The sequence below is a fragment of the Vipera berus genome, assembly GCF_964194415.1.
Source record: "Vipera berus genome assembly, chromosome: 14".
In the NCBI taxonomy this organism is placed as follows: domain Eukaryota; kingdom Metazoa; phylum Chordata; class Lepidosauria; order Squamata; family Viperidae; genus Vipera; species Vipera berus.
In genome coordinates this window covers 2,948,440-3,090,259 of record NC_138217.1, presented here as the reverse complement: position 1 = coordinate 3,090,259, position 141,820 = coordinate 2,948,440, and the positions used below count along the sequence as shown (strand labels likewise).

Sequence of the window (141,820 nt, the reverse complement as noted above, 5' to 3'; positions counted from 1 at the left end):
GATCCTGGGACACTGTGACCGTCATAAATATGAATCAGTTGCCAAGCATCTGAAGGTAAATCACAAGACCCTGGAGATGCTGCAACATTCCAGCTAATCGGTGCTTCTTCTGGGCTCAGCAGAAGCGCCAAGATCAGCGCCGGGCTCCTGACAGCCCTGCAGCTCCAGCCATCTTTCACTCAGGCTTATGCGGTGCTGCCATCGGTTCAGCTCATTCCCCTCTCCTGCTACTTTTCTAGGATGGTTGCGTACCACCTGCCAGGTGCCAATGTACCACAGGTGGTACCCATACCACTGGTTGAAAATCCCTGACATAGAGCCTAAAATGCACACAGTTTATACCTGGGGTAGGTAACCTTGGCTCTTTTATGACTCGTGGACTTCAACTCCCAGAATTCCTGAGTCAGCTATGCTGGCTCAGGAATTCTGGGAGTTGAAGTCCATGAGTCATAAAAGAGCCAAGGTTGCCTGCCCCTGGTTTATACTGTTCCATGACAGTGTCAAAACGTGGAAACCATTTGTTGAGTGTCTTGAGAAAGGACCTGAGATTCTTGGAAGCTGGTGAAGAGGACAGCTTCTTCACAGGGTGTGAAGGCATGTGTGAGGTGGATGCTTGCCTCCACCCGGCTCCTTCTGGGAACCAGAATAGCAGTGAAGAATTTAGGAGAGTGGGAATGGGGGTGAGAATGCTCTCAATGCAACCAAGCTAAGCAACTTCTGCCTGGTTTCCAATGGTCTCCTTCCTAAGTGCATGGATCCAGCTGATTTAAGCCCTTGGCCACTCCAGAATGGTATATTCCCAAGCCGCAGTTGTTTTAGAAGAAGAAGACTTAGCAATAGCCACTCATCCTTTTATTACCTCACAGCTGGACTACTGCAACACCAGTGGAACAGCTTGCCTTCAAACGTTGTGGGTCCTACATTACTGAGATTTTTAAGAAGAGACTGGACAGCAACTTTCTGAAATGATATAGGGTCTCCTGCTTTAGCAGGGGGTTGGACTAGAAGACCTCCAAGGTCCCTTCCAGTCTATTCTATTCTATTCCATATATTCTATTCTATTCTATTCTATTCTATTCTATTCCATTCCATTCCATTCCATTCCATTCCATTCTATTCTATTTTTCTATTCTATTCTATTCCATATATTCTATTCTATTCTATTCTATTCTATTCTATTCTATTCTATTCCATTCCATTCCATTCCATTCCATTCCATTCCATTCTATTCTATTCTATTTTTCTATTCTATTCTATTCTATTCTATTCTATTCTATTCTATTCTATTCTATTCTATTCTATTCTATTCTATTCTATTCCATATTTTCTATTCTATTCTATTCTATTCTATTCTATTCTATATTTTCTTTTCTTTTCTATTCTATTCTATTCTATTCTATTCTATTCTATTCTATTCTATTCTATTCTTTTCTATTCTCTGGGGCTCTTTAAGACTATTTGGAAACTTAAGAAGATGCAAAGCACAGCTTTTTTTTGTTACGGTTTGTTTCTAGGTGGAGTTTAAGGTGCTGGTTGTTACTTGTAAATCTCTATGTGGCAGCTGACAAGATCTCCTCCCTAGGTGATCTACCGTTCCTGTTCACGAAGAGATGCTCTCAGCTCCCCCTGCCAAGCAAGATGGATTCTTTTTCCCTTTGAAATTCATGTGCTCTGGCTCTCCAATTATTTAAAATACTTAAAGTAAACTTAAAATAAGTAAAATGTTTATACTCTACTGTTTCTTATGTGATTCTGTTATTTACAGGCATTTTTATATTATGATGATTATTTCCACTTAATATGTTAAAACTGATGTTAGCCATCAAGAACATTTGTAAGTGGGTAAATGCAAGTGTTAGCAAATAAATAGATTGATAAAAAAAAATAATTAAGTAAATAAACTGAATTTACAGAACAATCCAAGACATATAGAAACCTCTAACACATGTTAAAACTAAATAAGCTTAACAGAATTAAGGTTGACTCAGCCTTCCATCCTTCCGAGGTAGGTAAAATGAGGACCCAGATTGTTGGGGGCAATAAGCTGACTTTGTAATAATGTTGCTTGGGGGGGCGAAAGCCCTCATAAGCAGGCATATACATAGAATGAAGGCTATTGCTAAGCACATTGATTTGTGCTTCTTAGATTGTAAGCCACCCTGAGTCTTCGGAGAAGGGCGGGATATAAATGGGATTAAAAAAAAAAGAATCCAGAATAGTTCAGTGAAGGGCAAACTGAGAAAGAGAAAAGAGAAAACTGAAAAACTAAAAGAGAAAAGTGAAGAAGGACTGGATGGTCCTCTCCGAATACCTAACAGGGGTCACCCAATGTCTCCCCTCGCCCTCTAGACCAGCGTTTCCCAACCTTAGGAACTTGAAGATGCGTGGACTTCAACTCCCAGAATTCCCCAGCCAGCATAGCTGGCTGGGGAATTCTGGGAGTTGAAGTCCACGCATCTTCAAGTTCCTAAGGTTGGGAAACGCTGCTCTAGACAGTAGGAAGAGGCATCATGGAACGGATGTAAGCTACAGGAAGAGAGTTTTCAGCTGAATGCTAGAAAAACATCTTATTTTGGAAATCTAGATTAATTGGTCAGCAGGACCCACATTGGAAAGAGCGAGGACTTCAGGTGGAGCTGAAAAAGCTTCTTGGATGAGAAGTGAACCCTCTTCAAGGAAAAACAAGAAAGTCCAGTTGCCTTTCGAAAAGACACCTCCATGACCTGGAGGACAGAGAATCTCCATAGACAAGTGGAGGGTTGGAGCGCTATCTCTCAGGCGTGGCTTTAATAGCTGAGTGGACTCACATCTTATGATTCAGTCGACGTGCAAGGGATTTGCAGAGAAATTGGCCACCTGCTTCGGGCAAAGGTTTTCCTGCACTGACACTCAGCCCTAACTGATGCCCGGTGCCAACTTTAAAAGGGCTTTATTCTCCGCCAGCTTTGGCCTCTCTTTCCCATGAGACTCGATCTCCGACTGCTCCTCCAGGAAGACACACACACACAGAGAGACACACAGGCCTTTGATCCCCACCGTTTTCCAGGAAAGGTTCTTAATCTTCTATTAAAGAATTATGCTTGCATGAAATGAAGTTTCCAGGGGATTAGCCAATTGCTTTAGCAATCCCGCCACGTTGAAATTCTCCACGGACTCTGTTGGCAGAAAGGCCGCTGGCATGCCTGGTCTAGTTTAATCACAATTCTGCACAAAAGAGGCCACGTTTGGGCCGTGGAGCCAGAAAGCTTTGCAGAAACAGCTCACCTGGTTTGGGTTTGGAGAAACATCCTCCCATGGTGAATCAAGCAGCAGAAGCCGTCCGGCAATGGACGGACTGAGGGAAGAAACGGCACCTTCAGCCCAGCCTCTGGGGGGTGAGGACCTCCAAGCCAGCCAACAAGCGACGGGAGCCGGGGAAAGTCACCATGGTGGCCGCTGCTGAATGGCTTTCCACAAAACCAGGCCTCTCATTGGTACTTGGCTCATGCTATGGCTTCTTTGGTGACCTGGGTGGGATAAAAAATGCAATGAGTTCTAGACGTCAAGTAAGGTCATTTGAAATCTTGGCTCTTTCTCAGGCAACCAGGATTTCGTGCCCACAGGACTGTCACACAGTGGCACAGCTTCCATAGCTCTACAAAAATTGGTCCCCTAATGCCAGTCTCCCTGACCTGCCAGCCTCGCCAAATGCCTTCTCAGCCACTGGCCAGGCTCCAGGGGTGGAGAGCGATGGCAGTGCCTCTGCCCTGCTGTCAAGGGCAACCGCTGGGCAACTGTGACCGGCCCCAAGATGGGGACCCTCCTCCTTAGGATTTAGCAGACCACCAAGGCTGGAGGCTAGACTTGGAAGCCAAGCAAGCACCCTAAACATGGCACTCCCACCAAGATGCCACCACCTGGAGAAGAGAGGTTGACTCTGATTTTGAGACCCACCTAGAAAAAACCAGGCCGGAGAAGGTTATTTAAAAACTTATTGCTTTCCAGGAGTGGATGGGGGTAGTGGGGAAACACCAAAGGTAAAATGATGGCCATAGCTTGCACAATGCATGTGAAGTCCTGGATGCCCTCTTGATATTTATTAAACCCCAAATATCCATTTTGTTTCCTTGGCTTAGAACAGCAGGGAACTCACAAAGATCTGTCTGAAAGGAATGAATGACTTTCTCAATTAGTTTTAAATGATGGCCTTATTCATAGTTTCCTGTGAAAACTTCATGTGAAAATAGCTGTCTTGCAAAAGGGAACAGCGAGACTCACCAAGTGTGAGGTAAGATCACGCTTGGAATTTGGCCACCATGATACAAAAAAGATGCTGAGACACCAGGAAGTGTGCAGAGAAGAGCCACAAAGATGATTAGGAGACTGGAGGTGAAACCGTCTGATGAGGAATTGTAGGAACTTGGTGTGTCTAGTGTAACAAGGAGAAGGACTAAGGGCGACATGATAGCAGTCTTCCAATATCTGAGGGGCTGCTACAGAGAAGACGGGATTGACTTATTTTCCAAGGCACCGGAAGACAGGCTAAGAAGTAATGGGCAGAGATCCAACTTAGAAATAAGGAGAAATTTCCTGTTAATTAGAACAATTAATCAGTGGAAAGGCTTGCCTTCAGACATTGTGGGCGTTCCATCACTGGAAGTTTTCAAGAAGAGACCAGACAGCCATTTTTCTGGAACAGAATCTTCTGCTTGAGCAGAGGGTTCGACTAGATGACCTCCAAGGCCTTTTCTGTTATTCTGAACACCCATCTCTTCTCAGGGTTAGGGTTAGGGTTGTAACACACACACACACACACACACACACACACACACATTAATTCAGAGCTTGGTTCTGGGAGAGCTTTTCTCCCTACAGACAAACTTCTAGGGGAAATGGGATCCAGAAAGAAACCCTAGCCAGGGCAAGGGCTAAGCTCTGATTCCCATTTCCCACACAGAGAAACTTTGCCCTCCTTTGTGGTTGTCACACATCAAAGAAAAAAGCCATCTGGCTGCTAGTAGCATAAGCATCATTTGACCACGTTCTCTCCCCCTCCAGAGTTGAATGTTATAAGGGTATCCACGGGGTCCATAAAGTCAAGATGGTGGCCACCAGGGACTAAGGAAAGCCTTTCCCATGTTAAGGGTGTTGTGATGCACATACAAATGGTCACAACTTCATCTCAGGCCCTTATTTTCTGTAAGGACCCAAAGACCTTCCAGTCGACATGGAGCCCCAGCGGGGGATCAGCATGGTGGAGGGGTTGATCGAGTAACAACAGGGCAAAATATCTTCCCCGCTACCTTCATACAATCCAGTGGTTTACAAACCATATTCGTTTGTTTATTAAATTTATATGCCGCCCATTTCACCATCAAGCAACTCATGTTTTGCTGCACGATGGCTGATCCTGGGCTGAGTCCCTGTTTGTGTCTCTTGCTGCTGTGGCAACCAGAATCTAGAAGAGGCAGAGATAGGTTCTAGGTATCTAGAGAGCCTGAAGATCAAAGTGGCAGCCCTGGGGCACCGCTGGGCCTGCCTCTTCCCCCCAATTGCCCTTCAGAAGCTTTTGGGCCAGTTGGTGAGTGTGTGTCCCTGGCTAAGCTGCAGGGTCATTCCACCCTCAGGAATCTTCCGATGTACCTCATTTCCTTCCTTATCTTTACAAGAAGCAAATGGAAAAGGCAATAAACCTTCAGCAGGAAAGGAAGGGCGGGGGGGGCGCGTGAAGTTTCCCATGTCACTGACCCAGCCTTCAAGGGCAAAAGGTAACACTGTTTAGACTTGTCAGGTTAGATTCACCCATTTCTAAGCAAGTTGGAAGTTTCTTGAGAAGATGGGCCTTGAGCAACATTTTTAAAGCAACTGGGCTTGGTCGTCTCTGCTTTTTCTCCAAGGCATCCATCTTGCCACTAATGTTTCTCAACCTTGTCAAAAGTTGAAGATATGTGGACTTCAACTGCCAGAAATCCACAGCCAGCCAAGAATTCTGGGAGCTGAAGTCCACACATGAATGAATGAATGAACCTTTATTGTCAAAGTACAACCATGTATACATTGAGATTGGCTGAGCCTCCCTTCGTGCCCCCACCCCCCAACTCACAGTGACAACAAACCCTCCATCTTATTAGACCATGTGAGCTAATTGCACAACGCACCGGCCTCGCAAGTCAATCATGCATAAAGTTTATAAAATTATTTCCCGTTCAAAAGCCTAACAGCCCATGGATAAAAGCTGTTCTTCAGCCTGTTGGTGCAGCTGGCTATACTCCTGTATCTCCTACCCGATGGTAGGAGAATAAAGAGATACCTTCCAGGGTGTGAGTCATCCCTGAGAATTTTCCTCACTCTTCCAAGGCAGTAAGCCCTGGTGAGGTCATCCAGAGGTGTCAGGGGACAGCCCACAATGTCTTGTGCTGTGCTCACCACTCTCTGTAATGCCTTCCTATCCGTGGCTGTCAGACCAGCATACCAAACCACAATACAGCACCAGAGGACGCTCTCTATAGTAGACCGGTAAAAGCTGACAGGGCTTGAGAAACACAGCAATAAAGCAAGATAGCCCAGTGAACATCCTTCGTGTTGGTGCCCAGTTCTCTCTCTTGGCAGCCTTTGCACCCTTTTGCTCAATCCCAAGGGGAGATGCCAAGAGGGATCCTCCTCTCAGGAAAAAGCTTATCCTTGAAGAACAGTTGGCGCCTGGCTCCTTTCCCTGGAGATCCTCAGGAAAATCCAATGTCATCCTCCAAACATTTAGCACGAATTCTGGAAGGCCACCTGCGCGCCAGGTTCACGAGAATGAGTGTGGCTCAGTTCCATGAACCTCGCTGGACTTCAAATCTAACCACTATGCCTCTCTTCCAGTTTCTGAGAGGGATTGCCTGGATTAAGGCAGCCTCCGGGCTAGGGCAAGGTACCTCAAAGGCTCCCAAATCAAACGGCCAAACCCAGTAAAGACCAAATCCAGGCTGGCAGAGACCAAAGGTCAGTTAGTCGATCGGGCCAGACGCTGTTTCTTTACCCAGAACTTGTTCCACTAAACTCAATAGGCCAGGATCCTGCAATACAGCAAGCCGCTAACCTGTGCGTTATCTGGAAGTAAGTTGGTGTCTCTGCTGGTGGTCAGCTCAGAAAGAGTCTCCTCTCAGGCTGGGGAGGGCCGGCAGGGGAGTCCCAGCCAACAGTAGGAGGGGGCCACTGAGAACCCGAAAACTACATCCAAGCCCTTGGAAATTGGCCCTCCATGACACTGAGGACCCAAATGAAGGCGGGATAGTTGTGTCCTGGCCATCAGGTGAGGGAAAGTTCAGCCAAATCAGCTGGAGATACATTTGGGGAGGGGGGGCTGGGGAGACTGAACTAAAGGAAGGGTAGGTGACAAGCTCAGCCCCCTCAGAAGTTCTCCCAGGAGGTTCTCCTGCACAGCTACTCCTTCAGGTGAGGACAGCTTCGCCCTAGGGAAGGAAGGGCCACGGACTTCAGCTCTCCTTCCTCCGCAGACTCAAGACCGGCTTCCAGAAGGGGCACGGAGCAACCTTTGCCCTCCAGCCCAGTCCTGCCTCCCGCTGCTGCTGCTGCTGCTGCTTCAGCAAATTGGTCTCCAGATTAGATCTGCTGAACGGGAAGCCTGGCAGGTAAACTCCTGCATGTGCTCTTTCCGAGGGGAAGACTGACAGCCGTCCCAATTTAATCATTAAGCAAGAGGTGCAATGAAGACTTCAAAGGTGCATCCATAAACTGCTGATTAATTCCTCAAGGGCTGAGAAAATTTCTCAGCTGAAGAGTGGGGTGAGGGAAGGCAATGGATGGAAACTCATCAAGGAGAGAAGCAACCTGGAACTAAGGAGGGAAGGAGGGAGGGAGGGAGGAAGGAAGGGAGGAAGGGAGGGAGGGAGGGAGGAAGGAAGGGAGAGAGGGAAGGAGGGAGGGAGGGAGGAAGGGAGGAAGGGAGGGAGGGAGGAAGGAAGGAAGGAAGGGAGAGAGGGAGGGAGGGAGGGAGGAAGGAAGGAAGGAAGGAAGGAAGGAAGGAAGGAAGGAAGGAAGGAAGGAAGGAAGGAAGGAAGGAAGGAAGGAAGGAAGGGAGGGAGGGAGGGAGGGAGGGAGGGAACCATGGTGGAGACTTATAAAAAGCAAAGATGGAGGTGAGAATGTTTTTCTCTCCATATACCAAGATTCAGATTTCTACCAAAGGGTCTAACTACAATCAATACAAAGTAAACCATCCTTTCCACAGCTGTTACCTTCCAGATATAATGTTGGGTACAAAATCCCATTATCCCCAGTGACCACGGGGGAACGGGAGGGGGAGGGCAAATGCCTGTGCCTGCAGCAAGCAGTCAGTGGCCCTGTGGATGTTCATAAACTTCTATGGCAGCGACTGCTCAGCTGGTTTCAGGCAGGGGGAACCCAGAGATCATTTAGTTGCCCTGAGAATATTCCCTCCCCAGAACTGCAGCAAAACCAACTCCCCAGCCAGAGCCCATCTCTGGCCTCCTCCATCCAGATGTTTCCCTCTGCATAGCTGCCTCTCTCCTCTTCTTAGCAGTGACCCCTCCTCAAATTGCCTTCTTGTTGGGAAGTGCCTCCTGTCCAGGCGCTCCAGGGACCCCTCTGCTCCCACCAATCAGAAGGCAGAGCCTTTACAGTGGTGGCTCCAATGGATGGAGAACTATTCCTGGGTCCCTCGCAAGGCAGCCAAAAGGCCTTCAGAAGGCTTCTTGGGGTCCGGTGCTCCCTGTCCTTCGCCTCACTTTAATCTCATGGATCCTCACACTCATTGCCACATGGACTCTCAGGGTCTTTGGCCACCCAGCCTGAGCCTGTCATTCCCAGAAGCCCCCAGCCTCCGGAGAAGAGCTGCTGTGCCAAAAGCAATTCAATAATTCAATGCTCCCCACTCTTCCGTGGCCTTCAAAGGGCCGACTCGCCAGGGGAGGCAAGCGGGACACATAGGGAGTCTTCCTCCTGCAGGCTTCCTCCTTCCCAGATGGCGCCTGGGAGCGGGGCCTTTTCCACAGTCAGCCACCCAACAGAAGGGGGGGGGGTCTGAACCAGCCTTTGCCCACCAGTCAAGAGCAAAGCTCCCCTCTGAAGGAAGGAAACGGCATCTCAGCATCACCCACCGCTGCCCCTTTGCGCGTGCATGTGACATTGCACGCTCATGAAAAAGAAGGGGAAGGCTTCACGCTCCTTCCATCGGCCTGACTCCCTTGCTACCCTGTGGCTTCTAGGCATGTCCGGATCAGATTCTTGCTTAGGGACACAAAAGGGTTTGCCCTGTCTTCTTCCAGCATTTCTTTTTGCACTTCCCTGAGTGATCCCGGTGGTCTCCCATCCCATCTGTAGCAGACCCAACCCTGCTTGTTTTCCAAGCCCAGACAAGGCCAGGATTGTCACACGGTGGGCTACTTTTAAGAGGGCAGATCAGGAGCCCCCAGAGGAAGGCGCATTGGCCTAGTTGGTAGGGTTTCCTGCCTGAGCAGGGGGTTGGACTAGAAGACCTCCAAGGTCCCTTCCAACTATATTATTATTATTATTGTTATTGTTATCGTTGTTGTTGTTTGTTGTTGTTGTTGTTGTTGTTGTTATTGTTATTATTATTATTATTATTATTATTATTATTATTATTATTATTATTATTATTATTATTATTTGCCTGCTGCTCTCTGGGAAATCAAGAGCAAGCAGCCGAGCTTCCCTGAGCCAGCACACAGTCAGCCCTGGCAGGGCACAAAGCTGCCACATCATTTCAATGTATTCAAATGTGCATGATTCAGGCCTCTTGTACATCAGAGCAGAGCCCTGCCAATTTCAACGTGCAGCTTCATCTGCTTCGTAAGATGTCTGGAAGCTGATATGTTAATGTCTCTCTGCTGAATGAAAATGAATTTATAAAGGAAATGAATTGCCGAGACATTGCAAGACTTTGAACCGAAAGCTGGAAGAGCTAGTATTGTGTCTTTGGAGGGGAGACTTATCAAGTTAAAATGTGTGGATGTGTTGCAGCACAAACATTATATAACACACAGCTTAAAAATATGCATGAACTTTGTCTGAGCAGCCCAATTTCCCACTGCCATAGGACAGATGAAAAATATGTTCAGCCTTGGCTGGATTTGATTAGGAATCGAATGGGAAATCATGTGAAGGTTGAGATAGATAGATAGATAGATAGATAGATAGATAGATAGATAGATAGATAGATAGATAGATAGATAGATAGATAGATAGACAGACAGACAGACAGACAGACAGACAGACAGACAGACAGATATAGATTTTGAGGATAGAGATAGATAATAGAGACAGACAGACAGATAGCCTTTATGCCATTTTTTACTTGTGGGCACAATGGCACACCTTAAAAATGAAATTTAGTTGCTTGCTCTCAAAGTGTACACATACATAACACACATTTAAACATACTACATACAATATATGTATAGACCTACATCCTTACATATAAATATTAATCACTGTCCTTCTTGATGTTTTGGATTGGGTTTGTTTGGGTTTGTTTGTTTTTTTTATTCTGCCCTGATGACACCTCTGCACAACATACTAAACCTGAAACAGCAAAAGAAATTCTTTTTTTTCCTTTTTTTTCCTTTTTTTGGGTGGTGGGGGCTGATCTTGCTTCAATCAATAAGCTCTACAATGCTTGGAAGAGATTGCCCAGTTCACCCCATGTGCTAAAACCCTCACTGAACCACAAATTTTACCTAATCCGGTCGGATATATGAATGATCTTTAGGTTTTCCTGGAAAGTAGTTATGTCATAAGCTGTGAAAGCAACTAGGGGCTGTTCCAGTTGGAAGAGTTCCCTTGTCAAGCAACTTTTCCACTATCCTGCTCTTCTGTGCCCTTTCATTTTTTTTTCTGAGCCCGCCTTCCCACAGTCAGGCTGCCCTCTTCCTCCCCCTCCCCCCTCGTCTCACCTGCTGGCTGACTGGGGCCCCTGGGATTTTCAGCTTGAACCTGGGGGGGGGGGGCAGGAGATGCCCTTTACAGTTAAAGACATTAAAAAGCGAAAAAGAAGAAAATAATATCCCCTCTCTCCAGTACAAGACTTTAGTGTAACCTCTAAGTAGCCCGAAGTTTTGTTCAACCTCATGCAAAAAAGTCTGGGGTGGGATCCAGGACAAAAAAATAATAGCAAAGGGCTTGTTTGCAGGTTGCAATTATGATTTGGTTTGTTTTACTTCATTTTTATTTTATTTCATCTACATTTTGTGCCAATTAAAATAAGCACAATTAATAGTATCGCAGCTGTTTGGCATTTTCTCCTTCTGATGTTTTAAAAAATCACATCGCCAAAATGTAGAAGATATTGTTTTAGTCCACGGTAGTAGCCAACCATCGGAAGCATTTAATGCAATTAATTCGGAAAACTTTTAAGTCTGAAAAGGTGCTACTATCAGACTTCGGATTTTTTTTACTTCCAAAATGGAAACCTTAGGGGGTGGGGAGCGCTGCACGTGCCCCCCCCCCGACTTGCAAATGATGCGCACCTGATTGTCAGCGGTACAGTAGCTGAAAAGAAAGGGAAACTCCCATCGCTCTTTTAAAGGACTCCAGAACAAGATTTCAATATTTAAAACTGTCTTCCTCCAGGAGACCACTTGGCTCATCGGTAAAATTCCCAGAATCTGTAAATGGGCAGTAGAACCTGAACTCAGGGCCCGAACAGCCTTTTCCCCATTTTTTTTCCCCAAAGGGTTCCCTCATTTCTCCAACCGGGCGAGCCGAGGAAGGAATTACCCCGCCTTGCTCCTGCGCTGGCCCAAGAAGGGCTTCTGGGCTGCCAATCGCACGCGGGGGGGGGGGCACCGGGGACCCTTCCCAGAAGTAGCGCCGGGTTGCGGGGCTTTCTCCCAGGACGCGCGATGTGGTCGCGGTCGTCAGGCGGGGCAAGGAAGGGGGGATGCTTAAAAAAACCACTTTCCCCCCCCCGGCCTCCCCCAGGCAACTTTGCCGCCTCCTGCAGTCGCTTCCTCCGGGGGCAGCGCTGTTCAGGCGCCCCCCCCCCGCGCCAAGCCGCACCGAAAGAGCAGAGTGGACCGGGATGCGGGGGGGGGGAGGCCGAAGGGGGCTTCGCGGGCACCGCAGGCTGAGCCCAGCGCGGGGGGGGGGGTGTCGCTGCAGCCCCGGGGAGCATCCGCAGCGCTCGGTCAAGCTCCCGCCTTCAGCGGCCGGGCGACGGATCCCTCCGCAGAGTCCAGCGGGGGGTTGCAGTTGCGCGGGGGGGGGGAAATACCAGGGCCGAGCTGACCCCCCCCCTCCGCCCCCCCCCTTCCCGCTTCTTACCCGGCCAGATGACGAGCCGCAGCTCCGGAGCGGCTGCCCGAGGGGGTCTCGGGGTGCAGGGGCGGTGGCGGGGGGGGGGGGGGAAGGCGACTCGGCCCGCGGCTCCGGGCCTCCTTCAGGTGCCCCCGCCCGTCCCCGCTCCGGGCTGGCCGGCAGCCCTGAAACTTCGGGCTCGGCAACGCCGCAGCTTCTGCGTTGACCGGCCGGCGACTCCCCGGCTCACCTGCCCGCCGCCTGGCGCCGCCCCCGCCCCCGCCCCGCGCTCCTCCGCACGGACAGCCGCCCCGCCGGGGTCCGCCTTGCCCCCTGCTTCCCTCTGGGGGTGGGGGGGGAGACCCCCTGGGCGGCCGTCTGCGCGTTACCCCCGGCGCTTCGCACGACACGCGAAGCCCCGTGTCGGCCCCCTGGGTCCGCGGGACGGGACGGCTCTTCCCCGCACCCCGGCGTGGCGCGAAGGCAACCCCCCCCCACCCAGCCGACCCCCGGGTCAAGGCACGGGAGGCTCCCCTCCTAGCAGCCGGGTTCTGCAGGGGGGGGGGGTAGTCCAGCCTTTCGCAGGAAATTCCGCGTTTGGGCATCTTGAAGGTCAGAATAGAGCTGGGAGGGACCTTGGAGGACTTCTAGTCCACCCCCCCCCTGCTCAAGCAGGAGACCCGCTTTCAATGCGCCCCGCAAATGGGCATCTAAACCCGGAGGCTTTCAGGGGCCGGGGGAGCGTCCAGCCGAGCGAGACTTGCGTTCGCTGCCAGGCAGAGGCGGCCTGGGGAGACTTTCGCCCAACGAGCGGTCGGAAGGAGAACGGAAGAGCTGAGCTTAGCCGGGTTCGCCCCCTCCTCCCCTTGACCCCCCCTCCCCACCGCCCCATTCCTAACTTTCAGGTCTCTTCAACTTTTCGGGGTGGGGTGGGGGACACCTGGACAGGGCACCCTCAAGGGAGGCAGGCACCGCACCAAAGCCACTAAAGGTGCACAATTTCTCCACATTTCTAGAATACAAATGTGAATACTGTAGTTGCATTTGGATTCTTTTAGGAAAAGGTCCTGGGTTGCAGTTGCTTTGCTTGCTTTAATTTTGAGCAACACTCAAAATCAGCTATTTGGATTGGTGGGGGGGGCATGCCAAGGAAGATTAAATTCGGCCTCTAAGCTCTTGGAGGCCACAGAGATTAACATTGCTAAAAACTGGATGTGAATTTTGCTGCCATTCGCACATGGGAAGCCTATGAAAAGTGTTAGTCCTAAAAGATATTTTTAAAAAATCGACTTATCAAACTCTCTCACACAGAGAGAACTCTCCACTGACAAGGTGTGTTTTGTGGCTCTCAAGCCACCCCTTTGATTAACAGAACCATTTACTCTTCTTTCGTTCATTGTGGTTTATTTTACAAGCTATTATTACAATAGTTCTATTACATTCTGCATTATTCAGACTCCACTGTGAGTCCAGTTTGGGGTGGACGGACACACTTTAAAAAGCTCAGAAAAAATCCAAACCAGGGGGTGGGGGGGAGAAGCCCCAAAAGCTGGAAACTGCCCTATCTAAACATATGAGCACTCTCATCGAAAAGCTGACTGACTTGAAATTCTCCCCCTCCATCTGCGATTGGATTCAAGACTTTCTCAGGGACCGGTTACAAACAGTGAGGGTCGGGTCTGCTTTGTCCACCCCACTGAAGCTTTGCACCGGCTCGCCACAGGGCTGCGTGCTTAGCCCCTACCTGCACTCTTTGTACACATATGACTGGGTATCATCCGACTGATCTACTGAGATAATTAAGTTTGCAGATGATACTACCATGGTGGGTCTTATTACAGGTGGGGATGAGACAGTATACAGGGTGGAGATACAAAAACTATCCATATGGTGTCGTAACAACAACTTGCACCTGAACATCGGCAAGACGAAAGAGATGGTGCTAGACTTCCGGAGGAAAAAGGAGGAACCTGCCCCACTTTACATGGGGGGGGCTGTGTGGAGAGAGTTTCCTCCTTTAAATTTCTGGGAGTCCACCTCTGCGAAGATCTGACCTGGAAAGTTAACACAACCCAGGTGGCCAGAAAGGCCCAACAGAGGCTTCACTTTCTCAGGGTCTTGCGGAAGAACAGGGTAGAACAATAGCTAATGACCCTCTTTTACCGGTCTACTATAGAGAGCGTCCTCTCGTGCTGTATTGTGGTTTGGTATGCTGGGCTGACAGCCGCGGATAGGAAAGCATTACAGAGGGTGGTGAGCACAGCACAAGTCATTGTGAGCTGACACCACTGGATGACCTCGCCAGGGCCCGCTGCCTTGGAAGAGTGAGGAAAATCCTCAGGGGCGACTCACACCCTGGACGGTATCTCTTTACTCTCCTACCATCGGGTAGGAGATACAGGAGTATAGCCAGCCGTACCAACAGGCTGAAGAACAGGCCCCCCCTCCCCAAATGTATCTCCAGCTGATTTGGCTGAACTTTCCCTCACCTGATGGCCAGGACACAACTATCCCGCCTTCATTTGGGTCCTCAGTGTCATGGAGGGCCAATTTCCAAGGGCTTGGATATAGTTTTCGGGTTCTCAGTGGCCCCCTCCTACTCTTGGCCGGGACTCCCCTGCCGGCCCTCCCCAGCCTGAGAGGAGACTCTTTCTGAGCTGACCACCAGCAGAGACACCAACTTACTTCCAGATAACGCACAGGTTAGCGGCTTGCTGTATTGCAGGATCCTGGCCTATTGAGTTTAGTGGAACAAGTTCCGGGTAAAGAAACAGCATCTGGCCTGATCGACCAACTGACCTTTGGTCTCTGCCAGCCTGGATTTGGTCTTTACTGGGTTTGGCCATTTGATTTGGGAGCCTTTGAGGTACCTTGCCCTAGCCCGGAGGCTGCCTTAATCCAGGCAATCCCTCTCAGAAACTGGAAGAGAGGCATAGTGGTTAGATTTGAAGTCCAGCGAGGTTCATGGAACTGAGCCACACTCATTCTCGTGAACCTGGCACGCAGGTGGCCTTCCAGAATTCGTGCTAAATGTTTGGAGGATGACATTGGATTTTCCTGAGGATCTCCAGGGAAAGGAGCCAGGCGCCAACTGTTCTTCAAGGATAAGCTTTTTCCTGAGAGGAGGATCCCTCTTGGCATCTCCCCTTGGGATTGAGCAAAAGGGTGCAAAGGCTGCCAAGAGAGAGAACTGGGCACCAACACGAAGGATGTTCACTGGGCTATCTTGCTTTATTGCTGTGTTTCTCAAGCCCTGTCAGCTTTTACCGGTCTACTATAGAGAGCGTCCTCTGGTGCTGTATTGTGGTTTGGTATGCTGGTCTGACAGCCACGGATAGGAAGGCATTACAGAGGGTGGTGAGCACAGCACAAGACATTGTGGGCTGTCCCCTGACACCACTGGATGACCTCGCCAGGGCCCACTGCCTTGGAAGAGTGAGGAAAATCCTCAGGGGCGACTCACACCCTGGACTTTACTCTTTACTCTCCTACCATCGGGTAGGAGATACAGGAGTATAGCCAGCTGCACCAACAGGCTGAAGAACAGCTTTTATCCATGGGCTGTTAGGCTTTTGAACGGGAAATAATTTTATAAACTTTACTGTATGTATGATTGACTTGCGAGGCCGGTGTGTTGTGCAATTAGCTCACATGGTGTAATAAGATGGAGGGTTTGTGTCACTAAGTTGGGGGTGGGGGCACGAAGGGAGGCCGTGGAACTGCTGGCAATTGGGGGCGGGGGGGGGGGGGAGAGAGCAGATCTTCAAGCCATCCTCACTTTTCTACAGGAAGATCCAGCTGGAGAAAATAATAATAATAATAATAATAATAATAATTTATTTTTTATTTTTTATTTTTAATTCCATTTATATCCCGCCCTTCTCCGAAGACTCAGGCGGCTTACAAGCTTAGCAGTAGCCTTCATTCTATGTATATGCCTGCTTATTAGGGCTTTCACATATAATAATAATAATAATAATAATAATAATAATAATAATAATAATAATAATAATAATAATAATAATAATAATGATGATGATGATGATATTGTTGTTGTTGTTGTTGTTGGAGGTAATGTATTCCAGCCCCCTTCTCAGGCAGGAAACCCTATACCATTTCAGACAAATGGCTGTGGAATCTCTTCTTTAAAAATTCCAGTGTTGGAGCATTCACAGGCAGGTTGTTCCACTGGTTAATTGTTCTCACTGTCAGGAAATTTGTTTTTAGTTCTAGGTTGTTTCTCTCCTTGGTTAGTCTCCATCCTTTGCTTCTTGTCTCAGGTGCTTTGGAGAATAGCTTGACTCCCTCTTCTTTGTGCTAACCCCTCAAATACTGGAATACTTCTATCATGATGTCACCCATAGTCCTAGATTAGCCATACCCAATTCCAGCAACCGTTCCCTATATGTTTTAACCTCCAGTCCCCCAATCATCTTTGTTGCTCTTCTCTGTACTCTTTCTAGAGTCTCAACATCTTTTTTACATCGTGGTGACCAAAACTGGATGCAGGATTCCAAGTGTGGCCTTACCAAGGCCTTGTAAAGTGGTAGTAACACTTCACGTGATCTTGATTCTGCCCCTGTTAATGCAGCCTAGCACTGCGTTGGCTTTTTCGGCAACTGCAGCACTTTTTGGTCCGAATCCTCAGCAATGTTAACAATGACCCCAAAAGGGGGGGGGGCAAAAAAGCGACATTTTCAGAAACGCGAACTTCGGGGAAACCCTGAAGCCTCCTCGGGAGCCCACGCCCCATCGCCCCGGTGGCTGCCCAACCTCGCAGAGGTCAGCGGAGGGAGGGGATCCCGGCCTCGGGAGAAGCCCGGGGAATGGCCCCGGAGCCAAGCTGAAGGAGGGCTCCGTCCAGCTGGGCGGCAGACAGTCCCGCGGCTCCAGCGCAACTGCTCCTCCTGCCGCTCTCGGGGTGCGTGTGTGTGTGTGTGTGTGGCTTGAACGGATGACCTCGGGGTGCCCCCCCTCGCTCCGCTCCCCGAGGCGCCTGGCCCGGTCCAGCCCCTGCCCAGCCCTCCGAGGCGCGCGGGCCGTCCGAGCGGGACAGGCTCCTTCTGGCACCGGCTGAGCTCACAAAGCTCCCGCAGCGCCGAGTCTGGCCAGCCGGGCCAGCTGCTGCTCTCCCGCGGTGGATGCTGGGAGCTGTAGTTTTTCCGGGCCGAGCTCCCCCCCCCCTCCCGGCAGGCTGTCCTTCTGGCCGGGGAGGAGAGGTGAGCGTGCCCGGGCCGGGGTGGGGGGTGGTCTGAAAGAGCTCGAGCCCGCCCGCGGGGCCGCGCAGTGCCTGCCGGAGCGCGCCCGGCGCCCCTTCCCCACGAGGGCATCGCGCGCAGCCGGTGCACGCGCATCGGGGGGGGGTTTAGCAGATCGGGGGCGGAAGGAGGATCCGGCGCACCGGAGGGGCTTCCCCAAGCGGCGCCCTCCAGGCGGTGGGCTACTTTGCAAAAATCCCAGCAGCAACCCTGGAGTGGCTGGGAAAGCGTTGCCTCCGGGGGGGGGGGGTTGGGAAAGCGCCTCTGAACCGGACTGACCTTGTCCTGGCCAGCCCTGCCTCCCCCGCCCCCCACCTCCCGTTGCAGGTCAGGCGACCTTCCCTGGCTCCATTCGGAGTCCCGCCGGGTGGGGTGGGGTGGGGTGGGCAAGCAACCAGACCAGGTTTACAACTTTAAGGCCTGGACTTTCAACTGTTTGCACCCTGTAAACAGAACGCCACTGTGCTTCACAAGCCTCTTGGAGCTATCTAGGCATCTTAAGTACAGTTTGCTTAACTGTGGCTCAGCACTATGTGTGAACTACTCAAACTCTGCTTCCCTTTCACTACCAGACAGCAAAAAATAAAAAAAATATGAAGATTTCCTGCCCCACCAATAGCAATAGCACTTAGACTTATATACCGCTTCACAGTGTTTTACGGCCCTCTGTAAGCGGTTTAGAGAGTCACCATTTTGCCCCCAACAATCTGAGTCTTCATTTTACCCACTTCGGAAGGATGGAAGGCCGAGTCAACCTTGAGCCGGTCAGGCTTGAACTCCTGGCGGTGGGCAGAGTCTCCCTGCAATGCTGCATTCTGACCACTGCATACCATGGATGGATGGATGGATGGATGGATGGATGGGAGGGAGGGAAGAAGGAAGGGGGAAAGGAAGAGCAGTAGCACTTAGACTTATATACCGCTTCACAGTGTTTAGAGCTCTTTCTAAGCGGTTTACAGAGTCAGCCTATTTGTCCCCAACAATCTGGGTCCTCATTTTATCGACCTGGGAAGGATGGAAGGCTGAGTCAACCTTGAGCCGGTCGGGTTCGAACTCTTGGAGTGAGCAGTGAGTTAGCCTGCAATGCTGCACTCTAAACCACCATGGCTGTAAAAAATGTCTGGGGCAAAAAATGTCTCCTTGAATAGTTTGGAACCTTGTTTTTTTTTCCCCACCTGTTCTGTCTTCCTCAGATGAAGTTTCTTCCAGCCCTGAAAGGCTGGGGCAGACGGCCGGTTCCTGGACTCCACTGCTGGGCCTCCCATGCCTCCATGCCCCAGGCTGCCCCCTCCCTGGCTTTCGTTCCAGCCAGCCACCCTCCGGACGCTGGGGCAATAGAAAAACTCCAGAAGTTTGTTCTTCACTGCCAGCGGCTCTTTGTCTTGACTGGAGCAGGAATCTCCACTGAATCCGGCATCCCGGACTACCGCTCTGAAGGCGTGGGCCTTTACGCCCGGTCTGACCGACGGCCCATCCAGCACGCCGAGTTTCTCCGCAGTGCCACAGCTCGGCAGAAATACTGGGCCAGGAACTTTGTGGGGTGGCCTCAGTTTTCCTCCCATCAGCCCAACGCCGCACACCGGGCTCTGAGCAGCTGGGAACAGCGGGGGAGGCTGCACTGGTTGGTGACCCAGAACGTGGACGCCCTCCATGCCAAGGCTGGCAGTCGGCGCATGACTGAGCTGCATGGCTGCACACACAGGTGGCCAAGGGGAAGGGGGCGCCAAGCCTGACAGGGAAAGTGCATGGCATTGCAACTGCCCAGAACATCTGCATTTCAGGCCCCAGCACTGGCCTGGCCCTGTGGTGATGGGCCTGTGTGCAGCTGAAAGCTGGGGGGGGGCATGGCTTCCCTTGGGCTGAAAGTCACGCAGCCTCTGGATGGCCCCACTCGAAATGGGACAGCATTTAGGATGGTCAATTTGGCCAGCTCGGTGGGTCTTTGACAGCTCTCCAGCATTTCTGCAGGAGTGGGCAGCAGCAGCAGCCAGAGTGGGCAGCAGCTCGCCCTCCGGCACCCCCGGCCAATTCTTCCTGCTGCCTTCCTGGGTGATGGAGGACACGATCCTCCTGCACATAGCTGCAACTGCTAGCCATTTGTTATAATATCCATGGGGTGTGCAAGTCTGCGAGGAACAAGCGTCGTCTTGCCAGCCTGAGCAGACATATCCTGCTCACCCCACAGGTTCCTTTGCCAAGGAGAAGGGGGGGGGATGCAGGAGCCGTTTTTCTGATATGATACAAAACGAATCAAGTGGAAGAAGAATTTATAGGCGACAACGTTTTAAACTGTATTGGGAACATCCCCAGTGTTAGAAAAAGAGGAAGCGGAGTAGTGCTTTGTGCTGCTTTCTAACGTGGGAAAAACAGCACAGCCGTTTTGGCAGCCATCATATGCCAAGACTGCAGGAGTAGAATCTGTTAATTCATGATTTGTTGATGTTCTTTTGACTGTCCAGGATGGATTTTAACTATCTCATAACAGAAAAGTCACCAAAATCAAAAAGCTGCAAAGGCCAGGAAGAAAATGGGACTTCAGGGCTTGTGGGAGGGGATCTGGGGCCAGCAGGAAGCAAGGGATGACTCTGCAACAGTGTGTGTGGGGGGGCGCTTAGAGAGCTTAGCCTTGCCTGTCCTCCAGACTGAGCAGAGAGGGACTTCCATGGTTCCCAGCCAGGCATGATGTCAGAGGCTTTCTCCAGAAGAGTCCTTCACAGCCCCCATGAAATAAGGATAGATTATTAAATGTACGAGGGCAATTCGGAAATAAACCCCCTTGGGTTACCAATGACAGACACTCTCAGATACAGAACTTTTATTGTACTCATTAGAAAACTACAACATTACTTTTCGACATAATCGCCATTCAAATTGAGGCATTTGTCATAATGTCTTACAAGGTTTGAAATTACTTAGTAGTAGTCGCTCAGCGCCAAATCTGGGCTGGGGGGGTATGATAAAAAACATCCTAACGGAATGCTTCAAAAGCTCTTGGGTGCGTCTAGTGGTGTGCAGACGAGTATTATCGTGAACACCACACCAGAAGTGGTGCCGTAGAAAATCCCGCCAAATGTGAAGATGCCAAAGGAGTAACTGCTAGTGAAGTTCATGGAGCGTGGTTCGACCATCAGTTCAAAAGTCTACTGTGAAACGTTATGAAAACTCAGACGAGTCATCCATAACAAGCGTCAGGGCCTGCTGACTTCCAGTGTGGTGTTAGTTCACAATAATGCTCGCCCACACACCTCTAGATGCACCCAAGAACTTTTGAAGCAGTTCCGTTGGGATGTTTTTGATCACCACCACCCCATAGCCCAGATTTGGTGCCGAGTGACTTGTACTAAGGAATTTCAAACTTTGTAAGGCCTTACAACAAGTGCCTCAATTTGAATGGCGATTATGTCGAAAAGCAATGCAATGTTGTCATTTTCCAATGTGCATAATAAAAGTTCTGTATCTGCGAGTGTCATTGATAACCAAATGGAGGTTTATTTCCGAATTGCCTTCGTATTTTGAGCAGTGAGGACCTAGCGTGGCACAGCTACAGAAAAGGAGTGATCGAGGGGACACCTCTGAGCTGGCATCGGTTGCAATGCCCATGCCTCATCTAAGAAGGAAGACTTGGCATCTAGTATGCCCAGGATGACATTGATTTGGCTCAAATTCAGCTTCACATGTGATATGAATCCAGCCCATTGTGGGCCCGTAAAACCAAGATTTATAACTGAGTAGAAAGGCTGCACCCAACTAAATTATGGTCTGCAAAGCACAGATAATAACCTCCTTTCTGCAGCCCTTGAAGAGTCTGGGTCAAAGGCTAGCATACCTTGGGAGGCTTCCCCAAGTACCCCCTGCCCCCCGTTGGCAAGTGTGGGCCTCAGGATCCCACCAGATCTTCCTTGAGCTAATGGAAGTTGTGTGTTCCTGACAAGGTGTTTTGGGAACCCAGCCAGCATCATGAATCATGGCTTTATTTTGTGGTTTGGGTGTGAGGTCTCTCCTGTTCTTCCATATTCACTCAGCCTGGGACCCTGACCTTCTCTGGGCTTGAAAACTAAGTGGGGGTCAGGCCTGATCACCACTTGGAGGGAGGCCAGGAGCGAATCTGAGAAATTTCTGCTGGGCTGCAAAATTGAAAAGGGTCCCGGAGCGAGGCAGAGGGCAGCAAGGCAAACCCACCAGTGCTCTTGCAAAGAAGACAACCCAGCAGCATCCGTCCTTGAAGTCAGCAGCAGCTGAGCTCGGCTCAGAGGCGTCTTCTGGGTAGAATGCCAGAGGGCTGGTGGGGTCTGATCCTGTCCCTCCATGGCAGAGTTCCAAGCCTTTTGCTGCCTGTGGGGAGCCAGACAGTGCTGACCCCCCTACAGGCATTTTAGTTCCCAGGAAGTGCTTGCAGCAGGAAAAAAAGAATAATACCCTTTTCCCTGGCCTAAACGTCTCGCCTGAAGCATTGACCTCAAATTCTTTTTCCATTTTCTCATTTCATTTTCTTATGTTCTATTGTGGGGGAGGGGGGGCTTAGCTGCTAGGAATCGCAAGAGGGTCCCTTCCTTTCCCCCCCCGGCTTAGAATTCCACCTCTTTGGTGAGCCTTCAAAGCCTCTTTCTCCACAGGGTTGTGTGCCTCAGCTGTGGGACCCAGGTCCCCCGCGAGCAACTCCAGGAACGTTTTGAGGCTTTGAACCCCACGTGGACAGCTGAGGCCCACGGCATGGCCCCTGACGGAGATGTCTTTCTGACAGAAGAGCAGGTGCGCCACTTCCGTGTCCCGTCGTGCAGCAAATGTGGTGGGGTCCTCAAGCCAGATGTGACTTTCTTTGGGGACAATGTGTGCAAGGAGAAAGTGGACTTGGTGTACCAGCGTCTTGAGGAGTCCGATGCAGTCCTCGTGGCCGGGTCTTCCTTGCAGGTACGTGTGCAAATCTGCCTCTGAGATGCCCGGCAAGGGGGTGTCACCGTGCAGGCTGTCTCAGCCTTCTCCAGCCTGGGTATGGATGATCTGTGAGACACTAAAGCTACTCAGGGTCTCTAAAACAGGTTGGGCTCCCCAAAATCTGGACTGTATCACCCTCTAGTTAGATGATGGGGTGAATGGAGACATTAATCTAGAGCCGTGGTGACAAACCTATGGCACAGGTGCCACAGGTGGCATGCAGAGCCCACTCTGTGGGCATGCGCACCGTCACCACAGTCCTAGCCCTTCAGCTGGGTTTATAAAAACTTTTTGCTTTAGGCCTCCGCCACCGTGTGCAAAAAAAAAATCAATCAATTTCAACTTCTCGCAGGAAAAAAAATCTCGCAAAGTTGGAATTGATTGATTGAACTTTTTAGTCCCACCAAGTCTGCCGTTGCCACCACAGCCACGCCCACCCAATGGACCACGCCCACCCAGTAGGCCACAACCACCCAATGGCCCACACCAACACAATGGGCCATGCCCATCCGGCACCCGACAATACATGAGTAGGTTTTGGGTTGCAGTTTGGGCACTCCGTCTCTAAAAGGTTCACCATCACTGATCTAGAGCTTTGTCTTGGAAATCTGATGTTTTGAGGGTGCTAAGGCAATGTCACAGGAATGCAGTCCTGGTTCTGAGCATTATAGTGGGTCTTACCTATTTTCCAAATTGTGCCAATCTTTAGTCATCCTAACCCCGGCACATTGGTGACTGTTTCTGTCTATCTGATTCCCTCCTTCCTGCTATAACAGCCTCAAGCCCCACCCCACCCCACCCCTTGCTGACTCTTTCTGCCAGTGGTCCTCGCTAGAACAAGGCATGAGAAGCTATGAGAAACGGGGTTCAGTCTAATCTTTAACTGAATTTCACGGTCATACTTGAGTAACTTTTATTGTGCTGCCACCACGTGGCTGTTTTGGGAAATTATATGTTAATTGGGTCTGCCAGTACCTTCCCCTATCCTGCTCATGATGCTGTACTAGGAACCACCCCTTCTGGGTTGGACTTCCTCCTTCTCCTTGTTCCCTTGTGTTCCATCCTCCATTGTAACATCTGAACACAAGCCATGCGGACAGTAATCCTGTTACTGTCTTTTGACCTTAAAGTACCGTCCAGATTTCACCTGACCACACCTTCTCTGCTGTAATCTTCTCCTACATGCAAAATAAAGGTATTTCAGATGAACCAGGTACTTTACGAGTTCACTATCTGGAAAGGGCCGTTAAATGTGACTAAATTCGCTTAAACAGACCAGCGCAAGTATCTTAACAAGGAATTAAATCACTAGCACAATGAGCTTGATCCAGAATAGTCAAAAGACATTTATTAATTTTACTCCCTGTAATCTATTGTGTATGCATGTTATCTGCAAAGCTTAAGTTAAATAACAGCAATCAATTTTACTGGCTGCTTTGTGTGTGTTGTCTACGAGTAAGAAGTCAAAGATAGCAATTAATTCTTACTGGCTGCGTGTGTTTACTGCAATCAAGTTTAAAGTTCAGTTAGAAAACGTGCTTCAATTCCTAAAATCTGCTTCTAAATGAGCATGCCTACAGTAAGAAAGCTGACTCTGTAAGAGGCAGAGCCGTGTTTTCAGGATTAAGCTTCTGTGAACTGTTTGTTTCTTCCTGTCTCTCTAAGAAAGCCAGCCAAAAGGCCTGTTAAAATCTTACTGCCTCATTTGCCATTGGATTTCTAGTGATTTAAAGTGATTTGGAAAAGCTTTGAAAAGGAAATGAGCTTCTGCTCACTCAGACAGATTGCTTGAATGTTCCATGTTTTAATTGCAAAGAGACTGTTTGTTTGTAATCTTCAAGTCTTGTGAAACCAAAAGAAAGTTTAGAATTTTGCTGCCTGTCTTCCAAAATTGTCTTTCTCTCAAATTTCACTAGAAGGCTTAGAGATTTACCTTTGAAAACAAACTCTTCCTCTCTGGCTAAACTACTGTATTAAGTGGCAATGAAGGAACAATAAAGTAATTTGTTGCCCTGGTAACTGGCACTTCAGTGAAGGAGAACCCACCTTCCGGAATGCAAGCTATGCAACAGCTTGTAAGCTTGGGTGTTATTATACAGAGAGAGAGGCATTGAATGATAGCCATTGTTTTTAGAATTTTGCTCAAACAAAAAAGTTTGCCAGTTAGCAATTTTTTTTGCAATAAAGATTGCTGAGAAACAACAATAAAAGAAGCAATAAAACAATTAGTTGCCTAGTAACCAAACTCTTGGTTGCTGCTCAGTCAGAAGGGCCCCCATCCTTGGAATGTGCCAGACAAAGGGGCCAGCTTGGATTTATGTTAAGGCAGGCAGCGACTCCTGGTGGCCAAACTGAAACGCTTAAACTGTCTGCAAATTTGAAACGCATGTGAAAGCTTGTATACACAGAGAGACTTTGATTCACACTTATAGCAAGCTATGCAAGCATTTTATTTGGATAAGCAAGTGATTTATTGTACTCTAGCTACAAACAAGGAACAAAGAGCAAATTAACCTTCGTCAGACACAGTTTTATAGCCTACGGTTGGTCCTCTTAATATGGACAGGAAGTCCCTCAAGAGTTCCAGACCGGCTCACGACTAGTGGTCATAAGAAGGAACAATTGCCTCACTTTGTGTCCAAATTCAAGCTAGAGACAATAACAGTCTTGCATCCAAACAGCGACCTATAGTGGTCAAGGGGTGATGCCCCTAGTGGTCAAAGGGTGAATTTCCCTGAAGTCCCTAACCACATAGAAGGTGCCCCTAGTGGTCAAAGGGCAAACTTCCCTGAAGTCTCTAACCCCACAGAAGGCGCCCCCTGGTGGTCAAAGAGTGAAGTTCGTCAAATTAGTCAAAATATCTAGGAAATTTTCTGCATCTGTCTTAGCCATGGCAGAGTGTCTCATTGATCCAGAAGAGCTACTTCAACCAGACAACCCTGATTTGCACCAAGAAGTTCTAAGACCCAAGTGTATAATAAAACTAACCCAGATACTGAGAGAAAATTATGAGGCAATTAAGGGTGAATTTTCCAGTAATCTGTCAGAGCTATGGGACAGAACCGCACACGCCATGACAATTTTGCTCAGTCTTGATAGTAATCCTGCTGTATTAAGAGACTCTATAGATCGCCTATCTGCAGCTTATGAACGTTACCAGCGGCTGTCTACAAAATACATAGATTTTTTGAATGACTCTAATGTAGATGATTCCTCAGCAGAATTAACCAAAATTGAGGATCTGAACCAGCAAAGAGATCTCCTAGTGCAAGATGCAAAGAATAAGGCAAAAATCCGTATTGCTGAACCTCAGGAGACCAGGTCCCATAGAACCACATCACCTAAAGTCACAGTACGCTCTGCTAGATCCTCTCGCTCCAGGGCTTCAACGATATATCACAAGCTACTAGAGGCACGTGCACACCTAGAAGCAAAGAAAGTACATGCTTCCTTTGCCAAACAGGAAGCAGAGAGGAAGCACAGGAGAAAGCCCATCAAGCAGAGATGGAAGCACAGGAAAAAGTCCGTCAAGCAGAGGAAGAGGCCCAAATAAAAATTCTGGAAATAGAAAAAGAACGAGCGGCTGCTTTAGCAAAGTTGAAGGTCTACGAACCAACAACAAAGAAAAACACCGATGTGGAGTGCTCCATCCCAACAGAAGTGAAGGATCTGATGGAACGCACAAGTGAATACATGTTAAAGCATAATGTTTGCAACAATGCAGAGCCATCTTCCACACTGCCTACAAACATCACAGTCATCCCAGAACTGCAAGGACCTATACCTCCTCAACGCCAAAACACAGGCGTGTCAGCTTTGCTTCCCACAAACAGCACAGAAGTCCCACGCCTGTCAGGGCCTACACCTCTTCTTCAAAGCAACCCAGTGTGCCTGCTCCATCACCATCACCAAGGTATGGTAACACAGCAGCTCAACACAAGAGACTCACGTGGAGCTGTGTCTACAAGAAAGACGGACATCTCACCTCCTGTATCATCTCCTCCTCTATGAAGTGATTCAGGTGGTGGCAACTCACATCCTGTACCATCTCCTCCTAAATGGAGCGATTCAGCTAGTGGGGATGAATATGCTACAGGTGCTGTGCTTCATATGGCCATTTTGCTAAAAATTGTAAAGCCTTTGTCAAGTGCACAGAATCCGATAGCGACAAACATGATACAGCTATGCATCCTGATCCACTTCCAGGCAATACACAGCAACCACCTGTATCCAACCCTGCTTCTAGTTATGGCGGGGAGCAGCATGGCGGAGAGCAACAAAGTCACGCTCCAGTCACAAACGTCTCATATTAACTCCAATCTTCAAGTTAGAGACCTTAACGACCAACGAGCTCAAGAATCGAAAGGCACCAAAACTTTCACCAGACCATCGCATTACTTGTCCTGCTTTTGCCTCTTGAAGACTTGTTGAATCCTGCCTTCAAGAAGAAAAGTGCCTTCAACCTGATCCAGACTATTGAAGCCTGAAAAGGCAATTGTTATTGTTGCACATATATATATATATATGCATGTTTTTTTATATCTTTCAGGTCTTGAACGCAACAAGCAAAACCTCAGCCTGAAATGGCAGTTCTTATTATTGCACTATGTATGCATGTTTACTTCATATATCTCAGGTTTTATGTCCTATATGGATGCATGTTTCCTTCTTATACCTCTCAAGTTTTATGCCTCATATATATCATGTTTATTTTGTATCTCTCAGATTCATGTCTTATATGTATGCATGTTTATTTTTATATATATTTCTCAGATTTATTACTTATATTTCTTAGGTGTTTTATGACAACTACAAACCACAAACGTGTATTTGCATTTCCATAACTACCGTTATGGGATTTTATATGGTGGTATTATGAAATACCAGACAGGGAGTGTACTGCCACCACGTGGCTGTTTTGGGAAATTATAATATGTTAATTGGGCCTGCCAGTACCTTCCCCTTTGTGATGTATTTCCTATCCTGCTCATGATACTGTACTAGGATCCACCCCTTCTGGGTTGGACTTCCTCCTTCTCCTTGTTCCCTTGTGTTCCATCCTCCATTGTAACATCTGAACACAAGCCATGCGGACAGTAATCCTGTTACTGTCTTTTGACCTTAAAGTACCATCCAGATTTCACCTGACCACACCTTCTCTGCTGTAATCTTCTCCTACATGCAAAATAAAGGTATTTCAGATGAACCAGGTACTTTACGAGTTCACTATCTGGAAAGGGCCGTTAAATGTGACTAAATTCGCTTAAACAGACCAGCGCAAGTGTCTTAACAAGGAATTAAATCACTAGCACAATGAGCTTGATCCAGAATATTTATTGTTACTCAATAAAACCTGGCTTAGCCCATCTGCTGATTACAAATCTACAAATGAAGTAGCAGGCTACTTTGTTTACCTGCAACACTGTCTTCTAGGTCTCTTAATCCATGTTCCACACCCTCGCATGTACCCCAAGTCCTGCTTATCTAATCTGGTGTTTCTCAAACTCAGCAACTTTAAGACGTGTGGACCTTAACTCCCAGAATCTCTCAGCCAGCATGGCGAACCTTTTAGGGACTGAGAGCCCAAACTGCAACCCAAAACCCACTTATGTATCGTTGGATGCCGGGTGGGTGTGGGCAATTGTGTGGGTGTGGCCAAATGGGTGGGTGTGGCCCATTAGGTGGGTGTGGCTGCAGTGGTAACGGCAGACTGGTTGGGACTAAAAAGTTCAATCAATCCCAACTTTGCGAGATCTTTTTTTTCCAGCGAGAAGTGGAAACTGATTTTTTTTAATTTTAATTCCATTTATATCCCGCCCTTCTCCGAAGACTCAGGGTGGCTTACAAGCTTAGCAGTAGCCTTCATTCTATGTATATGCCTGCTTATTAGGGCTTTCACACACACCCCAAGAGGCATTATTACAAAGTCAGCTTTGCCCCCAACAATCTGGGTCCTCATTTTACCTACCTCAGAAGGATGGAAGGCTGAGTCAACCTTGAGCCTGGTGGGATGCGAACCTGCACTAATTGCAGGCAGCTGGTGTTACTTAAGGAGGCATTAGCCCACTGCTCCACCAAGGCTCCTTGATTGATTAACCTTTTTTTTTCTTTTGCACACGACAGCGGAGGCCTAAAGTGAAAAGGTTTTATAAAACACAGCTGAAGGGCTAGGACTGGGGCGACAGCTCGTGTGCCCACAGCTCGTGTGCCCACAGCTCTGCATGCCACCTGTGGCACGCGTGCCATAGGTTCGCCACCACGGGCCTAATCCTTAACCGCAATTGGCCCAAGGTTGTGCTGGCTGAGAGTCTTGGTGTCGTATGCCAGCACATCCAGAGGGCATCCCATTAGGGAGAGCTTGTCAGCCATATGCTTCACTTCATCTGACAAATGTTTCTTTTATGTCTGGCAGGTCTTCTCGGCTTACAAATTTGCGCTTGCTGCCCGGGACAGGAAGCTGCCGATGGCCATTGTTAACATTGGCCCCACGCGGGCCGATTCCTTAGCTTCTTTCAAGCTGAACTCCCGCTGTGGGGCACTGCTGCCTTCAATTCTCCTTTGAGCGAGCTGATGAGGCATCCAGACCAGTAAAGATTCAAGGGTAATTGTGGGGATGCTGTTGAAGTGGGCTGGTTTGAGGTCCAGGGGGCTGAGTGAAATACCACCAAGATACCAGAAGAATTGAAGCTGGTAAAGTTGTCTACGGCCTAGAAAGAGCTTTGTAAAAACACAGAACATGGAATCATAGGATTGGAAGGGACCTCGGAGGGCTTCTAGTCCAAATCCTGCCCATGACAGGAGGTCCTATGGTATTCTGGACAAAAGGCTGTCCAATGTCTCCTTGATAAACCTCCAGTGATGAAACACCCACAACTTCTGGAGGCAAGCTATTCCATTGTTCTCACTGATCGGAAGTTTCTCTTTGGTCCTACGGTAGTTGAATCTCTCTTTAATGATCTTCCCCTGTTACTTCTTGTCCTGTCCTCAGGTGCTTTGGAGAACAAGTGAATCCTCTTCTCCCTGTGACAATCTGTCAAGAACTGGAGGACTGCCATCATACCACCTCAATTTTTCTCATGGTTAAATAGGACGTACCCAGTTCTCTCAGTCGTCCATCATATGGTTTAGCCGCCAGTCCCCTTATTTTTGTTGCTCTTCTCTGCGCTCTTTTTTGCACTGTGGTGACCAAAATTGGATGCAGTATTCTCTCTTGCCCCAAGATTGAGTTAGGAGGCTCATACAACATACTGTCTCCACCATTGACCTCATAAGGTGTGTGAGTTCAGCTGTTGGCTTTTGACGACTACCTGTCTTCTCTGCTGCCACCAGGTTCTCATCTGCAAAGGGTTGTCTGTTCAGAAAGCCATTTCATTGGCCAAAATGCCAAGAGGTATCATCTTCTATCTAGAAGAGGTTCTCCATGGAAACCCTCCCGCTTTCCTCTTCTCTCAAAACTGTTTTTCCCTCCTTCCGATGTAAACATGTTGGGTTCCAGCTGTTATCATGACTCATCATCTTAGTATCAAGACTTAAAGCCAGTGGAGAGGGAAAAAATCTCACTCAGAGAGCTTTGGCCTCTCCCAACCAACCAGCAGTTTGTGAAATCCATTTTCTGGAAATCCAAGCAAGACTGAGCCAAAGGGAACAGGAAAAACCTGGATTTTGTCTTGTCTCACTTCGGCTATTAAGGCTGGCCAGCAGGCCGTGTCTACTCTCAGCCCACGGTTCAATAGCAAATCATAGATTCAACTGGGCAGTATTTTCTCTTTTTAGTGCTCTAAAAAGTGGGCCTGTTAGTCTTCTCAAACAAACCACCCAAAGGGCCTTTTGCAACCTTTGGGTGTCCATGACATTGAACTGTGCCTCTCCTGCACACCGGCTCTGCTGCTGTTGTTGTTGTTGTTTTGGGGGGGTGAATAAAAGCATCCGTTTCAGTGAAATCTTGTCTTCCTCAGAAGCACAGAAAAGTCACAGGACTCGGCTACATGTGAATATGATACGATAAGCTCTTTTATTACAGTCCATAGATTTGTTGATTTTAAAAGCAACATGCAAAGTGACTTTCCTCTTTTTAAGTAATTCAAATAAATGGTAGCACAAGATGAAGAAATGCCTGCTGGACTATTTCAGGACCTTTGATCTAATTTCACTCACTTAAACATACACCAGTAGGGTACACAAGAGGAAAAGAGGGCTGATTGCAGAGAAAGAGGATTTGTGCAGAATCGTGGAACAGGAGGAGAGCAGACTTTAGTTTTTCTTGCTTTTTTGGAATCAAAAGGCACAAATGCAGCTCTGGCTTTTCACTGTTCAAAAAGGCTCGGTGGAAGAGGCAGAGATTGCAGAAGGAGCTGAGAGACGCTGAAAGGACTGACCGATGGGGGCGTTGCTGGGTGTCTTTTCACGCAAAAGACTTTAGAATAGTTATAACTATAGCTATAACTTTTATAATAGTTATAACTACTAGTTATAACTTGGTTTGCTTTTAGTTGTTCGCAGATCTCTTTTTTTGATTATCTTTTCTAGGATCTTCCCAGGTATTGATGTTAGACTGATTGGTCTGTAGTTTCCTGGGTCTGTTCCCCCCCCACACCTTTCCTGAAGATGGGAACCACATCAGCCCTTTTCCAATCCCCTGGTATTCCCCCCTCCCCCGCCCCATGCTCCAGGATTTATGAAAGATATGGTGCAATGGTTCTGACATAACATCTGCCAGCTCTTTCAGAACTTTGGGATGTAATCTGTCAGGTCCTGGTGATTTATATTCGTCAAGGCCAGATAGGTGTTCTCTTACCATTTTCTTGCTTATTTTAACTTTATTTTAAAATAACTTTAGCATCAGTGATCACCAAATTACTGTAAGACAGGCTTCCCCATTTCAGTGTTTCCCATTTGTGCATTGCCTGGCGCCTGGTTTTCCCTTGCCACGTACCTTTCGGGTTTTTGTGCAGCTGGGGAAGGTGTTGTGTGTCAGGACCCACCTCAATCCACATCTTAGGAAATAAGAACTCTTGGATGCAAGTTTAGTCCAAAAGGAAAATGTTTACTAGGATGGAATCGATTGTGGCAATACAAGACGGAATCTAACAAAGTTACATTTCAATCCTATATAAAGCATTCCCATTTCAGCCCCTCCCCTCATCCATTTGGTCAGGCTCCCATCATTTACTTAGGTGTCAGGCCCTTCCCTGGGAAAGGGAACTCTCCTTGGTTTTATTGTTATTGCTTCTTCCTTTTCAGTTGTAAATGAAGATGCAATCCAGATCTGTGTCTCCCCCTCCCTCCCCCAGTTCAAACGTTTCCCTGTTGTTTGAAGATCGCCTTAAGTAACCATCCTCTCCCCCCCCTCGGAGAGATGGCAGAATCCCCAGAATAAGCACAATGTTCTACCTATACATTTATGAAATGTGATATAAATGGATTCTGACATTGTGTCCATGGCTTGTTCTTCCCACAGTGCATCCGACAGTCTCCCCAGCTTGCCAGGGACCAAAAGGGGTGCTGATCATAAGGGGTGGCACTGCCCTTCCTTGCTCTAAGCAGGAAAGGAGCCCGGATTTGGGGACTGATCGGAGCATCCGGTCTGCTCAGACTGACCTTTCCCAGGAGATGGTGGTGGGCCTGAACTGAGGGGGGGGGAATCTTGGGTTCATTTTGGCCCCACTCTGGCTCTGCTTCCCAGGAGCGTAAGATAAAATCAGAGGTGCTGCCCCATCTCCAATGAAGGGTGGGATAGAAATTCAAGAATAAATGCAAAGGCACAAAGTCTGTTAAGTCTTCCACACCAGGCAGCAGGAAAACCTGAATCTTTGCCTCTTGCCTCTTGGCACAAGACCAGCTTTCCCACTTGCAGTTTCCAGTTGATCCTCCCAGATATTCAAATATTCAGCTCCATCCCAGCATGACATATCTAGTGAGGGAGCCTCAGTTCTCACATTTTCCTTCTCCCTCATCTATACTTCCTTTTATATTGGAACCCTGTGGGCAGGAATTACTGTATTTTCCGGCGTATAAGACGACTTTTTAACCCATGAAAATCATCTCAAAAGTTGGGGGGTCGTCTTATACGCCCAGTCGTCTTATACGCCGGAAAATACGGTATACAGGTAGTCTTCAATGCACAACACTAAATTTAGTGACTGTTTGAAGTTACAACGGCACTGCAAAGAATGACTTACAACCGTTTTTCACACTTAATGACCGTGGCAGCATCACTATGGTCACATGATCAAAATTTAGCCGCTGGCTCATATTTATGACAGTTGCAGTGTTCTGGAGTCATGTGCTCACCTTTTGTGATCTGACAATCAAAGTCAACGGGAAAGCCACTTTCAATTTCTAACTCTGTTAACAACTGCAGTGATTCACTTAATAACTGTGGCAAGAAAGGTCATAACATGGGGCAAAATTCACCTAACAACTGTCTCGCTTAGCAACAGAAATTTTGTGTTTCAATTGTGGTTGTTAAGTCCCAAATTGAAATTTAGAGTTTATTATTCTACAGAGGTTTCTGGGAGTTATAGCGAGCCAAACCCATAAATTTTGTCCACTGATCCAGGCCCAGAAACCTTCCTCTCTCGCTGTGAAATTGCTGGTATCGGGATTTCTGCCGTGCTCGTGCTTTCTACACATGCAGGAATGTAAATCCTTGGCCAAAAGTCTCTTGGCAAAACACCTCATCAGGCAACTTTTGAAATCGCCGTAATATTTGTTTGGGATAACTGCCAATCTCTCCGTCCTGGAGACCTGGAGGAACCTGAGTCAGCAGATGACGCGTCGCCTGCACCATCCCACCTGGGCCAAGCCCTGATTGGGTGCCACTCAGTGTCTTTCATCAGAGCTGGAAAGCCTGTATTTCTGAACTTTGTGTTGAGCGTGCAAAGAAAAAGCGTGTGCAGCTTAATGACTGCACTCAGAAGCTGGTCATGGTGCTCTTCAAGATCCTGGTCCCTGTCCTGATCGGGCTCGGCGCCTACTATTTCTACCCGCAAGAAACTTTCTCTCCAGGTAAGGAGGGTCGATCCCACGGGGGGGGGGGGATCCTAGGCCATTGCTGTCCTTCTGCTTTTTCTGTTTTAATTATTCTTTTTCCATTTAACGGAAAAGAATGGGCTTTCCTGGAGGGGGAAAGTGTTGGTGAAACTCCCGCAGGCAAGGTGTGAAGAAGGTGGTCAGTCTCTCCAGGAGGGTGTTCCCCGTGTTCTCACAATGTGCTGGACCTCTACACTAACGACGTGGGTTGAGGTCGCACAACACACGCAGAACCCAGCTGAGCACAGGCAAGTGCGGCAGCCGTCATCCATCCGCCTGAACACCACTGATGGGGCGGTGCGAGCATCTCTTACTCCCTGTGATGGTGCCTCCTTGTCATTCAGACCTCTCCAGGGGAAACGGCTTACCAGAAAATCTGCTTTCAGATTGGGGAAGGGGCAGGATGGAGACCAGGAAGGCTGACAGCAGAGCCTGAAGCATCAGCTTTGCATTTCAGCTCCATCTGAGCCCCCATAGCAAAAGGTGCCACACACTGGATTCTCTGCTCACGTGGACCGGCTGTGGGAGCAGGAATCCGGTAGCAGACTCTGGTGTCCTCCGCTAATGGAATCTGTTGCCCAAGACTAGACAGGTGTCCCAGATGTCTGGCAGGTCACATCAGAGGAAGAGATGGGGAGCTGCTTTTGCGGATGAGGCTGAGCGGAAGCTGACCTCTGCGCAGCTCCAGGGCACCTGGGTAAGCCCCCACCCACCCACCCACCCCGAAGCAGCAGCAGGGACGGACTTTGAAGTGGCTCAGGGTGGTGGCAGGGGACCACCTTCGCAGTTCTGCAATCCCTACCTGCAATTCTCGCTCACAGGGTGGGAAGCTGAGCATACATAAGTGTAGCTGGTGGGCAGTAATATTCCATTTGGCATTCAGATGGGAGCTAGAAGTGTGTAGAAAGACCCAGGTTGAGGCAGGCAACGTGCTGGCCAAGAGAATGCTGGGGGTTCAAGTCCAACATCTTAAAAGTCACAACTTGAGAAACTCTGGCCCGTGGAGGAGCCAATTGCAGAAATAGGTGCTGGGGCTGAAGTCCATATATCTTAAAGTTGCCTGGGCTGGGAATTTTAGCCAGCGCACAATCTGGGGAGAGAAACGGGGTGGGTGGGGTGGGGAAGAGTAGAATTTGGGACTGAGAAAAGATGCCATTAACCTTACAAGGAAAGAAGAAGTAATCAAGTGGGTAAAACCAGACAATCAGCTTTCTCCAAAGAAAGAGAGAGAGAGAGACCAATTTCCACCCTCTCTGCCATCAGCTTGCTCCACAAGCGATTAGGTTAAGGGGGGGCTGCCCTGCTCCTATTGGCACTTGAGGCGACTGAGGACACCCCCCTCCACTGAGTGGAGGGCTGTTTGTTCTTCTTGGGGGGGGGGCAGGTGGCTTTTTTCTATGCCAAAATGCCCTCCCCACTTCTCCGGACAACCCACTCCTGGCTGGAGGTGGCTGTCCTGCTGGACTTTTGGCAGCCTCACTTCGATGGGGGCTGGCAAGGGGTCAGCAGACTGCTGACAGGTCCCAAACGGCCTTTATCCCCGATGAAGGGGGTGGAGCGAAGGGAATGGGGAGGGGGGGGGCTCTTGGAAGCAACGCCCCCGGAGAGGGAACAGGGAGCCAAGCGTGCTCTGGGCAGGGAATCGAGTAAGGGTCCATCTGTCAGGGAATAAATTAATACTTCCCTATCAGAGGGCGATGAACCGTGGTTCATTTGAAGCATGGTAAACATCAGGTAAAAATAAACAAAACCGAGGCATATTCCATCCTTCTGAGGTAGGTAAAATGAGGACCCAGATTGTCGGGGGCAATAAGCTGACTTTGTAATAATGCCGCTTGGGGTGTGTGTGAAAGCCCTAATAAGCAGGCATATACATAGAATGAAGGCTATTGCTAAGCACATTGATTGTGCTTAGATTATAAGCCGCCCTGAGTCTTTGGAGAAGGGTGGGATATAAATGGGATTAAAAATAAAAATAAAAAAAATATTCTACTGTATATAAAACTTTAATTGGAAAGCAAAAGAAAAGCTCCTGAGTCCTAACTGACTACATCCTCCCATCAGACAGAATACAAAGAGAAGAAAAATAAATAAAGTGAGTAAACTTTTGTAGACATGCGCACTGAACAGCAGTGCTAGGCATGAAACCATAACATGGCTGGACATGTGACAATCACCCTGGTTACATTGATAGGATTACTATGCAGCTGGCAGAGAAACAAAGTGAGACGGGCGGAGCTGACAAACACTTAAAAAAAACCTCAGTGACACCATCGTGGTGTGGGGGGGGCGGAGGGATAATGCTGTCAGTCCCTTGATTACTTATTTGCCCGTTTATTCCCTTTCCTGCCCAGGGAGGGGCTAGAACAGCTAGAACCGTCCCTTCTAGACGACACAACAAATGAATCAAAACTGGTTCCCATTAGAGTCGGAAGCAGCGAAGGCTGGAGGAACAGAGAACATTGAGCCTTGGCGGAGCAGTGGGCTAATGCCTCCTTAAGTAACACCAGCTGCCTGCAATTAGTGCAGGTTCGAGTCCCACCAGGCTCAAGGTTGACTCAGCCTTCCATCCTTCCGAGGTCGGTAAAATGAGGACCCAGATTGTTGGGGGCAATTAAGCTGACTTTGTAATAATGCCGCTTGGGGTGTGTGTGAAAGCCCTAATAAGCAGGCATATACATAGAATGAAGGCTACTGCTAAGCTTGTAAGCCGCCCTGAGTCTTTGGAGAAGGGCGGGATATAAATGGAATTAAAATAAAAAAATAAAAATAAAACATTCGCAGGGGAACACAGAAAAACAAAACAGGGCTGGAAGGGACCTCGGAGGTCTTCTAGTCCACCCCCCCAGCTCAAGGCAGCAGATCAACGCGGGGCGGGTGGGGTGGGCGGACCTCCTCCCTTAGCTAAAGACCTTCGGCAAGAAGCCTTTTCTCCGGCCGGGGAGAGGGGAACCCACGGGCCGTCCGTCTCCTCTTCTGCCCGCAGAGATGGTGCGAGGGATGCGCGTGCTGGTGACGGGTTCGAGTTCGGGCATCGGGGAGCAAATGGCCTACGAGTTTGCCCGAATGGGCGCCCACCTCATGCTGACCTCCCGGAGGGAGGAACAGCTGCAGAAGGTAAGCGGCGGGAACCCCCAGCCCAAGCCCGATCGTCTCTGAACAGGACCGCCAGCCCTGCACGGATCGCCGTCTCCTCCTCTTCCTCGCAGCCCAAGCTCCGCAAAGAACCGCGCCGCTTTCCCGTGGGGGGGGGGGAAAGCTGGCGAGACATTCCCTGGCTAGCTTCGGTCTCAAACGGGGGCCTGGTGCGAATCCCGCTCCTCTGCTTTTCAGGGCGGGGGCGGCTGCCTTCCTGCTTGCTGGGGCACCCCGATGACGCCCCCCCCAGGCATTCTGGAGGGGCGCTCTGAGCAACAATGAACTTGGGTTTCAGGAAAGGGGCGGGGAGGGGGCCTTAAAAGAGGCACGAAACTCAACCCCGTTGGCAGCCATGGATCTGACCAGCCGCTCTTGAACCCACAAGGCGGTAGAAGGAAAGAAACAAAGACGGTAGCCAGGCATCTTGACTTTGTGTGTGTGTGTGTGTGTGTGTGTGTGTGTGTGTGTGTGTGTGTGTGTGTGTGTGTGTGTGTGAATGATCGGCAGAGCTTTTGTTTTTAACTTTTTTTATTAGACGTTTTCAACGCGAGGAAAGTGTGCAAAATGGAAACATTGAAAAAGGAAATGTATAGGAAATGAAATTAAAAAAAGAAAACATAGAATTGGGATTTCCACCCTTTCTATAGTGTAGTTGCCGTCTAAATTTCCTCACATTCCTAGTTAACCCTTTTTAATGCCCAGTCCATAAAGCATCAAGTTTAGTCTTTATCTTTCGACAAACAGTCCACATAAGGTTTCCAGGCTTTCAAAAAAAAGCCTTCCTTTTTTCCATGACCAAGCTAGTCAGTTTCTTATCAACATTACAAACCTACGTATTTCCTACCTTATTTCATTATTCTTCCACTTTTGTGCATGCAATAATCTTAGCGCAGTTAGCATATACAATATGCCATATTAATGTTTGACATTTCTAATTCATTGTCCATCAAATGGTTCTGATTTCATCCTAATATTAAGATTGGCAGAGATTCAACTGCTGTGTCATGGCTATCATTTTGACTGGACTGGACTAGAACAGAACAGAACAGAACAGAATAGAATAGAATAGAATAGAATAGAATAAAGATGGAATGGACCAGAATGGAACAGAACACAATAGGATAAAGATGGAACGGAACGGAATGGAACAGAACAGAATAGAATAGAATAGTTGGAAGGGACCTTGGAGGTCTTCAGCCCCCTGCTCACGCAGGAAACCCTAAACCATTTCAGACAAAATAGCTCCAATCTCTTCTTAAAAACTTCCAGTCTTGGAGCATTCACAACTTCTGCAGTTCCACTGGTTAATTGTTTTGTCAGGAAGTTTCTCCGTAGTTTCAGGTTGCTTCTCTCCTTGATTAGTTTCTATCCGTTGCTTCTTGTCCTGCCCTCGGGTGCTTTGGAGAACTTTTTTTGACCACATACTGTGGATACCCTGGTTCTTGTGAGTCCTTTTCATTCCTTTGCCTTCTTTTTTTCCTTCCAGGTGATGCAGAAGTGCCAAGAGCTGGGTGCCAGTTCTGCCCACTATGTGGTTGCAGACATGGGCAATCTGACTGCTGCCCAGAAGGTTATTGAAGAAACTAAAGCCCAGTTGGGTAAAGATGACATTTTGCATTTCATCTTGTGCATGGGGGTGGGGGGGGAGGAGAGAGATTGAGGAATTGGATGCTCTGTGTGCAAGGCTGTATTCAGCTTCCCTTACCTATCCCATCCACCCAGTGAACTTAGGGCTCTCCCTGCCCTTCCCAGCATCATCCATTCCTCTCTATAAAAGTCCTCCCCCCCACTGGACTTTGCTGTCCCCTCCTTTCCTGCATGGAGAAGAGCGCCCAGAGAGTTCCTATTTCCATATACTCCTCCAGAATGAGAGAATCCGTGCAGCAAAGGGGCAACATCTTTGAAAGGCAACGAGCAATTCGAATGTTTGCGGTGCTCCTCTTGGGGACACTTTTTCTGGGCTTCAGGGCTGTGCACAGAGACATGTTTGGTTTCAAGTGTTTGTCAGAAGGGCTTCATGTGTTCTGCGTCACAAGCGGCCCTTAGAATCCAGAGTTAGCCACCAATTTTGGGCAATATGAATAACAGAACAACAGACAAGTTGGAAGGGGCCTTGGAGGCCTTCTAGTCCAATCCCCTGCTTAATAGCAATAGCAATAGGGCAGGGGTAGGCAACCTCGGCTCTTTTATGACTCGTGGACTTCAACTCCCAGAATTCCTGAGTCAGCTATGCTGACTCAGGAATTCTGGGAGTTGAAGTCCACGAGTCATAAAAGAGCCGAGGTTGCCTACCCCTGCAATAGGGCTTCCTTATATGCCACTCCATAGTCCTTTACACCACTCAGTGTCAGCATCATTTGCATATTGCCCCCAATAATCCGGGTCCTCATTTTACCAAATTCGGAAGGATGGAAGGCTGAGTTGATTTTGAGCCGGTCAGGATCAAACTCCTGGCAGTGGGCAGAGTTTGCCTGCAATGCTGCATTCTGATCACTGGGCCATCAGGGCTCCTGGCATTCCAAATGGATGTATTTAATAACACAGTAAAGTGAGTAGGAAAAGCAAGGATGGCTCCTGGCCCTACAGAGGCTTTAAGACCCAAGGTCTCCCAATGACTTGCCCTGTGCTGGCCTGGCTGACCAACCTTTGCCTGTACTAGGCTTCCTCCAGGCTGGAGCTCCTGCTGACCTGTGATGTCAGGATCCAGCCCCTTTGCAGCCTCTGCATGCCCAGCTGCCCTGCCCAGGGCTCCGTGCTGGAAGACACCCTCCAAGGGGGGGTGGGGGTGGGCAGCAAGCCAGCGCCAGAAAAAGAAGATCAGTTTGCCTTTTGTGATTTGCCTGTGTGTCCTTCTCTCCCCTAGGAGGTCTCGACCAGCTGGTTCTGAACCACGTTGGCGGAACCTCATTTGGTCCATTCGAAGGAACAATTGAGTCGGTGATCACGTCGATGAATGTGAACTTCTTCAGCTATGTCCAGCTAACCATCTCTGCCATGGACCTCTTGCTGGAATCTAAGGGGAACATCGTAGCCATCTCCTCCATGAGTGGTAGGCACTGCAATCCTCAACAGGCTGGCACACGAGTGGATCCCCCAGTGGGGGCATTCATTCATGCTGACAGATCTCCTGCACGTGGTCCTACCAGTTCTCACTCTGATGACCATTTGCTTCCAAGTGTCACCCCAGCACCAGCCACTCCAATTCCTTGCACCCCATCCTTCCTTGTCTTCCTTCTATTGCCCCCTTCATTCATGGTCTCTTGCTCTCCAAATTTCTGGTCTCTTCCTGAAGATCTCACCCACTCCATATCCCAAAGATGCTTTTTCAGGAGGCAACTGGACTTTCTTTGAAGATGAGAAGCTTCTTCAGCCCTGAAGCCTGAGCTGAAGAAGCTTCTTGGCTGAGAAGAGAAACACCTTCAAAGAAAAACAAAGAAAGTCCAGTTGCCTCCTGAAAAAGACATCTTTGGAGTAACTATGACCTGGATGACTGAGAATCTCCATAGAAATCCACTCCACACAACCATCACTTCTCAATCAAGACAGTGCCCAAAATTGGCACTTCTGATTTTCTGCAAAACCAGGCCCATAGCAAACCATTGGTTCACTAAACGACTGCAGTGTTTGTTTAATGACTGCTGTGAAAAAGGTTGCAAAATTGAGCCTGATGGGCAGGCTCCATTATGGTCCTAAGTCAAGGACTACCTGTATTAAATTGGACATGGAAGAGAGTACCATTGGGGGAGAGATTGAGAGGAGGAGGAGGAAATGGAACAAGCTTTGGGGATAAACAGTTCCTCTTTCCACGCCAACCCCTCCCTCTCCCTCCTAGGACGTGTTCCGAGTCCTTTCAGCGTCCCCTACGCAGCAGCCAAGTTTGCCGTGGAAGGATTCTTCACCTCGCTGCGCACCGAGTTGCGCCTGCGGAAGATAGATCTGCCCATCACTGTGGCTGTGCTGGGCTACATTGACACCGGTGAGTGACACATTGGAATTTTCGCTTGCCCAAACCCAGCACCCTCCTCTTGGGCTGACCACCCACTTTTGGCTCTCTTTTCTGTAGAAAATGCCGTGAAGGTTGTGGGCAACAAAATCTCCCATAGGCCGAGTCCCAAAGAAGAGTGCGCCCAGAAGATTGTGAAGGGCGGAGTGTTGCGTTACCGTGAGGTCTTCTATCCTTACTGGGCCCTGAAGCCCACTCTGCTCTTCCGAGAGCTGCTGCCCAACCTCCTGGATCAAACAGTCGGCTACGCCTACAGACTGGAGAACATCCTCTAAAAATCCTGGCTCAAAAGACCACCCAGCACTGCCAACCGTGTCTGCCAAACATCGGGACTGCTTGCAGGGGAAACAAAATGAAAGACCCCACCCTGTAGGAAGGATAGTAATGGACAAAATGGTGCCATTCCCCCCCACACACTTCTTTCCTTAGCTCACCTTTGTTCCGGCACAGGAGTTGGAATCCTGGCCTCTTATCCAGATGCAGCATTGTGTAAAACACAACAGCAAATCCAGCGCTTCTTGGGTGCCCAATTTTTCCACGCCCTGTAAGGGAATCTGGAACCAAATACTTACCGAATATACAATCTGTACTCATGGCAAAGATAAGAAGCGGGACCCGTAGTACGTATTTAGTAAAGGAAGTATTTTAGTAAAGGAAGTCACCCGTAGTGGACATGCTGCAGCATCCCGTTAGTAGCCTGGACTAAACAGGAGAAAGGAAACAAAACTACTCGTGCTTTTAACCCCTACAACAAATCTACCACAGGTATCATTATTTATATAAAGCCACACGCTGTATTTCCTGGGTCGCTCCCCAATGCAAATAGATCAATGCAGTTGCACCCATGTAATGCAAAAGCTGGATCCACCCAACACATCAAACTGCAGCAGAGCCGATCCCTTTTGAACACAGAGGGGTGCAAACCCATCTCATGCACTCAAATTATGGGAAGACTGTGCTGGAGAAACCTAGAAAATTAAACTGTTCGTGTAAAGATCCCTACCGGATGTGCTTTCCTGAGCTGCACCAATTTTTATTATTTTTATTTTTTACCACAAAACCAACAGCAGCATCTTCTATCCTTGTCCTGTTATCACTGTAACCATAAATTGCTAGACTTGTGGCCCAGAATGGCTGATTGAGGGGTCCCCAATCCCCGAGGCTGCAGTCCACTAGTGGGCTGTTGGGAACAGGGCTCCGGAATCCTCACTTGTGCAAGCCTTGAGTGAGGGTCCGCGGCTTGCGCAAAGGGAGCTGCGTGCGCATGGACGTAATTCCCCCCTGCTGGCACGGAAGCATCCCCTCTCCCCCCCCTTCCCCCTATCCACAAAGCCAAAGAGGTTGGGGAACTCTGCTCTAGCTCACTCAGCAAGGGCCGAGGGTGATCTCTGGCCCCTGCAGTCGCAGAAAGTCTTTCTCCACTTTAAAATTGCAAAATTTCAGGAACGTTTTTTGAGCCAGTTTGCAATTAAAACAGTCTGAAAGCCCCTCCCACAACAGAGTCTCATTTCTCACGAACCTTTTAACTGACCTTGACAGCCTCTGGGGACATCCAGGTAACCTGGTCAGCCTTTTCCATCCACCCAGGCCATTTTTTTTTATTTATTTGTTTGTTTGTTTCGATTTATATACCGCCCTTTTCCCGGGGGACTCAGGGCGGTTTACAGGACAAATTAAAACAGTGCAATGTACAAATTAAAATAAAATTAAACTAATAGCCCCCAAAGAGTATAAAATTTAAAACCTTAAAATCCCTCAGTCCAGGCCGGCTAACTCAAATAGCCAGGTTTTTAGGTCCCGGAGAAATGAGCGAAGGTCGGGGGCCATCCGGAGTTCCACAGGCAGCTGATTCCAAAGGGCAGGCGCGCCCACTGAGAACGCTCTCCCCCTGGGGGCCGCCAGCCGGCACTCCCTGACCGGTGGCACCCTGAGGAGGCCCTCCCTGTGGGAGCGCACAGGACGATGGGAAGTTGATGCTGGCAGCAGGTGCTCCCTAAGATAATCCGGACCCATGCCATTTAGGGCTCTATAGGTCATCACCAGCACCTTGAATCTCACCCGGAGGGCAACTGGAAGCCAATGCAGCTCGTGGAGAAGAGGCATTACATGGGAGTATCGGGAAACCCCCATCACAACTCGCGCGGCCGCATTCTGCACCAGCTGAAGCCTCCAAGTGGTCCTCAAGGGCAGCCCCATGTAGAGAGCGTTGCAGTAGTCTAAACGGGAGGTCACGAGCGCATGAGTGACTGTGCGTAGGGCATCTTGGTCCAGATAGGGCCGCAACTGGTGCACCAGGAGAACCTGAGCAAAAGCCCCCCCTGGCCACGGCTCCTATATGATCTTCCAAACTGAGCCATGAGTCCAGGAGGATGCCCAAGTTGCGGGCCCTACCTATGGGGGGTAACACCTCACCCCCCATAGTTAGCAATGGAATAGACTGGTTGATCCGAGATGCCAGTATGCACAGCCACTCAGTCTTGGCGGGATTGAGTCGAAGACTGTTTCTCCCCATCCAAACCCGGACCGCCTCCAGGCAATGGGACATCACGTCGAGGGCATCACTGGGTTGGTTCGGGATGGAAAGAAAAAGCTGGTTATCATCAGCGTACTGATGATACCCCACCCCGAAACCACGAATGAGCTCACCCAGCAGCTTCATATACATGTTGAACAAGAGGGGAGAGAGGACTGACCCCTGAGGGACTCCACAAACGAGAGGCCTCAGGGCGGACCTCTGCCCTCCCGTCAACACCAACTGCGAGCGGCCCAGGAGGTAGGAGGAGAACCACTGTAGAACAGTGCCCCCCACTCCCAACCCCCTGAGACGCTGCAGTAGGATACCATGGTCGATGGTGTCAAAAGCCACTGAGAGGTCTAATAGGACTAGGACAGAGGAACAACCCCTGTCCTGAGCCCGCCAGAGATCATTCACCAGCGCGACCAATGCCGTCCCCGTGCTGTACCCAGGCCTAAAGCTCGATTGGTACGGGTCCAGATAATCAGCTTCCTCCAAGAACAGAGGGAGCTGATGCGCCACCACGCTCTCAACAACCTTCACAAGAAAGCGAAGGTTGGAGACCGGACGATAGTTGTTCAAAATAGCCGGGTCCAGGGCAGGCTTCTTGAGGAGGGGCCTCACCACCGCCTCCTTCAAGGCGGTAGGGAAGGTACCCTCCCTCAAAGAAGCAGTTATTACTGCCTGGAACCAGCCTCGTGTCCCTTCCCGAGCTGTATACACAAGCCAGGAGGGGCACGGGTCCAATAAACACGTGGTGGAACTCAGTCTCCTCATGATCCTGTGCACCTCTTCCGGGGTCACAGGATCGAATTCATTCCAGATAACATTCCCAAGACTGCTCGACTCCCCCCCATCAGTCTCTGCCCAGTCAGAATCCAAACCAGCCCGAATCTGAGCGATTTTATCCGTCAGATGCTGGCTAAACTCCTCGACCCGCCCCTGCAAGGGCTCCTCCCTCACCTCCTGATTAAGGAGGGAGCGAGTCACCCTGAACAGGGCGGCCAGGCGATTATCTGTGGATGCGATGAGGGCAGCGAAGTAGTTAGACTTCGCCACCTTCGCCGCAAGATAAGACCTCATAGAGGTTCTTAACCGCAATCGGTCAGATTCAGACCGGCTGGATCTCCAACAGCTCTCTAGGCCCCGTCTTTGACGCTTCATCTCCCGGAGCTCCACGGAAAACCATGGAGCCCATCGGGATCTGCGCCGGGTCAGGGGTCGCAAGGGTACAACACGGTCGAGCGCCTCGGTGGCCGCCCTTTCCCAGGCATCCATCAAGGCATCGGCCAGGCTGTGAGTGAGGGAGATAGGTATAGACCCTAGTGCTGTCTGGAACCGTTCCGGATCCATTAGGTGCCTGGGGCGGAACCACCTGGTCGGCTCCGCAGCCCAGCGGCAAGGGGTGGCATAGCAGAAGACCAACCGCAGGAGAAAATGATCGGACCATGACAGGGGGACAATAGTTGGCGAGCCCCCTCCCAGATCATCAAACCACTGTCCAGATAAAAAGACAAGGTCGAGAGTGTGACCCCCTCCATGAGTCAGACCCTGAATTACTTGGGTCAGGTCCATGGCTGTCATGGAGGCCATGAACTCCCGAGCCAACTCTGACGACCCTCCCAGGGAAGGCAGGTTAAAGTCGCCCAGAACTATAAGTCTGGGAAACTCAACCGCCAACCCTGAGAGGGCATTGAGAAGCTCGGGCAGGGCCGTTGCCACACAGCTGGGTGCCAGGTATGTTAGCAACAAGCCCAACTGAACCCCAGGGCCGCACCTCAGGAGGAGTGACTCACTCCTGGCTACCTGTACGACAGTGGCCTCCCGCGGACATAAGGTCTCCCGTATAACCACCGCCACCCCACCGCCCCTGCCCTGAGCCCGTGGCCAGTGAAGCACACGGAAACCTGGAGGGCAAAGCTCAGTCAGAGGGACACCTCCCTCTGGGCCCAACCAGGTTTCCGTAATGCATGCCAGGTCCGCGCATTCCTCCTCGATCAGATCCCGAACGAGGGGAGCCTTATTCACAACGGACCTGGCATTAAAGTACACCAGCCTGAGCTCAGGGGCCTGTTCCCCCTCACTCCCGGATAAACGGGTCCTGACCGGAGGGTCGGAGCGCGCCACCGCTTGGAGACAGCGGGGGCGTACTCCCAGATGTTGATATGGCCCTCCGTATAACTGCCTGCTGCCATTCCCAATCGTCGTGGGGATTTGAAACCCCACCCCGCTGCTGGGAAAACCAGAGGCCCCCAACCCCATCTCGCCGGGAACCATCTCAGTCCCAGACTGACAACCGGTTGGTGGAACACCCCGCAATTCCCACCCAACCCTACCATCCACCTCCCTCCCTAACCCCTTAAAACAACCGGCTAAAAAACATACCAGGGGCCTCTTAATATGTTTCCACCAGAGGCCCCTGTCTATGCCCAACCACCTCTCGGGGTCCCAACAATTGGGCCCGTCCTTAAGGGAAACGTTGGAAAGGGTGGCAGGTTGCACCCAGGAGGGGGGCCCTCCTGAGGGCATACAGGTCCACACTGGAATAGCGCAAACGAGCCATATAATAATGTCCACATGGGGCAGCTATGGGCAGATAGATGGTCAAAAGATGATGTTAAAAGATGATTTTTCCCCTGAAAGCAGATGAATCATCAGTTCCAGCAACAACAGAACCTAGAAGCACACACCCACACACACACACACCTGCAAATGGATGGATCTTCCCTGGCCCGTCACTTCCATAGGTCTTCAGGAAAACATCAGGCTATCAGGCGGATCCTTGTTTCCTGTCCCAGGGACAGCCATGGGGGGTCAAAAAAGTCAAGATGGCAGCTGCAACTTCATGATTGAAGAATGCAAACTGGGCTTGAGTTTCACTGCATAGCTACAGTTGCCCTCTTGGCTTCTCATGACCCCCTCCCCATGGATGTTCTGACCCCCTTCAGCTCTCCCCAACACTAGATTGCTGTTCCAGACTAGAATCCACAGGTTCCAAGCCTGCAAATGGGGAGGGACAAGACTACCCCTGGTTTGCTGCAGGACCTGTCTTCCTGCTGTGTAGTTGCTCCAGGGGGTCCTTTCCATTGCCTCTGGCCAAGGGCCACGTTGGCTGGGACTGGCGGTGCTGATGTCTGGGGGTCCTATATTTCCATTCCTGCATTACACTACTACTTCATTTCTTTGTCATTAATGTCTCATCTTCTGGGGAGACACAATACAAAATTCAGTTTTGAAAAATAAAGTCATGCTTCCAGTTGACTTGAAAATGCCTTCTAGAAAGTTTAGGCACAAGCTGATATTTCCAGAAAGTCCCAGATTGAGGACGCTTCAGAATGGCCTCCCCTGCCGGATCAAATACCGAGACGACATTCCCTTTGGGAGCTGGACCCTAAAATGTTACCTCACTGCAAAACTGTCATTGGAGGGGGGGGCGGTCTGGAATGTTACTGGACGCCAAATAGTTCATCATTCCTAAGACTTTTTTTAAAATATATTTTATAATTTTTTTAACATAATCACCATTAATATTTATTTGGTCAACAGCATGTTGTCTGAGTAGCTTTCCTTGATTTTCTCTTCTTGCAATAATATTCTTTTATCAACCTTATAATTTTACTAGATAACAATTGAATGTAAACATTTTTCTAGCATTTCTACAAGTAACAACCACATCAGTATGAAGCTTCTTTTTTAATTAATCATCTTAATCACTGCAACAGTCATAAACACAAGTTGCCAAGCATCCGAATTTTGATCACGTGACCAGGCGGGCTGCTGCAAAAGTCGTAACTCTGAAAAATGGTCATAAGACACTTTTTTCAGTGTAACTTCAATCAGTAAACAAACAGTTGCAAGTCAGGTAGGAACAGCTCAGCTTACAAGATGGGTTTTCAGAGGAGGAGGAATGAGGGATATGGGGCAAGTGGGAAGGAAGGAAGGAAGGAAGGAAGGAAGGAAGGAAGGAAGGAAGGAAGGAAGGAAGGAAGGAAGGAAGGAAGGGAGGGAGGAAGGGAGGAAGGAAGGAAGGAAGGAAGGAAGGAGAGACAGGTTGGGAAAAGGAAGGAAGGAAGGAAGGAAGGAAGGAAGGGAGGGAGGGAGGAAGGAAGGAAGGAAGGAAGGGAGGAAGGGAGGAAGGAAGGAAGGAAGGAAGGAGAGACAGGTTGGGAAAAGGAAGGAAGGAAGGAAGGAAGGAAGGAAGGAAGGAAGGAAGGAAGGACACTCCAACGTGCTTAGCCATCTCCCTTTCACTCAAAAAATTAGACATGCTGTTTACTTTCTGCTGCACTGAGATTAGTTAAGCTGCAGAAACCACACACACACACACAGAGAGAGAGAGAGAGAGAGAGAGAGAGAGAGAGAGAGAGAGAGAGAGAGAGAGAGAGAGAGAGAGCGCCACCCCCACACCTGCCCTGAGGAGCGTGCACCAAACTTTTTATTCATGTAGCATCTTCCCATACATGAAAAGACATTTAGGCCCCTGCAGAGTTTGTATCAGGGCCGGGGTTTCCTCTGTCTGTCTCGTCCTCCTTGTTGCCTCTAAACCTGGCCAGCACAGGGGTGTTGAAAACGGAAGTCGTGCCAGAAGAGCCGGAACTCTGGGAAGACGAGGTGGGTGAGCCGCTGCTGGCGGGAACCCTGGAAGAAAGCCATGTCTGCAGTCAAGACTGCCACCCCCCCAGCCCCTCCTTCAGAAGAAGGGCTTGCAGTACCAGACCACCAGACCATCAGGCTGAACCCTCCGCCTTCCTTCTCAGGAAGGGCCAAGAGGTGTCTAGCAGACGCTGCCAACATCCTTGAGACAAACAGCGGGAAGACTCCGGGTCTCAGCCTCCCCTCCACCAGCTCGTCTCTACTCACTCTATCCTGATCAACACCTCCTGCTTTAAAGCAGGGATCTCCAAACATGGCAACTGGCTGGCTCAGGAATTCTGGGAGTTGAAGTCCACAAGTCTTAAAGTTGCCAAGTTTGGAGGCCCCTGTTCTAGAGTATTGGGGAGCTACACCCTACTGGATCACCTAGTGTACACACAGCACCCCATCTGGCTTCCTCCCCCTAGCCCCCCCCCCCCGTCCCCCAAACAGAAGGTTCTCGCTGTCTCACCTTTCTAGCCAAAGTCAAAATGCAAAAAAAGGGAATCTCAATGACTGCACCTCTTGGCGGCGTGTGGCTAGAGACTTAATTCCTTTCTCCCCCCCCCCCATACTTGAGAGAAAGATCAATCTCACAAGGCATAAATAAAAATTTAAGAAAGAAAAAAAATCTAACTGTTCTCAGAATCAGCTTTTCTCAAGGTTTTAGCCCTGGAGGAACCTATTTTTCAGACCTTAGGGAAACCCTGCACATTATAGGTCAGAAGGTACAAAATTATTATATTCATTTCGTGTGTAGACCTCCATATATACCAATAGCCCTTAGACGTATATCCTTCTTCATGGTGCTTTACAGCCCTTTCTAAGCAGTTTACAGAGTCAGCCTATTGTTCCCCCCCCCACATACCAACAATCTGGGTCCTCATTTTACCGACCTTGGAAGGATGGAAGGCCGAGTCAACCTTGAGCCAGTCAGGATCGAACTGCTGGCCATCAGCAGAATTAGCCTGCAATGCTGCCTTCTAACCACTGTGCCACCACAGCTCTCTCTACACATTGACAGTGTTCGTCAAGTAAAAATAAAGAATAAAACTTTTTCCTTTCCCCCGCCCGTGGTTCCCTCCCACCCCTTTTTTGGGTGGTTCTTGCTGCAACTGGTGACCAAGTCAGGCCAGCCCCAGATTCCCCACTCCGAGGGACCCTGCAGAAAGGCAAGCTGGCAGGTTAATAAGGACAGCCCCGTTGAGTCTCCTGACTTAAGACATTAAAATACAAACTTGCCTTGTTGGATCCACTGCCAGGTCTGCCGCCTTAAGAGCAAAAAATGGTCCAAGGAAAACAAACAAATGAATGAAGGCACGCATACCTTGGGAAAGTGCATTTCAGCCGGCTGATGGAGTTGCTGGTGAGAAACGAGGGACGGAATCCCCCAGGATTCAGCATTAGCGGGCGCAGGTCAACCATGCTGTGAAGGATGGGAAACAGGAAACACAAGTCCTACGAAGACCGTGCCCCAGAGCCCGTGGGCACCTCTGCCCCTGGCCCTCCATCCTCTCCCCTGGGTGTTGCTCTTTCGAGGGTCCCTCCCGCCTCCCCCCCATCACCACCAAGATCCGTGGCAGCCCAGCAGATGCCAGATTCCCTCTGATCATCCTCGTCCCCCATCTCTTCAGTTCCCCCCATAAGTCAGGGGTTCCTCCCTTCCAGGGGTCTCCCAGCCCAGCTCCTCCCACACTGATAACCACCCTGGCCGATCCAATGCAAGTGGAATTACCCCCTCCCTTCCCCTCCCGCTTCTTATAGGGCAGGGGTGGAGAAACCTGGCTCTTTTGTGACTGGTGGACTTCAACTCCCAGAATTCCTGAGCCAGCCACGCTGAGGGGTGTTGTGACTCAGGGCCAGCCTGTGGGCCCGGCAGCCGGCTCAGATGTATCGGATGACTCAGATGAGGGGGAGGAGGAGTGTGTGGGAGACGAACCGGCTGATGATGGCTTGCAGGCTTGGCAGAGCTCCCAGCCGGGGCCCTCTTCTCAGCTGCGTGAGCCCGATAGTGCGGAGGATGATGACCCACAGCTGGCCCTGTTCAAGGACGCCCGACGCAGGAGGCAGTCGAGCAGGACCAAGCAGAGAAAGGCTGCGGGTCTCCTCGGGAGGAGGCAGAGGGAGGCCACGCCCTGAACTCTAAATAAAAGGAGTGTTTGGGGAAGGGCTGGTTGCTGAAAGCAACCCTTCCGCTTGAGGATTCAAGTTCCAGTGTTTTTGTTTCTTGTTCTGTTAATTGACTAATAAATCTTGGCAGACGCTTTTCAGCCTTGGACGCTCTCCAGCCTCTACTGTTTAAATAGGGGTTTGCCTTATTACAAGGCCGGTAGTTGGCTGGTTCAGAACAAGGGGAAAGGGAGAGGTTTCCAAGCAGAGACATGCTGGCTCAGGAATTCTGGGAGTCGAAGTCCACCAGTCATAAAAGAGCCGAGGTTGCCTACCCCTGGCCTAGGCCGCTTTATGACTCGTGGACTTCAACTCCCAGAATTCCTGAGCCAGCCACGCTGAAAGGGAGAGGTTTCCAAGCGGAGCCATGTTGGCTCAGGAATTCTGGGAGTTGGTCCACCAGTCATAAAAGAGCCGAGGTTGCCTACCCCTGGCCTAGGCCGCTTTATGACTCGTGGACTTCAACTCCCAGAATTCCTGAGCCAGCCACGCTGAGGGGAAAGGGAGAGGTTTCCAAGCGGAGCCATGCTGGCTCAGGAATTCTGGGAGTTGAAGTCCACCAGTCATAAAAGAGCCAAGGTTTCCCACCCCTGTTGTAGGGGATTTATACCAAGGACCAGGAAACCACCAGGAGGAACCAATGCCCCGGAAGCTTTTGGATGCTTTGCCCTAGCAGGACTTGGTTAAGTTAGCCCAACTGCCTGGATTCACATGACCCCCTGGCGCACACGCTGGTCCTGTGAGGCTGGCTTTGCAGAGGAAGCGAGGCTGAAATGCAGCCAGCCCTAGCCCAGCCCAGTTTCTCACCCTCAGCAACTTTAAGACTTTATCAAGGAAATAAAAACACATAGAAGGTACTTTTTTAAAAAATGTGAAAAAATACAGCTAGTCCTTGGCGTACCGCAGCCATTCAGCCCAAACTTTATGTGGCTCAGTGAAACATTTGTTAAGTGAATTTTGCCCCATTTTACGACTCCGCTTGCTCACTGTTGTTAAATGAATTGTTGCAATTGTTAAGTTAGTAACATGGTTGTTAAATGAACTTGGTTGACTTACAACCATTCAAGCTGATCACATGACCCCTGGACATGGCAACTGTCATAAATATGAACCAGTAGCCAAGCTTTCGAATTTTGATCACGGGACCCTGGGGCGGTTGCAAAGGTCCTTAAGGGTGAAAAACAGTCATGTCACTTTTTTCAATGCTGTTGTAACTTTGAATGGTCACTGAATGAACTGTCGTAAGTCAAGGACTACCTATATAACAAAGAAGGACATAATATATCATTTTAGCCATAAAGTTATTATTCTATATATAGTCATCTAATGGAGTTATTGTTCGAGTACAAATATATTTCTTACATTTATATAACTTCCGTGTTTTTAACCTACTATACTTTGTAAAACTGAGTCACATTATTTCATTATATTTGTCCATACATTTGTAGGCAATCCACTCATAGGTAACAGGTGTAGTCAACTCTTCAATCCAGTGAGTAACTGCGGCTATACATATAATTTTCCAATGCTGCAGCATCAGCCTTTCTCCCAAAACACGGTAAATGAACAGTGTAAAAACACATTTCAAAGAAGCATTATCCTTGTTACACAGATGGTAATTTGAGGCCCAGTGAACTCAAACTTGCATTGTCTAGACTCTAGGCAGTATAGGAACCCCAAATTCTTTATGTGTCCAATGACACTTGGCCAATAAAGAATTCTATTCTATTCCATTCCAATCCATCTTTATTCTATTCTATTCTATTCTATTCTATTCTATTCTATTCTATTCTATTCTATTCTATTCTATTCTATTCTATTCTATTCTATTCTATTCTATTCTATTCTATTCTATTCTATTCTATTCTATTCTATTCTTATTCTATTCCATTCCATTCCATTCAATCTTTATTCTATTGTGTTCTGTTCCATTCCATTCCATTCTATTCTACTCTACTCTACTCTACTCTAAATTCTTCTCATTTCTTAGCATAAGCATATCAAACTTATTGATAACAAGTATTAAGAAAAATGTAGAGATTTTTAATTTCAAAGGACTTAACAAGTTGTTCTAATATTTCAGATGTCTCAGAAGCTGAAAATATTGCTGGTCCATACAAAGTTGTTAACAAATGTTGTGCCTGTAAATATTGCCACTGGATTACAGGTGATAATTATGTCTTAACACAATACATCATCATATCATCATCAATCAGCCGACCCACTTTGATCCAATTTTTCCATTTCTGTATTTCTATTTTTGTCTGTTTTTTGTTATTATTTTTAAAAAGCAATAAACCAATAAATAATTTTAAAAAGATGCATGGACTTCAGGATCCCATCTGGTCGGTCACCTGGACCAGAGTTTTCGTCTTCTGAGCTTTTGGACCATCCCCAGGGAACATCCCTCTAGCAGAGTGAAATATTTTGGTAGAGAGAAGTTCCCAGAGGATGGGCTTCAAGCGTGAATCCAAGAGCTCGGAAAATTGGTTGTAAGGACCTACTGTACCTCAGCTAAGCCACCCAAGAAAGCAGAACTTTTGAGACAATGCCTCTTTCAAGAGTTCTGCTTTCTTGGGTGGCCAACCCCGATTAGGTCCTGCAACATTACCTTGGGACACAAACATTTGCCTTCTTTCTTATGGACAGAATTCCCGCTTGCTAGGGACTTCCGGAGTTGAAGTCCAAATATCTTAAAGAGTTGCTGAGGTTGAGAAACCCTGCAAGCCCAGGGGTGGCTCAGAAAGTTGTGTGAAGGCGACAATTCTACCTCATTTCTACAGCTTCCTCCTCTCTGTCTGCCTTCTGACCTCTTTTGATTGACAGGTGACATGCCGGCCCAAAGCTGCTTCAAGTCAGTATTGTTTCTCTCCATCTGTCAGGGTAGAGAACGGCATCCTATATTCAGTATAAGCAATGATCTTTCCAGGGGGAATTGGGAAGAAGCGGCTGAGCCTGGAGGTAATCGTCTCTCTTTAACAAGCCCAAGTAAATGAAAAGCACGATATATGACCACATCCAACAAGCCCCTGGGTTTGCTGAACAAGCCAGAGCCAATCCTAGAAATAAGAAGTTTGCTTGGGCTGCATGGTGCTTACTTATGAACAAACACTCTCAAGGCAGGCATAATGCAAACAAAATCCACTCTCCCCAAGAAGAAGAAAAATGTTTGAAGGAGCGCAGAGAAGAGCAATTAGGATGGTCAGGGTTCTGGAGGCTAAAAATATGAAGAACAGTTGCAGGAAATGGGTATGGCTGGTCTAGAGAAAAGAAGGACGAGGGGGGACATAATAGCAGTCTTCCAATATTTGAGGGGCTGCCAGAAAGAGGAGGGGGGTCAGCCTATTCTCCAAAGCACCTACGGACGGGACAAGAAGCAATGGATGGAGACTCATCAGGTAGAAAACCAACCTAGAACTAAGGAGTAATTTCCTAACGGTGAGAACAATTAACCAGAGGAAAGTTCTGCCTTCAGAAGTTGTGGGTGTCCCATCACTGGAGGCTTTTAAGAAGAAAATGCAGGAAGATAATCAGTTAAAAATCAGGAGTAGGAGCAGCAAACCCAGCATAAAATCCCAGTAATAACAAAGGCACAGAATATTTAAGATACATACATACATACATATATGACTCTAAAAAAGCCATAATAGAGGCCACTGGAAACTCTGGATCCATCCCCCTCTGTGGGAGACAGCACCGAGAAAGTCCCTTTGCTCGTAACTATACTCCCCCCCCCCAGCGCAGAGGGACAACATCTGGAATGGTAAGAGGTGAGAAACACCAACCTGCTTTGGGAAAGAACCGAAGATTTTGGGCATGGCTGGAAGGCCCGAGTCCCAGAGCTTGGCCTTCGTCGGGCTGAACCCTCCCATCAGGATGGGTCTGCGGACCCTCCTCTCGGTCGGCCTCCAGGATGAGGTCTTGGCAGCTGAAAAGGAGCAAAGTTTCACTCTCTGCTACGTGTGCCACGTCTGGAAGGAGGGTTTGGGGGCTGAGCCGTTTTGGAGCCTCATTTGCAAGTGGCTCCCACCAGGCTACAAGCATCCCCTGCAGGAGGTCGAGAGAGTCAAAATGGCGACCACAACCATATAAGTGTGATTCTTCTAATGCACAAAAAGGGGCAAGACTTTGTTTGCATGATTGTGGTCGCCATCTTGACTTTCTTCACACACACACACACACACACACACACACACACACGGCAGACTCCCCTGCTTCTCTGTTTTTATCTTATTCTTTGGGCCCCTGATTGTATTAAGTTGTGTTTTGTTTTTACTCTAATGAGACACCGGCATGCCGCGAAGCAAAGATTTATATCTGTACACAATTTTTCTTTCCTAAATCTGGAATGCATTCTTTCAAAATACACCTGGCAGGTACAGTTGGCGAGGAAAAAGACAACAAGGAGTGATCAAGCCTCACACTCCCTCTTCATTTGGGGGCCCTAAATGGGGCCACCAAGCCCTTTTTTCAAACAGTTGCGTTTGCCCAGGGTCCTGCATGCCTGTGCAGGTCAAGTGGATGCGGTTCTGGTTTTGGCTGCTCCAGATTACCACTGGTGAAGCTGGGGGCCGTGCAAGGATGCTCGGGGAGTGCACGGGGCGTCTGGCTTGGGTACAGCAACTGGGCAGCCCGGCAGGAAAGACAGCGGGGGTCTCCTGCAGAAAGATGTGGTTTCTTCAGAATTCAAAGGAGGGGCTCCTGCAACTCTCAGGCTGAAGCTTAATAAAAACACCATTGCTGCATTCACAAAACACTGCATGCTCTGCATGTCACCGGGGTTTAGTGCCACATTAGTTCATATCATATGCTAAGACAACAACCAGCTACTCACAACATTTGGGCTACTACCAGCTCTGGGCTGCAACATGCAGTCCCTGGAGAACAGGCCAGGGTGGACTTGTCTGTATCACTTTGCTGCCTTCCGCCGGTCACTGGATTGCAGCCCTGGTCCAGAGGCCTGACTGTGCCGGGGGTTGGGAGGGGGGAGGCTTCAAAATGGGTTTTGTAAGGGTTCCGGGAACGACTGAGGAAAAAAAGAATTTCGCTCAAACGCAGTTTTCTAACTGTGTGAGGCTTCCCTGAACTTTAGTTTTTTTTAATTAACAAGGTCTTCAGCTTGAGAAGGTCTGAATCCCCGTGCCACGTGTGAATGCAGCCAGTTGTGTTGTTGGGGATGATCTCAGGAGTTTTTCTGGAAGGGCAATGCAGAAGGTGGCTCCTGAGGTCAGCATTGCCTCTGGTCTCGCATCTATTCAAAGTGTCTAGGGGAGGGAGGGAGGGAGGGAGCAGGAAAACTCCTGATCACAAAACACAGGTACAAGGGTAAGGAAAGGCAGAGTTACCGCGGGCGTAGTTGTTGGCCTTCTGCATCTCCCGCTTGAGTTGCTCGACTTTTTCCTCCATCTCTATTTCCCCCAGGGAGTTGTCGTAATTCACATCGCCCTGCAGCAGAGCAAAGAATCTGGCCTGGAAGAGAGCAAAGCAGTAGCAGAAATAGCCCTCAGACGTATCTCCTGCTTCACAGTGCTTTACAGCCCTCTCTAAGCAGTTTGGAGAGTCAGCCTGTTGTCCCCAACCATCTGGGTCCTCATTTTACAGTCCTCGGAATGATGGGAGGCTGAGTCAACCTTGAGTTGGTCAGGATCAAACTTCTGGCAGTTGGCAGATTTAGCCTGCAACGCTGCATTCTAACCACTGCGTAGGCAGGCAGGCAGGCAGGCAGGCAGGCAGGCAGGGTGATAGCAATAGCACTTAGGCTTACTATACCGCTTCACAGTGCCTTACAGCCCTCTCTAAGTGATTCACAGAGTCAGCATTTTGCCCCCAACAATCTGGGTCCTCATTTTACCGACCTCAAAAGGATGGAAGGCTAAGTCAACCTTCAGCCGGTCAGGATCAAACTGCCAGCAGTTGGCAGAGTCAGACTGCAATGCTGTATTCTAACCACTGGGCCACCAGGGCTCTTGGGGAAAGGGGGGGGCAGGGAGCAGTGGTGGGATTCAAATATGTGAACAACCGGTTCTCTGTGTGGATGCCGCTTCCAGAAGTCCATCTGGGCCTGGCAACAAAAAATTAGCCACCGGTTCTGCCGAAGTGGTGCGAACCGGCTGAATCCCACCACTGCAAGGGAGAGATGGGAACAGGTGAGCAGAAGGCACCTCTGGGTGCAAAGAAGGCAAAGGGCTGCTGAGTGGGGTTGCTCAAAGCACAAAATCTCCAGCAAGAGGAAAAGTGCAGGAGCCAATTCAAAGACAGCTCCAGCCGTATCCTTCTCACTGGGCTAGATTTCTACCCAAAGGGATTAGGTACTTTGAGGCAGAGGGCTGCAGCCCCTCCTCTCCAGGGGGACCAGCTGATTTCTGCTATTGGGTTTGAATTTCTGAGGGACAAACAATCAATCTGAGGTGAAAGGACATTGCAGGACCCAGCGTGTTGACTTCCTCCTTGCAGGAGACAATCCCGGTCCTGCTTTCGGGACCAGAGCAGGCAAAGGCAGAGCTGGGGGATGGTTGGACCATAACTTCCATCATGCTGGCTGGTGATCATGGGAGTGCTGATCCAGCACAGACCACTTATTGGGCATGATGGACATAGCCTGAGATCTGGGGATGTCCATGCTTTCAAATCCAGAGTGCCCAGGATCCAAACCAGGGTCTGAGTCCAGCAACATCTCCCGGGGGGGGGGGGGGAGGAAGAGTTGTACTGAGTGATGGTCAGTGCCTTTGGGTCAGGCGCTTGCTCCAGCCTGGGCGGAGTGAAGGATCTGGTTCTTCCGCAGGCAAAGCTGGAGCTTTCAGCTGGGGAAGGATGCTCCAGCCACAAACAGCTTCTCAGGTGCAATAAAAGCCGGGTAATGGTGGAGCAGGGTAAAAAAAGTCAAGATGGCAGCCAGGAAGTGTGTGATAGCTGCCCCCTCTGTTTGGAAGGTGCATCGATCACACCCTTAAGACCAGAGGTCCCCAACCCCTGGTCCGTGGACCGGTACCGGGCTGCGGCATGCCACCAACCGGTCCGCACAAACAAACAAAAGCCCCATTTGCGGGGTGCAGGTAGCACACAAACCAGGCGCTCTCCAGTCCGTGGAAAAACTTTTCCCCATGGAACCGGTCCCTGGTGCCCCAAAGGTTGGGGACCTTTGCTTAAGACCACTGAGCTGACTTTTTGACCCTACCCTGCAGACGCCCCGGGACCAAAGTCTCTGCTGAACCCCGACCAGGAGGGGATGGCACCCCTTGCCCACCCCCCGGGGTCCCTTCTGGCGACTGGAAGCTTTCTCTCCCCTGGCCAGCGGCAGCCTCACCTTGAGGTACTGCCCCAGGCTGCCCCTCTCGTTCTCGGCCTGCTTCCGCTTGCGCACCGCCCGCTCGCAGATGCTGGGGTTGCGCTCCATCTGGGCGAAGAGCTCCTGCAGGGACTTCTGGGTGTAGCTCAGGGCCTGGCTCTCGTAATCCTGGGGGGTGATCCGCTCGCAGAAGGACAGGGCAAGCGGGTACTCGCTGTCGAATTCCTCCAGGGTCTCCATCCTGCATGCCTCGGCCAGAAGGGATAATAATAAATAATAAACCTTTATTGTCAAAGTACAACATGTGTACATTGAGATTAGCTGAGCCTCTCCCCGTGCTCCCTCCCCCCAACACACAGTGACAACAAACCCTCCATCCCACCACACTATGTGAACCAACTACACCACACACCGGCCTCCCAAGTCAATTCTGCATAAGATTATGTCCCATTTAAAAGCCTAACAGCCCACGGATAAAAGCTGTTTTTCAGCCTGTTGGTACGGCTGGCTATGTTCCTATATCTCCTACCGGATGGTAGGAGAGTAAAGAGATACCGTCCAGGGTGTGAGTCATCCCTGAGAATCTTCTGTCCCTCCCCCCCCCTCCATGGCAAGGTTACCTCTGAGCAGGTTAAGAGAGCAGTGCTCTCCAAAGGCAAAAAGGTTGACTCAGCCTTCCATCCTTCCTAGGTAGGTAAAATGAGGACCCAGATTGTTGGGGGCAATTAAGCTGACTTTGTAGTAATGCCGCTTGGGGGAGTGTGAAAGCCCTAATAAGCAGGCATATACATAGAATGAAGGCTACTGCTAAGCTTGTAAGCCGCCCTGAGTCTTCGGAGAAGGGCGGGATATAAATGGAATTAAAAAAAAAGCAGCATGGGGGGCGGGGCAGGATGGGTGGGCAGTAGAGGAGGACAACGCCGCCTTCGCTGGGGCTTTCAGACCCCCAAAGGCGCAACCTCTGCCTCTCCAGATGTAGGACTACAACTCCCGGCACCCTTTGCCACGACTCGTGCTTCCGAGGGAGGTTGGGAGTGATAGTTCAGGGTATAGTTCACTCCCAGCCCCCCCCCCCACCCCCAGGGCCGTGGCTTGCCTGTCCCCGAGAAGGCTGGCGCGGCTGCTGCCCGGCGGGTTGGCGGCGCTGCTTCGGGCTTCGCTGCTGCTGCCGCTCAGCCGGCGCGACCCGTCCCGTCGGCCGGCTACATTGTGACACGCTCGCCGCCGCCGCCACCGGGGCTGGAAGAGAGGGGCGCTGCTCTCCCTGCGGTCCGCCTCCCTTTGGCCCTTTGGGCGAGGGAAGCGGCCGCGGCGAGTCAGCCAGCCCAGGTGACCGCCGGCTTTCTCTGCGCCTCGCTCGCCTCACGCAGACGCGGCCGGCATCTTGACAGTTGTTAGGAATGGGAGAACCTTGGCCCTTTTATGACTGGTGGACTTCAACTCCCAGAATTCCTGAGCCAGCTATGCTGGCTCAGGAATTCTGGGAGTTGAAGTCCACCAGTCATAAAAGGGCCAAGGTTCCCCATCCCTGGACTGTGACGGTCCCAGTTAGTTAGTTAGTTAGTTAGTTAGTTAGTTAGTTAGTTAGTTAGTTTGTTTGTTTGTTTATTTATCTATCTATCTATCTATCTATCTATCTATCTGTCTGTCTGTCTGTTTGTTTGTTTGTTTGTTTGTTTGTTTGTTTATTTATTTATTTATTTATTTATTAATGGGATTTATATCCCGCCCTATCTCCCGAGGGACTCAGGGCGGCTAACAACAACAGAACTTAAAGGTCTCTGTACAGTAAATTAAAAATAAAAATTTGAAATAAATTAAAATAAATTAAAGAGTAGAGTTAGATTATGTAAACATAATGAAAATCCCTGTCAGTCTAGGTCAGCCAGGTGGAAAAGGAGTGTTTTGAGGCCGCGGCGAAAGGACTGGAGTTCCTGCAACGGTCGGGTCCCCCCCACCCCTCCTCCTGGCTCTTCTCTGCATCCTTTCCAGGGTCTCTGCATCCTTTTTTGTATAGTGGCGACCAGTGCTTTTTTTTTGTAAAAGAAAAAGGTGCCGGAACTCACCCGTGTCATACAGCCCGCCTTGCCTACCCTACAAGGTTCCATCCAAAAAAAGGTGCCGGGACTCCGTTCTGAGCGTTCTATGAGAAAAAAAGCCCTGGTGGCGACCATGGCCGGATGCTTTCAGATTGTGGTGTTGCAGAAGACTCGGGAGAGTCCCTTGGACTGCGAGGAGATCGAGTCAGTCTTAAAGGAAAGCAACCCTGACCGTCCTTCGGAAGGACGGATGCCGCGGGTCAGACGCTTTGGCCACCTGATGAGAAGAGGGGAGTCCTTGGAGAAGACCCCCACGGTATTGGGAAGGAGGAAGGCCAAAGGAGAAGGGGCGGACGAGGAGATAAAGGTCGGATAGTCTCATGGACACCACGGGGCTGTGAATTTGGGCAGACTCCGGAAGGGAGGGCAGGGCAGGGGGGGCCTGGTGTGCGGCGGTCCGAGGAGTTGTGAAGGGTGAGGCACAACCACAACTGAGCCCAGAATATCTGTTCTCAGACAGTTGTTACGTGAATTTTGCCCCATTTTACGACTTCTCTTGCTGCAGTTGTTAAGTGAAGCACTGCAGTTGTTAGTAACACCGCTGTGAAGTGAGTCTGGCTTCCCCATTTGACTTCGCTGATCAGAAATTCACAATAGGTCAGGGGTCTTCAAACTTGGCCCTTTTATGACTTGTGGACTTCAACTCAGCGTACCTGGCTGAGGAATTCTGGGAGTTGAAGTCCACAAGTCATAAAAGGGCCAAGTTTGAAGACCCTGCAATAGGTGATCACATGACCCCGGGACACTGCAACCATCGTAAATATGAGTCAGTCGTCAAGCATCCTAATGTAAATCACGTGACCACAGAGGATGCTGCAGTGGTCGTAAGTGTGAAAAAGGGTCATAACTCACTTTTTTCCAGTGCCTTTGTAATTTTGGTCACTAAATGAACTTGTCAAGCTATGGAGATCCCTTGCATTAGGACTGCCATGCTGCTTCTAGCTTGCCTACAATCCAGAGGGGGAGGGGAAGGTTTGGAGCACACAGGTGGTTGCTATCAGTGTGAGAGCCCAGGTCGTTGAAGAGATGTTTTTGGCAAATAAAGGTTTTCTTCTCATAACAAAAGCATGAAGACTAACTGGACAAAGTGGCCAGAGAGGGGAGGGAAAGTTTCACTCTTTTAATTTAGATTTAATTTAATTAAGTTAGAACAATTAACCAGTGGAACAACCTGCCTCCAGAGGTGGTGAATGCTCCAACACTGGAGGTTTTTAAGAAGAGACTGGACAGCCATTTGCCTGAAATGGTATAAGGTTTCCTGCCTGAGCAGGGGGTTGGACTAGATGACCTCCAAGGTCCCTTCCAACTTTTATTTATTTATTTATTTATTTATTTATTTATTTATTTATTTACTAACTAACTAACTAACTAACTAACTAACTAACTAACTAACTAACCTTTCCCCATCACATTGCCGGAGCTGGTATTCCTTCTATTGTGCTGGTGTGCTATGCCTAATAAAAGTGTTTCATTAGAGATCGCAACATCGCTGATGTGTTCCATCCAGAGGAGTTTTTTCTGATCAACAGATTTAATCAAAAGGCATTGTTTTTTGAAGTTGCAGCTCCCATAATCCAGTGTAAGAGTGTGTTTCCCAACCTTGGCCACTTTTAGATGGGTGGACTTCTGCTCCCAGAATTCTCCAGTCAGCACTAACTGCCTTCAGTATCTTCATCACGAAAAGCCTTTTCTCATCTGAAAACTGGAGATCTTTTTAGCAGAGTGAACTTTTTACACCGTCTGGTGGAAATAAAAGGTTTCGTGCTGCATCTGAAGGTTGTGGTGGAGACCAAGGTTATCGAGGTGGGAGAGGAGCTTCTGAGATCTTTCTGCTGGCAAAGAAAAAGGATGGACATTGCCAAAGGGAGAAGGGAAAATTCATCCTAAATATGAGCCTGGGAAATATTGTAAAAATCAATGGATGCTTAATGAAAATGTTCTATTAAAAAGCAAAGATGAACACACTGCTTTGCTGTTTTTTGGCAAGATTTGGTTCACACACAATATATACATATATCTGTATCATTAATCATCTATCTCATCTTTTTCTATTGTCTATGTTACTGCGCTTTGTGTGATCTCTATCATCCATCCATCCATCCATCCATCCATCCATCATCTATCTATACAGTGGTGGGATTCAAATATGTGAAAAACCAGTTCTCTGTGTGGATGCCGCTTCCGGAAGTCCATTCTGGGCAACAAAAAACTAGCTACCGGTTCTGCTGAAGTGGTACGAACCAGCTGAATCCCACCACTGTATCTTTCTTTCTTTCTTTTTCTTTCTCTTTCTTTCTCTTTCTTCCTTTCTGTCTATCTATCTATCTATCTATCTATCTATCTATCTATCTATCTATCTATCTATCTATCTATCTATCTATCTATCTATCTATCTCTGTCTATCTATCATCTATCGACATCCCTGTGAAACTTCATTTTCTTTTGACTCACTAACTTTTGCATCAATGCATGAACACTTACTTCAGTTTCATCCCTTGGCTTCATTCCTCATGCAGCACTCAAGGCAACACACACACTTGCTGGTGACTGTGACTGGAGCCCTGGCCACTAATGAATGTGAGAATTGGCTCTCCAGCAATGCCCTCAGTCACCCTACATTTGAGCGAGCTGCTTTGTGGAAATGCTCACCAACCAGGGACTTAAATCCAAGGCCTTAGCATTTGCAGTGTTCTGGAGTCTCAGTAGCATCACACAAAGCACAGCAACTTACGCCAAGGTAGAGAAGTAAGAGATCCCTCTCCCATGTGGCTGTTCCTCCCCCAAGGACGCCGGGTTTATTGGTCTGCTCAGGAGCTTCTGTTCAATACCGGCTGCACCCAACGCTCGGCCGTTACGTGAAGTATTAGGCCTGGTGAGCCTTGAGTCTGTCCCCATCTGGTGACTTTGCCCAGGGCTTTGAGCTCCCGGTCCTTAAGGGTGAACTTGTCAGGCTGCTGCTGGGGATCCATTTCCACCACTGGATCACACCCCAGATGTGCCCTTGGTTGCCCTTATCCTTAAGGCAGGATTCCTCTCCTTTTGTTTAGGGCAGGGCTAGGCAATCTTGGCCCTTTTTTATGACTCGTGGACTTCAACTCCCAGAATTCCTGAGCCAGCCACGCGGAAGGGAAAGGGAGAGGCTTCCAAGCTGAGCCATGCTGGCTCAGGAATTCTGGGAGTTGAAGTCCACGAGTCATGAAAGAGGCAAGGTTGCCTACCCCCAGCCTAGGACGCCCCAAGTACAGTACGCAGCACACTCCAGAGGTACCCATAGTTTGACTTTTAAGTCTCCTGCTAAGTCTGCAGCTGGTCAAACCTTTGCAATCCAAGCCACAGACCTGCACACCCACCTGGGGGCCCACTCTGGAAGAGCCCCCCCCTCCCCAAGCATCTTGAAACCCTCACCTTTTGCAGATCACAGAGCCAGAGCTGTTTTCAAATAATTTATTAGGAATTTAAAACAGAAAATCTGGGGGGGGGAAGGGGTTACAGGCATGGTGAGAACAAACATTGACATATAATAAAACCGGCTTAATAAAAAAACACAGCTTTATTTTCTTTTAAAAAAGAAGGTTGGCATAGAAGTAGCCCAGCATGTGTGCCAAGGAGGAGGTACAAGAGTGCCACGCGACAGTCACATCCCCTGACACACCCCCCCAGCCAAAGACTAGAATAAAAATAAACCCCTTCCATCAGACATTCCCAACCTGGAGCCCCCCCCTGCTGGCAGGGTTGAGAGGTGCTGCATCTTTCCTCTCCAGAGGCACCAGTTTTTTTGTGGGGGGGGGAACTGTGATAGATTGTGGCTGCTTTTTTATTTCTTCTTTAGAAAAAAAAACCAGACAAACATATTCATCTGAGTTAACAAAAATTATTGCTTTGTGTTTCCAGTATTAATTAGCTGAGTTTCCTTCTCTTCTCCCTCTTGCCACCAAGAAAAACTCTCCCAATATTTTTCACGTTGCTTAAGGGGGGATTCTGCCAGTGGGAATCTGGGGCCGGGAAAGGAAGAAGTTGAAGGAAGGAGGCGAAGGATCTGCAGGGAAAAGCTTATCCTTTCTTAGGATTTAGGCTGAGAGGCAAAACTCAAGAAGCTAAAAACTTGAATTAACACTAGCAGAAAGCTGGCCTGCAAGAAATGAGGTTCCTGGTGTCGTTTCCTCCCACCCCCTGCTGCCTCAATCGGACACGGGGGGGATACCCTCAAAAGGCTCAACTGTTTGACACTGCTAACTGCAGACCCCAATCCCCTCTCCCCGTGTCAATACCCAGCGTCTGCACGCTTTGGGGCTGCCGTGTGCAGAATTCCTCGCTCGAATCTAGAAAGTCTCAGGAAAATGGAGTAACCAAAGATGGCCACCATCTGGACAGAGCCTGGGCAGGAATGGGGGATAGCAGATCCCTCTTGCGGCACCTGGAGAAAATCTATCTATCCATTTCATTTTTATTATCAGCGCAATTGTAAGACCCTTGGCAGATATAAAACCCAAAAATATATTTGGGTTCTCAACTGAGCTTCAGGGGAGACCCTGAAGCTGAAAAGCAACGGACCCTCCCCCAAAGACGACTGAGGACAGCCCTGTTCCCTCCATCCACCCGCTGGCAAAGGGTGCAATGTGAATGCACTGCAAAGGAAGGGCAGACCCCTCCCCGCCCCCAGCCTCTCTGGGGCAACAGCCTCAAATGACACAGGGGGAGAGGAAGCAAGGCCTGGAGTGGGAAAGGCAGGGGATGCATTAGGGGAAAATAAACGTGGCTCTCTTTTCTGGAGAGAGCTCCTCTCCCCAGGCGCTGGAAAATCGATCTCCTGATATGGTCAAGCTCAAACAGCTGCTGCACCTCAGCTGCACATGGCTGCAAAAAGGAAAAAAATGTGTGTGTGTGTGGGGGGGGTTGCCTCTCCTTCCGAGACCCCTGAGACGGTCTGGATCTGCTCCACTCCTTGACTCCTTTGCCAGAGATGAGCAGATGCCTGTCCCCCAGACACCCCCAGCCCCTTGCAGGCCATGACCCCCCGTGGCAGAAAGTGGCAAATATTGAGAGAGTTGTCCCTGGGCCCAAGCATCAACGGAGACCAGCCGCCGGGCAAAAGTGCTCTTGTGGGCTCAGGCCACATGAGCGAGTGGCGACGTGGCCGGTGCATCTTGCTCAGCCTAACAGGCCCTGCTGGTTATGTGGCTCCCACCCAGCCCTCCCCACCCTGTCTCTTGCCCATCTCGCGGTCCTTCCCAGCCCTCCCCCTGCCCATCCCATCCCTGCCCTCCCACCCACCCCCTTCCATCTCATCAGAAGTCATAAAAGCTTACAGCAAAAGGTATAAAAAGAAAGGAGGTTTGTCGTGGTCCAAACAGAGAATATTGCTCACATTGTTGGCTTCAAAGCCCAAAAGAGGGAAAGAAAGAAAGAAAGAAAGAAAGAAAGAAAGAAAGAAAGAAAGAAAGAAAGAAAGAAAGAAAGAAAGAAAGAAAGAAAGAAAGAAAGAAAGAAAGAAAAGAGAGAGAAAAAGAAAGAGAAAGAAAGAAAGAAAGAAAGAAAGAAAGAAAGAAAGAAAGAAAGAAAGAAAGAAAGAAAGGGAGAAAGAAAGAAAGAAAGAAAGAAAGAAAGAAAGAAAGAAAGAAAGAAAGAAAGAGAAAGAAAGAAAGAAAGAATCAACGATCCAAGGTTCCTCTGCTGTGAAGACAAGGCCTAAGAGAGCCTTGCACAATTTACATATGATACAGAAAGATCAAGGGAAAAATACAGTAATAACAAACTCATAGGAGCCTAAAATCTAAAAACCAGGGAGAAAAAAAAATCAGAAATAAGGAATAGTGTTTTTTCTCACTTAGCAAAATATACAGTTTGTATTTGTTCCACAGCAATGCCCCGAGTGTTCACATCCTGTTAATTCTGTATGTCTCAAAAGCCTCACATTGACAGAAAAAAACATTCCTTGTTTAAAAAAAGAGAGACAGATAAACTATTAAACGCTTCAGCCTCTCAGCTGTCTCTCTCTCTCTCTCTCCCCCCTCCCCTCTTCGGAAATTGCTTTAGTTGTACATCAACCAGTCAGTCCTTTAAAAAGACTTTGTTCTTTTGTGACCGAGTCCATATTTTTCCCCATCTCAATATATATATATATATATATATATTTATATATATATCTAAAACAAACAAACAAAAGATTTCAAAGCCAAATAAAAATATTCCTTGATAAAAACTACCTACGCACAGTCACCAAAAAATAAAATAAAATAAACGGTTTTTCAGCAGCTCCGAAAAAGAGCGAAAGAACCAGGAAAATGAGAGTGCTGATCTCGCGCCACCCCCCCCCCGCCCCGACCTCCCCAAAATAAAAATAAAAAACCAAGAACTAACAGGCTAAGAAAATAAATAAAAGTAGAAGCAGTGGGTCAGAGGCTTGGGAGAAGTGTAAACGGTCTGTGGTTAGTAGCAGAGGAGACGGTCCTCGCCTCCCAATCCAGTGCTTTCTGGCCAGCGGGAGGGGGGGGGGGCTGGCCGGAGCCCAGCTGACAGCCACAAGTGTGCAGTTTTTGAATGAAAATGAAACCTTGGCTCATCCCTCCGGGTCTGCGGAGTCCTCCAGCTCGCTCACTGGGGAACCTGCGGGGAGCAGAGTGGAAAGCAAAGCAGCCCAGGTGACCATCGTCCCATTTGCCATCCGCCCAAAGGGGGCGGCGCGTACCCGTTTACTTATCCCATTTATATGCCGACCGTCTCACTGTCCAAAGGACTGGCAACCGCTTGCACGGACACCCCCCCCTTACTCGGCGGAGGCAGGCTTCTCCAGTCTGGTAGCCCCAGGGAGAGCAGAGGTGGGATTTACCTTGCTAGAACCCCCTGCAAGCCCATCGCCCCCTTGCGCTGTGCCCCCGAACGGGCTCCCCCAGCACACTGGGCCTCCTTGCCAGCATGCAATTAGACCAGAGTTTCCCAACCTTCCTGGCTTTGCGCACCAGCGGGGAGGGTGGGGAGAAGGGTCGGTTCCGTGTGAGTCGTGGGCTAGCGTGCACGCGTTCACCCACCACTTCCGCGGCCGGTTCCAAACGGCTCAAGGCCCGGTAGTAGGCTGCAGCTCAGGGGTTGGGGACCCCTGAATTAGACTACAGGAAGTCCTTGCTTAATGGTCATTGGACCCAAATTTCCACCACTAAGTGATGTGGTCGCAAAGCACAATGTCAAGTGACCACGTTGCTTAGGGTCGGCAATCCTGGGAGTTCCTGGCTACCCTGGAGCAGTTAAGCGAGGATCTGACTTGATCGTGGCTTCTGATTGTGCCTGTCAGCTTCCTCATTGGCTTTGTTTGTGAGAAACTGCTAACTGCAAACTGCAATTGTGTGACCGTGGGATGCGGCAGCAGTTGGAAATCCGGGACGGCTGGCACTTTGAGGACCAGTTACATGCATTACCCACTCAGCTCTGTTGCAAGTGGTTGTTAATGAGGACTGCCTGTAAATGGTTCAGGAATTCACCCTTCGGGGTCTTCCAGCTGAGACTGCACCATGGGAGAGCACGGGGGAGGCTTCCTTCTGTATGAGACTGCCACCCACCCCCCACAGCAGCAGCAGATGTGGCTCGGCCCCTACAGCAAGTGACTTGAAAAGCAAAAACTTCCTACTGTGGTTCTGCAGCACAGAAGCACCTTACATTGTTCAAGTTTTTGCTTTTCTCTCCAGCTGTTTTTCTGGAGGATGGTTAAGGTCAACTGGCTGAGCTAAGCTGTCCCCACACTATGACTGACTGGGAGGAGTTTAGAATTTAGAATAGAGCTGGAAGGGACCTTGGAGGTCTTCTAGTCCAACCCCCTGCTCAACCAGGAGAACCTATACCAGTGGTCCCCAACCTTTGTGACTTGGTGGCCTGGCTGCAGGGGGGGGGAATCGGGATGTGTGAGCAGTGGGCTGATGTATGCATGCATAACTTGACTTATGCAATTTGAGCTCCGCGCCCGTGTGCACACACGCAAGCCCACCACTTGGAAAACCAAGCTGTGCACAACTTGCCCGCCGCTCGCACAGCCCAATTCCAAATATGCCACGGCCCGGTAGTGGGCTGCGGCCCGGGGATTGTGGATCCCTGCCATTTACCATTTCAGATGTTACTTTTCCTTTGTGAGTGGCTTCCTCTTATATTTAACTGTTTGGAGTTAAATTTAATCTTCCTGTTTTAGCGCAGGGTTTCTCAAATGTGGCAAATTCAACTGCCAGAACTCCCCAATTGGCACGAATGCTCAGAGTTGACGTCCACGCATCTTGCCAAGGTTGGGAAGCACTGTTTACCTTCCTTCCAGGGAAGCATGCGGTGAGGAAACCATGTTGCACAAGAGACAATTCCCACAGCGCCTGCGCTGTGGGAGAGGAGCACTGCACGAGTTGCTCTGCTGCTCAAGCCACGAAAGTGTGCTTTGGTTTGACTGCATTCACACAGCAGCCTTAACCGCTTTTCTTAGCTTGCATAATATAGGGAGTCCTCAACCTGGGGCCGTTTGAAGGTCCAGTGGATCTACCCAGGGAAGGGGTACCAGCAAACAGGATTAAAAGTTCCGCCGTGTGCCCCACCTAGTCATGTGATTACACGTTGGCACTCAACAACTGGGTTTCACCGAGGGCTGTTTGCAGCATCCCACGGTCATGTGACTGTTTTACGACATTTTTGCTGAAAACAGGTATTTACTTCTGTTTCTCAGGAAAATCACAGCCTCAGCAAACCTTTAGTTTGCTTCATAACTGCCGATTCATTTAACAACTGCCGCAAAAAATAAATGATGGTTTTTATGACAACTATGACCATGATAGGTAGGCTCCATTATGGTTTTAACCTGAGGATTACCTGTACAGTGTACCCAACGGGCTTATTTGCTAAATTATATGTTGCTCTGGCCCTCAAAAGGGTCCCAAAGGGGGAGTGGGCTGAGCAAACGTAACCGCAGGGGGTCTTTATTTGACTGGTTCAAGAGGAAGGCAAGTCCAGCTAGTGAACTTCCGTCTGTCGCTTTGGGCCATGTGGACCAGTGCAAACAGAGTCCAGTGCCAAAGTTTTAAATTCTAAAGCAAGTGGAATGAATTAAAATTCGATTCATGCCAAAAGAAGGGAATGTAGTAGCTCAGAGTTAAACTGTGGGGTCCTTGGTGCTTTCTGGACTTGGCAGTTTCCTTGCAGTCATTTCATTACCAACTAGGCACTTGTTCTGTTTATATCAGCGGTCCCCAACCCCCGGTCCGTGGACGGTACTGGGCCGTGGCATCCCAGCAACCGGTCCACATAAACAAGCAAAGCCCCATCCATGGGGTCCAGGCAGGACACAGAACCACGCACCCTCTGGTCCGCGGGAAAACCTTTCTCCATGGAACCGGTCCCTGGTGCCCAAAAGGTTGGGGACACCTCTGGTTTATATGCACCAGCTGGAGTGGGTGAGGTAGTTGGTAGTTGGTAGTTCCTGGATTAGGAATTGTTTTCTGCTTGACTGTTAGTCTGGTGTTAATCCCTGCTTCTCTGGGTATTGGTTGCTGGAGAGGATCTGTTTTGGTCTGTTTGTTCCCTTCTTAGCTTTTTATGAACAGAACAGAGCAGAACAGAATAGAGCTGGAAGGGACCTTGGAGGTCTTCTAGTCCAGCCCCCAGGGATGAGCTTTGCTAGTCTTCTTCTGCCTGCCTGTCCTACACGGTGGCTCTTACAGTCTTTACATTATATGCTGCAGATGACTCCTGTTTTTCGAGCTACTGGGTCTTTTCGGTTATTTAAGAAATGCTGGAGGGCTCTTGTGGGTGTATGTGTACAGTGATGTCACACGGTTGTAATAAGTCCTCGACTTACCAAAGTCCATTTAGTAACCATTCAAAGTTACAACAGCACTGAAAAAAAGTGACTTATGACCCTTTTTCACAATTATGAGCAGCATCTCCGTGGTCATGTGATTTACATTTAGATAGCAATAGCACTTAAGACTTATATACTGCTTCATAGCTCTCTCTAAGCGGTTTACAGAGTCAGCTTATTGTCTGTCCCTCCCGCCAAACAATCCGGGTCCTCACTTTACCGACCTCGGAAGGATGGAAGGCTGAGTCAACCTTGAGCCGGTCAGGATCGAACTGCTGGCAGTCAGCAGAATTCACCTGCAATGCTGCATTCTAACCACTGGGTCACCAGGGCTCTCTAATGCTTGACAACTGGTTCATATTTATGACGGTTGCAGTGACCTTCTGACCAGCAAAGTCAATGGGGAAGCCAGATTCATTAAACACACAACAGCGTTACTAATTTAACAACTGCAGTGATTCACTTAACAAATGTGGTAAGAAAAGTTATAAAATGAGGCAACACTCACTTAACAAATTTCTCACTTAGCAACATAAATTTTGGGCTCAATTGTGGTCATAGGTCAAGACCTACCTGTAGTCTGTTGGTTGTTTCAGAGACGTTTTTGGTATATGGGAACTATATCTGTTTCATAGTTTTCGTAAGAGCCCTGGCGGTGCAGTGGTTAGAACAGAGGTCCCCAACCTTTTGGGCACCAGGGACTGGTTCCATGGAGAGATTTTTCCATGGACCGGAGAGTGCATGGTTTTGTGTGCTGCCTGCATCCCATGGATGGGGCTTGCTCGTTTGTATGGACTGGTTGCTGGCGTGCCACGGCCCGGTACTGGTCCACGGAATGGGGGTTGGGGACCTCTGGGTTAGTATTGCGGGCTGACTGTGCCCACTTCCAGGAGTTCGATCCTGACTGGCTCAAGGTTGACTCAGCCTTCCATCCTTTCAGGGTCGGTAAAATGAGGACCCAGATTGTTGAGGACAATGGGCTGACTCTGTAAACTGCTTAGAGAGGGCTGTAAAGCACCGTGAAGCTATTTCTGTTGCTATAGCTTGTGTTGGTTGTGCTGTAGTGCAGACATGTCAAACACAAGGCCCGGGGGCCGAATTCGGCCTGCAAAGTGGTTTCATGCGGCCCGCGAAGCCATCCTGGAAACAGTGAGGGAACGGCCCCCACTGCCTTGGCCCTGGCCCAGAGACCCTCCTTCTGCCAGAGACCCTCAGATCTGTCCCACTCCTGCCCAGGCCCCCATAGGCACCCTTGATGCGAACCATGTAGAGCTGGCCACGCCCACCCAGTAGGCCATACGCACTCTAGCCACGCCCACCCAGTAGGCCACGCCCACCCTGGCCATACCCACCCGGACCCCTGAGGGCAACCGCAATGCTGATGCGGCCCTCAATGAAATTGAGTTTGACACCCCTGCTGTAGTGGATTGAGTGATTAGGCACTTTTTGATATAATTGTGTGGGCATCCATTTTGTTAGATAATGTTATAGAGGCGGTCTGTTGTTCTGGGTTGTTGCAGTACTCATAGGAAAATGTCTGGGAGTAACAAGAGTCATCTACACCCTACAATGTACGGACTGCAGCAGCCACTATGTAGGGCAGAGAGACAGGCTGGAAACTAGCAGAGCACACCAGAGACACCAACGAATGTTCACAGCAAATGGACAAGACTGAACCGTAGTTTCACCTGGGAATCTGTGAGCATACAAGACCAAGCAAAACTGTAAAACCAAGTGAATGCTTGGAAGCTGGGCACTCGGACAAATCAGTCACCGACAGACACACAGAGATTAATACATTTGCACGCCATTCAAAAGTGACAATTAAAAAACTAAAATTGAAACAAAAAGAACACATCCTCTCCAGCAACCCACACGTGGATTAACGCCAGGCAATCGATCAAGCAGGAAACAATACCCTAATCAAGGAAGAACGAGGGAGGAAGCCACACCCCAACCAATACTGGCAGGACATAAACACCCCCCCTCCCACTGATGTTACCTAGTTGTGTGATAAAAGGTAAGCAAACAATCAAGCTCAGAGAGCACCAAGGACTCCATGTAATTCATTATAAAAGCAGCAGAATCATAAAATACTGAATAACCACCCAACTTTTAAAGAAGTGCGATAAATCCAAAAATCCAGCTGCATTTCCAGACTCTACTTAGATTTGTTTTTTAAAAAAGGATTCGGCAGCCTTGCAATGTGTCAGATTTGACAAGTTTCAGATGTTCCACACCTGGGAAAGCTCCGACTGAATCTTAAAAGACAGAGGGTTTCATGTTTTGCCCCAGATGACACCTCCCAATGGAGAGACAAAGTGTTCCAGGGCAGGCCCAGGAGTTTTTCCCAACCGCAGTCAAGCTGAGGCTCTTCTCCTGCCCTAGAGAGCCCACTTACCACCTGTTTTCTTGGTCCTCAGCTTCAATGGTAACCGTTAGTAAATGCCGTTGCAATCAAAGGCCCCTGCAAAAAAAAATTGCATGCTACTCACTACAATGGACACTACAGAGGACTTGCAGCGTTAGGTAAAGTGAAGCTTAAGTTGCCAGAATTGTGTGAGGGGAGACTCTCTAGCTGGCTTGGCTCCCCCTCTCTCCCACTGACACTTGGTTTGGGCCAGGGGTAGGCAACCCTGGCTCTTTTATGACTCCTGGACTTCTGCTATGCTGGCTCAGGAATTCTGGGAGTTGTAGTCCACGAGCCATAAAAGAACCAAGGTTGCCTACCGCTGGTTTGGGCCATGCAGAGGTGGCCAGGTGAGGCTCAGCAATATCTTACAAGCGAAGCCGGGAGACTCTTATGCAAGAGGGGCTCCTTGTGCACAGAAGAGGTGGAGTTGCGACTCAAACGAAAGAGCTAGAATGGCTCAGAAGAAACCCGGCTTCCTTCGGCTCACAAAGATTGCCCAGGTCTTCACACGCCCTCAACACGAAACTCGTTGCTTCTCGTCCACAGCACCTGCCCCGATCCAACAAAAACCTCCCTCCCAGGACCGGGAGCTGGCCGGGACCCTCCTCCTCTCTGGCTCTTGGGCTCGCCAGTCCGTTCCCTGCCCGTGGAGCCCCCCACAGCACTCACCCCTAGGCTGTGGCCGAAGCCGGTGCTGGGGGCGGGACTCGCCGCACTGATGTAACTGCTGACTCCTGAATCCTGATTGGCTGCTCCGTAAAGCTCAGCCATCGGCCCGGGGCTGGTGGTGCCCAGGAAGCCGCCAGTGCGGCTGGGGGTGGAACCTACCGAAGGAAGCAACACTAGCCAGTCGAGATGCTACAATGGCACCCTGCCCCCCCCACCCGCCCCCAGCCGTGCAGAAAAGGTCCCCAGAGACCTCTGGGAAGAGATGCGGCAGTTACCTGTCCCTCGTACCACGGCTGCTGCCGCTGCCGCTGCCGCCATTGGTCCATAAGCAGTGAGGGGTATGGCTGTGGGGGGAAAGAGGCAGAGTCAGGGATGGGATGCAGGGAACCCAGAGATGCCCAGCCCGTGCCCACTGCAGACACGCATCTGCATGGGCAGCTATGCCACGGCTGGTTTGTGTCGGGGTGGCCACCAGGCCAAGTATATCCTGAAAAACCAGCTGGCCAGCATGAGCAGTCCTTGACCAGCCGCTCCTGCTTCCCAGTGGCTAATGCGGAGCCACTCTCTGGCTTTCCATGAAGCCATTCGCTTGAAAGCCTGTGTGTAAGAGACGTGAAAGAAGGCTAAGAAGAGGGACATGCATGTTCCTGTGCCCCAGGGCCCAGCCAGCTCTTCTGTGGGGCTGTCTGGGTAAATCCTGCCGGTCTGCGTTAGCAGGATGCTCCGCCAATGCCGACTATGGAGATTTACTTGACCTAGCCATTCCTGAACCTCTAGCGCCAGCCCTGAAATTAGCTCTAGCAGAACCTCAGGCCCAAAACAACCCAGGGAGTTCCTGCCCATTCTGATCCCTGTCTTCACAAAGCTGTTTTTTCTTTTCTTTTCCCTTTTTTGCCTTTCCTTCTTGAAGTGGAAATCAAAACAAGACATGGTGGTGGTGGGGGAGGGGGAGATGTTCATGTTCATCTGGTAAAGTTGGCACAGGCATGTTGTGGCTAAATCCTGGCTTATCTGAAGCACCCCAATCACTTTGACAATGCAACGTAAACCTGCCACGCCTGCAAAGAACTAAAGGAGATCTTTGGCAACCTGAAACCAGCAGCAGCTCACAGCTTCCAGCTTCACTAGAGATTGCAAACTCCCACCAAATCTCTGAAACGAACGTAACATTCTCCCAAAGAAATGCGGGCCACTCAACAGGCTCCCCTGAGCTTCTTCTGCCCTCCCATCCTGGCTTGCAGCATTCACACAAAGAGCTTCCTAAGTGAACGGTCTCCTGAGAAGAGAAACGGGAGGCGGTGGCAAAAGCACACTGAGCCTCACCATGATTTGATACAGGTTTTTGGGATGGGTATCTGGAGGACCCATTCATCCCCATCCCGCTCTGAAGTATGCCACTATCTTCAGAGAAAGATGGAGATGGGACAAGAGCTGGGGAACAAGATTTTAATCCCTCCCTCTGGCAGAGCCCCTAAAGGCATCCACAGATTTATACCAGAGCATGAATTCAGCACCCTACTTCCTTGCAGTCCAAAGCCTGGAGGAAGGCAAAGGGGGCTTCAAGAATGGGATGGTGCACGGAAGCGATTGTGCCGTTAGCTTAGAAGCAGAAAAGTGCCACTCTGCTTGCAGAAGCACAGTGCAAAACCACCTTTACGAAGCTTTGAAGGAATGGCAATAGCAAGAAGGAACTTTGAAAACAACAGGAAGGAAGGAAGGAAGGAAGGAAGGAAGGAAGGAAGGAAGGAAGGAAGGAAGGAAGGAAGGAAGGAAGGAAGGAAAAATTTAAGCCCTAAGTCATCCTTGATCTCAATGGCTGGGGCCAGCTCCTTGTTGGCATACTCTAGTTCAGACATCTCAAACACAAGGCCCGGGGCCCGGATCCGGCCCGCGAAGTGGTTTCATGCGGCCCACGAAGCCATCCTGGAAACAGTGAGGGAACGGCCCCCACTGCCTTGGCCCTGGCCCAGAGACCCTCCTTCTGACAGAGACCCTCAGATCTGTCCCACTCCTGCCCAGGCCCCCATAGGCACCCTTGATGCCAACGATGTAGAGCTGGCCACGCCCACCCAGTAGGCCACATGCACTCTAGCCACGCCCACCCAGTAGGCCACGCCCACCCAGGCCACACCCACCCGGCCCCCTGAGGGCAACCACAATGCTGATGCGGCCCTGAATGAAATTGAGTTTGACACCCCTGCTCTAGTTTGTTTGTTGATTAGTCACATGACCTTATCAAATAATGCTGGCATCCACAGGAAGCAGTAAAATTCTTCCATGCCATGCTGACATCACGAAAATCTGAGAGCGCCATACTCCCCCGCTTCTTTGATCCATTTTGCAGTTGTAGAGAAGCCAAATTTATACAACAGCTGCACTCCATCAGTGTGATGACTGTCTCACTTATAGATTAGGTGACCCCTCTTCCTGCCAATCTGCTAAAACTATTTTGATAGCAATTCTTTTCATTATTGGAGCTCGTAGTCTGAAGCAGGCATCAAAGTTTCAGCCCGATCCATTTCATCAGAGCTTGCGGATCAGATGGGAGAGGTTTTGTTTTTATCAGCAAGGTGAAATATGTTACCAAGGATCTGAGGTGGACCAGAGTTGGGTTCTCCCACCAGACAACTCAGAAAAGGGGAAAGGAGAAGGAGGGGGTCTCAAACCCTACCTTCTGCTTCACTCAGGAATTGGTGGGCAGCCAGTTATTGCTTCTTATTTAGCAACAACAAAAACACACCCAGCAACCTGAGCACAGCCGCAGATTATGAAATCCGGCCTCCGAATGCTTTTCAAAATAGATGCCCCGAGGGTTATGGGCTGCTGAGAAGGAGAACTGCACACTGGCCTTTTGTGGGTCTCCCTAACAGCTGCTTAATTAAGGGTGTTTTAGGATTCCTAAATTTCTCCCAGCAATTGCCTTCAAATGGTTCTCAGATAGCAGCTGGTGAGAGTTACTGGCAGAAGATACAAAATCCTGAAAACTCTGGATTCCAGTTGCCAACACTGGGTAAGACGGCTGTTGAATCTCAGCAGAAACCGGCATAGATGACGTAACATTATCCTGACAAGCCCATCTCTGGGTCCAACAGGCAATCCTAGAAAATACCACACAGGGCTTTGAAAGACTGCCAGTTTACTCAGTAGGCAGACGGACAGATAGACAGATGAAGCAGAAAAGAGGATACGGTGAATTTACTACTTTGCCTTCCAGTCAGTGGATGACTGACCAGAAGCTTAACCTGGACATGAAACTTCAAACTGGGTCTGCTATCCAGAAAGTGGAGGAAACCCAACTGTGGAGAACACGTTGTCTGAATGCTTCCTGACTCTTCTTCGTTACAGATTTCAGGTTGAACAGGCCATCAGTTGGGTACAGCTGGGATTCATCCTGTGATAAAACTGCAGGAATTCACATTGTGTGAAATTTTTTGATCAGTGGCTCCAGCTTGATTGGCAAGGCATGAGATGAAAGACACGCCACCAGGATCCCCTGCTGAAGCCTTCTGCTCTGGTTTTGCACGCCTAATTCTCAGCAAACCACGTTAAATTGAGGGCCACTTTTGCAGATGAGGAAGAGTCAGTCTCCTAATACTGTTACTTAGCAAAGGTTTCTTGAGACCTTTACTTAACAGGGTTTGGTGCATCTATTCAAGGGATGGAAGTTTGTGGGAGATGTGACACCAGAAAGAGCCTGGAAACCTGAAGGCAGAGCCCTCTGGCTCCCAGCAACACAGACTCGAGGGCATCGTGTCAAGCCTGAGGCATCTTGGGAGAGAATAAGAAACTCAGGAGGATGAACTTCTGGTTTTTGCCACCTCAGGATACAAGAGAGTCATAGAATCCTAGGGCTGGAAGGGACTGCAGCAGGAGATCTTACACCAGGGGTAGGCAACCTTGGCTCTCTCATGACTCGTGGACTTCAACTCCCAGAATTCCTGAGCCAGCGTGGCTCACCTTGGAAACCTCTCTCTTTCCCCTCAGCACGGCTGGCTCAGGAATTCTGGGAGTTGAAGTCCACAAATCATAAAGCGGCCTAGGCCTAGGCCAGGAGTAGGCAATCTTGGCTCTCTTATGACTCGTGGACTTCAACTCCCAGAATTCCTGAGCCAGCGTGGCTCACCTTGGAAACCTCTCTCTTTCCCCTCAGCACGGCTGGCTTAGGAATTCTGGGAGTTGAAGTCCACGAATCATAAAGCGGCCTAGGCCTAGGCCAGGAGTAGGCAACCTTGGCTCTTTTATGACTCATGGACTTCAACTCCCAGAATTCCTGAGCCAGGAAGTCCACAAGTCATCAAAGAGCCAAGGTTGCCTACCCCTGTACACCATTCCGGACAAATGGCTGCCCAGTCTCTTTTTGAAAACCTCCAGTGATGGACCACCCACAACTTTTGAAGGCAAGCCACTCCATTGATCAATTGTTCTCACTGTCCAGGTTAGATCTCTCTTTAACAAGCTTCCACCTACTACTTCTTGTCTTGCCCTCTGGTGCTTTGCAAAATAGGTTGACCCCCTCTTCTCTGTGACACCCCTCATGTGCCGGAAGTATCACGAACACCCCCTAATTCTTCTCTTTGTTAGTCGGTGAGCTTCACTGGCATCCTTCAAGTCTCGAGAGACTATGGTGTCGTGCTCTGGAAAGAGGTCCTAAAGCAGCATCTGGTGTGCCTAAAAAGGCCCATTCGAGTGGCAGTCCTTCCCCTGTCCAGCCCCCAGATTTCGCTAGTTCCGGGACTGCCGCTTTGCAAAGAGGCAGTCTCGGTGAGCTTAGATGGTTCAGAAAGACAACGTTTTCCTTTCAAGTCCAGTTGCTAAGGAGGAAGTGACAAAGAAAAGGTCACCACTGCCTCTTGGCTTCTCCCTTCCAGATGTTTGGGATGGACCTCACACAGGCACTTTTGAAAAGAACAAACTGTTCCAAAGGAGCATTTGAAAGGCAGCCTGTGAAATACATGCCTGTGGACAAGGGGTGTGCAACTGTTTCAAGCAGGGAGCTTTGTGTAACCCCCAAAATATTGTTTGAGTGCAAAATGAGCACTTTGAGCATGCTGGAAAATTTGGGGGGGGGGGTGTTTCAGAACGCAGGGAGGGCAGGGCTATTCCAATATTCGAAGCAGAGCATTTTGCACCTAAAGCAGGAAACTTTGTGAAGTTTCACATTCAAAATCATTTTGGGGAAAAAAAACGTTTTGCACAATCCCCTGAAGAAGTTGGTGCTTTCCAGGTGTTTTGAGGCTGCAATTCCCAGAATTCCTAATCATATCTGACTAACAAAGCTGAGTTGTGCCTTTTCATCAAAATGTTAGAAAAGATGCTATCAGCCTCCTGATTTTTTGCCCTCAAAGACTAATCTGGCTCTCCTCCTACAAACAACAGCCACATCTGGAGAGCCAACATCCTTTCCTGATCCACTTGTCTGCCGTGGCTTCCAGGATACAGCTCTCTTCAGTGGCTCTCTCACCTGCAGACCAGGTGCTCTACCACGGAAGGATGACACAACAGGCAACCCAGTTACTCAACGGCTCAATCAGTGGTTTCAACAGAGGGTAAAGAGCAGAAAACAGTGGATGATCATGAGATGGCGAACTCGGCTTTCTCCTTTTATGTAAGGGTCTGAGAATGCTTTCCCCCCCCTCATCAGGGAGCCACTATGGACTGGGGAAGAAATGTCCCAGCATGCATCCGTTCCTCTCCATCTGCAGCTTCTCGACTCCCCAAGCACCCATCCTGAGGACCTAGACCAGCGCCAGCCTGCCTACCAGCAACTCCTGGCCTCCAAGGCTGCAAGGCAGGGAAAGCACGACCCACCCACCCTTCTCTTCCAGATGTTGCAAGGAGAAAACTGGTGGGACTGACCTGTGAGCTCAGGGAGAACAGGGGCACTCGGGAGGGGGGTCCGCTCTACCCGGAATTCTAAAAAGGAAAGGCAAGACAACTTAGGATGCTCCATCAAGTCCCCCCTGAGGCAGAGGGAAGGGTGGAGGAGGAAGAGGAAGAGGAAGGAATGCAAAGGCAAGCACAGGAAATGGAAATCCTCAGAGAGACTGCCTGAAAACAGCGGGAGGAGGAACGCCCACCGGCAGCTTCCAAGGGGGCATTGCTAGAAGCATCAAGTGCTGCCGTCAGAAGACACACCTAACAGTTCTTTGTGAAAACTCTGGGTCTGCCAATGTGCTCATGCATCTGACTGAATTTAAGGCTGGAGAGGACGGGATATGGATGTCATTCAAAGAGGAAGCAATATGCAAGCCCGAACATTGTCCTCCCCTGGCTTTCATGCCTCTCTTTGTTCAGAAATGCACCCCAAAATGCAGAGACTGACCTTTACAAGCATGCATGCTTTAGAGAAAATTGTGGGCAGAAGGGTGCACGTGAAGTGCTTCACCCTCTGCAGTTTATTCAGAGGGTTTGGGTCCTCCTGCCAGATTTCCTATCACGCCTCTGGCACTTTAAGCTTGGTAAAAAAAAACGCTCCGTTTTTGAAAGGCAGTCACTCTGGGAAAAGATGCTTCTCAGTTGGGGGTGTGAGCAGCTGTAGAAGCAGAGACTCCAAAAGAGGGGAGTTTCCAATTGTCGGAAGGCGACAATTGAGTTAAAGGGAGGCCACCATCCAATTGCCTTGGTAAATCTTGCAGCAAGGTTGAATTAGATCGGTGTTTCTCAATCTTAGCTACTTAATGATGGGTGGACTTCAATTCCCAGAATTCCCCAGCCAGAATGGCTGGCTGGGGAATTCTGGGAGTTGAAATCCACAGGTCTTAAAAGCTCGTTAGCATGCTGGCTGGGGAATTCTGGGAGTGTCTGACTCTTAAAAGTGGCTGAGGTTGAGAAAGACTGAACTGGATGACAATTCCTTTCCTATTTCACCTCAGCTTTGGGGGAGGCACTTCACATCCCCCCCGCCAAGAGAAGAAGGACAATTTGCAAAGAATGGTTGAGATGTTTGTCTACATTTGGGACAACAAAAGCAGCACAAAATTAGAGAAAGAAGGACATACCAGGAAACTGGTAGGTATATCCAGGTGCAATGCTGGTGTAGCTCCGGCTTGTGTAGGTGGCTGCCTGGAAACCTGGGTACCCTATTGTCAAAGAAAGAAGAAAATCAGAAGGCCCCATAAAAACACCCCCCTGTCCCCCTCTCCATCTACATCCAATTTTAATTTGAGGGCAAAGAGGATGGAGTGTGCAATTTCTCTGCACTGTGCCTGCAGTTCTCTGGTTCTTCCAGAAGAGGGCGGTTCTTCCAGAAGAGGGGGTGCAGTTCTCTGATTCGTCCAGAAGAGGGCAGTGCTTTCTCATCTTACCCAACATGCCAATGCCCAGCATGAAGGCATCCATTCCGTAGGGCATCACTCGGGAGCGTCCCCTCGCGGAGCCAGTGGGCGACATCACTTCCTTTGGCTGAGCTTTTTTACATTCCACCTGGCACCAAACACAACAGGAAGTCAGACTAAGACAATCCTATAAAAGGGGGTGCCACATTTTATTGCTATTGCAGGCCACCCCCACCCTGGACAACAACTGAGGGCCCCTTGCAATAAAACACGCAACATTCTGCCCTAATGACGCCACATTCCTCTATTCATAATAATAATTTATTAAATTTATATGCCACCTCACTTCCAGCGACTGGGCAGTTTATGAGCGGTGAAGAACACTTAAAATTAGGAGCAATACAAAGCCACAAAAACAAGACAGACCGAAAGAGCAGAGATGGGCAAAGCCAGACGGGCACAAGGAAAAGAAAGGGGCATCGATGACCTGGCTGAAGAGCCACATCTTCAGGGCTCTGAAATAATGCCAGTGGGGCGGGGGCCATCTGGATCTCAGGGGGGCCCTGATTCCAGAGGGCAGGAGTTGCTACTGAGAGGATTCGCTTGGAGGGTGTGATGCTAGAGGCATTGCTTAATCGATGGAACCCAGAGCGTGCCAGCCCGGCCAGATCGAACCAGCTGGAGACAGGTATTTAGGAAGAAAACATCTTAGCTTCGCCTTCCCTCTCTGCCCTTTGCCTCACAAATGCTGCCCAAGGTTGGGGGGGAAAAATAACTTTCAGCTTTGCACTTTCAGATGGATAGACCAGGGGTAGGCAACCTCGGCTCTTTTATGACTCGTGGACTTCAACTCCCAGAATTCCTGAGTCAGCATAGCTGACTCAGGAATTCTGGTAGTTGAAGTCCACGAGTCATAAAAGAGCCGAGGTTGCCTACCCCTGGGATAAACCGATGCCCAGAATTCCCCAAGGAGCACAACTGTTGCTAAGAATTTTGGGTACTGAATTCCACACATCTGGGGAACACCTGACCGGACAAAGCTAATTTCCAGCCATCAGAAGAACCCCCTGGTGCGTGTTGTCACTCAATGTCCCTCTGAGTGGGACCCCCGTTCTGTGACGTGGCCAGGCTCACCAGTAAGGCCACCACGGAGGGCCCTGGCTGAACATGCAAAGGCCGCCTGACCCTCAGTTCCGGAGGGAGGAGGGGCGCCATCCGTCCCACCCACCCAAACCCAATTTTCCTTGCCCTAACCATTTTGTTGTTGATCTCATGGAAGTGAATCTCGCAGACTTTCTCCACGATGTCCTCGCTTTCAAAGGTGACAAACCCAAACCCTGAAAGAGAGAAGAAGGCAAAAAAAGTTGAAGAGGCCCCCACAAGGCTCTCCGCGGCTCCGGCTGAAGGGACCTGTCCCTTTCACAAGCTGTCATGGGACTGAAACAGCCGCCAGGCTGGCCCACTTCAAAACCAGAAAGGCAACAGGAGTGTCATCCTATTCACTGAGGAATCTCTTGTGTTTCCAACCTGGAAGGGTGGCCAACCTGAGGCGAATGCCATTTCTATGAGATGGAAACAAACCATGATTGGAAAAGAGCTGAGGAACATGGACATCAGCAGTCCTTCTCTCTCCCCTGCCTACTCTTCCTAGCTCTTCCCACCCATCCCTATCATTTCAAAGGCTCCCCCCCCCGCCAGAACACAGCTATGGAGATAACAGAGATGGCAATGGAGAGATATCGCCCGCTTTCCGCCCAATTGGGGCATAGCCACCTCCCCACCAGCAGCAGCCAAGGCCTCCTGCCTGCAGCTTCTCCGTGGGCAAGGCAGAGCAGGCCTGGTCAGCCTTTCACCGCAAGCCTCAGGTACCCCCCAGTTACTATGGCAAAGTTAAGTTGCTTTTTAAAAATCCTGGCTGCCAATACCAGCATCGGCTCAGATTTCCTTAAGCCCCGGTGGATGGCAGCCAGGAAGGCAGGTACCAATGAAAGGATGAGGACCCAGGAAGGAAGAACGGAGCACAGAAGAAGCCTGGAAAGTGGGCCAAGAGGGAAAGCCAGAGCTGCATTTCTCTGGCTAAAACACGGCATAATGGGGGAGTGGAAAAGGGGTGGCAGAATCTGCCCTGTAATACAGACCCGCCCGCTCTGTTCCAGTTACCTATTTATTTCCTCAATTTATACAACGTATTACATTATATAAAGCCAGTAATAGCTGATGAATGAGCATGGGGCAGGCGTAAAAGCAAAGAGAACATCTGCAGGCAGAAATGCTATAAAAGGAAAAATCTACATCTTTGCTAGGGCAGAAAGATTTAGGGGGGGGGAAGGGCGCGTGGTGCAGGAGAGCCAGTCCAGGTGAGGAAAAGTCGGCGGTGTCTTAGATGAAGGCAGGTGCCGTCAGTCAAAGAGTGTCGACTGGCGGCCCCCAGGGGGAGGGCATTCTCTGTGGGCGCGCCAGACCTGTGGAACCGTTTACCGGTGGAGCTCCGGATGGCTCCCGACCTTCGCTCCTTCCGACGTGACCTAAAAACATATTTATTTGAACAAGCCGACCTGGTCTGATGGGTTTAGGGGTATTATAATGTTATTGTATTAATGTATTGAATTGGGCTGTAATATTTAATATTTTTTTTTAATTTTTGTATGTTGTATTTTATTGTATTGCCCTGTACACCGCCCTGAGTCCTTCGGGAGAAGGGCAGTATAGAAATTAAATTATGATGATGATGATGATGATGATGATGATGATGTTTCAGATCTTCCAAGCATCAGGAGGGTGCAGAAGCTTCATGCATCCCATCGGTGCAACTTAAGACTAGAGAAATGGGCAAGTGAGTAGGAGTTTGGCACAGGAGTTCAACTGAGGAGAAAGAAGGGCAGAATTGTGACTGACAGCTGCTGTTGATCCTTCCCTAAGAGCTGCTGACAGATGGCAGCATTGCTCGCGACTGACCCAGTTGAGGCAGCTTCAGTGGACATATAAGGAAACAGCTGCCCAAAGCACCAGGTCGCAGAGCAAATGTAAAAGGAGGGCCAGGAAAAGTGCAACGAGGGAAGTATTATTTTTTCCCCTTGTTGCTTGCTGTTGAAAGAAGCTTGTGGACAGAGAGATCTGTTCATGTGACCTGCAGGAAATGTGGTGGGTTTATTTTCCTGTCTGAAGACCGCAAGAAGGCTGATTGCTCACCTGAAAGAGAAGGGGAAGAGGCTAGAGGCAAAGGTAAACTCCCCACCCCATGAAGAATTTTTGGACTGGACACAAGAACCCCTTGTGGAGGCAAAATGGCACCAAGAAACAAACCCATCGAGAAGGAGGCGTATTCTCTGGAGCTGCAGAAAATTCCAGGGCTTGTCAAAGAGGATATCTCTAAAGCCTTGGACAAAGAACGGCTGACCTAAGATTTTGGTCTGAGTAAGAGGCCTCCAGAAGTTGTACAAAGGGAAGAGTTCCTGCTTCTGTCCTGAAATGATGGAAGCAGAGCTGCCGATAGTCATCAGAGACTTTCTGTTGCGAGAGACTGAAGCTGTAGCCTGTCGGTGTGTGTTACCTTCGTTGGATCACACATTCAGGATGAGATGGACTCACAAAACTTTTTAAGCCCACTGACAAATATCCTTTCCTTCCCACCACGTGAGAACAGTGACACCACCAGAGAAGAGCAACTAAAATCAAAGAGCGACTAAGATGATCAAAGGCCTGGAGACTAAAATATACGACGGCTGCAGGACTTGGGTATGGCTGGGCTAAAGAAAAGAAGAAATAGGGGAGACACGATAGCAGCATTCCAGTACCTGAGGGGCTGCCACAAGACAGAGGGGGTCAAATTATTCTCCAAAGCCCCAGAGGGCAGGACAAGAAACAATGGTTGGAAACTGATCAGAGAGAGAAGCAACCTAGAATTAAGGAGAAAGTTCCTAATGTGAGGACAATTAACCAGTGGAACAGCTGGCCTCCAGAAATTGTGGGCGCTCCATTACTGGAGGCTTTTAAGAAGAGACTGGACAGCTGTTTGTCTGAAATGGTATAGGTTCTCTTGCTTGAGGAGGGGGTTGCACTAGAAGACCACCAAGGTCCCTTCCACCTCTATTATTCTATTCTATTCTATTCTATTCTATTCTATTCTATTCTATTCTATTCTATTCTATTCTATTCTATTCTATTCTATTCTATTCCATTATCTATTATTCTATTCTATTCTATTCTATTCTATTCTATTCTATTCTATTATCTATTATTCTATTCTATTCTATTCTATTCTATTCTATTCTATTCTATTCTATTCTATTCCATTCCATTCCATTCCATTCCATTCCAGTCCAGTCCAGTCTAGTTTAGTCTCATGAAAATACTGCAAGGGAGTATGAAACCCCTGGGCAGAATGGTCCAGGAAGGAGCTGGGGGTGTTTTCTTTATTCATTCTTTCAAAGGAGGTGGATCAGGAAGAAGAGAGGGAAGAAGACAGCAACTGGCTAAGCAGATGGTCCCAACTGTGAACAGCTTGAACTTCTCTTCCATAATAGCGCTCACTTCTGAGATCAGGGACTCCTGACAAGAGGTGGGAGAAAATCCTGGAAAGTCACTTTGCAAACCTGCGCCAGAGGCTGTCAACAGAAAGCTGCCTCTAAGGGAGAAGAGAAACAAACGTCGGGGATGGGAAGGCCCTTCCAGTTCTCTGCCTCTAGGATTCCAGTCCTCTGTGTGGATGCACAGAATAGGGGAGAAAGAAGAACTGGCAGCTTTAATGCAGGAAGCTGAACAAGGCTTAGGAGGCCTCCCTGAAGCAAAGGCCAAGGAATGGAAGGGCTGAAAGGCAGAACCCAAAAGGAATGGATCGTAGGAAGGAAGAGAAGGGAAAGCATCGTGAAGTCCACAGATGTGCAAAGAACCAACGTTTCAGAAGTTCAGTCAAGACCATCTGGGTAAGAACGCAAGAAAAGGTGCTCCTTGACTTGCAATCATTTGGTTGGTGACCATTTGAAGTGAAAAGGGCACTGGAAAAAAATGATTTACGGCCCTTGCAGCATCTCCAGTCATGTGATGAAAGTTTGAGCACTTGGCAACCGGCGTGTGCTGGTGACAGGTGCCGCGTCCCAGGGTCATCTGATCACCGTTTGCCACCTGGCAAGCAAAGTCAATGCGGGGGGAAGCCAGGGTCGCTTTAAAACGGCCGGGATTGGCTTAACAAACATGTTTAAAAGGCGATAGGCCAGTTCTTCTCCTCTCTTTCTGGCAATTTCATACAAGGCTGGACTTAAACCATACCTAAGTAGAATTAGTTGATGACTGAAACCTTGGGAAAGTTCATGATTTCGGGGGACAGAGGAAGAGAGAAGAAAGGGATTTCAGAAGAGCTGATCTGCTAAACCTGAAGAAAAAAGCATCTGAGGAGGACAGGAAAGCCTGTGAAATAAGATTGTTGTTCGTTGCAAAGTCGTGTCCGACCCATCACGACCCCATGGACAACATTCCTCCAGGCCTTCCTGTCCTCTACCGTCTTCTGGAGTCCATTTAGGCTCACGCCTACTGCTTCAGGGACTCCATCCAGCCACCTTATTCTCTGTCGTCCCCTTCTTCTATTGCCCTCAATCTTTCCCAGCATGAGGCTCTTCTCCAGTGAGTCCTTCCTTCTCATTAGGTGGCCAAAGTATTTGAGTTTCCGCTTCAGGATCTGGCCTTCTAAAGAGCAGTCAGGGTTGATCTCCTCTAGGACTGACCGGTTTGATCGCCTTGCAGTCCAAGGGACTCGCAGGAGTCTTCTCCAGCACCAGAGTTCAAAGGCCTCAATTCTTTGGCGCTCAGCCTTTCTTACGGTCCGACTTTCACAGCCATACATTGCAACTGGGAAGACCATGGCCTTGACTATAAGTGAAATACGATACTGACCATGCAAATGCAAAATGGAATTATTTGTTATTATTCTTCCTAGCCTTATTCCCACACTATGGTAGGGTCTGCTTAAAAACTCCATTTTTATGGGTCTCTAATCCAGGGGTCTTCAAACTTGGCCCTTTTTATGACTTGCGGACTTCAACTCCCAGAATTCCTCAGCCAGGCACACTGGCTGAGGAATTCTGGGAGCTGAAGTCCACAAGTCATAAAAAGGGCCAAGTTTGAAGACCCCTGGTCTATATGTTCTGTCGTCCAGGTTGTGGTTGTCCCAAAGGCGCTTTCTTTCAAAAGGCTACTGGACTTTCTTGTTTTGCTAGAAGACGTTTCTGAAAGCTTTGGGAGAGGCAGGAGGTCTGTTGCAAGGAGAATGGGATAAATCGATAACCAGGGATGACGAGGAGGCAGGATGTCACCCCTCGTCAGAGGGGAAGCACAGCCACAACTGACCATTGTTATGCTGGCGGTGGAGAGGGAGCTGTGTAGCTCAGGACAAAAGGACAGCTGACCGTTCCCCGGGCCAAATGAATTGCATCCGAGGGTACCGAAGGAAGGAGCAGAGATCACAGGACCACCCACTACAGGGGGAGAACCCAGGCAATTACATACGGATCAGCTTGAGGTTTATCCTGGGCAAAGGCCTCGAGTGTGTTTGTGCACCAGTGATCAAGAGCAGGACTGGGTTTTCCCCAGACAGATCGTGCTGGATTAATAGCGTCTCTTTCTTGATAGGCTTACTAGCTTAATCGATTGTGGGGGAATCCCACGGAAATAATGTCCTCTCTCCTTGGCAAATCATTCAATGAACTCACGGTCTCCTTGTGAATGAAATGATAAAATAGGGGCTGGGTGGTAGAGCTGTTAAAAGTACAGGTAGTCCTCGCAGTTCATTTAGGGACCGTTCAAAGTTACAACGGCACTGAAAAATGTGACTTATGACCGTTTTTCCAGAGTTACGGTCTTTGCAGCATTCCCCACGGTCACATGACCAAAATTCAGATGCTGGGCAAATGCTTCGTACTTATGACTGCTGCTATGTCCCAAGGTCATGTGATCATTTTTTGTGACCTTCTGACAAGCGAAGTCCACGGGGAAGCCAGATTCACTTAACAACCGGGTTAGTAACTTATCCATGGCAGTGATTCGCTTAGCAACTGTGGCAAGAAAGGTCGTAAAATGGGGCAAAACTCACTTAACAACAGAAATGTTGGGCTCAATTGCAGTCCTAAGTCAAGGACTACCTGTATTCATAACTGGATGAATGAACGACACTCATAAATGGCTGCACATCATCCAGAAAGTGGCACCAGGTGGATTGCCACAGGGCTTATCCTGGCCTCTGTACTCTTCAACATTTTTATTGCTGACCTAGAAGAAGGCATTGTGGGAAAGATGGCGGCATTTGGCGGTCTTAGAAGCAAAAGAGAAGATCCAAAATTGCTCAGACAGGGCAGGCTTGAAGGGTGGGTCAAAACTAAAAGAATGAAATTCAACAGGAAGAAATGTACATCTGGGTAGCAAATGTGTTAGCCACAAGGACAGGACGGAGAAAATTTGGCCTGGGAAAAGGATCTGGGCATTCTTGTAATCACAGCTTGAGCGTGACTCAGCAGTCTGATACGGCTGCTGAAAGGGCAAATGCTATCTTGAGAGGCATTGACAGAAGTAGAGAGCCAGATCCAGGGAAACAATGGCTCCCTCCATTCTGTCCTGATCAGACCAGTCTCTGATTTGGTTCTGAGAAATAGGACAATTTGGATCGAGGCCAGAGGAGGCCAACCAAGATGGTGGAGGAAACCAAGTCCTCTGAGGAACCGTTAACGCATCTGGGTATAATAGTCTGCAAAAAACCAAGAGGAGATATACAGCAGTCATAACTATCTGAAAGATTGTCATCCTTCCCCAACTTGAGTTCTTCTCTGCTGTCCCTGAGGGCAGGACCAGAACCGATAGGTTGAAGCTACTGGGAAGGATTTCAAGGATTTTCCCAAGTTGTCAACAGTGGAATAAGATGCAGGTCCCTGGAGGTCTTGGATAGCTATCTGCCCAAAACCACTTCAACAGATTCTGCAGGTGGTCAGACTAAAGTTTCCTCTTCCCATTATGTATTCAAGATGGACTGTGGTTAATATTTATATGTTATTTATATGTAAGGGTGTAGGTTTATTCATGTTGTATATAGCATGTTGAAATATGCATGTGTACACTTTGAAAGCAAGCAACTAAATTTCATTTTTAATGTGTGCCAATGTGCCCACAGTAAAAAAAAACGGCAATAAAGGTTATCTACCTACCTACCTATCTGATGTCTGAGATGCCCCCTCTTTTCAACCAAAGTCCCCCAGAAGGAAATCGGGAAAAGAAAGAAGGTGGGCAGCCCCTGGGCTTTCTTGCAAAGGCTGGGATAAGCCCCGCTTATCCCAGGCTTGCATCACCTGAGGCAGGGCCCCCACAGTGGGTGAAAGCGCTTGATTAGGGATGGGAGGTGCTGGAAGGGGCCACACCGCTGGGCAGCCCCCCCCCCCCAGATCCAAGCACTGAGTCTCTCTCACCTCGGTGCCGATTAGTTGTCTTGTCAAACATCAGCATGGCATCGTCCACCTGCAAGAAAGAAAATAATCCAGATGGGTGGGGTGAAATGGGTGGCTGTTGGGGGCAGAAGGGTAAAACAAAAATAAAATAATTGCCAGGAATAACTTCAATGTTAGGCTACAATAATCTATTCGATAACATATTTGGGGCATTAGTAGAAAATAGACGGTGATAAGCTATTTAATTACCTATTATAGTTTTGAGCACAAGAGGAGGAAGCAGAGACAGGAAAAGCTTTCCCTGCAATGCCAACATCTGGAGGTCTGAACATCTTGAACATCTGGAGATGTTCCTAGAAAACCAGAGTGGCAAGCTCCTCACCCTCCCATCTGCACAGACCCAGGAACCCCACCGGTCATCCGTATCGCTTAAATCCAGAAACAGCAGGAAGCTCTGGGTTTCAATCTGTCCCCTGACACGGAAAGCATCAGAGCTACCAACCACTTAAGCCTCAGAGGACTGTGTGCAATCAATCACAACTGCAAACTTTCCCCTTGGTAACTTACTCATCTCTAAACCTTTGAGGAAAGGAGATTTTACTCACTATTCTGGGCAGGTGTGAAAAATCCAGCAACAGCAGGAAAGGTGATAAAAGATGGCCTGCCTTGGGCAGGCAGGAAGCAGCTGGTGGTAAGTTATACCTGATAATTGCAAGATTGCTAGTAGGTTGAAGACAGAACAAATTCTCCGGTGTGAGATCACACAGCCTTGGGAATCAGGGATTCCAAATGTAATGAAATGTTGGCTAGGTGCAACATCAGCTCCTTCGAAGTTTTCCCCTCATAGGTTTAAAGGGACCTAGAACCATGTCATCAACCCATAGAAGTTTGCCTATTGGTTGGCAGGAGACTCCCCAGGATACCAATGTTGGTTGATTCAGCCTTCCCTCACCGAAGCCCATCCCAGCGTTTGGGACTGCAACTCCCATCGTGCTCATCCAACATGGACAACAGCCAAGGCTGCGGGAGGTTGCAACAGAGGGATGCAGGGCTGCTATTCCCAGGACAGATGAACTGGGATAACCTGACGACGGACTGCCAGTCAGAAGCTAAAAAAAATAGGCGCGCTATATCGATGTTCATACTTTACACAGCCCAGACCCGGCTATTCTTCATGCCAAATTTCATTACCTCTGATTGCATAAAGCAGTTACAACTGGTAACTGGACCATAATTTACTCAATTAACCCAATTTTTCTGAATTTGCGTAATACACTGATCCATAAATTAACTGTACAAGCCACGAACACTACCAAAGGTGCAAAATGGCTGTTGGGCTGCCTGGGAGTCATCTGGAGATGGCCATGACGGCTTCCTTCCAGGACAGGGTCTCCCGGCTCTCCTCAGGCGACCACCCAGCTACAGCCAAAGGGGCAGCTCCTCAAGACTAGCCCAGGCTGGTACCCACCCACGTCAGAACCTGCAACTGGAGAAAGACTGTGCTAAAGGGCTGGTGGTGGGAGTGCCTTTCCACAGCCCTGAATCTGAGCTGCTGACCTTATTTCAAAACGATGCGGCACCATCGTGCCTTCTTAGCAATGAACTCGAGGCAGGGGGCTGCCTGGCCACCTTGCTCCACCGGGGGCGGGGAGGGGGCACGCAATCGATCAGTTGCAAGCCTTGTTCAATTCCACTACTGGTCACAGAGCTCATGAGGTGACTTTGGGCTTAGCTCAACCACCTCGCAGGGCTGCTGAGAGACCATCAATCTTGCCCACTTGAGGAGACCACAAAGGTAAGAGACATCTGACTTATCTGTATAGTTTTCTTGGCAACAAGGTGAATTGGCTACTGTTTTCTTTCAGAACATTTTTTTGACTTGATTCTACAGCCCTGGGGTTTCCTGGTGGTCTCCCATCCAAACACTAACCAGGTCTATTTCTCCTTATCTCTTTGGAAACCAGCCAAGCTGAGATAGGTGCAGTCACCGAGGAGGCAACTGCAACAAACAAACCAAATATTTGGGCATAATTTCAGAATTCCCAACTACCAGGGTTAATACAACTCAGAGCGCCAGTTGGGAAGTGAGAGACAACGTAGGTGTTGTAGCAAGTGAGAAAACTCCTTTTTTTTTGTCCCCCCATCCCACCCCTTAATCTTGGACTTAAGTAGGTCATATTCCTATTTCTGTCAACACACAATCCACTTAACGTAGGTAGCGAATTAACCCAGTTTAAGTTTGGCACAACATATTGAATCACAAACTAACCAAATGGGTTGAATTTGAGCAATATGCTGGGGGGGACAAGAACAAACAAGAGCTACCAGTAACCAAACTCAGCCCATCGTATAAATGAGATACGCAGGATATGAGAAGCTTGACAAAAAAGTGGGAGAATTTAAAATCTGGAGCCAGGGAGCTCCTGTGACCATGAAAAGGCTGGTAATTCTGGCCAGGGTCCTGCAAAGGGTCCACTGGACCAACCCCACAGCTGATTGGCCACCCAGCCTTCCACGAAAGGCATCTCAAGAAGTCAAGAACTGGGTTTATGTGGCAGCCGACAAGTCAGGAGTGCGGAGTCTTTAATCTGCCCCTGCCTGACTCTCATACAGAATACCCGAACGGCTCTCCTGAATGACGCAGTCCGGCCAGCTGGGGTGAGGGGAGGTGGAAGGCAGACAATGAACCTTCTGTTCGGATCAGGCCTGGAGTCAACAGCCAGGCCCAGCAAAATCAGGGCTGGAAGCTTCTGAGCCTCCTGCACGCTGGGCACCAAAACACGGGCAAGGAGGAAAGAAGATTATCCAGTTTACCAGCAGGCACCTTGGGGGGGGGGAAATCTCTGCTGGCAGGAGGGGAATTTTTAATAGCTCAGGGCATCTAATGCCAGGCCTTGTGTGTGGCAGGGACTGGCGCTCCTCGGGCACCAAACGACTGTTGCAAACCCAGGAATGCTGGACTGGCAGCCTCTCATGCAAGGGTGCCCTCGGGGCGAACATTTCGACTTCAGCTTTCCCACAGCAATTCCTAATTTTTGGTCTCAGCAAGATGCCAGCGTCTAGATTTTGGAATTCAGGCCCACAACCAACCTCCAAGCGCTTTTTTCAGTGTTGACTCCTGATAACAAGTGAGGTTTTCTGTGCAAAGTTTTTGGAAATGGTTTGCCATTTCCTTGCAAAACTAGAACTTCAGATTTCCCATTTTGTAGCCTGGTGCCTTAACCCGTGCCCCAAACTGGCTGTCTCCTCTGGGCTGTGGTGCCTCCGGAAACACTTTGCAGCCCGAGAGCCAGAGACAGGCCAGGAGGTCTTGAAGAATACAATGGGGTGAAATGAATGCAATGGCTCCAAACTCCAAAGCGGAAAAGAGAAGACTCCAGCAAAGCTCTGGCCGGCGTGGAGTGACCGAGAACAGAGGGCCACACGCCAGCCACGAGGACGGGCCCCTGCACCGCTGAGACCAGGCAAAAGGCATTTCAGGAAATGCAGCAGGGAAGAAGTGAGGGCCGGGATGTGGCGGATGGAGGCCCAGGCCTGCCCTGAGGACAGCCGAGGCCCCTTCCTCTCCCAGCCAGCCTGCCTGTCCTAGCCGGCTCAGGTGTCCATGGAAACTCAGGGCCGGGAGGAAGGATTAGTGGCCCGGCTGCCGAGCTCAGGCGTCCGAGCACTAAGCATGAGTGGCAGCCCCTGGTGGGGGCTATTGTGGCAGCTGCTCAGTGGACGCCCCGCTGGCCCGGCCCCTCTCGGCGCCCTGCAGCTCCCCACTCATCGTCCTCCGGAGCCTTTCTTCTCCAGAGGCGGCGCTGGCCAGCCATGCCAACGCCCAAGAGAGGCCTAGACAAAAGAGTCTGTCGGGGATGGCTTCTCCCGGGGCCGGTTGCTGTGGCAACCCTGCCCTCCAATCCCAGCTGCTGGATCCGATTAGCGCCAGCTCGGATGCCCTCTTCGCAAAGCGGTGCTGACGGGGCACAAAGGCGGCCTGCTGGGTGAGCCGTGAGAGGCGATTTCCCCCCACAAGAGGGCACGGCGGAAGACCACCATGCCCCCCCAACCCCTGCGGCAGTTGGGACTTTCTGGGCCAGCTTCCCCAATGCAGCCTGGGCTTTTGTACCCCCCAAGTACCCTGCACCACTCCCCTCCTTCAAGGGGGCCCAACCTGGCCCTGAAGGTCAGATCCTCTGCAGTGGGGGGTGGTTAGTAGCCCCTTCAGAACCAGCCAGACGGGACAGTGGTCCAGCCGGACCAGTAAGGGTGGCTCAACTGCCCCAGACCGGTTCATCCCTTTCCAAATTTTGAAATGAGGATCGGTGTCTAAGGACAGACGCCAAGCAATTGATCTGGCAGCCTTTGTTTATGCTGCACCAGGAAGCAGAAATCGAAGAAAAACACCAGTCAGGTCTTACAGACCTACTGTTAGATGTTACTCATAAACGGAGATAATTTCCACACATTACCAGACTCAGGGATGTCTGCAAGGTGTGGTCAAAAATGTTAAAGACAGCTTTGGAGAGTGCAATCAAATCTCTGCCTGTTTTTATAATGGTTGCGCTCTCCTGGGTGTATCTTGACTTTTCTGACCTATGAGGCAGACTCCCTGAACTGACCCTATATATTCCTACAGTACTTAATCCTACCTTACGTAAGTCAAAGCACAGATATAAATTTTACATTTCTGTTATTTAATCTGAAACTACAACTCTACCGATTGTTTACAAGGGTTAAGCCCCATTCTGTGTAGAGGGGCTTCCACACAAATGCTCCCCAACTCCAAAAAAGAACCTTTGCAGGAATAGAAGCCTCACCTAGATACGCAAGCCAGTTGAAAGATCAATCTATACCCAACAGTTATCTCTTGGAATTAAAAAACCTACTATCTCTTTCGGACCATTGGCCAGCCCCGTGGGCGACCACAGCCTGGTTCGGCCACTTCACTGATTGTAGTACAGCTAAGAGGGGCTGCTTGTTCCACCGAAGGGAAATTTAGAGACCAGTGGCCATCAAGCTGCCAAAAACCAATGAAGCAGCAAGAACCTGAAGGCAGGAGAAGAAGCAACGGATGAAAACTAATCAAGGAGAGAAGCAACCTAGAAGGAAGCAGAAATTTCCTGACAGTTAGAACAATTAATCAGCAGAACGGCTTGCCTCCAGAAGGTGTGGATGCTCCAACACTGGAAGTTTTCAAGAAGAGGATAACTATTGGTCTGATATGGCATAGGGTCTCCTGCCTGAGCAAAGGATTGGACTAGAAGACCTCCAAGGTCCCTCCCAACTCTGCTATTCTACAATGAGATGTCTGTAAGAAGAACCATCTTGCCCCTGAAGATAATCCAGTTATTCTGCTCTCTTCTCCAATGGCTCTTCCAGAAACCAAGCACCATGTGAGCCCTGCCTCTCTGCTTTTTTTAATTTTCCCCTGCTATGTAAGGGTGTGGGTACAAGCCAAGCCTGCATTCAGTGGCTCTTTTAAAATTCGTTAGATAGTCAACTGACCCAATCACCAGAGTTCCCCCATCACTGGAGCTCCCACTTGATAAGAGGAAGGGCTTTGTCCAGTTTGGGCTGGTATGCCAATCATGCTAGGCCAGAATCACCACCAGCCTGGGGCAGTCTTGGAGATGAGCCAGAAGCTGCAAATGATCCAGAATGTGGTGGTAGGTTACTGGTGGGTCGGTGGCATTGAGAACCAAGCGACCCACCCACCCCCACTCTCTACCTGGCTGAGCTCATATCATCTCTTAACCACGCCGGGGAGCCCAGGCGGGTCCCAGGTGCAGTGGTGGGATTCAAATAGGTGAACAACTGGTTCTCTGTGCGGATGACACTTCTGGAAGTCCGTTCTGGGCCTGGGCAACAGAACATTAGCTACCGGTTCTGCCGAAGTGGTGCGAACCGGCTGAATCCCACCACTGCCCGAGTGGCTTCCTCCGAGGAGGCCGAGTCCTCTCAAGATGCCACCTTGAGCACACATATGGGGTGAGCCAGCGACGCCCAGCCAGGAAGCAGCTGATCTCCTCAGATAACAGCCAGCCTGTCCAGAGAAGGCACCCTCTGGGGAGGCTTGAACCGCCAGCCCGCCCGGTTATTAGATGACATAATCATCCCAGGGAGGAGGGGGAGGGGGAGCAGGAGGGCCCCCCCCCACATCTCCTCTTTCCCAAATGATCCACCTCTCGGCGTCCTGCTGGAACCGGCGCTGAGCAGGAGATGCCCTTGAGCGTGTGGGACGGGCAGATCCAGGGTTTACAGACAGGAGATATAAATAGCAGCTCCCCTTGGCGCACTTCCGTTCTGCCTTCAGACATCCTCTTCTGGAGGTGGACTCAGAGAGAAGCCTCACAGGGGGGTTTTATTTTTAAAATGCGCAAGAGGAACGGGGCTGCCTCCCTGGCAGCTCACGGAGGGCATCTGCCTGCATCTGGGTTGGAGGCCAAGTGATCTGGGCCACATCTAGGGGTTTGGGGGCTGCAGAGATACGCAGAAGTTGCCTTCTAGTGGCTGTCCATAGTTTTGCAGATCAGGTCTGCTGGCTCTGCCAGAGAGGGGTTCCTAGGAGCTGCCCCCTCCCCTCCCCGGGGATCAGCTGTCCAAGAGACACGCACCATCATCCCAAAAGAGGTATCTCCCCACCAGGGACCTGCATAGTTAACTGCAGATTGATTTCCATCAGCCTTTACTTCACCTGATGCCCACCCCCGTACAGAACCCCAAGCTTGGAAGGAGCCTTAATGCCACTCCCAGGACAGGAAGCCAGGCTGGGGAGACTAGTGGGCATCTTCAAGGCATGAGCCAACCAGAAGCCCAGAGCAGGCCTGGACGTCCCACCTGAAAAACGAGAAGACTTAGCCAGGAAACAGCAGAGAGATCAATCTATACCCAACAGTTATCTCTTGGAATTCAAAAACCTACTATCTCTTTCGGACCATCGGCCAGCCCTGTGGGCGACCACAGCCTGGTTCGGCCACTTCACTGATTGTAGTACAGCTAAGAGGGGCTAAAATGGCCGACAAGGATCTTCTCCTCAGCAAGTGGGTGCCCCCGCCGAGGTCCTTTCCAGCTCTGTTCTGTTCTGTTCTCTGTGAACCTGAGACGGCGGTTCCAGTCTGAAAGGAGGGGCATTTCTTGATGGGAAGAGTGGTCAAGCAGTGGGGCTCCCTTTGCTGGACGCTTTCAAACCGGGGTGGAAGGCCACCTGTGTTCCTGAACTGAGCGGGGTGGACTAGATGATCTCCTTACCAGCTCTTCTGAACTGTAACCCCATCAGCCAGGGACAGGTATACAAAGTCAAAACGCCACCTCCCATCACCCACGGCTCGGAGTAGCCCTCACTGACAGCAGGCGAAGCAAAGTGTCCGTGCTTGCACGACTGCAGACTGGATCACAATAATCCACGATACCTCTGCAAAATACGTCCCCGTATACAGAACGCCAGCAGCTAGCCTAAAGCTCTCGCCCGGCCTTCTCTCTGACTTGTTTGCCTTCCTTTTTTTTTTTTAGAGGGCAGACCTTGGCTGATCTCGAAAAGCCGGACCTGCTGACTTTGAAAGGAGACCACCAGGAAATTTGAGAACTGAAGTTACATGGCGAAGTTTAAAAAAAAAGAAAAAAAAAAGAATCCCAGAAGAACTGGCAATTGCAAAATGCTTTGTCACGGTTGCCAAGAAAACTCCATGGATATGTTCACGCTGTCAGTCAGAGTCGGATTCATCTCAAAGGAGATTTCACAATGGCAGCTTTTTAAAAAAATCCCTAAAGCGGAAGGTACGGGAGGGGATGCCCAGCGGAAAGGAACAGAAAGTCCGCTCATTTGGCCAGAGTCCCTCTCCGTGCTTAATGAGGGGGGGGAGACCCTTTCTTCCAGGAGGAGGGAGGCCAGCAACAAAGGCCCTTTATAGGTCTGACCTTCAGCGCAGGCCAGGCTCTCCTCGCTGGACCAGCTGCCGAGGCGAGGCTCAAGAGGAGGGCCACCTGCTCGCCGGCTATCCTGCAATCAGCCGGCTCCAGGTCTTGCCACCGGACAGCCTCCAGGGCCCGAGTTGGGTGGGCAACAACGGGATCCCCTCCTCAGCTGACCAAGCAGGGGGGCAGCTACCCCCGAATTACTGGCTGGAGTTGGCAGCCGGCCCCCCAGGCGGTCAGTCGGGAGGGCGAGGCGGAGCACGGTCAGAGGGCTGCCGGCGTGGGAGAGGGGGAACATCTGCTCCCGGGCTTGCTGTACTACCTTGACCGACAATTGGGAACAGAATATCTGTTGCTAAGCAAGGCAGTTATTACGTGGACCGTGCCTGATTTTATGACCCTTTTTTTGTTAAGTGAATCATTGCAGCTGTTAAGCGGATCAGGTGGTTGTTAAGCAAATCCAGCTTCGCCCACTACTGACTGCTTGTTGGAAGCCAGATGGAAAAGTGCAAAAGGTGATCAGGCCACGCTGGTAGAGTAGCTGGAATGCCGGGGGGGGGGGGGGGGGGGTTAGCCTCAAGGCTGGAGGAGGCAGATATCTAAAGATGGTCTGAAGATTTGTGGCTTCCTAACTCCTTGTGCATCACTCAGGACTAGAAACAATTGGTGGGAAAAGGCTGAACGAGTTCCTGAACTTTCTGGCAGCAACAAACCTGGAATCTTCTAGGGCAGGGGTCCCCAATGCCCCCGCTCCGTGGACCGCTACTGGGCCACGGCATGACAGCAACCGGTCTGCACAAACAAGCAAAGTCCCATCCGCGGGATGCAGGCAACACACAAAACCACACACACCCCGGTCTGCGGAAAAACCTCTCTCCACGGAACCGGCCCCTGGTGCCCCAAAGGTTGGGGGGGCTCTGGTCTAGGGAGAAAGGAGAAATATACGCAGACTGCTTTTTTTTTCTTCACTAAACGCATTTATACATTAATTCGACAGGACTGTTATAATTTGGAGATATGCAGATAGACAGCTGCTAAATATGGGTACTGCAATCTACATTGTGATATTCAAAGCTACAAACAAAAAATTAGCACAACAGTGGAGGGGAAGGATGAAAAAAGAAAAAAACAACAACAACAACTGAGATGTATTTTTTCCTAAATCTAAATCTAACTATACACATAATGAGAACTGATCTACAAAAGTATTTGGGCGCACTACGTGAATAGAGCAAAGAGGGGATGAGGCTGGTTTTGTGATTCCTGAGTTGGAAGACAGAAAGAGGGGAGCTACACACTGTACTTGTACCTTTGATCTATGGGGTGCTGGGACACGAAAGTGCCCCTTCAGTGCCAACTACTGATCATAGGGCATCCACGGCCACAGAAGGAGGAGCTCTGAGGAAGCAATGTCACAGAAGAGTATTTAGCCCCTGGATCGCCGGTCTCCTGCACTGCAAGGGAGCGACTGCTTTGGCCAAGAAGAAGGTGGGGCACGAGCAGCATTCAAGAGAGGTTCCTTCCAGGAAGGCCTTTCAGGGGACAGGAGAAACTGAAGGCGCCAGACCCACCCACCCCCTATGCAAGATCATCCCCATCAGCAACTGCCCAGGGCGAAGAAGGCTTCCTGCTCCACTGACTTTCCCAGTGAGGTGTTTGAATGGACCAGGACCACCATGGAGAAGACGACCTCCGCTCTTGGCCACTAGCTGGCCCTTCCCTCCTTTCCAAATGCAGATCTTAACCTGCATCCTTAGTCTACTGAGCATCTATAGACCAAGCCACAATGGTCCTCATACAACACTAAGCTAGAAATCACGATTTATTTAGCACAATGGCTGGGGGGGGGGAAAGCAGAACTGAATGCTTTGTGCAACACCTGAATATGGACAAAAATTTCATTTGCCCTCATTTTGGGGGCACTGTTAAGTCTTCTTTGTTTGGCAGGAGGAGACCAAAAAATATCCCAGTCTTGATTCACACCCACAGATGTAGAAAATGCAGCAGGGGAAAGGAAACAAAGGGGGGGGGGGAACTCTGAGAACTTTCCCTATCTTTCACATAGGGCACAAAGATCTTTGCAACTCTTACTTGAAAGTACTTTATTTCCAGACTTCCAAATATTGAAGATTATAAGAGCCTTGGTGGAGCAGTGGGCTAATGCCTCCTTAAGTAACACCAGCTGCCTGCAATTAGTGCAGGTTCGCGTCCCACCAGGCTCAAGGTTGACTCAGCCTTCCATCCTTCCGAGGTAGGTAAAATGAGGACCCAGATTGTTGGGGGCAATTAAGCTGACTTTGTAATAATGCCGCTTGGGTGTGTGTGTGAAAGCCCTAACAAGCAGGCATATACATAGAATGAAGGCTACTGCTAAGCTTGTTAGCCGCCCTGAGTCTTCGGAGAAGGGCGGGATATAAATGGAATTAAAATAAAATAAAAATAAAAATAAGCTGGATGGGGGGGAGACTACCTGGGGAAGGAAGGCATCCACCATCCTGACTCTTTCTCCCCCTCACTCCTACAATAAAAAACCCATCAGACAATTCCAGCCTGGCGCTTTTGCCTTTCTTTCAGCAGCTCAGGCCTCGCTCTTTAACCCAGCAAGGGAGGACGGGACTTGCAATTCGCACTTACGTAAGAAGCCTGCCTTGCTAATCCTGGTTGGGATGGGCAAACGGTGGCTTCCTGTCTCTGTGTGCTAGAGAACTGGAAGTGTCGGGATAGAGTGACATTTTGAATAGATTTAAGTCCAGATGGAGCACACGGACCTCGGAGGGCAGATACAACCCATCGGAAAGCCTCAGCCTTGGGGGAAGCTGATCCGGTTGGGGGTGGAACAAGCCAAGCCCCACGTCTTGTTGCTGAAAGCAAGTGCTGACCCACCTTAAAGCCCATCCAGGGCGATCTCCCCTTTCAGAAAAAGAGAAGCTGGCTACTAAGTAAAGCATCAAGCAAAGAGCATTGCAAGTGGTGGCCCACCACAGCGTCTGAAAATGCAGCTGCTACCTGGAATTGCTTGCTGGACCTGGCCCCATGCACGATGCGAAGAATAAGGGCTCAACTTGCTAAAGCACATTGATTTGTGCTTTAGATTGTAAGCCGCCCTGAGTCTTCGGAGAAGGGCAGGATATAAATGGGATTTTTTAAAAAAAAAACCCTTCAAAGCAGGACTCCAGGGGGAACAATCTACCTCTCAGACATTTTTGGAGACGCTTCTTTAAAAGCCTGAGTGTTTGAACTGAGGCGGGCTGTCAATAGGTAAATGGTTCCCCCTGAAAGGCTTCGTAATAGTTTTGGCCCCAAAGACCTTGATTGACTCTGTTTCTAAACTTTTAAAAATGGCTTTAATGCCGCAATTTTAATCCGTAGCTTTATCCTTGCGAGCAGTTCCTTTTCATTATTGCCTTGCTTTTATAGTACATTATTGCAAATGTCCACATACTGAAGGGCGGTGCTTTCATTTTATCCATCCTTTTAAAAATAAAGCAATGGATAAAATAAAATGCCAAGAACGCAAAATGTTCAAAGCCTCCAACAATGTATGGAGTAGGAGGATGGCTTGTGGAGCAATGAAAACTGAAAATGAAATGGGAGTTACCAGGTGATCTTGCAGGATTCAGAAAGAAAGGGGAGCAGAAGAGCCCCCCCCCCACCATCAGGCAGAAAAGTATAGGCATCATGAAAGGGGGGCATAAAGGGAGGGCAGGGGGGGGAGAACAAGACCAATGACAGACTTCAGTTTCCCAGGAAATAATCTTGCACAGGCCAAGAACCTGTTAGGGTGGACAACCTTTGGCTGTGTGACACACACATAACTCCCAGGACCCCTTTTGAGGGCTTTAAGCATCCCAGAGCTGGCAGGCCTTTTCGGACTTTTAGGCATGACCCCTTAAAACTACCCAACTCCTTCAAGAAATCCCCAAATTGTTTGCTCTGGCTGTCCAGCAATGCCATGGCATTGCCGGCAGAAGTGTTGGCCTGTGCAAGAATGCTGACTGCTAGCAATGCACCATTTGGTCTTTCCAGCCAGGATCCCCAAAGTTTTGTGCCAGGCTGCAGAGTTTGGAACGAGCAGAGAGAAGGGAAAAAATGGGAAAGGGCTTCAATTGGGCATAAGCTGTGGGTGCCCTGAAATCAGGAAACCACAGCTGAGGTGCAAAAATCTGGATGGCCATTAGATTCCTATAGTGCAAATGTGGCAGATCTTCCAAAACCTCTCTCAGGAAAAGCACATGATTGACAGGAGGCCTTTCAAAGTGTCCTCAAAGGTTGGAGCCGCCAAACTTTCAGGTGGCAACAAACACTAGTTATGACTTTTAGAACAATCTGTGGTTGCCACCAGAGTAATTACAGGCTGCAGCGCTTATACTCCTGGGTGTGAGACAGGAGGAAACACACCCTTCTCCTGTGTTATCCTTGTCAAGCTCTGCCAAACAAAGCAGAGCAGCATCCAGGACAGGGGGAAGGAATGCTGGTTAATTCATAGCACAACTTTTGATCAGCCCCTGCCCCGCTCAACTCCTAATTATATTTTGCAGTGAATTGCACTAGGTGCTGAAGTTGTAATCAAGGGTATTGTGGGAGGAGTGGGTTGAATCTAAAGGTGGCTGCCATCTCTATACTTTGGACACCCCAGAGAGCCCCTGGATATAATGGTGACTTTATACTAGCTTCTGTGGGTATAATGAAATAGGTCAATTTCTAATAGATGATGTTTTAGGATTTAGGATTTTTAGGATTTCTGCTCTTCTTTGGGCGTCTTCACCAAAGAAACCTCGGAACTGTACTCTGACAGGGATGCTGAGTCCTAGCAGGCACTCCCAACCTCTGACTAACACCTGGAGGAAATAGGGCGAGTCTTGGAACACTTAATAATTGGAGAGTTCGTTCCTACACGGACCCTAAGTGCTTACCTTCCCAAACTGCTCGAAGTATTGTTTTACATCTTCCACGGTGGTGTTCACAGACAAGCCGCCTACAAATATTTTCTTAGTCCGTGTTACCATCTAGAAAACAGAAGAAAAAAGAGGCTGCGGTGCAAGATTCAGAGTTGTTCACACACACACACACACACACACACACACACACACACACACACAAAAAGAAAAGCTTTTGCAAGAAAAGGTCCCACGGCAGGCTGAGCTGGGAAGAAAGCTAGCCGCTTCCGGATGGCCAGAGCAGGCATCTGTTCTGCAGAGATCCCAAGCCGAAGATGTCCCCTTTCTGCCCCAAAATGTCAAAATCTAGAGTGAAGTATTTGTGCTGCAGCATAAGTGCTCCCACACTGGGCAACTTGCCTATAAACAGCCTGGATCGCAATTACAAAACACAAGAACCGACCAGCCACAGCTTCTTCTGCCCCGAGAAGATGGGCAACATCTTGTGAACATCACAAACTGGCAGTGTCTCAGAGGGCAGGCCCTCGCTCTCCTGCCAGCAAGGTCATTTCTGACGTTGGGCTTTTGAGGGACGCCCCCCTTCCCTCCCTCCTGCTTCTCTTCATTTGTGCCCCAGAAGGCTTTTTAGGAAGACCCCAACAGGGGCCAAGTCCCCGCTATTATGGGCATGTTCTGCCAGGACAGAGGAGGTCTTCCCATTAAATAAACCGTGCAGAGTTGTGGGATTTGTGTGCTTTTCAGCATCACCAGTGAACAGGAATTTTGGGCCAACCACCCCCTGCCAAGTCATTTCGCCAATTTCAGTTTTCACGGATTGCGCTTTTGCTGTTTGTAATGTGGCATGGATTTATTTGGTACTGCATTACATTCTGTATGGCTGTAATTTTTGGGTTGTGTATATATTTTACAGAACTGGATTTATTACAGGATACTTGGCTTCCACTTTAATGGAAAGCAATCAAACATGTTAAGAGACGGCGGGGGGAGAATAAGAGAGATGGTACAACATGCCAAAATGCCTTTTAGAAGAGACCATGGGAGGACACCCAATTTCCAGCTCCAGAGCACCTTAATTGTGAAGGACCCCAGGGAGGTCTTGGAACCCCCTTCCCCTTGGCCTGACGCCTTCGCTTTGCAAGAAAAATCTGCTTCCAATGACTCAATGGAGCACAGAGTTAATCCACTGCAATTCTCAGTCTTGAAAGCCGTTTCCACCCCCCCAAGCAAAATACCTTCTGTCACCAAACTGCTTAATGGAATTAACCCAGTTCCAGCCCTGAGCCGCAGAGCTGTTCCTTGGGCTACCTGATCCGCTCGGCCACCTGCCCAGAGCACCCTCGGCACTACGAGCACAGCAGCCTCTCGGGCATCTGGGGACGGGGGTGTTATCAGAAGAGCTCAGCAGAGAATCCTTCTTGGAAAGGAGAGCATCCAAACTCAATGCTTCTCAGGTGACCCTCTGCACGCAGACCCCACCGTTTTCCTTTCTCAATGTTTAGACGGTGAATGTTAGACGATGGGGGGTGAGGTGTTACCCCCCGTTGATAGGGCTCGCAACTTGGGCGTCCTCCTGGGTTCACGACTCAGTTTTGAAGACCATATAGGAGCCGTGACCAGGGGGGCTTTTGCCCAGGTTCGCCTGGTGCGCCAGTTGCGACCCTATCTGGACCGAGATGCCCTACGCACAGTCACTCATGCGCTCGTGACCTCCCGTTTAGATTACTGCCACGCTCCCTACATGGGGCTGCCCTTGAGGACCACTCGGAGGCTTCAACTGGTGCAGAATGCGGCCGTGCGAGTTGTGATGGGGGTTTCCCGATACTCCCATGTAACACCTCTACTCCGCGAGCTGCATTGGCTTCCAGTTGCCCTCCGGGTGAGATTCAAGGTGCTGGTGATGACCTATAAAGCCCTGAATGGCTTGGGTCCGGGATATCTGAGGGAACACCTGCTGCCGGCATCGAGTTCCCTTCGTCCAGTGCGCTCCCACAGGGAGGGTCTTCTCAGGGTCCCTCCGGTAAGAGATTGCCGGCGGGTAACACCCAGGGATCGGGCCTTCTCAGTGGGGGCGCCTGCCCTTTGGAACCAGCTGCCAGTGGAGCTGAGGACTGCCCCCGACCTCCGTTCATTCCGCCGGGGCCTGAAGACCTGGCTCTTTGAGCTCTCTGGCCCAGGCTGAGGAAATTTGATTTTAATGGGGGTTTTATTTGACAGGGGCACATACAATTTTTTCTTTTTAAACTTGTTTTAACTTTTGTATTCGGTTTTTTAATTTACCCTGTAAACCGCCCTGAGTCCTTCGGGAAAGGGCGGTATAGAAATGTAATAATAAAATAAAATGTAATAATAAAAACCTCTGGGACAGAGGAATGTGGCCTTCGTGGCTAGAAACAGTTTGGTCTCTGTGGGTATGTTTTTGGTGCCACCCGGTTGCCTGGTTCCATCCAGCTTTTTCGCCTTTTTCAATAATTATTCTTAATCTCGTGGCACACCTTGGGAAGCCCACAAGCATGTATGTAACAGGCAGTCAAGCTACTACTCTGAAATAGCATTGTGGTCTCCTAGCTAATCTAACAATGTCAGACGCTAATATTATTATTATTTTAATTTAAAACAAAAGGTTGCGGGCAAAGCAAATCTTGCTACTGGCACCTGGGGGTGAGGGCTAAGTGAAGCCTGCAACCCCTGCAGAGGTTGGTTCACCAAACCAGTGTTAGATTTTAAGGACTGTGGCAAGTAGCTCTGTTTTCCCAGAAGCTCCTTGCTCCCTTTTGTGAAAGAGTTTGGTGTGGTGGTTATGGAGCCAGGTGGGCTCTCTGTCAGTCCAACCTACTGATCGGTTGGTTATTGTGGGGCAGGCAGGAGACGGGAGCTTTATTTACAGCACCCTGAGTCATATAAAATAAAAGTAGGGTACAAATCTCATAAGGAAGAAATAAAGTCCCACACTCATATTAACGGTATGTGGGAATGACCGTGAGAGACACAGGAAGAGCTGCAGACTAAACATTCGTGCAAAAAGTTCTCTCGTTTCACGAAAGGAAAAAGGGCGTGGGAAGCGTTTCGTAAGGGACCCTCCCTAGCTTCTAGAGAGTAAAAGGAAAAGAGCGGAGAGATACTTTAACACAACAATAAAGAGAGATAGAATTTCTTCTGTGCTTCTTGTCTGCACGGCCTTGAAGAGCTAATGTTAGCCCACCCTCCAAACCAAAAAGAGATGAAAAAATTGGCCCTGCCCCTTTTGTGATGTACCAGCATCCCTGGGTGGGTCCCCCATAATGCTGGAATGATGAGACTGAACTGCGGCCTCTGGCCCTGCAAACGTCTGCCCAAAATGTGCTGGTCCCAAAGGTGGCCACAGCTGAAGACTACCTGTATTAAGACCACCATTTCGTGAGCTGTGGTAGTGCAGTGGTTAGAATGCAGTATACTGATCCTGAGCGGCTCAAGGTTGACTCGGCCTTCTATCCTTCCGAGGTCCGTAAAATGAGGATCCAGATTGTTGGGGGCCACAGGCTGACTCTGTAAACTGCTTAGAGAGGGCTGTAAAGGACTGTGAAGTGGTATATAAGTCTTAAGTGCTAGTGCTAATGTTATTGGTCCATCTTCCTTCCTTCCTTCCTTCCTTCCTTCCTTCCTTCCTTCCTTCCTTCCTTCCTTCCTTCCTTCCTTCATTCATTCCAGCAGTGGTTAGAATGCAGTATTGCAGGCTAACTCACTGCTCACTGCCAGCAGTTCGATCCTAACTGGCTCAAGGTTGACTCAGCCTTCCATCCTTCTGAGGTCAATAAAATGAGGACCCAGATTGTTGGGAGCAACAGGCTGACTCTGTAAAACCACTTAGAGAAGGCTGTAAAGCACTATGGAGCAGTATATGTCTAAGTGGTATTGCTCTTTCTTCCTTCCTTCCTTCCTCCCACAGCCTGCAGTTCAATTCTTACCGGCTCAAGGTTGACTCAGCCTTCCATCCTTCCGAGGTCGTTAAAAAGAGAACCCAGATTGTTGGGGGCAAAATGCCGACTCTGTTAACCACTTAGAGAGGGCTGTAAAGCACTGTGAAGTGGTATATAAGTCTAAGGGCTATTGATACTGCTCTTCCCTTCCCTCCCCCCCCTTCCTTCCTTCCTTCCTTCCTTCCTTCCAATTCTGTATTGCAGGATATTTCTGCCCAATGCCAGGAGTTCGAAGCAGTATGTAGGTCTTAAGTGCTAAGGGCTAGTGCTCTAATTGTCAGCCAGCATCACCACAACTTAGAATAGGCTGGCGCAGCTCCTTGACACTCCGATGGTTCAATCCACTCAAGGTGGTGTTCTACACAAAATGCACAAACCCAGTAACTGTGGCTTGCAAAACATTGCTGATGGTCTTCTGAATCGTAACCATCCATTGGGGACTCAAAAATCGATGGAAGAGCAAAGCTCAAAATGAAGACACAAACTACCAGACCACAACTGAGCCACACATATCTGTTCAAGTGGAGAGCAGCAACTATCTATGGATTCTCTCTAATGCAGCCACCAGCCAGAATTTCCTTCAAATTTTGTCATTTTAATTTATGCTGCCTAGGAACTCTTATAACTTAGGTTTTGTATTTAGCGGCTCTGTTTTACATTTTCTTTTAGCTTGCTTTTTGTCACTGTTTTGTTTTACTTTTGTTCTGAAGACCAATATACTAGTGTCTCTTTAAAACAGAAATATAACAATTACATTAATAAAATGTACCCTACCTTAGGCTGTGCTCTGCGAGGGAAGGCAACCTTTGGGTCAATCTGAAAGAGAAACATGGTGTTTTTTTAAAAAATCAGGTTGGTGTATTTGCAGTTTCTACTGGGGACCAAAAATTCTCCAGCATCTTATGCAGAAAAATAACACGGCAGCATAAAAGAACATGCACGACAAAAGAATATGACAACTTGCTGGGTTTAACAATGAAAAGTTGGGGTGCAGTCTGAAGTTTCCCTTAAATTCCTTGCACGGAAGTAGAACTTGGCAGGATTCCCTGGTAGATGTAACTATTCAAAAGAATCTTGGAAATTACAGAGGGGGCCAGAAAACAAAAGAATGAATGAAATTTAAATAGAAACCAATGAAGAAGTCTTCATTTAGGAATTAAAAAAAATCAAATTCACAGGTGAGGCAAGGATTTTGAACCCTAATTGATCACCGCCATTTAGCAGATCAGCCTGGCAGCCAAACTGGCAAATTTGGAAGTGTGGAATTTAAAATATGGAAAGTAATAATTCCATTACAACCATAAATCCAATCATAAGTCGATGGTCATAAGTCGAAGCAGCTACATGACCGGAAGTAATTTTAGGGCCTTATTTGCAGCAGTTATTATGTGAACCATTCATCTGAATGGACGTTTACTGCCTGAAACCAGCAAAAAAAAAAGTGACCGTAAATTGCCCACACAATGCCGCATCTGGTCGTAAAGCTGGCCCGAACGATAGTTGGTCACAAGCAAGGGGCTACGGCCAATCATTTACAGCGGCTGGGGGTGCTTTGGGGGCTATAAAGCACCTGCCCTGTGGCCATCACAACTCTGAATAGTTGTTAAGCAACCGGCTATAAGTCAGGGACACCTGGTCAGACATCCCTCAGGTACCGGGGTGGGGTGGGGGTGGGGGGCTCTCCCAAAATGTGAAAAGGCTTCACAGAGCAAAAACTCAAGGCTGGTTCTGGAGCAGAGACTGCGGAATATAGCAGGTTTAAGGTAGCAAGAGGCAGGTTGCAACTGGGGGGGGCACGGCAACGGCAGGAAAACTTTCCAGAACAAGCCATTTGACAGCGAAGTCAGCCTCGGGGGGGGGGGGTGGTCCCTGTGTACCCCTCCCTGCATCCTGTTATGGCTGTAATGGCCCAGCTCTTACATCAGCCACAGCGCAAGACTCCTCTCTGGCTGAAATGTCTCCCATTTCTCAATAAGGCAGCAGTAGAATCACCTAGGCTCCCTTCTCAGGTGAGCTCTTTGAAAGACAAAATGGCCAGAGAGAAGTCTGGAGCTGCGGCTGATGCAAGAGCTGGGCCAGTACAGCCTAACAGGCTGCAGGGAGGGGTACAGGGAGCCCCCCCCCACCCCCAGCATGAAGAGGAGGAGCGTTTGGCACAGAGGGAGGAGCCCTCCCTGCCAAGCGGGGAAAGTCGAGGCCTGGAAGAGCTGCCCGCTGCTGTGCCAGCTTGGGCTGGCTCCACCTTTCCCAAGACCTGCCAGGCGCCCAGAAGGTTCCTTGGCCTCACCTCCTTTGGATATGGGAGGCTCCATCCACGCACCAGGGTTAATAACACACCAACTGGGCCAAATTCCCCATCAAATGTGCATCCAGTTAGGTGGATGTTTTCTCTGAGGCAGGAGAATCGCCGCCGCCCCCCGCCCCCCACCAGTTTCTCTGCCCACCTCCCTGGTCACAGCATCTTCACTGAGTAAGGAATGGGCAGCAGGGCGAGGGGGGCATGGACACACAGATGCAACGATACTGTAGCAACAAAAAACACGGCTTAAGAATTTGCTTGGTGTAACACAGGCATTCATGGGCCAAAACCATGGAATTCTTTTGGACCAGGAGAATCATCTAGTCGCTCCCTCTGTCGTGGGGAGCAAAACCACCTAAGCCATCCCCCCAGCCTCCCCTTGGACCCCTCCCAAGGACACTGTGTTGGTTAAGGATGCTGCAGAGATCCCCACTCAGACTCTCCCCTGGGTGGAAGGGAAGGCTGCAGACCCCTGGAGAGAGGACTATACCCTCCAAGACTGGATATTCACACCCACAGTCAAGTCCTTGGCCACTAAACGCCTCCTTCCACCCTTAAAGGATTCCCTTCCTTTGGAAAACATTTCAAATGCAGGTTTGGAAAATTTGAAAATGCAAGAGGTTGGACTAGAAGACCTCCAAGGCTTCTTGCAGTCTTATTACTCTGTGTCACAGGGGTAGGCAACCTTGGCTCTCATAGGACTCGTGGACTTCAACTCCCAGAATTCCTGAGCCAGCCACGCTGAGGGGAAAGGGAGAGCTTTCCAAGCTGAGCCATGCCGGCTCAGGAGTTCTGGGAGTTGAAGTCCACGAGTCATAAAAGAGCCAAGGTGGCCTACCCCTGCCCTATGTCCTCTTTCCATGAGGATGGTGAAGGTCCATGCATTCACGTCATACAAGCCACAGTGAAGAAATTCCTTCTGGTTTACTGAGAGGGCACCACACCAGCACCTCCCTCACTTCATCGACTTTCCATCCCAGGAAAGCAGAGGCTGTCCTCTGCAGGGCAGAGAACCAGCAAAGGCCAGGCTTTTGAAGGCCTTTCCAGCTTGCATGCAACACTGCAAGGACACATCCTGCCTGCTTTTGTCATTCTTGTTCCTTTCACTGATGTGCTGTCCTTCTCCTTTCTTTCCATTTATTGTGGGCCTCCAACTGCCTCAGCTGCCCCCAAGCTGGACCATGCCTTCTTCTCAAATTCCCTCCCCCCAAAAGACTCACGGGGGAAAAAAATTATCTCTGCCTTCACTCATCTTCACAATCTATCTTGATATCTGGCATTTTGCACTACACTACACTGAATGGCTTTACATTATTTATTCTATTGAATTCAAAATTTATTTTGTACATTAATTTCCATCGTTATCAGACAGGGCACTGAATGAAATGGAACCTTCGGAGGAAATGTAAAGAAAGGCAAAGACTTCAATCGTGAGCGAATTTCACTGAATGCAGCTGGGATTCTTAACTCCAGATAGGCATCCACGTCAATAAACTCACTTAAATCAGACTTCTCAAATGTGGGATTCTCTGGACTACAATTGCTACGGCCCATAGCATCTCCCCACACTCACTGGTGGGAACCGTTGTCTTGGTCTGGATAGGCCACAGTCCTGCTGCCATTTTGTTCATTTTTGCCAACTGAATTCAAAGACACTGCCTTCCCTAACAATGTGGATTTTTAAAAAACTTGAAATCAACAGAATTTCTTGAACCAAAAGTTTTTCTGTGCTAGCATATTTATTCAATTTATGATCCAGGCAGCATGGACCCGAGGAAGGATGATTTTATAAGCTGGATAAGTACCTCCCAGAGTATCGAAAACATTTGAACTGATTTAGGGGAAAACACAAAAAAGTACATTCAAACAGACCAATCTTGCTTAAGGTTCCCTGGCCAAGAGGTTTTGGGAATGCTGTCTATGGGCAGAAGAGCTAAAATCATGCAAAATCATAATAACATCCTTGAAATTAAGAGGCAGTAGAGATGATCCTTCGCAGCTCCATTGATCCTATACTTCCTACAATCAACATTAACAACTACAAGAACTGTGTCTATTTATATACCTAGTTTAATGAAAAGAAGAATTAGGGGGTGACATGATAGTGTTCCAATATTTGAGAGGCTGCCACAAAGAAGGGGTCAAGCTATTCTCCAAAGCCCCTGAAGGCAGGACAAGAAGCAACGGATGGAAACTAATCGAGAGAAGCAACTAGGAATTAAGGACAAATTTTCTGACAGAACAATTAATCAGTGGAACAGCTTGTGGGTGCTCCGTCACTGGAGATTTTTAAGAAGAGACTGGACAGCCATTTGTCTGAAATGGCATAGGGTTTCCGGCTTGAGCAGCGAGTTGGACTAGAAGACCTCCAAGGTCCCTTCCAACTCTGATATTCTGTTAACTACCACCTTTTTTACCCAAATTGGGTCAGTTGCACTCAAACCAGCTTCATTGGAAGGAAAATGCAAACAAGCCACAACAAAGCACATGGTATAGCATAATGAAGGTTTCCAGTCATGGTTAGTTGTGGAGTCTTTGGTGCTCTCTGAGCTTGGTTGTTTTCTTGAAGGTGTTTCATGACCCAACTAGGCAACATCTTCAGTGCTAGGGGGAGGACTCTCTTTATATATAATAGCTTGCCCTCTCAGTGTCGGTGGAAGTGTGGTTTTCTTCTATGTAGTTCCTCGATTAGTTTATTAGTGTTTGACTGTTTGTCCGAGTCGGAAATTCCTTGATTGGGGTATTGTTTACTGCTTGGTTGTTGGTACTATATTAACCCTGGTGCTAATTTCTGCTTATCTGGGTGTTGATTACTTCGTAAAGGAGGTGTTTTGGTCTTTTTGTTTCCTTCTCAGCTTTTTGATTGTCTCTTTTGAATGATGTGTAAATGTTATTTATCTCTATCTGCCTGTTGATGGCTGATCTGTCTGAGTGTCTGTCTTCCAGGAATTCTTTCCCATTTTTGGATTTTGCTTGCAACAGGACACATGAGCCAAACATCCAACATGAACTTTTCCTATCTTTATTCCCTTCTTCTGTAAGAGGAGGAATATGCGGACTGTACTCACATACAGGCAGATTTGACTTGATCACCAAATCATTTCCCAGATTTTCACACTGCAATGGACTCTAAACCAATGTTTCTCAACCTTATAGAAGCCTAGGGAGGGAGGGAGGAACCTTAAGAGGTCTTCTACTCCAAACCTCTGGTCGTGGCAAGAGCATTATACCATCCTGGTCAAATGGTTATTTAGTCTACTCTTGCAAACCTTGGCAATTTTAAGATAGATGGACTTCAGCTCCTAGCATGCTGGCTGGGGAATTCTGATAGCTTACTTCCACCAACACTGAGAAACACTGCTCTAAACCAGGGGTCTTCAACCGTGGCAACTTTAAGACTTGTGGCTTCAACTTCCAGAATTTCTCAGCCAGCAAAGCTGGCTGAGGAATTCTGATAGTTGAGGTTTACAAGTCTTAAAGTTGCCACGGTTGAAGACCCCTGCTCTAAACTGATCAAAAGAGTTGAACACATCTACAAGTAGCCCTCAACAGACAGCTGTAATAGAGTCTGCCCAATATGGTTGCAAGTTGCAATGGTTGTAAAATGGGTCCATTATATGACCAATCTGATTATACAACCTTTTGGGGGGCAGTTGTTAGCCAATGGTCCACTATGGGCAGTTTTGTCAAAACCATGGAAAATGCAGTCACATGACCACAGGAGGTGGCAAACAACTGTAAACATGGCTATTTTGCCAAGCACCTGAAGTTCAGTCGCGTGATTGCGAAGGAGACCCGCTAAGCACATTGATTTGTGCTTTAGATTGTAAGCCGCCCTGAGTCTTCGGAGAAGGGCGGGATATAAATGGGATTAAAAAAAAATGGGACTGGTTGTATGTGAAGGGCTATCTGTATCACACGAACCCACAAAGGACTGGCTGGGGCTAAAACTAGCCAACTTTCAGCCTGCTGCACTAATCAAGCAGTATGAACACATCCAAACATAGTGGGTGGTTAAACTCAGGTGACCCTGTTTGTGGCCCCTGAAAGATCTCAAGAACATGCAACCAAAATTCAGCAGCAGACTGACGAAGGTCACAATGGCAAGGTAAAGGTAAAGGTTCCCCCGCACATGCGTGCTGGTCGTTTCCGACTCTAGGGGCCGGTGCTCATCTATGTTTCAAAGCCGAAGAGCCAATGCTTGTCCAAGGACGTCTCCGTGGTCATGTGGCTGGCATGACTGGACGCCAAAGGCGCACAGAACGCTGTTACCTTCCCACCGGAGTGGTCCCTATTTTTCTACTTGCATTTTTACATGCTTTCGAACTGCTAGGTTGGCAGAAACTGGGACGAGTAACAGGCGCTCACTCTGTTATGCGGCACTCGGGATTCAACCCGCCAAACTGCCGACCTTCTGATCGACAAGCTCAGCGTCTTAACCCAGTGAGCCACCGTGTCCCTTTTGGTCACAACGGGGATAATACTAATAACGAACCAGGTCTATTTCATCTTTAGCCCCCGGAAAATTTTCAATATAGCTCTAAACTTGGGGCACTTTCCTCCTGGGGACCTTAAATTACTGTTGTAGGTCATCAGCCAGTTAAGAGGCCGAGTTGAGTGTTGCCCTCCTGGTTCAACCCACCAAGCCAACTGCATGATGGCTTAGCACCAAATGGTCCTGGCAGCAATTTCAATTTGCACGTCACACTAAACCACAGGTAGTATTTCCCATTACGCAGGTTGGCATGCCTGGCACAACACACCATCTGGGGCACAGCCCTCTAGGTGGAGTGGGTGTCCAGGTCTGTCAGGCCAGCCTTCAAGCCATAGCCCATGTCCTTAAATCTTTACTGAACTTTCTTCTAAAAATTATTTCCCAGAAGCAGAAGACCACACTAATAATGATGATGGTGATGATGATGATGTTGGAAGGGACCTTAGAAGTCATCTAGTGCAAACCGCCTACTCAAGCAGGAGAACCTATACCATTTCAGACAAATGGCTGGCCAGTCTCTTCTTAAAAACTTCCAGTGTTGGAGCATTCACAGCTTCTGGAGGCAGATTGTTCCACTGATTAATTGTTCCAACTGTCAGGAAATTTCTCCTTAGTTCCAGGTTGCTTCTCTCGATTAGTTTCCATCCGTTGCTTCTTGTCCTGCCTTCAGGCCCTTTGGAAAATAAGTTTTTATCTTTCGAGGGTAGAAAAGCATTTTCCCCCAATAATAATAATAATAATAATAATAATAATAATAATAATAATAATAATAATAATAATAATAAGAAGAAGAAGAAGAAGAAGAAGAAGAAGAAGAAGAAGTAGTAGTAGTAGTAGTAGTAGTAGTAGTAGTAGTAGTTGGAAGAGACCTGGGAGGTCATCTAGTCCAACCCACTGCTCAGGCAGGAAACCCTATACCATTTCGGACAAATGGCTGTCCAGTCTCTTCTTAAAAACTTCCAGTGTTGGAGCATTCACAGGTTCTGGAGGCAGGTCGTTCCACTGGTTAATTGTTCTAACTGTCAGGAAGTTTCTCCTTAGTTCTAGGTTGCTTCTCTCCTTGACTAGTTTCCATCCGTTGCTTCTTGTCCTGCTTTCAGGTGCTTTGGAGAATAGCTTAACCTCCTCTTCTTTGTGGCAACCTCTGAGATATTGGAAGACTACTATCATGTCACCCAGAGGCAAATGGGATCTCCCTGAAGTTGAAAAATGGTTCCCAAAGTGGTTCCCAAATTTTAATTTGTAATGTGGCAGGAAAGGAAATGGTAAAATACAAGTAATTGTCACATTTACAGTGTGTCCATTTAAATTTTAGTTAATGGGAATGAAATGAGATGAACCTTCTCACTGCTTTCTGGCGCCCTGGGCTAACAGGTGCATTTTCTTTGCACCTTGTTAACAGGAGCAATTATCCTAGGACCCCACTTATTTTTCATAATTTCCCTGACAGCAATAAAACAATTGGGGTTTTTTTTTAACACAAAACTTTCTTTAAGGCATGCACTCGTAATCTTGCCAAGAAAATTGCAGGGATTTGTCCAGGCAGTCGTCAGGAGTTAAAGCACATACACACGAACACACACACACTTTGTCCAAGAAAAATTCCTGACAGCAATTGGGGGGAAGAGGTGTCTTCCATGTAGGAAATGCTGCTGGTGCCCCATAATTCTTAATCAGTAAAGCATCTGGTGCCCTCCTTCCTCCTTTCCTTGCAACACAATGCCCCAAATCGCTAATAAAGTTGGAAGGGACCTTGGATGTCTTCTAGTCCAACCCAGTGCTTAGGCAGGAAACCCTATACCATTTCAGACAGATGGCTGGCCAGTCTCTTCTTAAAAACTTCTAGTGTTGGAGCATTCACAACTTCTGGAGGCAGGTTGTTCCACAAGGCTTGTAAGAAGCCCAAGATTGACTCCAGGTGGCCTGGGGAATTCTTTGCAACAAGTAATCTGCTCTGGCTTCTTCCGGGATGCTGCCTGACCAAAATATCCCCACTCCAAGCTTTTGGGGCTCAGGTGAGGTCAGCCAGGCCCTGATCCTGGCTAGATCATCAGAAACGTAAGAGTAAAATTCTGGGCATCTGGGCATAATGCCTTTGGTACCAGCAGACCCTTGTGCCCTTTGCACGGCATGCTGTGTTGTGATTGTGTGGAAAATGCCACCATCAACCACCATCAAGTTCATTGGCTGACCCTACATGGAGGGAGCTGAAAGCCCAGGGGCTGATCAGAGCAATGGGATCGGAGTGAATCCTGCGGGGGAGGGCGGTGGGGGCTCCTCTCCCGTTTGTGGATTTTCTGGGTCTGTGTTTTGCCCCCCTCCCTCTCGAGGGCTGGAGCACTGAGGCGGAGCTGCCATTCGCTCTCACCACTGACTCTGGCCTGGCCCTGTTCCAGCGGCCTGAAGGCAAGATTCAAAAAAACCTTTTATTGGAATGTTTCTGTGTTTTTTTTCCTGATTCCAAGCTTTACTGGAATGCCTTTTGGGATCAGCATACCTGCAAACATAACCCCTGCGTAGCAATGCCAGACACCTGCTGATCCTGTTTACATTTTAAGGGAAATATAATAAGAGAGGATAAAATTATTCATTTCCCCTTTTTAGCATGCCCCAATGAGCTCCATTATATATGCATGGTTGCTTCCTACAGATAATCACCTTTCTCTTTTTATATATATATATATATAAAAGCTAATTATAACTTCAGTGCTATCCAATTTGAATAGTCTTTGTATCCACTCTTTATGCTGCTAATTCATTTTTTTTGGGGGGGGGGAATGATATTTTTTTTTTAAAAAATGGCAAATTTTTCCATGGAAAAATAAAAAGAATGAAGAATTTTCTGCCCCACTTCACTGGGTTTCCCTCAGGCTCCCAATGACTTTCTGTCCAAGATAGCCTCTGAATTCAGAAGTCCCCAACCCTCAAATCTATTGTTTCATTATTTTGCTCTCTCCCTTTGGGGCCTGTGGCCCTCAGAGGATAAAGGGGCCCCTGGATTGACAATCTTACAACCTTGGGCAGAGGCTAGGAAGAGCAAAAAGCATATTTGGGTGTTGATGCGTTTCAGGGATAGGCACATATCTGCTTGTGGCTGCTGTGCAGAGTTTCTCAGCCTTGGCAACTTGAAGATGTGTGGACCTCAACTCCCAGAATTCCCCAGCCAGCAAAGAATTCTGGGAACTGAAGTCCACACATCTTCAAGTGGCCAAGGATGAGAAACACTGGTCTAAAGGCATTATTTCAGGATTGTGCGTGCCTTCACCCTATCACCCTGAGCACAGAAAAAAAACAGAGGCTGGGAATCTAGCCTGCTATTTCCTGACATCCTAGTTTTCCAAATGCAGAGGTTGTATTTGAATAGGTAGGAGCACCCAATTCTGCAAATTCTTACCTGCAATCTGGCAAAGCCCCCCCCCACACACACTTCATAAATAATCCCTATTTATGGAAACCCTCCATAGGCGACTGTGTCAACTTTGTGTTCTCTTTTGTCTGATTTTTGGATAAGCCTCCCATCCCATAGTTCTTTCTGTCCAATTAATGAAGAAACATATATGTCTTATTTTATTTATCTGCTTTTTTTCTAACCACAGCCCTGTGAGGTAGGTGGGTCTAAGAGACAGTAACTTGTCCAAAGTCACTGGGTGAACGACTTGGCTGAGGGGGAACATGAACCCGGATCTCCTCAATCACAAATGTGAAGTGCAGGACAAAGGATAAGAAACTGGATTGCATCAGAATGTAGAATATAGAATAGCAGAGTTGGAAGGGACCTTGGAGGTCATCTAGTCCAACCCCCTGCTCAAGCAGGAGATTCTATTCCATTTCAGACAAATGGCTGTCCAATCTCTTCTTAAAAACTTCCAGTGTTGGAGCACCCACAGCTTCTGAAGGCAACCCATTCCTCTGATTAAGTGTTCTGACTGTCAGGAAATTTCTCCTTAGTTCTAGGTTGCTTCTCTCCTTGATGAGTTTCCATCTGCTGCTTCTTGTCCTGCCTTCAGGGGCTTTGGAAGAAGAGCTTGGCTCCTTCTTTTTGTCAATCCCCCAAATATTGGAACACCACCATCATATCACCCTAGTCCTCCTTTTCATTAAACTAGAAATACCCAATTCCTGCAACCTTTCTTAGCCTCAAGCCCTCTAATCATCTTTGTTGCTCTTCTCTGCACTCCATCCAGAGTCTCAACATCTTTTTTATATTGTGGTGACCAAAACTGGATGCAGGATTCCAGGGGTGGCCTTACTAAGGCTTTATAAAGTGGGACTAACATTTCATGCAACCTTGATGCTCTCCATCTGTTGATGCAACCCAGGACTTCATCAAGAAATGCAGATTCTGGTTCCCACCCTTCCCCAGCAAGAGAAGCTCCATAAGGTTTTGGGCCAGTTGCTCCCTCGCAGTCTATCCTAGCTCGCAGGGCTGTTGTGATGAGGACAAATAGGAGAAGGGAGCACTATAGATATGGTGCCTTGAGCTTCCATACAAAAGGCAGGACTGAGATCCAGCAAACAGACCCCATCATGTCCCTCTTGCTGTTTTTATTAAGAAACGAACCAAGCCAACTCATCGCCTGGGGTCTGCAAATAACCAAACTTAAAAGGAACTGGCCAGATTCCCAGCATAGGGAGGGGTGGGGCCTCTGCAAAGAGTCCTTCCCTTCCCACTGGACTCGCCTGCCATGCTGGGCTGAAGGGCAGCCAAGAGATTGGTGCCTCCATGTTGTTGTGGGAAGCCAGCCAACACCTTCCATGTCCTGTGAACTAGGCCATCCCATCGGCCCACTAAAGGCTTTATTGATTTGGGCGCAGCATCTTGTATGAACACAGCCAGTCTGTTTGGTTAACCCAGGTAAAGAGTTCGGCGTATTGTGGGAACTCAGCCAAAAAGGACATTGTTTTCCAAAGGGACAAGCAAGGATTGGGTCAGTGCTCCAGGTGCCTGCATCCATGGCCCATTTGTCTGCATTCTTCTGACAACCACATTTCCTTTCCAGTCTGCAGACTGAAGTCCAGAACTAAAGAGGTCCCTCAGCTGGCTCAAAGGGCGGGTGTCCTTTGGCACAACAAAACATGCAGACGTCCAAGCCTTCCCCCTCCCCCCCTTCTTTCTTTGCCAACATGGAAAGGAGATGCAGGCACCTTCCTCAATCTGGTGCCCTTAAGGAGCATGGCAATGGGGGGGGGTTCTGCAATGTGTCATCCCATCCCCAAACATCTAGAGGCCAACGACTTGGAGAGTGTGGGCTTGGACCCCAAGAGTGGCAGGGCAACGGGTACCAAGGTGATGCAAACAATGCAGAAGTGGCATGTGACAACTCTTGGTTACTGTCACATACCAAATAAATTGAACAGAAAATTAAATGAGTTTCTGGGCCCATACAGGTACTCCTCAAAGGCCAAAGTTATGGTCGTAAGCCAGGGGTCTTCAAACTTGGCCCTTTTATGACTTGTGGACTTCAACTCCCAGAATTCCTCAGGCAGGCATGCGTGCCTGGCTGAGGAATTCTGGGAGTTGAAGTCCACAAGTCATAAAAGGGCCAAGTTTGAAGACCCCTTTTGTAAGCCATTGCAGTCATTAAGCGGATCACCATGTGACCACACCTGATTTTTATGATCTCTCTCGCAGCAGTTGTTAAGCGAATCTGTTTTATCCAATGGGTGTGTTTTGCTAGGAACCAAAAGAAAATTTCAAAAATCACAGTCACATGACCACAGGATGTTGCAAACACCAGTAAAGGTGAGTCAGGTATCAAGCACCCAAGATGCGATCATGTAACAGCGAAAGACTTGCTTCCGAATCAGAAATTCTGAATCGGGTTGGGGGGGGCGGGTCTATCATAACTTCAAAAGGTTGTTAAGTCACCAATTGTAACTCAAGGACTACTTGTATCAAAATGCCTGCAGGACAGCCTTGCAATGGAACAAGCTTTTATTGCAATTTATAAACGTCACTCCCCCGCCCAAAGGATTCTTAACTCCAGAATCTGAAACTGCCTAAGTGCACCCCCATCTTCCTCTCCACAAAATAGAGAGAGGGTGAGAAAAGTCAACTGTAAAATTGGAAGGTAACCTTGGGGTCATCGAGATCAACCCCACGCTGACTGCAACATGCTCATAGATGACTGCTAGTAGAGAAAAATGGTTAAGAAATTTAGAACTGACTTTGGGGAAGGAAGGGACAAACATGAAAAAGGAACCCGAAACAACCCCCAGCCTGATTTTGTTTGGCATAAGAGCCTGTAGGGAGAAATGTTAACAGGTTTCAAGATCCTGTTGTATCCTACGTTGTAGGATACGAAGTAGCGTTGCTGCTGGCCCACCCTGAAGGGCTGATAGGAGCCACGACTCGCCAAGGCCTCTGGCTTTGAAACTAACTGTACAGTTGAAAGCAGTTGGGATTTTTACCAACATACAGTCTGAATCTGCCTCCCTGTAAACCTGCAGCCGTTACTCTGCCTCCTGCACTGCCATGACAGAGAACAAGCCACGTCGTGCTTCAGACCAAAAACCGGTATTTATTACGTTCACTTTTAGTCCAGCCTTCCTCGACTCATCTAGAGCAGGGGTCCCCAACCTCAGACTGCAGCCCACTACTGGACCTTGAGCTGTTCGGAACCGGGCCGCAGAAGTGGAAGGTGAGTGTGTGTACACTCATCCCCACTCGTGCAGTGTGCAAATGCGCTCCATTTGTGCACTTACCCACTACTCACGTGGAACATCCCCTCTTCTCCCCCCCCCACCAGTGCGCAAAGCTGGCAAGTTTGGGGAACTCTGATCTCGTGTGGCTCAGCCTGTAAATTGAAGAAGCAAAACGGAGCTGCCTGACCTCCCGTCTGCCCAGGCAGGAGGGGCATCCGGTTCCTGCCTAGGTTTGGAACTCTTCCACACAGGGAGTCCTCCATGTAAGACCACAGCTGGCACCAGAACTTCTCTTGCTAAGCAATGCGGTTGTTAAGTGAGCAGCACCCAATTTTAGGACCTTTTTTGCTGTAGTTGTTAATCAAACAATTGTTAAGTGAATCCAGTTTTCCCAGAAGCCACCTGGGTAGTGATAAGTGGCAGTCATGTGACTGCAGAACGCTGCAACCGTCAAAATGGCTGCCAGTTGCCAAGCACCTGGATTTTGATCACCACGTGACCACAGGAAGGCTGCGACAGTCGTAAATATGAGGTCCAGTCATAAATTACTTTTTTCAGCACCGCTGTAGGCTTATGATGGTTGTAAGTCAAGGACTACCTGTATTGTTTGTGGATGTGGAGGTTGTGTCACATAAAGATCACACAACGGTTCAGCCTCCGGTCATCAGCCAAGGATTCACAGCCTTTGCTCCAACCCGTTGCCACAATGCTGAAACACACTGGCATCACTATGAACAGACACAAAAACTGCTATCCCAGCACCCACAATTCACAACAGTTGTCTGGGAACTCTTGGATTGTACACCACTAATATCCAGTGGGTGCTGAGAGGGGAGAATGGGGAGCCTCTTCCCCAGACCAATACTGTATAAGAGGACACACTGGCAGATGCCCGGTGAAGCCAAGAGCCAAACTGCTCCATCCTGAACCTGAAGGGCCTTCACCGCCCCCCCAGCCCCCCCCCCGCCTGGGAAGAAAAACAAACACCTCCGACTACTCCAGCCTCCCTAGCCTTTGAAATGTGAAGAGACAAGCCAAGGTATCTATTAAACTTACATTTCCATAAACAAAGCCTAGCAGGCAGTTATCTCCCTTACAAATAAAGAGTGTTCTCAAAAAAGCACATTCTTGGGGGGGAGGAAGAAACTCTTTTGCACTGGGGGGGGAAATCACCCAGCCCTGCAGCCCCTGCAGACTTTCACCCCATCGCAGAAGCAAAGCAGATGGAGAACATGTCTGAATGCAAAATAACAAGCAGAACAGGGAAGCAACATCTTCATTTCTGCTCTCAAATTCCCTACAGGCTCAGCTCCTGTGTTTGGCTGGGCATTCTAGCTAGAGAAAACTGCACATGTTGAACCAACGTTGGCTAATAAGGAAATTTCAGTTGGTCCAGTTAAAGGTCAAGCACCAAAGTGATAAAGAGAAATGTTTCCCGCCTAAAACTTTATAAGGCCAATACAGTATACCGTGTGGCAACCTTGCGGTCTTTCCAACCCCAGGAAGACCAAAACAGGTTAAAATCCCTCAGGTATTGTGCCAGCAAAGCAGCACTTGAGACATGTCCTCTGGGGCCCTTTTTGCAAGTTTAGCAAATCTTGGTAATAACCCGTGGAAGGAACGGAGTTCTGTACAATAGAAAGCCAAGGAAAATTGCTCCATTTTCTGAGAGAAATGACCTGGAAAATCCAAGGGGAAGGCAGAAGATCCAAGCCTTCTTCAGAGGCTCCAATCCAGGAGTCTTGCCTAAATCCTCCCTGGCCAAATGGCGCAACCTCTCTCTCTCAAGCCCTTCTTTGGGCTCGTCTCCAAGTCGAAACTTGCCTAGACAATGGTAGGCAGGCTCCCGCTGCCCAGGTGCCCGTTGCAACTCACAAATTGTGTCACCAGGATGTGCAGAGGGATTTCTCGTAGCACAGCCACACTTGAGATGATGCCAGTGTGCCTCTTTGACCCAGCTTCTCCCGGCGCTACATAATGGCCCCAAGTGAGCATTTTGTGTTCCTGGCTTTCCTGGGCCCTGAAACAGTCAGCAAAGAAGCCCTCGGACGCCCACCCTGAGGTCCCCTCCTCTTCCAATTGGCAGGTAAATAAATAAACTAGGAAGGATCCAAAAAGGCTGCTCTGGTGAGGGGAAGGTCTTGAGATGCCATTAAAAGTGGCAAAGGACGCACAGTCCGTTTCTCCCAACACTCAAGCCCAAGAGGGTGCTTTTTCCTGACACTCTCAGGACATTATGCCCCATAAGAAGTGGGCCTTGGTGCAGCAGGTAGCAGGGAGGTGCCATATAGACCACCTGCATCCGGAGCGAACAGAGCGAGAAGGCAGGAGCTTTTTTTTAAGCACCAAACAAAGAGAAATAAGTCTTTCTGGGCCCAGGTTTTGCCAGTGCCACCTCAGGCTTCCACCCTCCACCCAGCCCGCCAGACGCATCGGGGACTGCCATGGCAGCCCACTCCCATTGCCTTCTGTCTTGCCCCAGACCCCTTCTGTTCTCCTTTGGTCTGCTTAGCCCCTCCCCCCACCTGCTCCGCCTTGCAAGGAGGCCCCCAGCCCTGTTTTCAAAGGCGGGGAGAGAGCAGCGGAGAAGAAAAGGGATCAGCGACTTTCATCTGAGGGGTCCATGAGATTAGGCCAGCTGCAGAGGCCCATATCAAGACCACCGAAATACACCCCCTTTGCCACCTTTCCTTTGCCCCATAGCAAAGCCCCCAAAAGGCCCCCAAGGCCATCGCAAGGACAACCTAGAGCTTGCTTGCTGATGCCAGCCACACCGGGCCCAGCCTGAGAAGTTGTAAAGAAGCTAAATGGAGAAGCCTGAATTTAATCAAAGAAAGTGCCAAACTTTTAGGATAATGTTTTTGTTGCACTCAGGTCTATTCGATGCCAGAATCACAAGGTCCTGGATTCGTACAGATCAGGCAGTGAAGCTTCCTTAACCAGCCGCTCAAGGAAATATTATTTGCTTTCGTTGTTTCTCTACTTTAGACAAGAAATTGCATTTGACCAGAAACGGGCGAGGAAGGAGCTGTAACTGGGCATCGGCCCCATCGAAAGAGGGGGAGCAGCTCAGCTCCCCTTCATTTTATGAGGATTTCTAGGAGCATTGTTCCCTAACAGCCATTCGCTGGAGAGAAAACATTTTGAAAACAAACATTGTTCCTTTTTTCTAGCCCAAGCCTTGAACCCAAAGAGCAAAGTGTCTAAAAGTATCCACAAGAAATTCCCACTCACGTCCAGGCAGAGAAAGGCAACAAGCACCTACACAGTATTACACCGAGGAGGAGTTCACACATCATGCAACTAAGCCACTGAGATTCACAAACCATACTTAATGTTTGATTAACTTGAGGCTTGCTCAACAAGTGTAGTTCAAACAAATCTGGATTAACAGAATCATGATCCCAGTTATACACACGTATTCACACATTCGAGTTACACAGAAGAATACCAGACATATTAGTCCACAAATTAATCAAAGAAGGATTGATTACGGCCTCTTTGGAGATGTGGGTTGAAATCCCTACTCGACCACCTTAGTCCTGCTAGTATTCTTATTTACCATGGACATATTACTAAGCATAGTACCAGGAATAAAACTACAGTTGACACAATAAAATATTGAAACCATTCACAGCTTCATAATCTCACACCAAAAGCTTCTAAAATAAAGGTCCAAGAGATGTAGCCACTAAACCTCCAGGTCTTCTTAGACCCGGGTTAGATTGAGACATTTGAGGGGTCGGAGGTGGCAAAATACAAGTTATAATTCCAAATAAAATTTGGCATGAGTGGATTTGGACTTGATTTTTCAGGCACCTTGGACCTTAAAACCACCAGAAGAGCTGAACTGGGTCCTGTTATTAATATCCAGGATATGGATCCTGCTCCTTCCCCCCTCCCCGCAACCTGCACTGCTGTTTAGGAAGATTAAGCTTAGCTGCCTTTCTCACCTCCTGAGAGCAAGGATTCTGCTTGCTAAAGCTGCAAATAAGCTTGAGGGGAGAATCGAGAATGGAGAGAGGGAGGACAGCAAAAAGCTCTTAAAGGGAAAGCTGGCAGATCTCTCCTGACCCAAAGGGGCGCGAAAGAATGCCAGCTGGCAGCCAGTGCACCCCATGGCCAATCTGGAGAGGATGATGGGTGGGATATCCCCATATTGCTGGCGTGGGGTGTCTGGGGAAGGCTGGCACAGGCAAACTGCACCTTTCCAGATGGGAGCAAAATGGGGATATAAAATGCTGAATGAGAAGCTTTATTGGGATGACCAGAGGCTGTCTAACCAGTCAGCCAAGCCCCCAGAATATCTGGTCCCCCCCCCCCCCCGCAACATTGGAAACAGATATTGAGAACTCCATCATCACAACATCCTGAATCTGAGCCCAGGATGTCCGGAGAAGATCTCTCTGTCTCAGCACAATCCACTCTCTGGGGAAAAGCCCATCAGGATCCTTTCACTCCTTTTGGGGTTACGTGGGGAAAAGGACGCATCGGAAGCACCCCAGCTTGGGCGCCCAAGAGGAAGGTCTACAAGTCACACCTTGTGGCCGAGACGGCCTGCCCGAGGAACAGTATCCCCAGACGGAGCCCAGACCAAATCCCACCCACCTCCCCAGAAATTTCTACCCATCCTCAAAGAAACAGCCTAACGCCGGTCCCAAAGCCTCTAAGCCTCCTCCTAGACGGCCTGGGCTTGGCCCCGTAACCACACACGTCCCCATCCTTTGGCATCAGTCCAGTCACCTGTGGGGTGCCCCATCCTGATTACACCCCTCCCTTGAGTTGGCATCCCGAAAGCAGGGAGACTACAACTCCCAGGATTCCCAGTTAGGATGGGAAACACAAGGTGCCAAGTCTCCCGCTTCTGCGAACCAGCCAGACTCGGCTCAGAAGACACTCTGTTCAACTTTGCAACCAAGAGAAAGTTTTGCCAACCCAGCAGCCGCTGCAATCCGTACCTTCTTCCTGGTGGGTGGCAGAGCCAAGGGAGGCTTCAGCTGCACCAAGCAGCCCAGCCAGAGAGAAGCAACTCACCGTTTTGGAGTCCAGCTCGTGCCTGGATTGGGCCAGCACCTTGTCCACCCCGGCTTGGTCCATGAAGGTGACAAACCCGAAGCCCCTGCGCGGGAGGAAGGGCCGGAAGGGAGGGGGCAGCCGGAGAAAGGGAGAAACTCGGTTAGGGGGGAGGGCAGCAGGCGCCTCCCTCCCTCCCTCCCCGTCCCCCCCCTCCCGCCGAGAGTGCCGGAGGCTGCCCAGGGCCCCGGGGAGCCTCACCTGGATCGCTTGGTCAGCGGGTCCCTCATGACCAGACACTCCTTCACCTCGCCGAACTGGCTGAAGTACTCCCGCAAGCCTTCTGCAAGCACAAGACAAGGCCACCCGTGGGGCTCCGAGGCGGGAGGCGGTTGTCCCAGGACAGGGGGTCGGCAAACCTCGGCTCTTTTATGACTCGTGGACTTCAACTCCCAGAATTCCTGAGCCAGCTATGCTGGCTCAGGAATTCTGGGAGTTGAAGTCCACGAGTCATAAAAGAGCCGAGGTTGCCGACCCCTGTCCCAGAAGATGCCGCTGCGCACCCTCCGGCCCGCCGACCCGGGGCAGCAGGGAGGCCCGGGGGCAGGACCCCCCCGTCCCGAGCCACGGGAGCCTCTCCGGAGCAGCGCTGCCCCCGGCTCCCCCGCGCCAAGCCCGCCTGCCCGGCCTCCCCGCACCCCACCACAAAGCCCGCCAAGCCCCGCAGCCGGCGACGGGCTGGTCCGCGGCCCGCTGAACTTGCAGGGGGCGGCGGCGGGAGGGAGAGGGAGGCTTCGGGGGAGGAGCCGCGAAGTTCGGGGCGGCAGGTGCCGCCGGGCGAGACCCGGAGCCGGGACCCCCTCCCCGCCCGCCGGCGCCGCTCACCTTGCGTCGTCTGCCAGCTCAGTCCCCCGATGAACATCTTGCTAGCGAGGGAAGAAAGAGAGCGGCGTGAGGAGGCGGGCGCCGGGCAGCACCCACCGGCCGCGGGCAGGGGCCGAGCGACGCCCCGCTCCGGGACCGGGCAGGGCCGGGGGCGCCGCGCGGGGAGCCTCGGGAAGCCGAAGCCCGGGACGCCGGCGAGGGGGAGCGCGGCTCCAGAGCGCCGGGCGGGGGGCGCGGGAGGCGGCGGGGGCGGGCTACCAGCCTAGCCGGCCGGCCGAACGGGAGGCGCTGCCGGCGGCGGGGGCGCGCGGCCGAGCGGAGCGGCGAGGAGCGCGGCGCGGGCATCGGCCATGTTGGCGGCTCTCCCCGGCCGGCCGGCCGGCCGCTTCCCCAGCCACGAGCTCCCGGGCATGGCGGGAGGCGGGGACGCCGGCGGCTCCCCGAGCGGAGGGAGGCGGGCGGGCGCGCGGCGGAGGCCGTCCGTCCGTCCGGGCCGAGTACCAGGGATCGTGAGGCGAGTCCGGGGAGGCGAGGCCGGGCTGGCTGGCTTCGGTCTCCATTCGGGCTACTTCTCCCGGCGAGGACCAGCGCCGCACTCCCGGGGCAGCTGAGCGCTGGAAAAGGGGCCGGACGGCCAGGCCATGCTGCCCCCTCCCCCGACCCCTCTCAGCCGGGCGGGGAGGGGAAGGGAGGGACGGGCCCGGCGGGGACAACCTGCCCGGCTCCTCCCACCCCCGGCAGGCGGGTGGCCGGCGTGAGCATAAAAGCCGGCCCGCCGGCGAGCGCGCAGAAGGTGGCTGCGCCCGGGCGAGGCGGGCGGCGTGGCGGCCATGCGCGCGGCGGCTCCCTTTCTGCCCGCCGCCGCCGCTGCCGGCTCGCTCGCCACGCCAGCCGGCCCGCCCCCCCAGGCGGGAGAAGCTCCGTCCTTGGGTGCGCCGCGAGACAAAGGCGGCCGCCTAGGGGCCTCGCCTCGCCGCCGGCTCCTGCCTCCCCGTCCGTCCCTCCTGGAAGCGGGGCCGGGCAGAGCGCGCCGGGCCGAACTGGGCCAGGCCAGGCGCCAGTTCGGGCTCTGCCAGCGGCGATGCCGGGCAAGCGTGGCCCGTAGGCCGCCTCCCCGCTTTGTTCTCTACCTGGGGGACGGGGCCTCCATGGTCAAGGGCGCCGGGAGGGGGGGCGCCCTGCTCTTCCCGGGCCTGCCCGGCCCTTCATTACTCTTGCTCGCCGAAACGGGGGGAGGGGGAGGAGCCCGGGCCGCCAAGGGTTAAAGCCCAGCCAGCCGGCGACAACGAGGACCGGCGTGTGACGCGGGCAGCGCGGGCTGGAGGGCTCCGGCGGGGAGAAGGGCGGCAGCCAGGCCCGGCCGCTGCCCACCGAAGGGCTCCCCTCGGGGCCGGCCCCCTCCCGAGGCTCGCTCGGCGAGTTCTGCGCCGCGCAGTCCGTGCCCGGCGTTTGGCTCCAGGCCAGGCCTGGCACCGGCCGCCCGGCATGAAGGGCTGCCGGCGGGGGGAGTCGGTTTCCCGGGCGAGCCGCCACGAATGGCACACGGGGGAGTCGGCCAGCGGCCTCCGGTGCGGCCCGGCCCACCTGGAGACGAAGAAGCCATCTCGGGCAGGGAGATGCAGAATTGGGGGTTTTGCGCACGAGATGCAGGCCTCTCCAGGGATGGAGGTCAGAGAAGCAGCAGCAGCCAGGTCCTTGTGAGGGCAGAGCCCCGACCGGCTGCCCTGGTCACCATTGGGACCACGCGAGGGTGAGGGGTCCACTCCTCTCCCTTTTTCCTCAGGGGCCACTTTGCAAGGAGGAAGGGCGAAGCTGCCAGGGACTTTTGCCTTCTGGACCAGAGCAAAAGAGCTGCAGCCGGAGTGGGTGGCCTATTGAACAGCCGCCTCTTCCTACAAATCCACTTACTCCACCCTGAATTAGTCCCAGAGCCCCCCGACCCTTGGACTGCCCCCCTCCGGTGCCACAGCAGCAAGCTTGAGTTGGTTCCAGGTTGGTTTGAGGGCACCAAGTGATTGATAAGCTACCACTGCCGGATTCACACATAGCACTAAGCCCAAATCGGTGACTTCATACACCACCCTCGCCTGAAGCCAAGCAAACTACTTAAGAGTTGCCTGCTGTGTGAACCCCACCAAAGGGTTGTCTAAAGTGTGCACCACCACCCCGGTCTTCCGTGGCTAGTCAAGACCCCTGAAGGCAGCAGGTCCGAGGGGCATCATTTCCACGCAGGCTTAGATCAAAGGGCGACATTCTGGGGTTGCAAGGTGGCATCTTGTCTTTGTGGCACCTTCGGAGGGCCTGAGGGCATCCACACAGCCTTAGCCAGACAGATGGGAGCGCTCCTTTGTTCATTCAGACAGGCAGAATTCTTCAAGAGAGGCAACTGATCCAGGACTTCACAACACTTCTACCTGCCCCCTCCAAAGTGTTCGTTTCCAGAAAAACATGTTGGAATTGCAAGCTATAAATTGTCTACAAGCATAGCACACACACCCAAAATATGTTGCTTAACCTTGATCCACCTGCCTTGGCCAATACAGGGAAGGTCACAGCCCTGATAGGTTGTGCATTATAAGCTAGGAAGGGTAACATTCCCATCTCTGGGAACTGCAGCCTGAGTCCAGGGGGTCCTAAGTGTGTGTGCTTTGCAACACTTCTCCACTTTTTGAGCAGAAGGCCCTTCTTCACACCCAGGTGCCTGGTTCAAACTTGGGCCACCCTGTTCTGCAATCTGGTGTGCTTGTTACCAGTCCAGATTACGCAGAAAAGCTTTGTTAAAAAAGCCTTTGCTGCAAGGAGCGACCTCAGTAGAATAGCACAAACATTTTCCAGAAAGCTGTGCGAAGAAGGTGTGGAATAGGTGGTAACATTTCAAAATCTATGTAGGGTGCCTTCTCGATGGCAGAGCCATTTCTGGGCACCGAAAGGCCTGGGGCTCAGCCCTTGGCAACACCAGACAGAACTGGGAGAGTTGTGGCGCCCAGAAGCTTTGGAGACCTCCCAACATCACAGCAAGTAGACCTGAGGAATTCAATGTGATTTGGGGTACAACCTATAAGAAAGTATCATAAAACCTTTTGAGTGACGAAGGAGAGAGGATTTGAATCTCCCATCTTTAGGGTCATCGCTGCCTTGAGGTTCTTAGTTCAAACATCTGAGGAATGTTGAAAGAAGTTTTGGTAAGGCTGGGAGATTTTCTCTGGACTTTTAGACATTCCTCATCAGGATGAGAACTTCCAAGGAGCCGTTCTTTCCCATCTTCTGAAATACCCACAGAAAAAGCCCTGTGTGCAAAGGATTCTTCGGCCAGTCTCAGAAGACATTCCTCTGCTCACCTCAACCTTCCAGAGGTGTTTCACAACCCAGAGATTGTTGCTGCTAGAGCAGGACAACCTTGAGCAAAGGGGGCCTCCGAGTGTGGCTTTCTACAACTTCTAAAATCCCCAGTTGTCTAGGGCTGGATGTTGAAGGCCACAATGGAGAAAATTGCCCTGGAGCAATAATACTTACCAGGTATGACAGAACCGAGGGGCGCAGTGGCTCAGTGGGTTAGGACGCTGAGCTTGCCGATCAGAAGGTCGGCAGTTTGGCGGGTCGAATCGTAACAGAGTGAGCACCTGTTACTCGTCCCAGCTTCTGCCAACCTAGCAGTTCGAAAGCACGTAAAAATGCAAGTAGAAAAATAGGGACCACTACGGTGGGAATGTAACAGCGTTCCGTGCGCCTTTGGCATCTAGTCATGCCGGCCACATGACAACGGAGACGTCCTCGGAGAAGCGCTGGCTCTTCGGCTTTGAAACGGAGATGAGCACCGGCCCCTAGAGTCGGAAACGACTAGCATGCATGTGCAGGGGAACCTTTACCTTTACCTATGAAAGAACCAGCTTCAAATAGAGGCAGTATTTCCTCCTAACAGACGTGAACAGATATTTCACTGATACCCAGGTTGAACAAAGCAGTTGGCTAAGTAGACTGTGAATTGGAGCTAAAAGGATTCTTCTACTGTCCACCATTTATATGATAGTCCTAGGCCACCTCTTTCTTGGTATAGATTGGCAGAGGTGACAGACTAAGCACCCACTCCCTTCCCAGAGTCAACATTGATAGTCCCCCTCCCACCAAAATAGTTACTCTAACTGTTATCAAGGAGAGAAGCAACCTGGAATTAAGGAGAAACTTAATTTAAGTGAGAACAATTAACCAGTGGAACAGCTTGGCAACCAGAAATTGTGGGTGCTTTCATCACTAGAGGTTTTTAAGAAGAGATTGGACAACCATTTATTTGACATTATATAGGGTCTCCTTTGAAACTCAAATACTTTGGCCACCTAATGAGAAGGAAGGACTCACTGGAGAAGAGCCTCATGCTGGGAAAGATTGAGGGCAAGAGAAGAAGAAAGGGACGACAGAGAATGAGGTGGCTGGATGGAGTCACTGAAGCAGGAGGCGTGAGCCTAAATGGACTCCAGAAGATGGTAGGGGACAGGAAGGCCTGGAGGAACGTTGTCCGTGGGGTCGCGATGGGTCGGACACAACTTCACAGCTAACAACAAAAGGGTCTCCTGCTTGAGCAGGGGGCTGGACTAGAAGACCTCTAACATCCCTTCCAGCTCTATTCTGATGCTGATCCGGTTAAGAGCCATGGTGGCTAAGTGGTTAGAATGCAGCATTGCATGCTAACTCTGCTGACTGCCAGAAGTTCGATCCTGGCCGGCTCAAAGTTGACTCAGTTTTCCATCCTTCCAAGGTCAGTAAAATGAGAACCCAGATTTGGGGCAACAGGCTGGCTCTGTAAAGCGCTTAGAGAGGGCTGTAAAGCACTGTGAAGCAGTATATAAGTCTAAGGGCTATTGCTATTGCTATCTGGTCCCCCCAACCCCTGCTAGTGGCAGCAGACATCTGGATGGAAGCTGTCACCTCTTGACCAAAACTGGACAACAGATGCACCTGAGGTGCCCCTCTCCTTTGCTGTCAGCCATGATGGCTGGGACTGATGAGAAGGCACCAGGTTGTGTCCTGCTGTCTAGACCAGAGGCCCCCAACCTTTTGGGCACCAGGGACTGGTTCCATGGAGAGAGGTTTTTGTGTGGACCGGAGAGGGCCTGGTTTCATGTGCTGCTTGCATCCCACGGATGGGGCTTTGCTTGTTTGTGCGGACTGGTTGCTGGCATGCCACGGCTCAGTGCCAGTCCACGGACTGGGGGGTGGAGACAAGGTCCTGAATGGGTGCAGGAAGAGCTACTCGTTTCCAGTGAAGGACAAGCACAAGTCCAGTCCCAACCAGTTCAGGCCCTCTGCTTCGCTTGGAGCTCAGCATGGGGAGCTTTTCAGAGCAAGCTCTTGTGAAGCCTGCCAAGGTTTTTTCCATGCAGACATCTTGGCAAGACTCAATAGCTCTGTTCCCAATATAGATAGTCCTCATTTAATAACCGCAATTGGCATTGGCAGCTCAGTTGCTAAGCAAAGTGGTCACTAAGTGACACTGTGACCGGCCTTTTGATTTTACTTCAGCTTCCCTTTGCTTTACAGACTTGCAAAGGTCATAAATGCGAGGATTGGTAACTTTTTCATCTCCATCCTAACTGCAAATGGTTGCTAAAGGAGCTATTTGTTAAATGTGGATTACCTGCGTTTGGAGCAGAACCAGATCAACAAAAAGCCAATGTATTTTGGCTTGTTCAAATGAATTATCTTAAGACGGCTCAGTTCACACAATGTATTAAGATAAAGGCACTGATGGGATTTGCAAACATACAAGATACACAGTTCCAGCTTAGCCTAAAAACTACTGTGCTGTGGAGCCCAACCTGCAACGGCTGGGGCTGTGATGTCCTCAGCTGGTGGAAGCTTCCAGCACATTTGTTGGGGACCTCTGAACTCTGGCATTCATCTCAGTGAGGTGGATCAGGACTGAATTCCAGAATCTGTTGCCAACATGCCGGGGCTTGTATTCCCAATACTTAAGGGTGATAGCAAGTAGAGAGTCCTGTGCTTGAGGCGACTGTTGTTGTTATGATCCACCAAGTCAATTTTGGCTCCTGGGCACCTCTCCCAGCTTTTAACCCAGGACTTAATACGAGACTAAACTATCTCAACGGAGATGTTTACTTAGGGACCAAGGATTAATAGAAGTTGAGAGTCTCTCTCCAACTTCAAATAAACTTATCTTAGTCCTACTTTGAATTAAGTTCAGGGATGGTTTCTGGCAAGCAATGAATAAATGCTGATAAAATCTAGAGAGATCTAAAAAGCTTTATGAACATCCATTATTCTTTGGAGAATACTAGAGTTTCTTGAAAAGAGGGTTCACAACATATTGAACACTCATTTTGTGGTTCTTGGACAACTAGAGCACCCATGGAGTGTATGGGTTCAGCCTTTCCAGCCCCTTTGGGGTTGATTTCCAAGGCATCAACCAATATTCAATCATGACCAACAATTATCAAATTGCAAATGTCCCAAAACTACAAGGAAACAAACATTCAAAAAGATCTAAACCTAGGTTTGAGCAGTGGACCAAAAGAAACAGGGAGAAATGTGAAGGCCTGCACCACGGGAGGAAGACACTTAAGCCTAGGATGGGGAAGACCTGGCTTGGTTGTAGGACCTGGTTGTCTTTGTTGACCACAAATTAAACATGAACCAGGCACTGCTACAAAAGTTGGCATCTACTAGCAAGAGTGCACAGTCCAGGTCACAGAAATTAATTTTCCACTTTACTCTGGAGGAGGTGAAGACAGCTGTTTATGCAACGAAGGCTCTAAGAAACCACACTTTGCAAAGACTGGAGGAAGTGGGTATATTTAACTTGCAGAAGAGAAGGCTGGGAGAGGCGTGATAGCAAGTCTTCAGATCTCCACAGGGTTGCCATGAGGGGAACGGAGTAGGCTTCTCCTTTGACACCCAAGAGGGCAAGGTCAGAATTGAAGAGATGGAAACTACAGGGAGGCAGATTCAGGTTGGATGCAAAGAGGAAATTCCTAGGGGGAGGAGCTGTCAACCAGTTGAATGGGCTGCCTCTTAAGATCCTCTCAGAGATCTTCAAAGAAGTATTCACCACTTCTGGAGGCAGGTGGTTCCACTGGTTAATTGTTCTAACTGTCAGGAAGTTTCTCCTTAGTTCTAGGTTGCTTCTCTCCTTGACTAGTTTCCATCCGTTGCTTCTTGTCCTGCTTTCAGGTGCTTTGGAGAATAGCTTGACTCCCTCTTCTTTGGGGCAGCCCCTGAGATACTGGAAGGCTGCTATCATGTCACCCCTCACCCTTCTCTTCGTTAAACTACACATACCCAATTCCAGCAACCGTTCCGTATATGTTTTTGCCTCCAGTCCCCCAATCATCTTTGTTGCTCTTCTCTGTACCCTTTCTAGAGTCTAGAGACAACCTTCCATCTCAGCTCTTTCAGCAGAACCTGCCCAAGCTCATGGTGGGACTCACAGCCTCTGTGAAATAACGGTCAGTTACCAGGAATTCAGTGTAGGAGCCTCTTTAAAAAAAAGATGGAAGAAGCTGTGAGCAAAGACTCCATTTTGCTTTTTTTAAAACAACATTAAAAAAAAAAGAATTGGGTCCCAAAGAGCTCATAGGCATTAGCGTATATTGATCACATCCAACTTCACAACCAACCTTTCTGTTTACCAGAGTTTTTCTATAAGCTACATGTTAATTTTAATGAAGACAAAAATTGGGTTGCTACTTGATTCCAGGTTCATTAGTCCAAAGAATTCAGCAAACATTACTCACTGGAAGATTTCACATGTTGCCAAAGCCAAGATTTTTTAAAACAATGCTTTACTGTCCAAACGAAATCAGTGTTTCAAATTTGGCAACTTAAAAGATGTGTAAATTTCAACTCCTGCAATTTCCCAGCTAGTGGGAAAGTCCACACATCTTAAAGTTGCCAAGTTTGAAAGCAGTGACAAGTTGCCCAGTTCCATTGCCATTGTGCAATAGATACACTGTATCATTACTTAGGATTGGACCTTCTTGCAGTAATAGTTTATTTGAATTTGTTTTAGTAACTATGTTCTCAATTATTTTTTAGATTCCATTAAACCTATTGTTTTCTCTCTGTATAGGAGGATGTGATACTTCTTTTGTCCAATATTTTGTTTTTATCTGGCTGTAATAAATTAGATGTGATTTGGGGAAAAAATCAGCTAAATTGATGAGTTAGTGTTGTACACTAGACCATAAACCACGGTTTATGTTTCACAGGAATTGGGTTAACTCCAAAATCCCCTACCAACTACCTTTATGTGGTCTAGATATATTGAAGAATCTTCTCTATGTTGCATTCTGGAACTTTCCAGGCTGTTTGTCAGAACAGGAATTGGGAAATGAATCATTTCACATTTGGAAGAAGAGGCATGTCAAAAAACGAAGATGGCAACTGGGACTGTGCAAAGGGCATCACTTTTTTAACCTGTGTTGCACACACATAGAAAAGGGGATGTATTTGCAGTACAGCTGCCACCTTGACTTTTTTCACCAGCCCTGCACACACACACACACACACACACACACACACACAACACACACCCGTTCAGTCCACTTTTCTCTTGAGCAGAGTTTCTCAGCCTTGGCAGCTTTAAACTGGGTGGACCTCGATTTTCAGAATTCCCCAACCAGCATCCGTACAGCCTAAAGCTGCCACTGAGAAACACTGAATTAGGCAGCCAGATTTTGCCAAGATTAAAGAATTACTGCTTTTGAGGGGAGAGGCAGAGGAATTGTGGGGGGCGGAGGGAGAGAAATTGCAGAAAACCCCTGGCTTGCTTGCCATCCTTTGGAGGGGTGGAAAAATCCCTGTGTCCAAGGTGCCCTTGGAGTCCAAATCTCCTGATTCTCAGGCATTTGTGGGGCCTGCAGCCCAAGACATCTGGGGGAGCCCAGTGGGGGTGTCTTGTTAGTATCCTGACCCAAGTCCCCAGATGTGGGGCACAGTCCTGTTGCACACAGAGGCTGCTCTGGGTGGAGTTGGCTTGGCCACCGTCCTCAACTGTAGCTTCCATGTGGTTCCTGGGCAGCCGTGGAGGTGGCCCTGGATCACGGAAGCCCCGCAGGCGCTGGAGGTCTGATCTAGGAGCTGAGACTAGAACGCTTCTCTCCCTGGCAGGAAGGAGGCCCTGCTCCACACACGGAAAAGATTGGCGGCATCAAATTCTCTTCCTGATGAGAAGCAGTCGGCCTGTCAGGAGGACAGCCAGAGCCAAAGGTCAGCCGAGGGGAGGAGGAGGAGGGGAGCAGGAGGAGGCACAAAGGGCACCGTGTTTCCTTCAAGAGGGGCCCTGGAGGAACCGAGGCACAGCAGACTGCAGCCAAAGCACCCCTGTGCCTCGGTCTGAACCCCCACGCTGGCTGGGAAAGATGGGAGGTGCAGTCCAAGGCTATGGGAGACACCAGACCAAGACAGCCAAAGCCAGCTGCCTGTCTTGTGGGTATCACCTCCCCAGGGGCCAATGCTTTGCATGCCAGTCTCACCTTCAATCTGAGGTGTCTCCGGGGTAGAAAGAAGCCCTTTGCAGTGGAAAAGGGGAACAGAGACAGCAGTCTAGGAGTGAACTCTTCCTGTGAAGGAAAAAGGAGAAGAATGATCATGAAAAGTAGAAGAGTAGCAACTGTAAAGAATCTGTCTTTCTGACCTGCAGAAGGCATCTCAGGTGCAATGAACATGAATCTGGGCAAACTCTGGAAGACATGGGGGGGAGGGGGGGAGCTGGTGTGCTGTGATCCATGCAATTGCAAAGAACCGGGACAGGACTTAGCTACTGAACAACAACAATCTCAGGTGTACCCAAAGGGGTCTTTTCAAAAGGCAACTGGACTTTCCCGGTTTTTCTTTTCTTGAAAACATTTCGCTTCTCACCCACAAAACCTCTTCAGCTTCTTGGATGAGAAGCGAAACATTTTCAAGGGGGAAAAAAAAAGAAGGAAGTCCAGTTGCCTTTTGGAAAAACACCTTTGGGACACCCATGACCCAGATGTTGGAGAATCTCCATAGACATCCCAGATGGATACACAACCCATGTCCCCAGTACACCATTGGGTGGAATGTTTGCTCCTGGGACCACCCTAGTAGATGGTCCTGCCCCGCCTTGGCTCCTCCGTGCCAGACTGTGACCCCAGGGAGGCTGGCTGGGGCCTCTGGGAACCTCTGAGAATCAGGGCTGCCAGGCGTGGTCAAGATTTGCCCAGCTCAGCCGCTGGAGTGGCTCAGTTCACTCACTTTGCTTGAGAAGGTTCGTTCCAGGAGGGCACCTGAGATGAGATGGGGCAGGACACCAGTGGGTAGCTTGCCCCCCCCCCAGCTGAGAAGCTGCCTCCGAGTTTAGAAGTTACTTTTATTTTCAGAGTCTCGTGAAAGATTATTCTCAGATAGGCTCCACCCCAAGAAACTGGTCTGGGAAATAAGTAAAAACGTGTGTCCGAGACAAAAATGGTCATCAAAATGAATGGTCCCACCCTGGAGAGCCGTGTTTCTCCACCGTGACAACTTGAAGATGGACTTCAACTCCCAGAATTCCCCAGCCACATTTGCTTGTGGTTGGGGCTGATGGGAGTTGGAGTCATATAATGCCTTACGTATCCCATGTCCCATCTTACATCATGTTCTTGTCATCTTTCTGAATCACAGGCAGTCCTCAGCTTACAACAGTTCACTCAGTGACTGTTCAAAGTTACGATGGCACTGGAAAAAACACTTACGACCATTTTTCACACTTACGACCGTTGCAGCATCCCCAGGGTCACATGATTTACATTCGGATGCTTGGCAACTGACTCACATTTATGACGGTCGCAGCGTCCCGGGGTCACATGATCCCCTTTTGCAACCTTCTGACAAGGAAAGTCAGTGGGGAAACCAGGTTCATTTAATGACCGGGTTACTAATTCAACAACTGCAGTGTTTCACTTAACAACGGTGGCAAGGAATGTCGTAAAATGGGGCAAAACTCACTTAAGCAGTGGAAATTCTGGACTCCATTGTCGAGGATGGCCCGTATTGTTTCCAGGGAAGTCGTGCCCTTTTCTTCCTCTGGGTGAGACTGAAAATGAGTGAACATTTTGCTTTTTTTTTTTTAAAAAAAATACTTTTTCTGGCGCTTAGCTGGAGAAACTTCACGATTTGTGTTAAATGTTTCCATCAACATATTGGCTCAGTTTGCACCATATTTCTGCCTTCTGTTGGAAGTTCTGCCTAATATGGTTTTAGGCAAACTATTTTCATTTAAAAATAATGCATTTTATGCTATTTGCTACCCTTTTTTTAGGGGGAAAAAATTGCAAGTAGCAATGCAAAATTTGGAGGCGTTTGGCTTTTCGGTGATGACTGTGGAGAGATAATCCCCAGCTTATTTTTTATTTTTATTTTTTTATTTTAATTCCATTTATATCCCGCCCTTCTCCGAAGACTCAGGGCGGCTTACAAGCTTAGCTTATGGCCACAGTTGAGCCCAAACTTTTTCTTGCTAAGCAAGACCCTTGTTGAGCGAGCTTTGCCCCACTTTACAACCTTTCTTCCCACAGTTGTTAAGTGAATCACTGCAGTTATTATGTTAGTAACACAGTTGTTAAGTGAATCTGGCTTCCCCATGGACTTTGCCTCTGAGAAAGTCACAAAAGGTGACCTGGGACGCTGCAACTGTCTTAAGTCCATGTCTGTAGCCAAATATGTCCGGATTTTGATCACGTGACCCTGGGGAGGCTGCCACGGTTCTAAGTGCGAAAAAAAGTCCTAAGTCCCTTTTTTCAGTGCAGTGCCATTGTAACTTCGAACGGTCAGTAAACGAACTGTTATATGTTGAGGAGTACCTGTAGTGGTTTGACAATGCAGAATCAGAGATAATTTTAATCTTCAGGGCAACCTAAACAGGGGCACTGACTGTCCCCTGAAAGCGTCGCTGCTCCTTTCTGGGAACCCAGCCGGGCTAGAAGCCTCTGTCCCCCGTCTGGCCAGCCAGCTTCCAGGGAGGCTCTGGCTATCCCAGGTTTTGGAGACCCCCAGACCCATCTTCTGCCATTGGGGGCAGGCAGGCAGAGAGGGAGGGCGGGGGCTGGGGAGGTGCATCCGGGCTGGGAGTGGGCCTGGGAACTCAGCAGACAGCAGCCGGGAGGGGAGGCTGGAGTGGAAGTGATTTGAATGAGAACAAGCGGAGTGGCTGAATAGCCGCTTTTATTCCTGCCCGGAGCCTTTGTCAGCCCACCGCATGGGAAGCACAAAAGCCCCCCCCTCCCTGAATTCATGGAGTTTTAATTGGTTCTCAGGTGGGGGAGGAGAGGGGGTTTGGCACAGGGAGGGATTCCTTAAAGAGACCCTCTCAAACCCACCTCACACTGGGAGGGGGCCCTCCGGGGCTGGAGGAAGAAAATTATGGGGTCCAGGATGAGGGTCTCACAAAGGAGGAGAAGCAAAGTCCACCCACCAGCAGTGACAGAAAAGAAATGGCCAACTTGGGCAGGAGATGGGGCGCTGCCCCACCCAGGGCGAAAGTGCACCCTTGAGTAACAGAAAGGGTCCCCTCCTCTCCCCACCCCCCACCCCAATTTCTGCAGATAGAGACTCTGCATCAGGGTCTCCCTGCCCCACTGCAGCTCCATCCCACCTTCCAGCTGTCCAGAGGTAGCTTTTCTGCAACGCAGGGATGGCGTTCCCCCAGTCTCCCCCCCCCCTTGCAGGCCTGCCTTCCAAGCTACCATCAAAGACAGAGCAGTCCAGGAAGGGGGTGTGTGCGTGAAACAGTCCCTGACCCAGGAAAAGGCCCAGGGGCTTGGTGGGGGACAAAAAAGGAATTGGGGGTAGTGATAGGCAAATGCAGAAAGACTGGTTTGGGGAGCCCCCTCCCTCTTTACTCACAAATCTCTGCAAAGGACTTCATGTTCTGGAGCGGAGCAAGAAACTTTTTCTACGGGGTGCTCTGGGGTCCCTGCAAGAAGAAGGGGTGCAGCCAGGAGAAAGCTACATTTGCTCCGCTGAATCTAATTGTAATTCACCGCACACCCTTATTATATATATTATATATAAAAACTTCCACTGTTGGAGTTGTGAATACTCCAATATTGGAATTTCTTAAGGAGAGACTGGACAGCCATTTGTCTGAAATGGTATAGGGTTTCCTGCCTGAGCAGGGGGTGTTGGACTAGATGACCTCCAAGGCCCCTTCTAACATTATTATTATTATTATTATTATTATTATTATTATTATTATTATTATTATTATTATTATCACAGTCAGCCAGATGTTCAGACTGGATTTGGCATTTTTGTCTACCTATCGAGTCCTTACCAAGGACCTGGGATAGGCAGATGTGGATGTTTGATGGTATTACAGATCTCGTCGCAGGATGGAAGCAGTTCCTAGTAAGACCTCCTTTTGCAATTGACTAATGGCAAATTTGTCAATGCCAATGGTGTTCAAGTGGTGCTCCAGTTGTTTTAAGATTGCACCCAAGGCACCTATTACTATTGGTACTACCCTTGCTTGCTTTTGCCACAGTCTTTTAATTTCTATTTGTAGGTCTTTGTATTTTGTTATCTTCTCCAGTTCTTTCTCATCTGTTCCGCTGTCTCCAGGCACTGCCATGTCCACTATCCAGACTTTTTTGTCTTTCTTATCGACAATTGTTAAGTCCGGGGTGTTATGTTGCAGGTGCTTGTCTGTTTGAATTCTGAAGTCCCAGAGCAGTTTAACTTTATCATTTTCTATGACTTTCTCTATTTTATGATCCCACAAGTTCTTGCTTACAGGCAAATGATATTTCTTGCAGTACTTCCAATGCACCATTGTTGCTACTTTGTCATGCCGCTGCTTGTAATCAGACTGTGCGATCTTCTTGCAGCAGCTTACCAGGTGGTCCACTGTTTCTTCAGCTTCTTTGCATAGGTGGCACTTACTGTCTGTTGCTGTCTTCTCAATTTTGACTTTGCATTTGTCCTTAAGGCTTGGTCTTGTGCAGCCAGAATTAGTCCCTCCGTCTCTTTCTTCAACTTTCCTGCTCTTAGCCATTGCCAGGTCTTGTTATTATCTGCTTTCCCAGCTATTTTTTTAATGTACTGGCCATGTAGTGCTTTGTCTTCCCATGCCTCTATTCTGTTCTTCATTTGGTCTTTCTTGTAAGCCAGTTTGGTCTCTCCAGTAGTCTGTAAGCCCTCCTGATATACTAATTTCAGTGCATCTTCATCATTGTCCTTCAGATATTCTTCCAAAGCCATTTTTTCTTCTTCTACCTTCTGATGTACTTGCAGCATTCCCTGCCCACCTATTTGCCTTGGTAGATAGAGTCTGTCAATGTCACTGCGTGGATGAAGGGCATGATTCATTGTCATTATTTTTCTGGTCTTCCTATCCATTGCTTTTAGTTCTGCTTGAGTCCAGTCCACTATTCCAGCTGTGTATCTAATGACTGGAATTGCCCAGGTGTTGATTGCCTTCACGGTATTTCCTCCATTGAGTTTGGACTTTAAGATCTTCTTCACTCTCTTGATGTATTCACCTCTAATCTTTTTCTTGACTTCAGTGTGCTTGATGTTATCAGCTTGAAGGATATCCAAGTATTTGTAGTAATCTTCCTTACCCAGACTTTTTTTTAAAATTCCATTTATATCCTGCCCTTCTCCGAAGACTCAGGGCGGCTTACAAGCTTAGCAGTAGCCTTCATTCTATGTATATGCCTGCTTATTAGGGCTTTCACACACACCCCAAGCGGCATTATTACAAAGTCAGCTTAATTGCCCCCAACAATCTGGGTCCTCATTTTACCTACCTGTTGTTGTTGTTGTTGTTGTTATTAGCCTTCCTCTGCATCTTACACTTGGGTGGCCCTCTCTAAAAAGACTTGGAATCTGTACCCAGAGGTCATCTGGAGGTGACAGGCCATGACTCCTAGGCCAAATGGGGTCAGAAACATCAAGATGGCAACCACAACCACAATGTACAATCAAAGCACAACCTATACATCACAGCTCCTGTGTCCTTTGTGGTACCTTTCTGTTTGCTGGGGCTGCAGGTCTCCCAGCCATGGTCCTCCTCCCACGTGAAGCAGCTCCAGAGCTGCCTTCTTCTTCTGTGGCGGAGGGGGTCCCCCAAGGTTATCCTCTGGATCAGCCCTCCACCCAGGTGGGAGCCCAGGAAAGAGGCCTCTCGCCTGTGGGGCCATAGGGCGCTTTTGCACAGAGAGGCCCTCCTGCAGGAACCCTTTCTGAGAAGGCCCAACAAGCTAGGAAGAAGCGGACTGAATAAAGTAGTTGACAAAGCCAAACATAGGTGTAGACACCCTTCTGGCACCTCCCTCAGTTCCTTTTTACAACTTCCTCTCTTTTCTCACCACAGGATCTGGGGAAGAGACAAGCCACTTAGTCAGGAAGCTGCAGCTCACCCTCAGTTGCTGGGGTGACCTCACCTGTCTTACTCCTGTGGCTTTGCAGGTGTCCCTTTCTTGACTTCCTCGTTCAGCTAAGAAACCCCTTGTCTCTCACGCTCAAAGTTTAAGGAAAGTTGTCTCTGGTCTATGGCAGACAAACATCAGAAGACACCATGTAGCATCTTTTCAAGCTAAGAAAAGTGATCAGCTTGGGTGACTCACTTCATATGCAGTTACCCTGTTGCATTGGATGGTGTTTAGCTATCCATGTCTGGGTTGAAGGGGACTGCAGCTGACCCAGGCTGACGCCTTTTAATAACATTTCTCAGGCTGGAAAGGTGCTCCCAAACCCCATTTGGTCTTTCTCCTGCTCAAGTAACACCAAAGAAGAGGTTTTCCACAGACAGAGTAGAATTCTGTTTCTCCAGAAGTTGCAGAAACATCTACGGTAGGTCCACAATACGCATTGCCTCTGGTTTCTTCCAGTCAGGTCCAATGTTCAGAGTGGCTCAGCAAGGTTAATATGGTATTGTTGTGTAGCCAGTTCTTTGCAGGCATTGAGCGAGACAGAAGGTTCAAAACAGCAACATGCTTTATTGAAGGTCAAACAGAACAGAAGTAACAAGGGAACTGCTGCACAGCTATTTATACAGTTGGCTGATAGGTGGTGACCAATAGGTTTTAAGCATAGGTTCCCCACCCAAAGACCTACTTAGCTGGCTGGAGACAATCAGTCTGGGCCAGCTAGCAACCATTACAACATACACGTGAACTAGCACTTAGCAATCGAATGCAAGCAATTAGCAAGCAGTGCAACAAGACCAAACACTTACAACATATACAAAAGGCCAATACATTACACCCCTTCCCCCTGGATGGAACACACAATTATTTGGTTACAAAATCTTCAAAATATCTGGGGGGTCTTCGGGCTCGTTCAGAGCATCGAGGGGTTGCTGGAATCTCCTGGTCTACTGGTTCATCTGCCGTGCTTGGTAGACCCGGGCTCTGTGGTTCGGTGGAGTCAAAACAACTCGAGTCCCTTTGGCTGGCCTGTCCCAGTTGGCCTAGCCCAAAGTCTAACAGTGCCACCAAATTGGCATGGCTGCTGCTGGGCATTGGGTGACTGCCCAGCCCCTGTGGTCTGGTCAGGGGAAGCGCTTTTACAGCCCCGGCCCCGTTCTCTGTCGCACAAAATGTCTCAGAGCGTCCGAATTGCTCTGCTGAAGTGTGAGATTGTGGGTTCCCGGACTGCTCCCCTTGGAAGTTCTGAGCCAACGACTGTTCTGCTAGTCGCCGGCACAACTGATCGACGTGTCGGCGAATGACTCGTCCATCTTCCAGGACCATCTCGTAGGAGAGTGGTCCTGACACTTTAACAACTTTCGCTGGTACCAACAACTGCCCTTGCCCATAGTTCTGAGACCAAATCCAGTCCCCCACCTGTTAATGCCTAGGTGCCTTCAGGTGTGCCCTGTCAGAGGCTACTCTATCTGGGTGCAGTCTGTCCAGTTTTGTTATTAGTTTCTTGCCCCAGCACAGCTCTGCGGGGCTCTTGCCAGTAGCTGTACAAGGCATTGTATGCTGGCATAACAAGAAGTCGACCAGCCTATGGTGCCAGTCCCCTGTAGTAATGCATTTGAGGGACTCTTTGGTTGTGCAAACCATCCGTTCTGCTTGCCGTTTGACGACGAGTGAAAGGGAGCCGATGTGGCGTGCCTAATGAGATCGGCCCTGAGGAAGGCCTGGAATTCTGACGCGGTGAACTGGACTCTGTTGTCAAAGACTACAAAGTCCGGAAGCCCATGTGTTGCAAACAGTGACCGCAACACCTGGATGATCCTTGCAGTAGTCATATTGGGAATTGGAATCACCTCCAACCATTTAGAGTGGCTATCGACCACTATTAAAAACAATTGTCACTGAAAGAGCCCGGCAAAATCTATGTGGATCCTTGACCACGGTGTGTGCGTTTCCTCCCATCGGTGGAGAGGGGCCTGCAGCATCTCCGGTCTGGACTGTTGACATGGGTAACACCTGTGTAATTGGGCCTCGATAGCTTTATCTAGCCCTGGCCACCAGAGGTAGCTCCTCGCCAGTGCCTTCATCTGGACGATGCCCGGATGGCCTTCGTGCAGAGACTGGAGAACTCTGGGCCTGAGTGAACTGGGGACTACGACCATGCTGCCCCAAAGGATGCACCCCTTGTGAGTCGAAAGCTCATTTTTTCGACTGGAAAAACTGGAATTCAGGGCCCCCGCTATTTTCCAGCCACCCTGTGTGAATCCAAGCCAACACGCGACTTAGGATTTTGTCGGCTGCAGTTTCTGCAGCGACATCTCCCGCATATAGGGGAAACTCTGGCAAGTCTTGAATTGCTAAAATGCGTGCAGCTGGAGCCCGATCGGGCTCCACGTGTGGCAATGGCAATCTGCTAAGGCCTTCTGCATGGCCCATCTCT

General features: G+C 49.4%; 4 protein-coding genes across 9 annotated transcripts in view; 2 read left to right on the top strand and 2 right to left on the bottom strand.

The window, feature by feature from the left end:
- Window positions 1-3,295, bottom strand: part of AIFM3 (AIF family member 3) — a gene marked incomplete at its 5' end in the record, with an annotated part of 55,041 nt that extends 51,746 nt beyond the window's left edge. For both annotated transcript variants that reach the window (XM_081339135.1, XM_081339136.1), the window contains one exon: window positions 3,265-3,295. In XM_081339135.1, the coding sequence (XP_081195261.1) occupies window positions 3,265-3,295 (31 nt within the window). The remainder of the gene's footprint in view (window positions 1-3,264) is intronic.
- Window positions 3,296-18,709: 15,414 nt separating this feature from the next.
- On the top strand, window positions 18,710-31,499 carry SIRT4 (sirtuin 4; the record flags this gene model as incomplete). Its single annotated transcript, XM_081338698.1, has 4 exons — window positions 18,710-19,218; window positions 22,130-22,424; window positions 28,861-29,049; window positions 29,437-31,499. The coding sequence occupies 3 exons, from the start codon at window positions 18,710-18,712 to the stop codon at window positions 29,008-29,010; spliced, it is 954 nt and encodes a 317-aa protein (XP_081194824.1). The 3' UTR covers window positions 29,011-29,049; window positions 29,437-31,499.
- A 1,745-nt stretch (window positions 31,500-33,244) lies between these two features.
- LOC308674307 (hydroxysteroid 11-beta-dehydrogenase 1-like protein A) lies at window positions 33,245-41,866 on the top strand. The gene is made up of 6 exons (XM_081338664.1): window positions 33,245-33,455; window positions 36,466-36,596; window positions 38,104-38,215; window positions 39,481-39,666; window positions 40,450-40,593; window positions 40,681-41,866. Exons 1-6 carry the CDS (start codon window positions 33,374-33,376, stop codon window positions 40,893-40,895), a joined length of 870 nt encoding a protein of 289 aa, XP_081194790.1. The 5' UTR covers window positions 33,245-33,373; the 3' UTR covers window positions 40,896-41,866.
- Window positions 41,867-62,756: 20,890 nt separating this feature from the next.
- Window positions 62,757-124,673, bottom strand: MSI1 (musashi RNA binding protein 1). 5 transcript variants are annotated; one of them, XM_081339150.1, is made up of 15 exons: window positions 124,499-124,673; window positions 123,998-124,038; window positions 123,374-123,455; window positions 123,134-123,218; window positions 105,435-105,476; window positions 100,723-100,815; window positions 87,935-87,983; window positions 80,748-80,830; window positions 79,524-79,641; window positions 79,218-79,298; window positions 78,076-78,132; window positions 72,495-72,563; window positions 72,220-72,392; window positions 71,539-71,604; window positions 62,757-65,923 (listed from the first exon to the last, which is right to left on the bottom strand). In XM_081339150.1, exons 1-14 carry the CDS (start codon window positions 124,555-124,557, stop codon window positions 71,563-71,565), a joined length of 1,074 nt encoding a protein of 357 aa, XP_081195276.1. In that variant the 5' UTR covers window positions 124,558-124,673; the 3' UTR covers window positions 62,757-65,923; window positions 71,539-71,562. The 5 variants fall into 5 exon arrangements, with proteins under 5 accessions (XP_081195276.1, XP_081195277.1, XP_081195279.1 ...); XM_081339151.1 differs by having other exon boundaries at window positions 72,220-72,374; XM_081339153.1 differs by having other exon boundaries at window positions 123,998-124,034; window positions 124,499-124,633.
- Between the last annotated feature and the right edge of the window lie 17,147 nt (window positions 124,674-141,820).

What these genes read in the sequence shown, in the direction of transcription:
- LOC308674307 (XM_081338664.1), top strand. Translation starts at nt 33,374, where the DNA reads ATGGTGCTCTTCAAGATCCTGGTCCCTGTCCTGATCGGGCTCGGCGCC. An exon ending in AGAAACTAAAGCCCAGTTGG is followed by an intron (nt 38,216 to 39,480) that starts GTAAAGATGACA and finishes TCTCTCCCCTAG; the next exon opens with GAGGTCTCGACCAGCTGGTT. An exon ending in GCTGGGCTACATTGACACCG is followed by an intron (nt 40,594 to 40,680) that starts GTGAGTGACACA and finishes TCTTTTCTGTAG; the next exon opens with AAAATGCCGTGAAGGTTGTG.
- MSI1 (XM_081339150.1), bottom strand. Translation starts at nt 124,557, where the DNA reads ATGGAGACCGAAGCCAGCCAGCCCGGCCTCGCCTCCCCGGACTCGCCT. An exon ending in CCGCTGACCAAGCGATCCAG is followed by an intron (nt 123,219 to 123,373) that starts GTGAGGCTCCCC and finishes CCTCCCGCGCAG; the next exon opens with GGGCTTCGGGTTTGTCACCT. An exon ending in GCTTCGGCCACAGCCTAGGG is followed by an intron (nt 71,605 to 72,219) that starts GTGAGTGCTGTG and finishes TTTTTTTTGCAG; the next exon opens with GGGCCTTTGATTGCAACGGC.